General features: G+C 44.5%; 1 protein-coding gene across 1 annotated transcript; it reads left to right on the forward strand.

Moving 5' to 3' along the window:
* Positions 1 to 6697: 6697 nt before the first annotated feature.
* Positions 6698 to 109731, forward strand: fam171b (family with sequence similarity 171 member B). The gene is made up of 8 exons (XM_060827984.1): positions 6698 to 7021; positions 65736 to 65969; positions 67098 to 67190; positions 75076 to 75234; positions 79367 to 79537; positions 93681 to 93797; positions 99021 to 99141; positions 106717 to 109731. Exons 1-8 carry the CDS (start codon positions 6853 to 6855, stop codon positions 108128 to 108130), a joined length of 2478 nt encoding a protein of 825 aa, XP_060683967.1. The 5' UTR covers positions 6698 to 6852; the 3' UTR covers positions 108131 to 109731.
* Positions 109732 to 112750: the final 3019 nt, after the last annotated feature.

Here is a 112750-nt window from a genome sequence, read left to right on the forward strand (position 1 = left end):
GGCTAACCATGTTATCCAGCATTCGATTAACCAAATGAAATACTCCACATCCATGTCCTTCGAATAGTCGAGGTTCTTCTGTAATGCTATAATTTTGGGCATTTACTTGGTTTTAGGAGGCTAATGATGTCAGATGTGGACCAGCATATCGAGTCTTCTCTTGTAAAGAATTGGTCAACCAGAAACAGGTCCATGGACCAAGGTGTTTTAAGAACGCACAGAAGATGTTGTCATAACCAGCAGCAGTGCCCAGTTTTCTTTGTCCAACTTCAGGGTGGTGAAAGGCGCAGATCTGGAATTCTGAAGTAACAAAGCCTCAAATAAAGACTTGAATCTGTGTTGCTTCAATGCATGAGTGTACTAAGGTGTTTAAAGTGAAAAGATGAACTAAAACCAGAGAGTAGTCCCAAACGTCTCCACAGCCATATTGTACATGGGGCTCGTGATCCTTACACTATTCCTCTTTTATCATTATTTGTATCAGTTGCATTCAAGATTTATTTAGTATTGATGTATTTGAACTATGATATCTCCAAGAGTTTACTGCAAGCATCACATCCAGGATAAGTACAATACATGGACAAATACAACCATAAACTCGTCTTGAAGTGATGGTCTCTAGTTCTTGATTTCTTTCGCATTAACAACTGCATAAAGATGGCTCCAGCACATCATTTACTAATGTTCTGTATTATTGATTGTTTCATGTTATAACCTGAAATTGTAGGAATTGATTACGAAGGCATTGAGAGACAAAAATAAAACTATTACCAGAAATGCACACTTGTTTGTTAGCATTTTAGGGAGACTAGGAGTGATTTAATGATTGACTAATGATAGTTTAAGGTCTTTTCCAATTACTATACCTACTTAATTTACTTTCAGATGCTGATAGATCCTCTGTGTATTCCATGCAGTTTCAGAAAACTCTGCTGTGCATATAGGCATTCAGGATTTGAGTATGGTAACTTTCAATGACACCATAATTTATATAGTATCAAAAAATTTAATGAACAGACCAGTTCAGGAGAGTACTTGAGTATCGTGGGGGGACTAAACTTGTAATAAGGAATGGGGAGGTGGGGGTATGCAGAACCCAGATGCTGCACCTTTTAGAACTCTGGAAGATTTTTCATTAAAACACTTTTACTGGCTCAGAAATTGTAAAATCTGCCCAAATAAAAGTCCAAGAGTTCACAATATTGGGCTTTTATAGCAAGAAATAAAACAAATACGTACATGGCTTTCTGCATTGGACTCTAGTTTGTCTTTTATTATCTTCAACTATTGCTATGTTCCTGTGTTCATTGTACACTTTCAGAAGCCAAGGATGCTTTACTGTTTGAAACTTAGCTGACTGAGCCATTTTCTGGTATTCTACTGATGCTTACTAGTTCAATTATGAAGAATTGCTAATGAATCCAGAATTTAATTTTCAGCAAGTGTGCAGTTGCTCAGTATGTGAGTACCATTCAGGGAGATTATGTGGAATCCAAAACTATGTGAGGGAGGAAAATTTGGTTGTAAATGGTTTGAGTGAAAATGCAGGTAACGGTGAACGCTTGGGGAAGCAGCAGGGAAAGACTGTGGAGAATGAAGCAGAACAGATAGTTAGGACAAGTGATACTTCCTGATCAAGGTGGTAAGGATCATTTGGTAAAGTGACTTAGATTACTTACAGTGTAGAAACAGGCCCTTCGGCCCAACAAGTCCACGCCGGCCCTCCGAAGAGCAACCCACCCAGACCCATTCCCCTACACCGAACACCATGGGCAATTTAGCATAGCAAATTCACCTAACCTGCACATTTTTGGACTGTGGGAGGAAACCGGAGCAAACCCACACAGACACTGGGAGAATGTGCAAACTCCACACAGTTGCCTGAGGCGGGAATTGAACCCGGGTCTCTAGCGCTGTGAGGTAGCAGTGCTAACCATTGTGCCGCCCTTAAAGTGGGATTTGTATTTTGGTGAAATTAATGCAGGGATGAAAGGGGTACTGGAGGATGGTAAGATCCTGAGGGCATGAATGTGCAAATGCATCTGACAGGTTCTAAAGAAGGAAATCTGGAATTTTAGTTGAGAGTTTTAAGGCTTTGAATTGATAATAGATACATTAAAAAATTTACAGGTGGTCACATTGATGGTAAACATAAAGCTTGTATTGATGGTAAAAGCCCACCTGGTTCACTAATGTCCTTTAGAGAAGGAAATGTGCTCTACTTAGTCTGTACTCATATGTAGGCCAAACTTACAGCAATGTGATTGACTCTTAACTGCCCCTTTGAAGTGGGCTAGCAAGCCTTAATGCTCATACTCCATGAAATAATGTCTTTTATTTCAATTAATATATTGTGGAGCTGTACTCTAAACTTGTTTGGTCACCAAATATGGAATGGAGTTAGTGCAAAACTTTAAAATGCACTCTGCTTAAGGCAGTCAGGAAGTCTTTCACATTGAAGGTTATTAGTGCTCATTAATTTAATGAATTGCATCATCAATTCCACTGTCTCGGATGGATTGTCCTTTATTATTTGCTAGTTCCAGATACGTCTGAAATAAACATAATGGACTCAATAATTTGAACATAAAACTATGAGTACAGGTTTAAAATTCATTCTCCAAATGATATCTAGAAAAAGCAAAAAAAATGCTAGATAAGAACAAGGGATGGATTATGCTTATGGGTAGATAAATTCCTTCCTGATGAAGGGCTTATGCCCAAAACGTCGAATTTTCTATTCCTTGGATGCTGCCTGACCTACTGCGCTTTTCCAGCAACACATTTTCAGCTATGGGTAGATAAAGGCAATGTGAGAGAAGGCTCATGCAAAGTATAATCAACAGCTGTAAAAGCAGACTTAATCATTGGTTTCTGGGAGTGGAGGAATCAAATTATTGATCATGAATTATTTTGTTATGGCAATGAATTTCCTGAAAAACAAAAGGCAGTCTTCCAAAATCCTGAACTGAGTAGAGGAGTTGGGGGTCATGTTGTGGCTGTACCGGACATTGATTAGGCCACTTTTGGAATACTGCATTCAATTCTGACTTCCCTGCTACAGGAAGGATATTGTGAAACTTGAACATTTTCAGAAAAGATTTACAAGGATGTTGCCAGGGCTGGAGGGTTTGAGCTATAGGGAGAGGTTGAATAGGCTGGGACTATTTTCTCTGGAACATTTGAGGCTGAGGGGTGACCTTACAGAAGTTTATAAAATCACAAGGGGCACAGATAGAATAAATAGACAAGGTCTTTTCCCTGGGGTGGAGGAGTCCAAAGCTATAGAGGGCATAGGTTTAAGATGAGAAGGGAAGTATTTAAGATCAAGCTAAGGGGTAACTTTTTCACACACAAGGTGGTGTGTATGTGTGTGTGTGTGGAATGAGCTGCCCGAGGAAGTGGTGGAGGCTAGTATAATTACAACATTGACAAGACATCTGGATGGGTATATGAATACGAAGGGTTTGAGATGATATGTAACTTTGCTGGCAAATGGGACTAGGTTAATTTAGGATATCTGGTTGGCATGGAAAATGACATAACATGACAATGGCAAGTCAGCTGGGAAAATATGCAGGAATAAATGTCTGATTCTACAATTTAATTATTAACTCTGAAATAAGAACCTCAAGTATGAGCACCATTAGCATGCCATCTCTATCCAATCTCACATTATTGATATGCAATTTCCTACTTTTCCACATGCTGAATAGAAATTAAATGGTGACAGCTTCCACTATAAAAATCAAAATGGGTATCTGGCAACTGCAGCTTGTTCCTCTAGGCCTCCACCTTGGATCGAAGTCCCCAGAATCTCAGGGCATCCACCATAGGCAGCAACCACCACGGATGGTATTGAATATGTACCAACCTCTCTGATTCCTCTGAACACATTCTTACCCACTTACAATGTAGCACACTTCAAAGTTGTACTTGTGAGTGCACTGGTACCTTTCATTGAAATGCTGCTGCTAGGACACTTTGAGCACAGGGACAAGCATACATCTTCTGGGTTTGACCAGGATATCATTCAGGGTCCCTTGGTTGCTGTCTTACTGCAAGTTCACTTTGCATCTACCTGAATGCTAATTGCATTTCTGCCTTGGTGTTTCGACCTTTGCCCCTTTATTCAGAACCTGAAGGCTCACAGTATGTCTGTCTTGCCTTGCCTTTTAGTGCAGACATTAAGCTTGTTATGGATATTAGCTTTTGATCAGTCGAATATGTTGCTCTATAGCACCATGCTATATAAATGCAGCATGTGCCAGTAGCTTATGTCACAAATACACTGTGTGTGCTTCAGTCAAATGGTTATATCTCAAAATCTATAGAGAGTAAGTCCTCTGCCAAGTGAAGCAGATAGTCTTCATCAAGGATTCCTGGCACAGTAAGTCAAGCCAATATCAGTCCAGGGGCTTAGACATGATCAGTCAGCTGCTTGGGGCGGTTAGGGTCAGGAGGTTCATATCACTACAGTGGATCAGGGGATCATTCCTACATGTACCCCTGGTTCAGTATAACCACCATGGGGATTCATTGTAAGTCATTAGGACATTGCACAGCATTCAGTCAAGGGCCTGGTCACCATCGGTCAGCATTGTCCATCTGAGTCAGTTGGATGGGGTGGGGCTAGGCTACAGTCAGTACTGGGGGGGGAGTCAAGGACAATACTAGGGTCAAAAACAGAAGTTGCTGGTAAAGCCCAGCAGGTCTGGCAGGATCTGTGAAGAGAAACCAAAGTTAATGTTTCGTGTCAGGTTATCCTTCCTCAGAATATTAACTTTGATTTCTCTTCACGGATGTTGCCAGACCTGTTGAGCTTTTCCAGCAACTTCAATTTTTGTTTCTGATTTACAGCATCTGCAGTTGTTTTGGTTTGTATACGATATTAGGGTCCACTGCTGTGATTGGGAATTTGGGAAATTCAGTCATATGGATTGGAGGCAGCATGCTAGATTGTAGAGACAACAATAATTGTTATTATATAAGGCAACCAGACAGTAATGCAATGAATGACATGGGTAACTATGGGAGGGGGTGTCAAAGATGGCCACAATCCACATGTCGTTGGTGTGATGGGGGACAGTGCAGCAAGATGATTGGCATGACTAAGCTGTAGAGGCCTGGTCCCAGAGGTAACACAGAGTGGAGTCATAAATCAAAGAGGTGTGTAAAAATGTGTGGAAACTCAGTATTGATGGGCTTGACAATAGGTACAGTAAAGAAAGAAACATGGAGTTTTGGGGGTGGATGATTCTTGATTACTAGGCTGAGCCATAAGGTGATTGTGGTAGTTTTGTGACGAAGTATCTTTTGCATGAGATGCAAATTGACAGCAGCACACAGATATTGGAGATGTGTAGCAGCTCCAAACTAAAGAGTTGAAGGCCTGCAGTACAGCATGATGATGTGGCAAGGCTCAGTGGAAGAGAGGAGAACTAGAAGTGGGATAAAATAGGATGAGTTGAAACTTTAGCAAGATGCAAATTAATGGAAAAAAGGTAGATACCACCCAAGGATGAGATTCTGAAGTTGTTATTTATGTTTTGAGGGGCAAAGTAGAAACATTTATGAGAACTTGGAAGAGCCTATCACACCAAGTTACAATAAAATTCAACCATTAATCCTCTAACTGTCCATAATATTGAACAATGGCTCATTATATTGTGGAAAGATTTGGTATGGAAAGTTGTAAGCTTATGACCTAAGCATCTGATGACACAATAATTGATACGCAAGAAACCAGAATGGGAAGGTTCAAAGATATGGAAAGCTGTCTAGTAGTTGGTTACTGAGATTAGAAAGAATAAGGGCATGTAGTGATTTTAAAAATATGATCATTTAAAATCAACGTATCAGAGTCAATTAAACTAGGGCAGCAGAGGTTTGGATGAGCTGAAGTTTACAGAGAATCAGAGATGAGAAACTAGAGAGGAAGGTGTTGGATTCACCAAATCTGAACACTACAGGGAGGAGTGTTTCACAACAGAAATGCTGAGGCGCGGGGAAGAGATGAACTGACCTGTCAACAATGTTGAAGTGGGCAACTTGGCAACGGAATGATGTGAGTTTGGAAGATCATAGAGGACTTTGTGTGCCTTGCAAAAAGAGACGGGGAAGGAGTTAGTGGAGAACAAGTTTGTTCAATGCAGCAGTAGCTGAAATCCAAAGATGAAAAAGCTGGTGCTGGGCTGTCTGAAGAGTGTTTGGAAGCAGGTATGGTCTCTGGCACTGAGCCTGTCACCACCTCCAACCTCCTCCTCCCCCACCCCCGCCACCACCGTGTCTCACTCACACACTCTGCCTGGTCAGGATGATTTGGAGATGCCGGTGTTGGACTGGGGGCGGGGTACAAAGTTAAAAATCACACAACACCAGGTTTTGTGATTTACACATGGAAGCAGTGAAACTATCACTGTATTCTAACAGATGAAAGGCTTAACAATCAAATTTTCAATGTATAATTTCAGTTACATCACACTGTAAATTTTTGCTATAAATTCTGGGTTACGATCGAGCCCTCCGCAATCACCTGATGAAGGGAGCGTCGCTCCGAAAGCTAGTGACCTTCCAATTAAACCTGTTGGACTATGCCCTGGTGTTGTGTGATTTTTGAGCTTGGGCCAGGATGGGGTTTGTTTTGGGAAGAGTTGCTGCTGCAGTACTGGGCGGTGACGCTGGGGGGCGCGAGCTGGTGTTATCGCAGAGAGGAGCTGTCTCAGGGAGCTGTGTACACCGTCACACACACACACACACCCCACCCACTCACCCACAAACACACCCACACACTGACACTGACACACTGATGGAGAGGAGCAGAGAGCCGCAGCTCCCGCTGCCTCCCCCGTGATGCCCGGCGGCTGTGCCCGGGAGCTGCGGCCTGCCGCCATGCCCGCGACGCTGCCTCACCTGGCGGCCGCCCTCTGCATCCTGGTCTCCTGCGGCGGCAGCGGCAGCCTGACGGCGGAGGCAGGCCCCGGGACAGCGCACGGCAGGCAGCCCACGGCACACAGACCAGGTAAGGACTGCCCTGCTCCCGGGGAGAGCGCCGGCCCCGCTCCCCGCTCCCGGACCGTGGGGGAGGGAGAGTCAGAGAGGGAGGGGGATGGAGCCGGTGATGGTGGAGGTTGTTGTTGGGGATGGAGCCGGTGATGGGGGAGGTTGTTGTTGGGGATGGAGCCGGTGATGGAGGAGGTTGTTGTTGGTGATGGAGCCGGTGATGGGGGAGGTTGTTGTTGGTGATGGAGCCGGTGATGGGGGAGGTTGTTGTTGGTGATGGAGCCGGTGATGGGGGAGGTTGTTTTTGGTGATGGAGCCGGTGATGGGGGAGGTTGTTGTTGGTGATGGAGCCGGTGATGGAGGAGGTTGTTGTTGGTGATGGAGCCGGTGATGGAGGAGGTTGTTGTTGGTGATGGAGCCGGTGATGGAGGAGGTTGTTGTTGGTGATGGAGCCGGTGATGGAGGAGGTTGTTGTTGGTGATGGAGCCGGTGATGGAGAAGGTTGTTGTTGGTGATGGAGCCGGTGATGGAGAAGGTTGTTGTTGGGGATGGAGCCGGTGATGGAGAAGGTTGTTGTTGGGGATGGAGCCGGTGATGGAGAAGGTTGTTGTTGGTGATGGAGCCGGTGATGGAGAAGGTTGTTGTTGGTGATGGAGCCGGTGATGGAGAAGGTTGTTGTTGGGGATGGAGCCGGTGATGGAGAAGGTTGTTGTTGGGGATGGAGCCGGTGATGGAGAAGGTTGTTGTTGGTGATGGAGCCGGTGATGGAGAAGGTTGTTGTTGGGGATGGAGCCGGTGATGGAGAAGGTTGTTGTTGGGGATGGAGCCGGTGATGGAGGAGGTTGTTGTTGGGGATGGAGCCGGTGATGGAGGAGGTTGTTGTTGGTGATGGAGCCGGTGATGGAGGAGGTTGTTGTTGGTGATGGACCCGGTGATGGAGGAGGTTGTTGTTGGTGATGGAGCCGGTGATGGAGGAGGTTGTTGTTGGTGATGGAGCCGGTGATGGAGGAGGTTGTTGTTGGTGATGGAGCCGGTGATGGAGGAGGTTGTTGTTGGTGATGGAGCCGGTGATGGAGGAGGTTGTTGTTGGGGATGGAGCCGGTGATGGAGGAGGTTGTTGTTGGGGATGGACCCGGTGATCGGGGAGGTTGTTGTTGGTGATGGACCCGGTGATGGAGGAGGTTGTTGTTGGTGATGGAGCCGGTGATGGAGGAGGTTGTTGTTGGTGATGGACCCGGTGATGGGGGAGGTTGTTGTTGGTGATGGAGCCGGTGATGGAGGAGGTTGTTGTTGGTGATGGAGCCGGTGATGGAGGAGGTTGTTGTTGGTGATGGAGCCGGTGATGGAGAAGGTTGTTGTTGGTGATGGAGCCGGTGATGGAGAAGGTTGTTGTTGGTGATGGAGCCGGTGATGGAGGAGGTTGTTGTTGGTGATGGAGCCGGTGATGGGGGAGGTTGTTGTTGGTGATGGAGCCGGTGATGGAGGAGGTTGTTGTTGGTGATGGAGCCGGTGATGGAGGAGGTTGTTGTTGGGGATGGAGCCGGTGATGGAGAAGGTTGTTGTTGGTGATGGAGCCGGTGATGGAGGAGGTTGTTGTTGGTGATGGAGCCGGTGATGGAGGAGGTTGTTGTTGGTGATGGAGCCGGTGATGGAGAAGGTTGTTGTTGGGGATGGAGCCGGTGATGGAGAAGGTTGTTGTTGGTGATGGAGCCGGTGATGGAGAAGGTTGTTGTTGGTGATGGAGCCGGTGATGGAGAAGGTTGTTGTTGGGGATGGAGCCGGTGATGGAGAAGGTTGTTGTTGGTGATGGAGCCGGTGATGGAGAAGGTTGTTGTTGGTGATGGAGCCGGTGATGGAGAAGGTTGTTGTTGGGGATGGAGCCGGTGATGGAGAAGGTTGTTGTTGGGGATGGAGCCGGTGATGGAGGAGGTTGTTGTTGGGAATGGAGCCGGTGATGGAGGAGGTTGTTGTTGGTGATGGAGCCGGTGATGGAGGAGGTTGTTGTTGGTGATGGACCCGGTGATGGGGGAGGTTGTTGTTGGTGATGGAGCCGGTGATGGAGGAGGTTGTTGTTGGTGATGGAGCCGGTGATGGAGGAGGTTGTTGTTGGTGATGGAGCCGGTGATGGAGAAGGTTGTTGTTGGGGATGGAGCCGGTGATGGAGGAGGTTGTTGTTGGGGATGGACCCGGTGATGGAGGAGGTTGTTGTTGGGGATGGACCCGGTGATCGGGGAGGTTGTTGTTGGTGATGGACCCGGTGATGGAGGAGGTTGTTGTTGGTGATGGAGCCGGTGATGGAGGAGGTTGTTGTTGGTGATGGACCCGGTGATCGGGGAGGTTGTTGTTGGTGATGGAGCCGGTGATGGAGGAGGTTGTTGTTGGTGATGGACCCGGTGATGGAGGAGGTTGTTGTTGGTGATGGAGCCGGTGATGGAGGAGGTTGTTGTTGGTGATGGAGCCGGTGATGGGGGAGGTTGTTGTTGGTGATGGAGCCGGTGATGGGGGAGGTTGTTGTTGGTGATGGAGCCGGTGATGTGGGAGGTTGTTGTTGGTGATGGAGCCGGTCATGGGGGAGGTTGTTGTTGGTGATGGAGCCGGTCATGGGGGAGGTTGTTGTTGGTGATGGAGCCGGTGATGGGGGAGGTTGTTGTTGGTGATGGAGGAGGTTGTTGTTGGTGATGGAGCCGGTGATGGGGGAGGTTGTTGTTGGTGATGGAGCCGGTGATGTGGGAGGTTGTTGTTGGTGATGGAGCCGGTCATGGGGGAGGTTGTTGTTGGTGATGGAGCCGGTGATGGGGGAGGTTGTTTTTGGTGATGGAGCCGGTGATGGGGGAGGTTGTTGTTGGTGATGGAGCCGGTGATGGAGGAGGTTGTTGTTGGGGATGGAGCCGGTGATGGAGGAGGTTGTTGTTGTGGATGGAGCCGGTGATGGGGGAGGTTGTTGTTGGTGATGGAGCCGGTGATGGAGGAGGTTGTTGTTGGTGATGGAGCCGGTGATGGAGGAGGTTGTTGTTGGGGATGGAGCCGGTGATGGAGGAGGTTGTTGTTGGTGATGGAGCCGGTGATGGAGGAGGTTGTTGTTGGTGATGGAGCCGGTGATGGAGGAGGTTGTTGTTGGTGATGGAGCCGGTGATGGAGGAGGTTGTTGTTGGTGATGGAGCCGGTGATGGGGGAGGTGGTTGTTGGGGATGGAGCCGGTGATGGGGGAGGTTGTTGTTGGTGATGGAGCCGGTGATGGAGGAGGTTGTTGTTGGGGATGGAGCCGGTGATGGAGGAGGTTGTTGTTGGTGATGGAGCCGGTGATGGAGGAGGTTGTTGTTGGTGATGGAGCCGGTGATGGAGGAGGTTGTTGTTGGTGATGGAGCCGGTGATGGAGGAGGTTGTTGTTGGTGATGGAGCCGGTGATGGAGGAGGTTGTTGTTGGGGATGGAGCCGGTGATGGGGGAGGTGGTTGTTGGGGATGGAGCCGGTGATGGGGGAGGTTGTTGTTGGTGATGGAGCCGGTGATGGAGGAGGTTGTTGTTGGGGATGGAGCCGGTGATGGAGGAGGTTGTTGTTGGTGATGGACCCGGTGATGGAGGAGGTTGTTGTTGGTGATGGAGCCGGTGACGGTGGAGGTTGTTGTTGGTGATGGAGCCGGTGATGGAGGAGGTTGTTGTTGGTGAAGGAGCCGGTGATGGGGGAGGTGGTTGTTGGGGATGGAGCCGGTGATGGGGGAGGTGGTTGTTGGGGATGGAGCCGGTGATGGGGGAGGTTGTTGTTGGTGATGGAGCCGGTGATGGAGGAGGTTGCTGTTGGGGATGGAGCCGGTGATGGAGGAGGTTGTTGTTGGTGATGGAGCCGGTGATGGAGGAGGTTGTTGTTGGTGAAGGAGCCGGTGATGGGGGAGGTGGTTGTTGGGGATGGAGCCGGTGATGGGGGAGGTTGTTGTTGGTGATGGAGCCGGTGATGGAGGAGGTTGCTGTTGGGGATGGAGCCGGTGATGGAGGAGGTTGTTGTTGGTGATGGAGCCGGTGATGGAGGAGGTTGTTGTTGGGGATGGAGCCGGTGATGGAGGAGGTTGTTGTTGGGGATGGAGCCGGTGATGGAGGAGGTTGTTGTTGGTGATGGAGCCGGTGATGGAGAAGGTTGTTGTTGGGGATGGAGCCGGTGATGGAGAAGGTTGTTGTTGGTGATGGAGCCGGTGATGGAGAAGGTTGTTGTTGGTGATGGAGCCGGTGATGGAGAAGGTTGTTGTTGGGGATGGAGCCGGTGATGGAGAAGGTTGTTGTTGGGGATGGAGCCGGTGATGGAGAAGGTTGTTGTTGGGGATGGAGCCGGTGATGGAGAAGGTTGTTGTTGGGGATGGAGCCGGTGATGGAGGAGGTTGTTGTTGGGAATGGAGCCGGTGATGGAGGAGGTTGTTGTTGGTGATGGACCCGGTGATGGGGGAGGTTGTTGTTGGTGATGGAGCCGGTGATGGAGGAGGTTGTTGTTGGTGATGGAGCCGGTGATGGAGGAGGTTGTTGTTGGTGATGGAGCCGGTGATGGAGGAGGTTGTTGTTGGGGATGGAGCCGGTGATGCGGGAGGTTGTTGGGGATGGAGCCGGTGATGGGGGAGGTGGTTGTAGGGGATGGAGCCGGTGATGGGGGAGGTTGTTGTTGGGGATGGAGCCGGTGATGGGGGAGGTTGTTGTTGGGGATGGAGCCGGTGATGGGGGAGGTTGTTGTTGGGGATGGAGCCGGTGATGGAGGAGGTTGTTGTTGGTGATGGAGCCGGTGATGGAGGAGGTTGTTGTTGGTGATGGAGCCGGTGATGGGGGAGGTGGTTGTTGGGGATGGAGCCGGTGATGGGGGAGGTTGTTGTTGGTGATGGAGCCGGTGATGGGGGAGGTTGTTGTTGGGGATGGAGCCGGTGATGGGGGAGGTTGTTGTTGGTGATGGAGCCGGTGATGGGGGAGGTTGTTGTTGGGGATGGAGCCGGTGATGGGGGAGGTTGTTGTTGGTGATGGAGCCGGTGATGGAGGAGGTTGTTGTTGGGGATGGAGCCGGTGATGGAGGAGGTTGTTGTTGGGGATGGAGCCGGTCATGGAGGAGGTTGTTGTTGGGGATGGAGCCGGTGATGGGGGAGGTTGTTGTTGGGGATGGAGCCGGTGATGGAGGAGGTTGTTGTTGGTGATGAGCCGGTGATGGAGGAGGTTGTTGTTGGTGATGGAGCCGGTGATGGGGGAGGTTGTTGTTGGTGATGGAGCCGGTGATGGAGGAGGTTGTTGTTGGTGATGGAGCCGGTAATGGAGGAGGTTGTTGTTGGTGATGGACCCGGTGATGGAGGAGGTTGTTGTTGTTGGTGATGGAGCCGGTGATGGGGGAGGTTGTTGTTGGTGATGGAGCCGGTGATGGGGGAGGTTGTTGTTGGTGATGGAGCCGGTGATGGGGGAGGTTGTTGTTGGTGATGGACCCGGTGATGGAGGAGGTTGTTGTTGGTGATGGAGCCGGTGATGGAGGAGGTTGTTGGTGGTGATGGAGCCGGTGATGGTGGAGGTTGTTGTTGGTGATGGAGCCGGTGATGGGGGAGGTTGTTATTGGTGATGGACCCGGTGATGGAGGAGGTTGTTGTTGGTGATGGAGCCGGTGATGGGGGAGGTTGTTGTTGGTGATGGAGCCGGTCATGGAGGAGGTTGTTGTTGGTGATGGAGCCGGTGATGGGGGAGGTTGTTGTTAGGGATGGACCCGGTGATGGAGGAGGTTGTTGTTGGTGATGGACCCGGTGATGGAGGAGGTTGTTGTTGGTGATGGAGCCGGTGATGGAGGAGGTTGTTGTTGGTGATGGAGCCGGTGATGGAGGAGGTTGTTGTTGGTGATGGAGCCGGTGATGGGGGAGGTTGTTGTTGGTGATGGAGCCGGTGATGGAGGAGGTTGTTGTTGGTGATGGAGCCGGTGATGGAGGAGGTTGTTTTTGGTGATGGAGCCGGTGATGTGGGAGGTTGTTGTTGGTGATGGAGCCGGTCATGGGGGAGGTTGTTGTTGGTGATGGACCCGGTGATGGAGGAGGTTGTTGTTGGTCATGGAGCCGGTAATGGAGGAGGTTGTTGTTGGTGATGGAGGAGGTTGTTGTTGGGGATGGAGCCGGTGATGGTGGAGGTTGTTGTTGGGGATGGAGCCGGTGATGGAGGAGGTTGTTGTTGGTGATGGAGCCGGTGGTGGGGGAGGTTGTTGTTGGGGATGGAGCCGGTCATGGAGGAGATTGTTGTTGGGGATGGAGCCGGTGATGGAGGAGGTTGTTGTTGGTGATGGAGCCGGTGATGGAGGAGGTTGTTGTTGGGGATGGAGCCGGTGATGGAGGAGGTTGTTGTTGGGGATGGAGCCGGTGATGGAGGAGGTTGTTGTTGGGGATGGAGCCGGTGATGGAGGAGGTTGTTGTTGGGGATGGAGCCGGTGATGGAGGAGGTTGTTGTTGGGGATGGAGCCGGTGATGGAGGAGGTTGTTGTTGGGGATGGAGCCGGTGATGGAGGAGGTTGTTGTTGGGGATGGAGCCGGTGATGGAGGAGGTTGTTGTTGGGGATGGAGCCGGTGATGGGGGAGGTTGTTGTTGGTGATGGAGCTGGTGATGGAGGAGGTTGTTGTTGGGGATGGAGCCGGTGATGGAGGAGGTTGTTGTTGGAGATGGAGCCGGTGATGGAGGAGGTTGTTGTTGGTGATGGAGCCGGTGATGGGGGAGGTTGTTGTTGGGGATGGAGCCGGTGATGGAGGAGGTTGTTGTTGGTGATGGAGCCGGTGATGGAGGAGGTTGTTGTTGGGGATGGAGCCGGTGATGGAGGAGGTTGTTGTTGGTGATGGAGCCGGTGATGGAGGAGGTTGTTGTTGGGGATGGAGCCGGTGATGGAGGAGGTTGTTGTTGGGGATGGAGCCGGTGATGGAGGAGGTTGTTGTTGGGGATGGAGCCGGTGATGGAGGAGGTTGTTGTTGGTGATGGAGCCGGTGATGGAGGAGGTTGTTGTTGGTGATGGAGCCGGTGATGGAGTAGGTTGTTGTTGGTGATGGAGCCGGTGATGGAGAAGGTTGTTGTTGGTGATGGAGCCGGTGATGGAGAAGGTTGTTGTTGGGGATGGAGCCGGTGTTGGAGAAGGTTGTTGTTGGTGATGGAGCCGGTGATGGAGAAGGTTGTTGTTGGTGATGGAGCCGGTGATGGAGAAGGTTGTTGTTGGGGATGGAGCCGGTGATGGAGGAGGTTGTTGTTGGTGATGGAGCCGGTGATGGAGAAGGTTGTTGTTGGGGATGGAGCCGGTGATGGAGGAGGTTGTTGTTGGGGATGGACCCGGTGATGGAGGAGGTTGTTGTTGGGGATGGACCCGGTGATCGGGGAGGTTGTTGTTGGTGATGGACCCGGTGATGGAGGAGGTTGTTGTTGGTGATGGAGCCGGTGATGGAGGAGGTTGTTGTTGGTGATGGACCCGGTGATCGGGGAGGTTGTTGTTGGTGATGGAGCCGGTGATGGAGGAGGTTGTTGTTGGTGATGGACCCGGTGATGGAGGAGGTTGTTGTTGGTGATGGAGCCGGTGATGGAGGAGGTTGTTGTTGGTGATGGAGCCGGTGATGGGGGAGGTTGTTGTTGGTGATGGAGCCGGTGATGTGGGAGGTTGTTGTTGGTGATGGAGCCGGTCATGGGGGAGGTTGTTGTTGGTGATGGAGCCGGTCATGGGGGAGGTTGTTGTTGGTGATGGAGCCGGTGATGGGGGAGGTTGTTGTTGGTGATGGAGGAGGTTGTTGTTGGTGATGGAGCCGGTGATGTGTGAGGTTGTTGTTGGTGATGGAGCCGGTCATGGGGGAGGTTGTTGTTGGTGATGGAGCCGGTGATGGGGGAGGTTGTTTTTGGTGATGGAGCCGGTGATGGAGGAGGTTGTTGTTGGGGATGGAGCCGGTGATGGAGGAGGTTGTTGTTGTGGATGGAGCCGGTGATGGGGGAGGTTGTTGTTGGTGATGGAGCCGGTGATGGAGGAGGTTGTTGTTGGTGATGGAGCCGGTGATGGAGGAGGTTGTTGTTGGGGATGGAGCCGGTGATGGAGGAGGTTGTTGTTGGTGATGGAGCCGGTGATGGAGGAGGTTGTTGTTGGTGATGGAGCCGGTGATGGAGGAGGTTGTTGTTGGTGATGGAGCCGGTGATGGAGGAGGTTGTTGTTGGTGATGGAGCCGGTGATGGGGGAGGTGGTTGTTGGGGATGGAGCCGGTGATGGGGGAGGTTGTTGTTGGTGATGGAGCCGGTGATGGAGGAGGTTGTTGTTGGGGATGGAGCCGGTGATGGAGGAGGTTGTTGTTGGTGATGGACCTGGTGATGGAGGAGGTTGTTGTTGGTGATGGAGCCGGTGATGGAGGAGGTTGTTGTTGGTGATGGAGCCGGTGATGGAGGAGGTTGTTGTTGGGGATGGAGCCGGTGATGGGGGAGGTGGTTGTTGGGGATGGAGCCGGTGATGGGGGAGGTTGTTGTTGGTGATGGAGCCGGTGATGGAGGAGGTTGTTGTTGGGGATGGAGCCGGTGATGGAGGAGGTTGTTGTTGGGGATGGAGCCGGTGATGGGGGAGGTTGTTGTTGGTGATGGAGCCGGTGATGGAGGAGGTTGTTGTTGGGGATGGAGCCGGTGATGGAGGAGGTTGTTGTTGGGGATGGAGCCGGTAATGGAGGAGGTTGTTGTTGGTGATGGACCCGGTGATGGAGGAGGTTGTTGTTGGTGATGGAGCCGGTGACGGTGGAGGTTGTTGTTGGTGATTCAGCCGGTGATGGAGGAGGTTGTTGTTGGTGAAGGAGCCGGTGATGGGGGAGGTGGTTGTTGGGGATGGAGCCGGTGATGGGGGAGGTTGTTGTTGGTGATGGAGCCGGTGATGGAGGAGGTTGCTGTTGGGGATGGAGCCGGTGATGGAGGAGGTTGTTGTTGGGGATGGAGCCGGTGATGGAGGAGGTTGTTGTTGGTGATGGAGCCGGTGATGGAGGAGGTTGTTGTTGGGGATGGAGCCGGTGATGCGGGAGGTTGTTGTTGGGGATGGAGCCGGTGATGGGGGAGGTAGTTGTTGGGGATGGAGCCGGTGATGGGGGAGGTTGTTGTTGGGGATGGAGCCGGTGATGGGGGAGGTTGTTGTTGGGGATGGAGCCGGTGATGGAGGAGGTTGTTGTTGGTGATGGAGCCGGTGATGGAGGAGGTTGTTGTTGGTGATGGAGCCGGTGATGGGGGAGGTGGTTGTTGGGGATGGAGCCGGTGATGGGGGAGGTTGTTGTTGGTGATGGAGCCGGTGATGGGGGAGGTTGTTGTTGGGGATGGAGCCGGTGATGGGGGAGGTTGTTGTTGGTGATGGAGCCGGTGATGGGGGAGGTTGTTGTTGGGGATGGAGCCGGTGATGGAGGAGGTTGTTGTTGGTGATGGAGCCGGTGATGGAGGAGGTTGTTGTTGGGGATGGAGCCGGTGATGGAGGAGGTTGTTGTTAGGGATGGAGCCGGTGATGGAGGAGGTTGTTGTTGGTGATGGACCCGGTGATGGAGGAGGTTGTTGTTGGGGATGGAGCCGGTGATGGTGGAGGTTGTTGTTGGTGATGGAGCCGGTGATGGAGGAGGTGGTTGTTGGTGATGGACCCGGTGATGGAGGAGGTTGTTGTTGGGGATGGAGCCGGTGATGGGGGAGGTTGTTGTTGGGGATGGAGCCGGTGATGGGGGAGGTTGTTGTTGGGGATGGAGCCGGTGATGGAGGAGGTTGTTGTTGGTGATGAGCCGGTGATGGGGGAGGTTGTTGTTGGTGATGGAGCCGGTGATGGGGGAGGTTGTTGTTGGTGATGGAGCCGGTGATGGAGGAGGTTGTTGTTGGTGATGGAGCCGGTAATGGAGGAGGTTGTTGTTGGTGATGGACCCGGTGATGGAGGAGGTTGTTGTTGGTGATGGAGCCGGTGATGGGGGAGGTTGTTGTTGGTGATGGAGCCGGTGATGGGGGAGGTTGTTGTTGGTGATGGAGCCGGTGATGGGGGAGGTTGTTGTTGGTGATGGACCCGGTGATGGAGGAGGTTGTTGTTGGTGATGGAGCCGGTGATGGGGGAGGTTCTTGTTGGTGATGGAGCCGGTGATGGAGGAGGTTGTTGTTGGTGATGTAGCCGGTGATGGGGGAGGTTGTTGTTAGGGATGGACCCGGTGATGGAGGAGGTTGTTGTTGGTGATGGACCCGGTGATGGAGGAGGTTGTTGTTGGTGATGGAGCCGGTGATGGAGGAGGTTGTTGTTGGTGATGGAGCCGGTGATGGAGGAGGTTGTTGTTGGTGATGGAGCCGGTGATGGGGGAGGTTGTTGTTGGTGATGGAGCCGGTGATGGAGGAGGTTGTTGTTGGTGATGGAGCCGGTGATGGAGGACGTTGTTTTTGGTGATGGAGCCGGTGATGTGGGAGGTTGTTGTTGGTGATGGACCCGGTGATGGAGGAGGTTGTTGTTGGTCATGGAGCCGGTAATGGAGGAGGTTGTTGTTGGTGATGGAGGAGGTTGTTGTTGGGGATGGAGCCGGTGATGGTGGAGGTTGTTGTTGGTGATGGACCCGGTGATGGAGGAGGTTGTTGTTGGTGATGGAGCCGGTGATGGAGGAGGTTGTTGTTGGTGATGGAGGAGGTTGTTGTTGGGGATGGAGCCGGTGATGGTGGAGGTTGTTGGTGGTGTAGCCGGTGGTGGGGGAGGTTGTTGTTGGGGATGGAGCCGGTGATGGAGGAGGTTGTTGTTGGGGATGGACCCGGTGATGGAGGAGGTTGTTGTTGGTGATGGAGCCGGTGGTGGGGGAGGTTGTTGTTGGTGATGGAGCCGGTGGTGGGGGAGGTTGTTGTTGGGGATGGAGCCGGTGATGGGGGAGGTTGTTGTTGGTGATGGAGCCGGTGATGTGGGAGGTTGTTGTTGGTGATGGAGCCGGTGATGGGGGAGGTTGTTGTTGGTGATGGAGCCGGTCATGGGGGAGGTTGTTGTTGGTGATGGAGCCGGTGATGGAGGAGGTGTTGTTGGTGATGGAGCCGGTGATGGAGGAGGTTGTTGTTGGTGATGGAGCCGGTGATGGAGGAGGTTGTTGTTGGTGATGGACCCGGTGATGGGGGAGGTTGTTGTTGGTGACGGAGCTGGTGATGGAGGAGGTTGTTGTTGGTGATGGAGCCGGTGATGGTGGAGGTTGTTGTTGGGCATGGAGCCGGTGATGGTGGAGGTTGTTGTTGGTGATGGAGCCGGTGATGGGTGAGGTTGTTGTTGGTGATGGAGCCGGTGATGGGGGAGGTTGTTGTTGGTGATGGAGCCGGTGATGGGGGAGGTTGTTGTTGGGGATGGAGCCGGTGATGGGGGAGGTTGTTGTTGGTGATGGAGCCGGTGATGGAGGAGGTTGTTGTTGGGGATGGAGCCGGTGATGGAGGAGGTTGTTGTTAGGGATGGAGCCGGTGATGGAGGAGGTTGTTGTTGGTGATGGACCCGGTGATGGAGGAGGTGGTTGTTGGTGATGGACCCGGTGATGGAGGAGGTTGTTGTTGGGGATGGAGCCGGTGATGGGGGAGGTTGTTGTTGGGGATGGAGCCGGTGATGGGGGAGGTTGTTGTTGGGGATGGAGCCGGTGATGGAGGAGGTTGTTGTTGGTGATGAGCCGGTGATGGGGGAGGTTGTTGTTGGTGATGGAGCCGGTGATGGGGGAGGTTGTTGTTGGTGATGGAGCCGGTGATGGAGGAGGTTGTTGTTGGTGATGGAGCCGGTAATGGAGGAGGTTGTTGTTGGTGATGGACCCGGTGATGGAGGAGGTTGTTGTTGGTGATGGAGCCGGTGATGGGGGAGGTTGTTGTTGGTGATGGAGCCGGTGATGGGGGAGGTTGTTGTTGGTGATGGAGCCGGTGATGGGGGAGGTTGTTGTTGGTGATGGACCCGGTGATGGAGGAGGTTGTTGTTGGTGATGGAGCCGGTGATGGAGGAGGTTGTTGGTGGTGATGGAGCCGGTGATGGTGGAGGTTGTTGTTGGTGATGGAGCCGGTGATGGGGGAGGTTGTTGTTGGTGATGGACCCGGTGATGGAGGAGGTTGTTGTTGGTGATGGAGCCGGTGATGGGGGAGGTTGTTGTTGGTGATGGAGCCGGTCATGGAGGAGGTTGTTGTTGGTGATGGAGCCGGTGATGGGGGAGGTTGTTGTTAGGGATGGACCCGGTGATGGAGGAGGTTGTTGTTGGTGATGGACCCGGTGATGGAGGAGGTTGTTGTTGGTGATGGAGCCGGTGATGGAGGAGGTTGTTGTTGGTGATGGAGCCGGTGATGGAGGAGGTTCTTGTTGGTGATGGAGCCGGTGATGGGGGAGGTTGTTGTTGGTGATGGAGCCGGTGATGGAGGAGGTTGTTGTTGGTGATGGAGCCGGTGATGGAGGACGTTGTTTTTGGTGATGGAGCCGGTGATGTGGGAGGTTGTTGTTGGTGATGGAGCCGGTCATGGGGGAGGTTGTTGTTGGTGATGGACCCGGTGATGGAGGAGGTTGTTGTTGGTCATGGAGCCGGTAATGGAGGAGGTTGTTGTTGGTGATGGAGGAGGTTGTTGTTGGGGATGGAGCCGGTGATGGTGGAGGTTGTTGTTGGTGATGGACCCGGTGATGGAGGAGGTTGTTGTTGGTGATGGAGCCGGTGATGGAGGAGGTTGTTGTTGGTGATGGAGGAGGTTGTTGTTGGGGATGGAGCCGGTGATGGTGGAGGTTGTTGGTGGTGTAGCCGGTGGTGGGGGAGGTTGTTGTTGGGGATGGAGCCGGTGATGGAGGAGGTTGTTGTTGGGGATGGACCCGGTGATGGAGGAGGTTGTTGTTGGTGATGGAGCCGGTGGTGGGGGAGGTTGTTGTTGGTGATGGAGCCGGTGATGGAGGAGGTTGTTGTTGGTGATGGAGCCGGTGATGGGGGAGGTTGTTGTTGGTGATGGAGCCGGTGATGTGGGAGGTTGTTGTTGGTGATGGAGCCGGTGATGTGGGAGGTTGTTGTTGGTGATGGAGCCGGTGATGGGGGAGGTGGTTGTTGGTGATGGAGCCGGTGATGGAGGAGGTTGTTGTTGGTGATGGAGCCGGTGATGGGGGAGGTTGTTGTTGGTGATGGAGCCGGTGATGGAGGAGGTTGTTGTTGGTGATGGAGCCGGTGATGGAGGAGGTTGTTGTTGGTGATTGAGCCGGTCATGGGGGAGGTTGTTGTTGGTGATGGACCCGGTGATGGAGGAGGTTGTTGTTGGTGATGGACCCGGTAATGGAGGAGGTTGTTGTTGGTGATGGAGGAGGTTGTTGTTGGGGGTGGAGCCGGTGATGGAGGAGGTTGTTGGTGGTGATGGAGCCGGTGATGGTGGAGGTTGTTGTTGGTGATGGAGCCGGTGATGGGGGAGGTTGTTGTTGGTGATGGACCCGGTGATGGAGGAGGTTGTTGTTGGTGATGGAGCCGGTGATGGGGGAGGTTGTTGTTGGTGATGGAGCCGGTCATGGAGGAGGTTGTTGTTGGAGATGGAGCCGGTGATGGGGGAGGTTGTTGTTAGGGATGGACCCGGTGATGGAGGAGGTTGTTGTTGGTGATGGAGCCGGTGATGGAGGAGGTTGTTGTTGGTGATGGAGCCGGTGATGGAGGAGGTTGTTGTTGGTGATGGAGCCGGTGATGTGGGAGGTTGTTGTTGGTGATGGAGGAGGTTGTTGGTGGGAATGGAGCCGGTGATGGTTGAGGTTGTTGTTGGTGATGGACCCGGTGATGGAGGAGGTTGTTGTTGGGGATGGACCCGGTGATGGAGGAGGTTGTTGTTGGTGATGGAGCCGGTGATGGAGCCGGTGATGGTGGAGGTTGTTGTCGGTGATGGAGCCGGTGATGGGGGAGGTTGTTGTTGGTGATGGAGCCGGTGATGGTGGAGGTTGTTGTCGGGGATGGAGCCGGTGATGGGGGAGGTTGTTGTTGGTGATGGAGCCGGTGATGGAGGAGGTTGTTGTTGGTGATGGAGCCGGTGATGGAGGAGGTTGTTGTTGGTGATGGAGCCGGTTATGGTGGAGGTTGTTGTTGGGGATGGAGCCGGTGATGGGGGAGGTTGTTGTTGGTGATGCCCCCGGTGATGGAGGAGGTTGTTGTTGGTGATGGACCCGCTGATGGAGGAGGTTGTTGTTGGTGATGGAGCCGGTGATGGGGGATGTTGTTGTTGGTGATGGAGCCGGTGATGGAGGAGGTTGTTGTTGGGGATGTAGCCGGTGATGGAGGAGGTTGTTGTTGGGGATGGAGCCGGTGATGGAGGAGGTTGTTGTTGGTGATGGAGCAGGTGATGGGGGAGGTTGTTGTTGGCGATGGAACCGGTGATGGGGGAGGTTGTTGTTGGCAATGGAGCCGGTGATGGGGGAAGTTGTTGTTGGCGATGGAGCCGGTGATGGGGGAGGTTGTTGTTGGGGATGGAGCCGGTGATGGGGGAGGTTGTTGTTGGCGATGGAGCCGGTGATGGAGGAGGTTATTGTTGGCGATGGAGCCGGTGATGGAGGAGGTTGTTGTTGGCGATGGAGCCGGTGATGGAGGAGATTGTTGTTGGCGATGGAGCCGGTGATGGGGGTGGTTGTTTTTGGCGTTGGAGCCGGTGATGGAGGAGGTTATTGTTGGTGATGGAGCCGGTGTTGGAGGAGTTTGTTGTTGGTGATGGAGGAGGTTGTTGTTGGTGATGGAGCCGGTGATGGGGGAGGTTGTCGTTGGTGATGGAGGAGGTTGTCGTTGGTGATGGAGCCGGTGATGGGGGAGGTTGTTGTTGGTGATGGAGCCGGTGATGCAGGAGGTTGTTGTTGGGGATGGAGCCGGTGATGCAGGAGGTTGTTGTTGGTGATGGAACCGGTGATGGGGGAGGTTGTTGTTGGCGATGGAGCCGGTGATGGTGGAGGTTGTTGTTGGTGATGGAGCCGGTGATGGGGGAGGTTGTTGTTGGGGATGGAGCCGGTGATGGAGGGGGTTGTTGTTGGCGATGGAGCAGGTTATGGAGGAGGTTGTTGTTGGTGATGGACCCGGTGATGGAGGAGATTGTTGTTGACGATGGACCCGGTGATGGGGCAGGTTGTTGTTGGTGATGGACCCGGTGATGGAGGAGGTTGTTGTTGGTGATGGAGCCGGTGATGGAGGAGGTTGTTTTTGGTGATGGAGGAGGTTGTTGTTGGGGATGGAGCCGGTGATGGTGGAAGTTGTTGTTGGGGATGGAGCCGGTGATGGGGGAGGTTGTTGTTGGTGGTGGAGCCGGTGATGGGGGAGGTTGTTTTTGGGGATGGAGCCGGTGATGGGGGAGGTTGTTGTTGGTGATGGAGCCGGTGATGGAGGAGGTTGTTGTTGGTGATGGTGCCGGTGATGGAGGAAGGTTGTTGTTGGTGATGGAGCCGGTGATGGGGGAGGTTGTTGTTGGTGATGGAGCCGGTGATGGGGGAGGTTGTTGTTGGTGATGGAGCCGGTGATGGGGGAGGTTGTTGTTGGTGATGGAGCCGGTGATGGAGGAGGTTGTTGTTGGTGATGGAGCCGGTGATGGAGGAGGTTGTTGTTGGTGATGGAGCCGGTGATGGAGGAGGTTGTTGTTGGTAATGGAGCCGGTGATGGGGGAGGTTGTTGTTGGTGATGGAGCCGGTCATGGGGGAGGTTGTTGTTGGTGATGGACCCGGTGATGGAGGAGGTTGTTGTTGGTGATGGAGCCGGTAATGGAGGAGGTTGTTGTTGGTGATGGAGGAGGTTGTTGTTGGTGATGGACCCGGTGATGGAGGAGGTTGTTGTTGGTGATGGAGCCGGTAATGGAGGAGGTTGTTGTTGGTGATGGAGGAGGTTGTTGTTGGTGATGGAGCCGGTGATGGTGGAGGTTGTTGTTGGGGATGGAGCCGGTGATGGGGGAGGTTGTTGTTGGTGATGGAACCGGTGATGGGGGAGGTTGTTGTTGGTGATGGATCCGGTGATGGGGAAGGTTGTTGTTGGTGATGGAGCCGGTGATGGGGGAGGTTGTTGTTGGTGATGGAGCCGGTGATGGAGGAGGTTGTTGTTGGTGATGGACCCGGTGATGGAGGAGGTTGTTGTTGGTGATGGAGCCGGTGATGGAGGAGGTTGTTGTTGGTGATGGAGCCGGTGATGGGGGAGGTTGTTGTTGGTGATGGACCCGGTGATGGAGGAGGTTGTTGTTGGTGATGGAGCCGGTGATGGAGGAGGTTGTTGTTGGAGATGGAGCCAGTGATGGGGGAGGTTGTTGTTGGTGATGGAGCCGGTGATGGAGGAGGTTGTTGTTGGTGATGGACCCGGTGATGGAGGAGGTTGTTGTTGGTGATGGAGCCGGTGATGGAGGAGGTTGTTGTTGGTGATGTTGCCGGTGATGGAGGAGGTTGTTGTTGGTGATGGAGCAGGTGATGTGGGAGGTTGTTGTTGGTGATGGAGCCGGTGATGGGGGAGGTTGTTGTTGGTGATGGAGCCGGTGATGTAGGAGGTTGTTGTTGGTGATGGAGCCGGTGATGGAGGAGGTTGTGGTTGGTGATGGAGCCGGTGATGGAGGAGGTTGTTGTTGGTGATGGAGGAGGTTGTTGGTGGGAATGGAGCCGGTGATGGTTGAGGTTGTTGTTGGTGATGGACCCGGTGATGGAGGAGGTTGTTGTTGGGGATGGACCCGGTGATGGAGGAGGTTGTTGTTGGTGATGGAGCCGGTGATGGAGCCGGTGATGGTGGAGGTTGTTGTCGGTGATGGAGCCGGTGATGGGGGAGGTTGTTGTTGGTGATGGAGCCGGTGATGGTGGAGGTTGTTGTCGGGGATGGAGCCGGTGATGGGGGAGGTTGTTGTTGGTGATGGAGCCGGTGATGGAGGAGGTTGTTGTTGGTGATGGAGCCGGTGATGGAGGAGGTTGTTGTTGGTGATGGAGCCGGTTATGGTGGAGGTTGTTGTTGGGGATGGAGCCGGTGATGGGGGAGGTTGTTGTTGGTGATGCGCCCGGTGATGGGGGAGGTTGTTGTTGGTGATGGACCCGCTGATGGAGGAGGTTGTTGTTGGTGATGGAGCCGGTGATGGGGGAGGTTGTTGTTGGTGATGGAGCCGGTGATGGAGGAGGTTGTTGTTGGGGATGTAGCCGGTGATGGAGGATGTTGTTGTTGGTGATGGAGCCGGTGATGGAGGAGGTTGTTGTTGGTGATGGAGCCGGTTATGGGGGAGGTGGTTGTTGGGGATGGAGCCGGTGATGGGGTACGTGGTTGTTGGGGATGGCGCCGGTGATGGAGGAGGTTTTTGTTGGTGATGGAGCAGGTGATGGGGGAGGTTGTTGTTGGCGATGGAACCGGTGATGGGGGAGGTTGTTGTTGGCAATGGAGCCGGTGATGGGGGAAGTTGTTGTTGGCGATGGAGCCGGTGATGGGGGAGGTTGTTGTTGGGGATGGAGCCGGTGATGGGGGAGGTTGTTGTTGGCGATGGAGCCGGTGATGGAGGAGGTTATTGTTGGCGATGGAGCCGGTGATGGAGGAGGTTGTTGTTGGCGATGGAGCCGGTGATGGAGGAGATTGTTGTTGGCGATGGAGCCGGTGATGGGGGTGGTTGTTTTTGGCGTTGGAGCCGGTGATGGAGGAGGTTATTGTTGGTGATGGAGCCGGTGTTGGAGGAGTTTGTTGTTGGTGATGGAGCCGGTGATGGAGGAGGTTGTTGTTGGTGATGGAGCCGGTGATGGGGGAGGTTGTCGTTGGTGATGGAGGAGGTTGTCGTTGGTGATGGAGCAGGTGATGGGGGAGGTTGTTGTTGGTGATGGAGCCGGTGATGCAGGAGGTTGTTGTTGGGGATGGAGCCGGTGATGCAGGAGGTTGTTGTTGGTGATGGAGCCGGTGATGGGGGAGTTTGTTGTTGGCGATGGAGCCGGTGATGGTGGAGGTTGTTGTTGGTGATGGAGCCGGTGATGGAGGCGGTTGTTGTTGGCGATGGCGCCGGTGATTGGGGCGGTTGTTGTTGGTGATGTAGCCGGTGATGGAGGTTGTTGTTGGTGATGGAGCCGGTGATGGAGGAGGTTGTTGTTGGTGATGGAGCCGGTGATGGGGGAGGTTGTTGTTGGGGATGGAGCCGGTGATGGAGGGGGTTGTTGTTGGCGATGGAGCAGGTTATGGAGGAGATTGTTGTTGACGATGGACCCGGTGATGGGGGAGGTTGTTGTTGGTGATGGACCCGGTGATGGAGGAGGTTGTTGTTGGCGATGGAGCCGTGATGGAGGAGGTTGTTGTTGTTGGTGATGGAGCCGGTGATGGAGGGGGTTGTTGTTGGCGATGGAGCAGGTTATGGAGGAGGTTGTTGTTGGTGATGGACCCGGTGATGGAGGAGATTGTTGTTGACGATGGACCCGGTGATGGGGGAGGTTGTTGTTGGTGATGGACCCGGTGATGGAGGAGCTTGATGTTGGTGATGAACCTCGTGATGGAGGAGGTTGGTGTTGGTGATGGAGCCGGTGATGGGGGAGGTTGTTGTTGGTGATCGAGCCGGTGATGGAGGAGGTTGCTGTTGGTGATGGACACGGTGATGGAGGAGGTTGATGTTGGTGATGGACCCGGTGATGGAGGAGGTTGTTGTTGGTGATCGAGCCGGTGATGGAGGAGGTTGTTGTTGGTGATGGACCCGCTGATGGAGGAGGTTGTTGTTGGTGATGCAGGAGGTTGTTGTTGGCGATGGACCTGGTGATGGAGGAGATTGTTGTTGGTGATGGACCCGGTGATGGAGGAGGTTGTTGTTGGTGATGGACCCGGTGATGTAGGAGATTGTTGTTGTTGGTGATGGACCCGGTGATGGAGTACGTTGTTGTTGTTGGTGATGGAGCCGGTGATGGTGGATGTTGTTGTTGGTGATGGAGCCGGTGATGGTGGAGGTTGTTGTTGGTGATGGACCTGGTGATGGAGGAGATTGTTGTTGGTGATGGACCCGGTGATCGGGGAGGTTGTTTTTGGTGATGGAGCCGGTGATGGAGGAGGTTGTTGTTGGTGATGGAGGAGGTGATGGAGGAGGTTGTTGTTGGTGATGGAGGAGGTGATGGAGGAGGTTGTTGTTGGTGATGGAGGAGGTTGTTGTTGGTGATGGAGGAGGTGATGGAGGAGGTTGTTGTCGGTGATGGAGGAGGTTGTTGTTTGTGATGGAGCCGGTGATGGAGGAGGTTGTTGTCGGTGACGGAGGAGGTTGTTGTTTGTGATGGACTCGGTGACGGGGGAGGTTGTTGTTGGTGATGGAGCCGGTGATGGGGGAGGTTGTTGTTGGTGATGGAGCCGGTGATGGGGGAGGTTGTTGGTGATGGACCCGGTGATGGTGGAGGTTGCTGTTGGCGATGGACCCGGTGATGGGGGAGGTTGTTGTTGGTGATGGAGCTGGTGATGGAGGATGTTGTTGTTGGTGATGGACCTGGTGATGGGGGAGGTTGTTGTTGGTGAGTGACTCGGTGATGGGGGAGGTTGTGTTGGTTATGGAGCCGGTGATGGAGGAGGTTGTTGTTGGTGATGGACCCGGTGATGGAGGAGGTTGTTGTTGGTGATGGACCCGGTGATGAAGGAGTTTGGTGTTGGGGATGGAGCCGGTGATGGAGGAGGTTGTTGTTGTTGGTGATGGACCCGGTGATGGTGGAGGTTGCTGTTGGCGATGGACCCGGTGATGGGGGAGGTTGTTGTTGGTGATGGAGCTGGTGATGGGGGAGGTTGTTGTTGGTGAGTGACTCGGTGATGGGGGAGGTTGTGTTGGTTATGGAGCCGGTGATGGGGGAGGTTGTTGTTGGTGATGGACTCGGTGATGGAGGAGGTTGTTGTTGGTGATTGACCCGGTGATGAAGGAGTTTGGTGTTGGTGGTGGACCTGGTGATGGAGGAGAATGTTGTTGGTGATGGACCCGGTGATGGAGGAGGTTGTTGTTGGTGATGGAGCCGGTGATGGGGAGGTTGTTGTTGGTGATGGAGCCGGTGATGGAGGAGGTTGTTGTTGGTGATGGAGCCGGTGATGGAGGAGGTTGTTGGTTATGGACCCGGTGATGGAGGAGGTTGTTGTTTGTGATGGACCCGGTGATGGAGGATGTTGTTGTTGGCGATGGAGCCGGTGATGGAGGAGGTTGTTGGTTATGGACCCGGTAATGGAGGAGGTTGTTGTTGGTGATGGAGCCGGTGATGGAGGAGGTTGTTGTTGGTGATGGAGCCGGTAATGGGGGAGGTTGTTGTTGTTGATGGACCCGGTGATGGAGGAGGTTGTTGGTTATGGACCTGGTGATGGAAGAGGTTGCTGTTTGTGATGGACCCGGTGATGGAGGATGTTGTTGTTGGTGATGGAGCCGGTGATGGGGGAGCTTGTTGTTGGTGATGGACCCGGTGATGGTGGAGGTTGCTGTTGGCGATGGACCCGGTGTTGGGGGAGGTTGTTGTCGGTGATGGAGGAGGTTGTTGTTTGTGATGGACTCGGTGACGGGGGAGGTTGTTGTTGGTGATGGAGCCGGTGATGGGGGAGGTTGTTGTTGGTGATGGAGCCGGTGATGGGGGAGCTTGTCGTTGGTGATGGACCCGGTGATGGTGGAGGTTGCTGTTGGCGATGGAGCTGGTGATGGAGGATGTTGTTGTTGGTGATGGACCCGGTCATGGGGGAGGTTGTTGTTGGTGAGTGACTCGGTGATGGGGGAGGTTGTGTTGGTTATGGAGCCGGTGATGGGGGAGGTTGTTGTTGGTGATGGACTCGGTGATGGAGGAGGTTGTTGTTTGTGATGGACCCGGTGATGAAGGAGTTTGGTGTTGGGGATGGAGCCGGTGATGGAGGAGGTTGTTTTTGGTGATGGACCCGGTGATGGTGGAGGTTGCTGTTGGCGATGGACCCGGTGATGGGGGAGGTTGTTGTTGGTGAGTGACTCGGTGATGGGGGAGGTTGTGTTGGTTATGGAGCCGGTGATGGGGGAGGTTGTTGTTGGTGATGGACCTGGTGATGAAGGAGTTTGGTGTTGGGGATGGAGCCGGTGATGAAGGAGTTTGGTGTTGGGGATGGAGCCGGTGATGGAGGAGGTTGTTGTTGGTGATGGACCCGGTGATGGAAGAGGTTGTTGTTGGCGATGGAGCCGGTGATGGAGGAGGTTTTTGTTGGTGATGGACCCGGGTTTGGAAGAGGTTGTTGTTGGTGATGGACCCGGTGATGGAGGAGATTGTTGTTGGTGATGGACCCGGTGATCGGGGAGGTTGTTGTTGGTGATGGATCCGGTGATGGAGGAGATTGTTGTTGGTGATGGAGCCGGTGATGGAGGAGGTTGTTGTTGGTGGTGGACCTGGTGATGGAGGAGAATGTTGTTGGTGATGGACCCGGTGATGGAGGAGGTTGTTGTTGGTGATGGAGCCGGTGATGGGGAGGTTGTTGTTGGTGATGGAGCCGGTGATGGAGGAGGTTGTTGTTGGTGATGGAGCCGGTGATGGAGGAGGTTGTTGGTTATGGACACGGTGATGGAGGAGGTTGTTGTTTGTGATGGACCCGGTGATGGAGGATGTTGTTGTTGGCGATGGAGCCGGTGATGGAGGAGGTTGTTGGTTATGGACCCGGTGATGGAGGAGGTTGTTGTTTGTGATGGAGCCGGTGATGGAGGAGGTTGTTGTTGGTGATGGAGCCGGCAATGGGGGAGGTTGTTGTTGGTGATGGACCCGGTGATGGAGGAGGTTGTTGGTTATGGACCTGGTGATGGAGGAGGTTGTTGTTTGTGATGGACCCGGTGATGGAGGATGTTGTTGTTGGTGGTGGACCTGGTGATGGAGGAGAATGTTGTTGGTGATGCACCCGGTGATGGTGGAGGTTGTTGTTGGCGATGGACCCGGTGATGTGGGAGGTTGTTGTAGGTGATGGAGGAGGTTGTTGTGGGTGATGGACCCGGTGATGGAGGAGGTGGTTGTTGTTGATGGAGCCGGTGATGGAGGAGGTTGTTGTTGGTGATGGTCCTGGTGATGGAGGAGAATGTTGTTGGTGATGGAGCCGTTGATGGGCGAGGTTGTTGTTGGTGATGGACCCGGTGATGGAGGAGTTTGTTTTTGGTGATGGTGCCGGTCATGGAGGAGGTTGTTGTTGGTGATGGAGCCGGTGATGGAGGCGGCTGTTGTTGGTGATGGACCCGGTGATGGGGGAGGTTGTTGTTGGTGATGGAGCCGGTGATGGAGGAGGTTGTTGTTGGTGATGGACTCGGTGATGGAGGAGGTTGTTGTTGGTGATGGACTCGGTGATGGAGGAGGTTGTTGTTGGTGATGGAGCCGGTGATGGAGGAGGTTGTTGTTGGTGATGGAGCCGGTGATGGAAGAGGTTGTTGTTGGCGATGGACCCGGTGATGGAGGAGATTGTTGTTGGTGATGGACCCGGTGATGGAGGAGATTGTTGTTGTTGAAGGACCCGGTGATGGAGGAGATTGTTGTTGGTGATGGACCCAGTGATCGGAGAGGTTGTTGTTGGTGATGGTTCCGTTGATGGAAGAGATTGTTGTTTTTGGTGATTGTGCCGGTGATGGAGGAGGTTGTTGTTGGTGATGGAGCCGGTGATGGAGGAGGTTGTTGTTGGTGATGGACCCGGTGATGGATGAGGTTGTTGTTGGGGATGGAGCCGGTGATGGAGGAGCTTGTTTTTGGTGATGTTGCTGGTGATGGGGGAGGTTGTTGTTGGTGATGGAGCCGGTGATGGAGGAGGTTGTTGTTGGTGATGGAGCCAGTGATGGGGGAGGTTGTTGTTGGTGATGGACCTGGTGATGGGGGAGATTGTTGTTGGGGATGGAGCCGGTGATGGCGGAAGTTGTTGTTGTTGGTGATGGAGCCGGTGATGGAGGAGGTTGTTGTTGTTGGTGATGGAGCCGGTGATGGGGGAGGTTGATGGTGGTGATGGAGCCGGTGATGGGGGAGGTTGATGGTGGTGATGGAGCCGGTGATGGAGGAGTTTGTTGGTGATGGAGCCGGTGATGGAGGAGATTGTTGTTGGTGATGGAGCCGGTGATGGAGGAGGTTGTTGTTGGCGATGGAGCCGGTGATGGAGGAGGTTGTTGTTGGTGATGGACCCGGTGATGGAGGAGTTTATTTTTGCTGATGGAGCCGGTGATGGAGGAGGTTGTTGTTGGTGATGGAGCCGGTGATGGAGGAGGTTGTTGTTGGCTATGGAGCAGGTGATGGACGAGGTTGTTGTTGTTGTTGATGGAGCCAGTGATGGGGGAGGTTGTTGTTGGTGATGGAGCCTGTGATGGGGGAGGTTGTTGTTGGTGATGGACCCGGTGATGGAGGAGGTTGGTGTTGGTGATGGACCCGGTGATGGAGGAGGTTGTTGTTGGTGATGGAGCCGGTGATGGAGGAGGTTGTTGTTGGTGATGGACCCGCTGTTGGGGGAGGTTGTTGTTGGTGATGGAACCGGTGATGGAGGAGGTTGTTGTTGGTGATGCAGGAGGTTGTTGTTGGTGATGGCCCCGGTGATGTAGGAGATTGTTGTTGTTGGTGATGGACCCGGTGATGGAGTAGGTTGTTGTTGTTGGTGATGGAGCCGGTGATGGTGGAGGTTGTTGTTGGTGATGGACCTGGTGATGGAGGAGATTGTTGTTGGTGATGGACCCGGTGATGGGCGAGGTTGTTGTTGGTGATGGACGTGGTGACGGAGGAGATTGTTGTTGGTGATGGAGCCGGTGATGGGGGAGGTTGTTGTTGGTGATGGCCCCGGTGATGGAGGAGATTGTTGTTGTTGGTCATGGACCCGGTGATGGAGTAGGTTGTTGTTGTTGGTGATGGAGCCGGTGATGGTGGAGGTTGTTGTTGGTGATGGACCTGGTGATGGGGGAGGTTGTTGTTGGTGGTGGACCCGGTGATGGAGTAGTTTGTTTTTGGTGATGGAGCCGGTGATGGAGGAGGTTGTTGTTGGTGATGGAGCAGGTGATGGAGGAGGTTGTTGTCGGTGATGGAGGAGGTTGTTGTTTGTGATGGACCCGCTGATGGAGGATTTTGTTGTTGGCGATGGAACCTGTGATGGTGGAGGTTGCTGTTGGCGATGGACCCAGTGATGGAGGAGGTTGTTGTTGGTGATGGACCCGGTGATGGATGAGGTTGTTGTTGGGGATGGAGCCGGTGATGGAGGAGCCTGTTTTTGGTGATGTTGCTGGTGATGGGGGAGGTTGTTGTTGCTGATGGAGCCGGTGATGGAGGAGGTTGTTGTTGATGATGCACCCGGTGATGGAGGAGGTTGTTGATGATGGACCCGGTGATGGAGGTGGTTGTTGTTGGTGATGGAGCAGGTGATGGAGGAGGTTGTTGTTTGTGATTGACCTGGTGATGAGGGAGGTTGTTGTTGGTGATGGGGGAGGTTGTTGTTGGTGATGGAGCCAGTGATGGGGGAGGTTGTTGTTGGTGATGGACCTGGTGATGGGGGAGGTTGTTGTTGGTGATGGAGCCGGTGATGGTGGAGGTTGTTGGTGACAGACCCGGTGATTGGGGAGGTTGTTGTTGGAGATGGACCCGCTGATGAAGGATGTTGTTATTGTTGGTGACGGACCTGGTGATGGAGGAGGTTGTTATTGTTGGTGATGGAGCCGGTGATGGAGGAGGTTGTTGTTTGTGATGAACCCGGTGATGGAAGAGGTTGTTGTTGGCGATGGAGCCGGTGATGGAGGAGGTTGTTGTTGGTGATGGACCTGGTGATGGAGGAGATTGTTGTTGGTGATGGACCCGGTGATGGGGGAGGTTGTTGTTGGTGATGGACCCGTTGATGGGGGAGGTCGTTGTTCGTGATGGACCCGGTGATGGAGGAGATTGTTGTTGGTGATGGACCCAGTGATCGGGGAGGTTGTTGTTGGTGATGGATCCGGTGATGGAGGAGATTGTTGTTGTTGGTCATGGTGCCGGTGATGGAGGAGGTTGTTGTTGGTGATGGAGCCGGTGATTGAGGAGGTTGTTGTTGGTGATGGCCCTGGTGATGGAGGAGAATGTTGTTGGTGATGGACCCGGTGATGGAGGAGGTTGTTGTTGGTGATGGACCCGGTGATGGAGGAGTTTGTTTTTGCTGATGGAGCCGGTGATGGAGGAGGTTGTTGTTGGTGATGGAGCCGGTGGTGGGGGAGGTTGTTGTTGGTGATGGACCTGGTGATGGGGGAGGTTGTTGTTGGTGATGGAGCCGGTGATGGTGGAGGTTGTTGGTGACAGACCCGGTGATTGGGGAGGTTGTTGTTGGAGATGGACCCGCTGATGAAGGATGTTGTTATTGTTGGTGACGGACCTGGTGATGGAGGAGGTTGTTATTGTTGGTGATGGAGCCGGTGATGGAGGAGGTTGTTGTTTGTGATGAACCCGGTGATGGAAGAGGTTGTTGTTGGCGATGGAGCCGGTGATGGAGGAGGTTGTTGTTGGTGATGGACCTGGTGATGGAGGAGATTGTTGTTGGTGATGGACCCGGTGATGGGGGAGGTTGTTGTTGGTGATGGACCCGTTGATGGGGGAGGTCGTTGTTCGTGATGGACCCGGTGATGGAGGAGATTGTTGTTGGTGATGGACCCAGTGATCGGGGAGGTTGTTGTTGGTGATGGATCCGGTGATGGAGGAGATTGTTGTTGTTGGTCATGGTGCCGGTGATGGAGGAGGTTGTTGTTGGTGATGGAGCCGGTGATTGAGGAGGTTGTTGTTGGTGATGGCCCTGGTGATGGAGGAGAATGTTGTTGGTGATGGACCCGGTGATGGAGGAGGTTGTTGTTGGTGATGGACCCGGTGATGGAGGAGTTTGTTTTTGCTGATGGAGCCGGTGATGGAGGAGGTTGTTGTTGGTGATGGAGCCGGTGGTGGAGGAGGTTGTTGTTGGTGATGGACCCGGTGATGGAGGAGGTTGTTGTTGGTGACTGACCCGGTGATTGGGGAGGTTGTTGTTGGAGATGGACCCGCTGATGAAGGATGTTGTTATTGTTGGTGACGGACCTGGTGATGGAGGAGGTTGTTATTGTTGGTGACGGACCCGGTGATGGAGGAGGTTGTTGTTGGTGACGGACCCGGTGATTGGGGAGGTTGTTGTTGTAGATGGACCCGCTGATGAAGGATGTTGTTATTGTTGGTGACGGACCTGGTGATGAAGGAGGTTGTTATTGTTGGTGACGGACCCGGTGATGGAGTCGTTTGTTGTTGGTTGTGCACTCGGTGATGTTGGAGGTTGTCGTTGATGGACGCGGTGATAGGGGAGGTTGTTGTTTGTGATGGACCCGGAAACGGAGATGGTTGATGATGGTGATGGACCCGGTGATGGAGGAGGTTGTTGTTGGTGTTGGTCCCGGTGATGGAGGAGATCGTTGTTGGTGGTGGACACGGTGATGGAGGAGGTTGTTGTTTGTGATGGACCCGGTGATGAAGGAGGTTGTTGTTGGTGATGAAGTGTGTTGTTGATGTTGGACCCAGTGATTCAGGAGGTTGTTGTTGGTTATGGACCCGGTGATGGAGGAGGTTGTTGTTGGTGATGGACCCAGTGATTCAGGAGGTTGCTGTTGATGATGGACCTGGTGATGGAGTGTGTTTCTGATGTTGGACTCGGTGATTCAGGAGGTTGTTGTTGATGATGGACCCGGTGATGGAGGAGGTTGTTGTTGTTGGGGACGGACCCGGTGATGGGGGAGGTTGTTGTTGCTGGTGATGAACCCGGTGATAGAGGGGGTTGTTTGTGATGGCCACGGTGATGGAGAAGGTTGTTGTTGGTGATGGACCTGGTGATGGAGGAGGTTTTTGTTTTTGGTGATGGACCCGGTGATGGAGGAGGTTGTTGTTGGTAATGGACCCGGTGATGGGCGAGGTTGTTGTTGGTAATGGACCTGGTGATGGTGGAGGTTGTTGTTGGTGATGGTTCCGGTGGTGGGCGAGGTTGTTGTTGGTAATGGACCCGGTGGTGATGGAGGTTGTTGTTGGTGATGGTCCCGGTGGTGGGCGAGGTTGTTGTTGGTAATGGACCCGGTGATGGGGGAGGTTGTTGTTGGAGATGGACCCGCTGATGAAGGATGTTGTTATTGTTGGTGACGGACCTGGTGATGGAGGAGGTTGTTATTGTTGGTGATGGAGCCGGTGATGGAGGAGGTTGTTGTTTGTGATGAACCCGGTGATGGAAGAGGTTGTTGTTGGCGATGGAGCCGGTGATGGAGTAGGTTGTTGTTGGTGATGGACCTGGTGATGGAGGAGATTGTTGTTGGTGATGGACCCGGTGATGGGGGAGGTTGTTGTTCGTGATGGACCCGGTGATGGGGGAGGTTGTTGTTCGTGATGGACCCGGTGATGGAGAAGATTGTTGTTGGTGATGGACCCAGTGATCGGGGAGGTTGTTGTTGGTGATGGATCCGGTGATGGAGGAGATTGTTGTTGTTGGTCATGGTGCCGGTGATGGAGGAGGTTGTTGTTGGTGATGGAGCCGGTGATTGAGGAGGTTGTTGTTGGTGATGGCCCTGGTGATGGAGGAGAATGTTGTTGGTGATGGACCCGGTGATGGAGGAGGTTGTTGTTGGTGATGGACCCGGTGATGGAGGAGTTTGTTTTTGCTGATGGAGCCGGTGATGGAGGAGGTTGTTGTTGGCGATGGAGCCGGTGGTGGAGGAGGTTGGTGTTGGTGACGGACCCGGTGATTGGGGAGGTTGTTGTTGGAGATGGACCCGCTGATGAAGGATGTTGTTATTGTTGGTGACGGACCTGGTGATGGAGGAGGTTGTTATTGTTGGTGACGGACCCGGTGATGGAGGAGGTTGTTGTTGGTGACGGACCCGGTGATTGGGGAGGTTGTTGTTGTAGATGGACCCGCTGATGAAGGATGTTGTTATTGTTGGTGACGGACCTGGTGATGGAGGAGGTTGTTATTGTTGGTGACGGACCCGGTGATGGAGTCGTTTGTTGTTGGTTGTGCACTCGGTGATGTTGGAGGTTGTCGTTGATGGACGCGGTGATAGGGGAGGTTGTTGTTTGTGATGGACCCGGAAACGGAGATGGTTGACGATGGTGATGGACCCGGTGATGGAAGAGGTTATTGTTGGTGTTGGTCCCGGTGATGGAGGAGATCGTTGTTGGTGGTGGACACGGTGATGGAGGAGGTTGTTGTTTGTGATGGACCCGGTGATGAAGGAGGTTGTTGTTGGTGATGGAGTGTGTTGTTGATGTTGGACCCAGTGATTCAGGAGGTTGTTGTTGGTTATGGATCCGGTGATGGAGGAGGTTGTTGTTGGTGATGGACCCAGTGATTCAGGAGGTTGCTGTTGATGATGGACCTGGTGATGGAGTGTGTTTCTGATGTTGGACTCGGTGATTCAGGAGGTTGTTGTTGATGATGGACCCGGTGATGGAGGAGGTTGTTGTTGTTGGGGACGGACCCGGTGATGGGGGAGGTTGTTGTTGCTGGTGATGAACCCGGTTTTAGAGGGGGTTGTTTGTGATGGCCACGGTGATGGAGAAGGTTGTTGTTGGTGATGGACCTGGTGATGGAGGAGGTTTTTGTTTTTGGTGATGGACCCGGTGATGGAGGAGGTTGTTGTTGGTAATGGACCCGGTGATGGGCGAGGTTGTTGTTGGTAATGGACCTGGTGATGGTGGAGGTTGTTGTTGGTGATGGTTCCGGTGGTGGGCGAGGTTGTTGTTGGTAATGGACCTGGTGATGGTGGAGGTTGTTGTTGGTGATGGTTCCGGTGGTGGGCGAGGTTGTTGTTGGTAATGGACCCGGTGGTGATGGAGGTTGTTGTTGGTGATGGTCCCGGTGGTGGGCGAGGTTGTTGTTGGTAATGGACCCGGTGATGGGGGAGGTTGTTGTTGGTGATGGACCCAGTGATGGAGGATGTTTTGTTGTTGATGATGTACCCGGTGATGGAGGATGTCTTGTTGTTGGTGATGTACCCGGTGATGGAGGTGGTTGTTATTGGTAATGGAGGAAGTTGTTGCCATTAATGGTGATGGACCTGGTCATAGAGGAGGTTGTTGTTGATGATGGACTCTGTGATGGAGGAGGTTGTTGTTGTTGGTACTAGACCTAGTGTTGAGGAGGTTGCCGTTGTTGTTGGTGAATGGACCGGGTGATGGAGGAAATTGTTGTTGGTGATTGTCCCAGTGATGGAGGAGGTGGTTGTTGTTGTTGATGATGGAACGAGTGATGGAGGAGTTTGTTGTTGTTGCACCTGGTGATGGAGGAGATTGTTGTTGGTGATGAACCCAATTATGGAGGAGTTTGTTGTTTTTGTTGGTGATGGATCCGGTAATGGAGGAGACTGTTGTTGTTGATAATGCACCCGGTGATGGAGGAGTTTGTTGATGGTGATGGACCCGATCATGGAGGAGGTTGTTGTTTTTGTAGGTGATGGACCCGGTAATGGTGTTGCCCCCGGTGATGGCGGATATTTGTTGTTGGTGATGGCGGAGCTTGTTGTTGGTGATGGAGGAGGTGGTTGTTGTTTTTGGTGATGGACTCGGTGATGGAGGAGGTTGTTGTTGTTAATGGTGATGGATCCGGTGATGGAGAAGATTGTTGTTAATGGTGATGGATCCGGTGATGGAGGAGGTTGTTAATGGTGATGGATCCGGTGATGGAGGAGGTTGTTGTCGGTGATGGACCCGGTGATGGAGGAGGTTGTTGTTGGTGATGGATGCGGTGATGGGGGAGGTTGTTGTTGGTGATGGAGCCGGTGATGGAGGAGGTTGTTGTTGGTGATGGACCCGGTGATGGAGGAGGTTGTTGTTGGCGATGGAGCCGGTGATGGAGGAGGTTGTTGTTGGTGATGGAGCCGGTGATGGAGAAGATTGTTGTTAATGGTGATGGATCCGGTGATGGAGAAGATTGTTGTTAATGGTGATGGATCCGGTGATGGAGGAGGTTGTTGTCGGTGATGGAGGAGGTTGTTGTTGGTGATGGATGCGGTGATGGAGGACGTTGTTGTTGGTGATGGACCCGGTCATGGAGGAGGTTGTTGTTGGTGATGGATGCGGTGATGGAGGACGTTGTTGTTGGTGATGGACCCGGTCATGGAGGAGGTTGTTGTTGGTGGAGATGATGGACCTGGTGATGGAGTGTGTTGTTGATGTTGGGCCCGGTGATTCAGGAGGTAGTTTGTGTTGGTGATGGACCCGGTGATGGAGGAAGTTGTTGTTGTTAGGGACAGACCCGGTGATGGAGGTGGTAGTTGTTGGTTATGGACCCGGTGATGGGGGAGGTTGTTGTTGGCGATAACCCGGTGATGGAGGAGATCATTGTTGGTGACGGACCCGGTGATGAATGAGGTTGTTTTTGATGGACCCGGTGATGGTGGAGGTTGTTGTTGGTGATGGACCCGGTGATGGAGGAGGTTGTTGTTGATGATGGGCCCGGTGATGAAGGAGTTTGTTGTTGTTGGTGATAGACGTGGTGTTGGAGGAGGTTGTTGTTGGTGATGGACCCGGTGATGGAAGATGTTGTTGGTGGTGATGGACCCGGTGACTGAGAAGGTTGGTGAGGGACGCGGTGATGGAGGAGATTGTTGTTGGTGATGGAGCCGGTGATGGAGGAGGTTGTTGTTGGTGATGGACCCAGTGATGGAAGAGTTTGTTGTTGGCTATGGGCCCGGTGATGGAGAATGTTGTTGTTGTTGGTTATGGACCTGGTGATGAAGGAGGTTGTTGTTGGTGATGGACCCGGTGATGGAGGACGTTGTTGTTGTTGGTGACGGACCCAGTGATGGAGGAGGTTGTTGTTGGCTATGGACCCAGTGATGAAGGAGGTTGTTGTTGGTGATGGACCCGGTGATGAAGGAGGTTGTTGTTCGTGATGGACCCGGTGATGGAGGACGTTGTTGTTGTTGGTGACGGACTCAGTGATGAAGGAGGTTGTTGTTGGCTATGGACCCGGTGATGGAGGAGGTTGTTGTTGGTGATGGACCCGGTGATTGGGGAGGTTGTTGTTGGTGATGGACCTGCTGATGGAGGATGTTGTTATTGTTGGTAATGGACCCGGTGATGGAGGAGTTTGTTGTTGGCTATGCACCCGGTAATGTTGGAGGTTGTCGGTGATGGACGCGGTGATGGAGGAGGTTGTTGTTTGTGATGGACCCGAAAATGGAGATGGTTGACGTAGGTGATGGACCCAGTGATGGAGGAGGTTGTTGTTGGTGATGGAGGAGGTCGTTGTTGTTGGTGGTGGACGCGGTGATGGAGGAGGTTGTTGTTGGTGATGGACCCGGTCATGGAGGAGATTGTTGTTGTTGGTGATGCTGGACCTGGTGATGGAGTGTGTTGTTGATGTTGGACCCAGTGATTCAGGAGGTTGTTGTTGTTGGTTATGGACCTGGTGATGGAGGAGGTTGTTGTTGATAATGGACCTGGTGATGTGGGAGGTTGTTGTTGGTGATCGACCCAGTGATGGAGGAAGTTGTTGGTGATGATGGACCTGGTGATGGAGTGTGTTGTTGATGTTGGACCCGGTGATTCAGGAGGTTGTTGTTGTTGGTTATGGACCTGGTGATGGAGGAGGTTGTTGTTGATAATGGACCTGGTGATGTGGGAGGTTGTTGTTGGTGATCGACCCAGTGATGGAGGAAGTTGTTGGTGATGATGGACCTGGTGATGGAGTGTGTTGTTGATGTTGGACCCGGTGATTCAGGAGGTTGTTGTTGATGATGGACCCGGTGATGGAGGAGGTCGTTGTTGTTGGTAATAGACCTAGTGTGGAGGAGGTTGCCATTGTTGTTGGTAATGGACCGAGTGATGGAGGAAATTGTTATTGTCCCAGTGACGGAGGAGGTTGTTGTTGTTGGTGGTGATGGGACGAGTGATGGAAGAGGTTGTTGTTGTTGCACCTAGTGATGGAGGAGATTGTTGTTGGTGATGGAACCTGTGTTTGAGGTGTTTGTTAATAGTGATGGACCCGATGATGGAGTAGGTTGTTGTTTTTGTAGGTGATGCACCCGGTAATGGAGGAAGTTGTTATTAATGGTGATGGACCCGGTGATGGCGGATGATTTGTTGTTGGTGATGGAGGAGCTTGTTGTTGTTGGTGATGGAGGAGGTGGTTGTTGTTAATGGTGATGGATCTGGTGATTGAGACGGTTGTTGTTAATGCTGATGGATCCGGTGATGGAGGAGGTTGCCGTTGTTGTTGGTTATGGACCGAGTAATGGAGGAAATTGTTGTTGGTGATTGTCCCAGTGATGGAGGAGGATGTTGTTGTTGTTGTTGTTGGTGATGGACCCGATGATAGCTGGGGTTGCTGTTGTTGATGGTGATGGATCCGGTCATAGATGAGGTTGTTGTTGATGATGGACCTGGTTTTGGAGGAGGTTTGTGTTGGTGATGGAGGAGTTTGTTGTTAGTGATGGGCCCGGTGATGGAGGAGGTTGTTGCTATTGTTATTGGTGATGGATCCGGTGATGGTGGAGGTTGTTGTTGATGGTGATGGATCTGGTAATGGATGAGGTTGTTGATGGTGATGGATCCGGTGATGGTGGAGGTTGTTGTTGATGGTGATGGATCCGGTAATGGAGGCGGTTGTTATTGTTAATGGTGATGGATCCAGTGATGGTGGAGGCTGTTGTTGTTCACAGTGATTGCCCTGGTGATGGAGGAGGTAGTTGTTGATTTGGTGATAGAGCAAGTTGTTGTTGGTGATGGACCTGGAGATGGAGGAGGTTGTTGTTGTTGGTGATGATCCCGGTGTTGGAGTTGGTTGTTGTTGTTGTTAGTGATGGACCCAGTGATGGAGGGGATTGTTGTGGATGGTGATGGACCTGGTGATGGAACAGGTTGTTGTTGGTGATGTACCCGGTGATGGATGAGGTCGTTGATGGTGATGGTCCTGGTGATAGAGGATGTTGTTGTTGGTGATGGACCCGGGGTTGGAGGAGGTTGTTGTTGATGTCGTTGTCGATGGACCCAAGTGACGGAGGTTGTTGTTGTTTTTGATGATCATGGACCCGGTGTTGGTGGAGGTGATTATTGGTCATGGACACGGTGATGGGGGAGGTTGTTGTTGTTGATGATGGACCTGATGATGGAGGTGGTTGTTGCTGTTGTTGTCATGGACCTGGTGATGGTGGAGGTCGTTGTTGTTGATGGACACAGTTTGGAGAAGGATGTTGATGTTGGGCCCCATGATGATGGATGACACCGGATTAACGGGCCACCTCCTGATCTCTCATTGGATTTCTGCGACCGCCATATCTTGACGTTACTCGATTGTTGGTCAGTTTCATGTCCCGAGTGTCAAAAGGAGATGGAAACCCAACAGGGCCTCAATTTCCAAACCAGCCTTTGGTCCAAACCCCTTTGAGGTTGTGTATACCCAACCATTTTCAGGGTTATTTTATTTTGTTTGTTCTTGCTGATAAGTATTTTATAAACGAATGTTTCTTTTTAAGCATCGGAGGTTATCCAATGCGACTGTGACTCTCTCAAGTGCTAACATTAGAATCCTGGGCCTGTTAATTGCAAAATGAGCTTGGTTTGACAATGTTGTAGTTTTGCCATTTAAACAAATGATTTCTTTTGAAAAGTGGTTTTGAATTTCTGTTAATACTGAATGCTAATTATTTTCCTGATTTTTAAAGATAAGGATATTTAAATGGATAAACTGCACACACATAAGGATCAAGGTACCTAATGTTGATATTAATAGTTGCAAGCCCTTGGACTGCCTTTTTGTGGGAAGTTGGTATGCTGTCGTGTGAAAATGGGAATTTGCAATTGGTGTTGGTTGTACACTTCGGATTAAGACATAGTACGGTTTTGACATCTCTTAATCGGTAGATTAGAAAATAGTTCCAAGACGTGATGGAGCATCTCCATCTGATTAATATTCAAGAATGTTAATTTCAGCATTACCACTTACTGGGGCCATTTGTTTCAAATGTCTGAGGTTTTGTCAGTTTGGTATTTTGAAAGTAAAACTGGTGTGAAAAGGTTTATATTTTGCAGTTGATAGAAAACAATCATGACTTCGAACTACCAGGATAGTTGCAACTTTTATGATTGTGGCATATCATAAAGTAGCAGAGACATTTCTGAAGAATATTGTGCTGCAGCAGATTAATAAAGAAAAGAGAATTGAAGTTGTGATGCGTGAACACTCCCTCAGTATTTTTAACACTCACTGAACCCACAATAAACAGATGAAGCCTGGGTTTAACGTTTGATCCCACCTGAAAGTTACATGTTTTGAAGGTGCAAGGAAATATCAGACATTAATTTATATAACATTTTATTACATATCTCAAATGTCCTGAAATGCTTTACACACAATGAATTGCTTTGAAATTTTGGTGATTGTTGTGCAAAATGACTGCTGTGCTTGGCCTCAAAACCACATGGGATTGTCTCACACATACCGAGGTTTCATTGAATTTGTTAATAGTTTAGCATATTTTTATTGAGCCACATTTGATGTAACACATGTTACACTACATGTAGATTATATAATGTGCATTATAAATTGCTGAAAAGTTTTAAAATACAGTTCTTTCTGTAATAATCAGGAGATTACAAGATTAACTTTAATTTAACAATGAATTATCACCAAAATCAGTGCTTTAAAAAAAATACTCTTTTCAGGTTTCATTGTAACAACATGTCCAGATTTGAAGAAACAATTATAGTGACATCTGCCATAATAATTACTTTGGATTATGTTAGTATTGTACAAAATCTTTGAAAGATGGACACACACCTTTCTATACAATGATTTCTTAAACCAAAGGCTACTTGGTTCAAGCCTTTAAACCAAGGACACTTTATCTGTTTGAAATTGTCAAGCAGCTGGCTGACAGTCTCTGGAGGTCACAACCAGACTCCTGCACCTAATTCTGGTAAAAGTGAAACTGGTAAGGAATTTGACATATAAAAATAAAATTGCAGTTTGACTTATTTCCTCATTCAATTACACTAGTCAGGATGTAAAGGTGAACAGTGAAGTATATATACAGATTGTTCGGATGTAAGTTTGCAATTTTAAGACATTATTTTTGACTTACAGTATTTCGAGAAAAATCTGTACATACATAGGATATGAGTTCTCCCCCACACTAAGTAGTTGTCTAGAGCACATTATGATGCCTCTTTTCCTCTCCATTAAAATTACAGTTTGAGATTGTGAAAAGTTGTTGAACCTAACGTATCTTTTGCTGTTCCAGGACTCTCAGTGTTTGAAAGATCTAATGAATACTCAGAGCAGTATTCATAATAAGGCTTACCAGAAAGCTACAGAGCAAAAAATATAGAAGGATGTATTTGTCTTTTAACTAATCAGTGGCATTTTACTGCTCACTTCTCCAAAGTAGAAGCTTTGAACAAGTTGGCTGAATTGTGCACTCTCTTGCAGGTATCTCTTTGGTTAAATGGCTGTGTTCTTGTGTTCAGATATGTTATTTAATTAAACCCTAGTGTAGGACCTCAGTATGCATTCTTTTCAAGCTGACACTTCAAGGCAGCACTGAGGGATTGCTCCAATATTATAGATACCATTTTTTGGCTGGAAAATTTAGCCAAGGCTCTTTACTTTGTTAGGCTGATGGAAAACATCCCATGATAGTTAGTGAAACGAACAAGAGGTTCTCCCCATGTTCTGACCAAACTTTGTTTCTCAACCAACAACACACAGTAATCACTGTGCTTGATTATGAAGAGATATGGAGCATCAGGAGGTGAAAGGCAGCCTATAAATATGGGCAAATTTATTAATTTTTACTTTCTTTCCTGTACTTCCAGAGTGTGAGCATATTTGCCAGAAAGTGTGTATAGTGTGGACCCAGTTAACCTTGCTGATATGTCTCAGACTTTGTGACTTGGGGCTTGGACTGAGTAAACTAAAAAAACCCATAAAGCTAAATAAAGTAACAGTATATTCAAAATAGTAGCTGACTTGGGAAACATTCACAATGAGATTGTCAATGGTAATGTTTGTAGTGATATTAGTAGCAATGGAAATTCCAAAATTTTAGCACATCAGCCAGGTTTTGATTGCATTTATGGACTTTTTTTTACCCATTGTAGGTTCATATTTCTACTGTGTGGGACCTTTAAAAAATGTAATATGTGAAAAAAACATGATGCATGTGACGTGTGCCCTGAAGGGAATAAGCTGGACAGAGATTTGACTAGGAACCCAAACTCCGAGATGTCACCAGCATGAGGGTTTTCACTTGTAGGCCCTATGTAAATGACCCCGTAAGGCTGATGGTCATTAATGAATAGTCCAGAGGACACCAGTCCATCAGTCAGTACCTTGAGCTAGCAATTGGGTTTATCACAAGAGGAAGATCTCAGAGGGATCTCCCAATCTGCAAGAGGGAAGGCTTATGGGCCTTTGAGGAGCATTCTTGAACCTCCATGAGAATTTGTTTTGTGAAAAGAACTTGCTATTTGGGCATCTTCTTGTCTCACATGCTCTTTGTGTTGGCATCACCTGGTGGGAAAACTAAAATGACTCCTCGCCAATTTTAAGAGTCTTCCCCTCAGTTTTCACTGGGCAGACTGAGCAGAATGTTTTGAACATATAGATTAGGAGCAGAAGAAGGCCGCTTGATCCTTGAACCTGCTTCACTGTTCAGTAAGATTAAAGCTGTTGTGATTACTCTGCTCTCCTGTCAATCTGCTATAACATGTCACCCCTTTACTTTTCTACCTCTGTTTTAAAAATATTGAGAGATTTGCTCTTCCTCAAAAGATGGTGAACACAGTTCCAAAGATTCATGAACCTCTTTGAGGGAGAGAGGTGGGGGTGGGGGGAAAGTATCTCCTTAGTACTGTCTGGTATTATTCATAACAGAAAAATATTTCAATTGTTTGTGGCCCACTTGGTGATTGTGGCATGGATTAGCTGCCTAATCCTCTGAAAACTGGATTGTCCTTGTCGTAAAAGTGAGATATAGATATTTTAATGCACCTCCAAAGCAAGAGGGACTTAAACCTCAATCTCCTTGCCTAGCAATAGGGACATTGCCAATGTGCCACTAATTTTTTTTATTTAGGGAGGTACCTAATGTTCTCATAATATTGAGAACTGCTGTACAATGCAAGCTGTCAGGAACATTTATTAATTACAGTCTGGTCTGATATAAAACGGCAGTTATGTTCTTGTGATCGTGTTTTTAAAAAAATCACGCAATAGAAATAACAGGTCTATGGGAATAACAGGGTTGGGGCGAACCACCAAAAATATCAGTAAAAATCAAAACAAAAATAGTAGGTAGCCTAACACAAACGATAGTACAGTATAAGTAAATGCTAAAATCACATTTTAAAAGAAATAATACAACAAATTTAACACTTCAAGGGATTTCTGATTTGCTGAGTTACAGTACTGTATTAGGACAGGGGCTGAGGGTCATCATCAGCATCATCATTATTCTCAGATGCAGTTCTGGGTACAGAGCTACGACAATGGAAAATATTTGGTCCAGAAGTGGATGGTTGTGGTTCATTGTCCTCAGACTGTTTCTTGGGCATTGGCTTAAAAAAGGAACTGGTTTTTGCTGCTTTGTCATCTTTTTTCTTTCATTAAGAAGCTGTACATAGGGTGCTAGATAAGACTTTATGTTACGAATTGCTATCCTGCTGCTTTCTGCATTGTGGTCATTGTCTTGTAAGAGCTGCAACCGCTCTCAGTTTCCCTCAGGATAGAAGACAAAAGAGAAGTGGAAAGTTCTCACGGTACTGCATCCTGGAATTCATCATCTTCATCTCAAGCTTCAAATTCCCCTGCTGCAACAAGTTGTTATAGATCAGTTTCCACTTCTTCAAATTCAATATGTTTTGCAAGAAAGACACAATGTTCTTTCATTGCTGGAAACTTCTCTGATGGTTCAACATCTTCAAAATCATGAAGAAGATCTGGGAGAAACTTTTGTCAAACTGCATGCAAGCAGTCCTTACTGAAATCACCCCAGGCCTCCACAATGATGTCAATAGCAATCTTAATGTTAAAGCTCTTCCAAAATTCATAGAATCATGGAATCCCTACAGTTTGGAAACAGGTTATTTGGTCCAACAAGTCCACACCGACTCCCTCGAATAGTAACCCACCCAGACTCTTACCTTATTACTCTATATGTCCCCTGACTAATGCACCTAATTTATACATCCCTGTACACTATGGTACAATTTAGCAAGGCCAATTCACCTAACCTGCTCATCTTTGGATAGTGGGAATAAACCGGAGCACCCGGAGGAAACCCACGCAGACATGGGGAGAATGTGCAAACTCCACACAGACAGTTGCCCAAGGCTGGATTCCAGCCCAGGTCCCTGGCGCTGTGGGGCAGCAGTGCTAACTATCGAGCTGCCATGCTGCCCTTAAATTGAAGAACGCTGTCTTCATTAGCCCCTTCAATAGCTGCAATCAGGTTCCTGAACATGTGCCTTAAATAATAAGCTTTAAAAGCTGCTGTTGAACCCTGTCCATGGGTTGAATGAAAGAGGTTGTGTTCGAAGGTGAACCTTGATGTTTTCAGTAAGTTCACCAATGATGGGAGGATGGCTTTGTGCATTGTCCAGAATGAGAAGAATCTTGAAATCCAATTTTTTTCTCCTGCAATAATTTCTAAAAGCATCCTTGAAAACATCAGCAATAAGTTCAAAAAAATTGCCCCAACATCCAACCTCTTTTGCGTGACCTGATGTAAGCACCTAGAGTGGACTTAACATAATCGGGGATGGAATTGCGTAATAGCTAATGGGAGTTTGGGTTTAAAAGAATCGTTCCCAATTCACTAATTGTGTTACAGCTAAATTGCGTATTCACATTATTTCAGTATTGTAGGAGAATGACCTGTACGTTGTTCACATTATACAATAAATGCGCTATTTAATAATTCGCATAATATCAGTTAATGTTGACACTGCAGTTGACAATCTGGTGGGTTTCTCATTTTATTTATTGTAAAAATATATATTTCTCTCCCTACCCACAATTCACATGAGATTTGCTTGTGTCATTGTAAAGCTATCAAAAAGAGGAGTCATTGGAAACCAACATTACTTAAGTACCTCATTAAATCATCTGGCACTGATATCATATTTCAGTGGCACATTTCCACTGCAGGTCAGATGGGTCCCAGATTGATTGAAGCCTGACTGAATTTAAGTTACCAATATCTTGTTTCTATTTAAACTTCGTATTATGTACAATCTGATAAGACTGAAACTCCCAAAATGCAAATTAATTACTGATTTGAGACATTATGGTTAATAATGACTATGCTGTTAAAGTCTCTTCTTTGTTCCCATTCACATTTTTAATGTTATGTTTCCTCTGATTTATGTAGTATGGAAAAACAGTGTAAGCAATGAACAGATATTTCCATTCTACCCTCTCCATGCCCCCCATCTTAGGTGGGGCAGCCAGAAGAATCACAGTTGAAATTTGTAATGTTTTGACATTTATTATTCTAAGAATGTTCTGCATCTTACGCATGAACTGCAGCTTAAGCATTGATGTGAAAATTTTGTGTGAAATCCCCAGTGGAAGTTCTGTCACCCTATTGGGTTTGACACCACCTATATTATAACGCTTTTGAAACAGATTTTAAAGTGCTCAGTTTTGAAATGTAATCGCATCGTATTTCACTGTTTTGATGACGTGGGCATTTCTGACTCAACTGTTTAACTAATGCAGAATTACTACAAAAAGGGGCCTCTGATCATGTCATTATGTGTCCGAGAGCAGAGCTTCTGGCTGGATTGGGAGGGGCTCAGTTATTGATCCGACTGAAAGAGCAAAGTGGTTGATTGCATCATGTTGCATTTTACTTCTGTTCCTCACCTAGTTCTATGCATCAGAACCTGTCTGATTTCAGTAATTAGTGATAACTCTGTGTGGTGAAATCTGTAGTTGCAGAAAAGCAAGCTTTCGAGTTGCCATGTGATGAATAACATTCATGCTGCAAGAATAAATTGCCAGAAACATGAAAGCAATGTGGAAAAGGGCTTCCTGCTGACAGGATGGGACTTGTTAGAAATCTGTGATTGGTCTCTTCTGAGAAATGATCATCAGGATTTATTTAATCTGAAAGATTTCCAACTCCTCCTGTGCTATTAATCAAAGACTAGAGAGAGGATAGAGATCATAATGCTGAGAACTGCTGTTCCGTGCAAGCTGTCAGATACATCTAGCTTAGATCCTATATGCAAAAGGTGGCAACTACATAATGTTGGCTATTAAATACACTGGAAGTTGGTGAAAATGGCAGAAAGTTAATCAGAGCTAGAAAACATTTCTAAGGAATAATTGCCCTCTCCGTCACTAGCTGACCGTTTTGAATTCTTCATATAGAGTTTGATGATCAGAAGTTCTAGTTAGAATTTTTCAAATGCAGCTAAGCTCTTTTCGAGTCCCATGAATCTAATTAACATTATTTTGCATTTTAAATAAACATTTCTGAGTGGGTGCATGGAACATGTATGTCTTAGAGTCAATATTGAGTCTGCAATTAATTCAATTAACTCAAACCACGATAAACCAGGAGTATGATATTAGATAGGTTTCTGTACTATTTGAATGGCAAAATAAATTTGTACTCTGACTTTTCCATTGTTAATAAAGGCTTTTACATGGTTACAAAATCATTGCTGGTTTACTGTTTGCCATTTGTTTTATTCCTTCATGGTACATGAGTGTCTCTGGCTAGGCCGGCATTTATTCCACATCCCTAATTGGCCAGAGGCCAGTTAAGAGTTAACCACATTGCTGTGGTTCAAGTGTCACATGTGGGCTGGACCAGGTAAGGATGGCAGTTTCCTTCCCTCAAGGACATCTGTGAACCAGAAGGAGTTTTCCACCAATTGATAATGGTTTCATGGTCATCGTTAGACTCTAAACTCCAGATTTTAGAGTCTGGTAACAAGACCTTCTGCCTTGTTACCAGTTTAGACCCTTGAGTGATCAATTAATGGACAGTTATGGGCCTTATCCAGTTTTGGCTGCAATTAATTTGGCTCGAAGTGTGGTAATAAAGAGTTGGTCAACCTGGGCATCTTAATTTTAACATATATCTTCAGTTGGATGTTAGGAAGGCAAATAAAATGTTAGCACTCATTTCAAGAAGGCTTAAATACAAGAGCAGAGATATGTTGTTGAGGCTGTATGAGGCTCTGGTATGAGTGCATATGGAACAGAGTGAGCAGTTTTGGGCCCTGTATTTAAGGAAGGATGTGTTGGTGTTCGAGGGGGTTCGGAGGAGGTTCCCAAGATGATTCTGGAGATGAAGGGCTTGTCATATGAGGAGAGGTTGAGGACTCTGGGTCTGTGCTTGATCGACTTTAAAAAAATGCAGGGGATCTCATTGAAACTTACAGAATAGAGTAGACATGGAAAAGAAGATTCCACTAGTAGGAAAACTAGGACCCAAGGGCACAGGCTCAGAGTGAAGAGACAATTCTTTAGAAATGAGATGAGCAATTTCTTCATTACTGCTGAAGACTGTAGAGTTCAGTCATTGAATGCATTTAAGACAGAGATAGATAGGTTCTTGATTAGTAAGGGGATCGAAGGTTAAGGGGAGAAGGCAGGAGATTGAAGTTAAGAAACATCTCAGTTATGATCGAATGGTGGAGCAGAATCATTGGGCTGAATGGTCTAATGCTGTTCCTACCGCTTATGGTCTTACAATTTTATCATCAAATCCTGTAGCATCTTGTGCTTTTTCTTCAGTGAAAGACCACTTTGTTAAAACCAAAACAAAGAAAAACAAAATTGGATCTGTCAAGTCAGATTTAGCCTTGGATCTGACATGCCCGGTAATAATGTCAGCTGGGATCATATTGTAACCAAAAATGTCAGGCAAAGATGAGAGAATAAAGAGTATTGTCTGGAAAATAAGGCAGAAGTGATTAGGTGACAAGAGCAGATGTTGCAAGGCAACATTGTTGGACAAATAAAGAAACAAAAGGTGGGTTTATAGGAGATGGAATTGAAATCATGTTATTGTTTTGAATCAGATGAGGGAATTTCAAATCAATTTGGCATTACATACTGATGGGTTCAATTTGAGTAAATTGCCAGAGTGTAGAGCAATTTAAAACTTGTGTGTTGAAGATTTGCTGAGAATCAAACAGATTGACTTCTGTTTTGTTAGTGCTAGATTGAAAAAACAATTGTACTTTATGGATAGCTTGATGTAAAACAGACTAGCAGGAACTGAAAAGTTGATTGATGTGTCTGTGGCTGTTAAACCATGTACATGAATGTTATGAGGAGAGACACATAGACACAATGCAAGAGCGCTGAAGATTGTTCCTCCAAGGTAATAATAATCATTACCATAAAAATTGGTGTTAGATTTTAACAAGCACCTAGAATAATAGGTGTATCTGGAAATGTCACAGTTCTCTTTCCCAGATATTTGATTTAGATAAAAGAGCAAATTTAGAAATAGTTGACTATCATATGAGTCTGCAGATAAGTTATAGTTTTGGGCTTTGTTATGTGTTTATATACTTAAGTTAGACATCACCATGGGACAGCACGGTGGCTCAGTTGTTAGCACTGCTGTCTCACAGCACGAGGGACCTGGGTGCGATTCCAGCCTCGGGTGACTGTGCAGAGTTTGCACATTCTCCACTTGTCTGCTTGGTATTCCTCCCACAATCCGAAGATGTGCAGGTTAGGTAAATTGACCATGCTAAATTGCCCATGGTGTTCAGGGTTGTGGAGGTTAGGTGCATTAGTTAGAGAGAAATGTAGAGTAATGAGGGAATGGGTCTGGGTGGGTTGCTCTCTGGAGGGTTGGTGTGGACTTGGTAGGCCGAAGGGCCTTTTTCCACACTGTAGGGCTTCAAATTCTAATGTCTGTTTCTTTTTATTATTTGCCTCTCATGTGTAATGTCTGCAGTCGAATGACATATTGGTAATATATCCAGTAAAGATTATGTCTTTTTAATTGGAATAAATATTTAAACCTAAAAAGAAGACAAACAGATAGTAAGCATTTGATAAAAGGGGAGTGGGGTCAATTAGAGATTTTAAAAAAAGATTCCTGCATGGAGTTAGAGAGCACAGCTGAGTTATGTTGCATCTGACTTCTTCAAGAGAAAACCATCACCACATTCAAAGTGAAAGTGGAGGCATCCCACCCAGATCCAACCCCTTACCCTATCATCTTGCATTTCCCATAGCTAATTGACCTACCCTGCACTTCTCTGGACACTATGGAAAATTTAGCATGGCCAAACCACTTAACCTGTACAGCTTTGGACTGTGGGAGGAGACAAAGCACGCAGAGGAAATCCATGCAGACACGGGGATAATTTGCAAACTTTACACAGACAGTCGTCCAAGGGTAGAATCAAACTCGGGTCCTTGGTGTTGTGGGGCAGCGATGCTAGCCACTTTATCACCCTAACATAGTGCTCACTGAGTAATAAGAAACTGAGTTGTGGTGAATTATTGTTTTTCAGACTGCAGAAGGTACAAAGTGAGGTTCCCTTGGGTTGGTTTTGGGAACTCTGCCTTTCTAGACTTGAATGTACAGAGCATATTTGCAAAATTAACCCAGATAACACAGAACTTTAAAGTTATGAACTGTGAGGAGGAACTGAAGGATTTTAAGAGGATATAGACAGGCTGGTCAAATGGAAGAACATGGTAAGTGAGATTTAATACAAATAATATTTTTGACTGATGTGAAACGTTTTGGTAGAAAAAAATGAGAGAGACAATAGTAGATAAAAGATCATTCTAAAGAGGGTGCAGGAGCAGTTGGGGCGATGGTGTATGTGCAAAAAATGTAGACGGGTTTCAGGACAGATATAAATAAGAAAAGTAATACAAAGTAAAGTAAGTAATGGGAATTCTTTATCATTGGTAAGGCATCATTCAGTGTATTGTGTTTAGTTCTGGTGCTTTTTAGGAAAGACATGAAGATATTCGCAAAGGTGTAGAGAATATTTATTAAAATGGTTCTAAAGATTAGGAGCTTCAGTTATGTAAATAGACTGCAGTAAGTTGGGTTGTCCTCCTTGGAGAGAAGATTTGACAGAAGTATTCAAAATCAGGAGGTCTGAACTGAGTAGATGGAGAAACCGTTTGAATAGTGAAATACTGAGAACCACAGCTTTCAACTTAATGTCAAATGTACCAAAGAATTAAAACATTTAAAAGGCATCTGGATAGATATATGAATAGCAAGGGTTTAAAGGGATACGGGCCAAGTGCTGGCAAATGGGACTAGGTCTGTGACTCTATAAATTGTGAAGAAGAGCTAATAGCAATAAAGATTTAGGATGCATTGTCTTAGAGAATTCAATTCAATCGTGACTTTCAGAAGGTAATAAATAATGATCTGGAGAGCATATTTGTATAGCAAGGGGGTAATGCAGAGGAGCAGACCTAGCACTAGTTGAACTGATCATGCAAAGCACTAGTACAGACATGATGGGCCAAATGGCCTCCTTCGGATTGTAAATATTCTAGGATTATGTCATACAGTATCAAGAATGCCTTATTTCATTTTGTCTGATTAAATCTGTGAAAATACGAAGCTTTGATAGAAACTGTGGCCTAAATATAGATGTAACTGTGTATCTAGCCAGCTGTTGTGTAAGATTCATGCATGGTGTGCAGGCAGCAGAAAGGAACTGTACCTTCACCACTATAATATTTGCTTCCTCACATTCTATTAAGTGTCCAAATAGTCTTACATTATTGTTGTCCAGCTAAATGCTGTTTTGGATTGTTTCTTTCCTGGTTGTAGTACTTACTAAATGCAAAACAGCATTATGTAGTAATATTTCAAGTTTGCACTTCACTGATTCCTCATTTTTGAAAAGATTGAAAGGATTGTTGTCTCTGATTCTGCAAAGTAATTAATGGAAGGGAAGAGATGGACATGGTCCATTTTAGATAGTTCCGTCAAAGTAATTTGAAATAAATTATTGTAAATACAATCATAGAATCACAGAATTATTACAATGCAGAGGGAGGCCATTTGGCCCATCAGGCCCTTATTAGGTTCTGTTTCCTGGTAAAAAATGAGGTCTGCAGATGCTGGAGATCACAGCTGAAAATGTGTTGCTGGTTAAAGCACAGCAGGTCAGGCAGCATCCAAGGAATAGGAAATTCGACGTTTCGGGCATAAGCCCTTCATCAGGAATGGAAGGGCTTATGCCCGAAACGTCGAATTTCCTATTCCTTGGATGCTGCCTAACCTGCTGTGCTTTAACCAGCAACACATTTTCAGCTCTATTTCCTGGTGCCAATTGCCTGCCTTTTTCCCATTTTCCTGCAGACCATTTCTATTTAAATAATTATCCAGTGCCCTCTTTAATGTCTCATTGAACCTGCCTCCACCACATTTCCATACAGGGCGTTCCATACCCTAACTACTCACTGTGAATTTTTTTTCTCACATCACCCTTGCTTCTTATGCACATCACTTTACATCTATGCATACTTATCCTTTTTTTTCTTTTATGACTGGCAGCACCTTCTTCCAACCCACTCAGCATGGTTTGTGGCACAATTGTAGCCTGTCTGACACCAGATCAGAAGGTTGCGTGTTCAAATCACGTCAGGCTCACAGTGTTTGACAGCACCTTAACTCCCTGGACCTTATTGAGGTGGCACAGTTGCTCAGTGGTTGGCACTGCTGTCTTGCAGCACCAGGGACATGGGTTCAGTTCCAGCCTTAGGTGACTGTACGGAGTTTACACATTCTCCCCGTGTTTGTGTTGATTTCCTCCAGGTGTTCTGGTACAAAGATGTGCCGGTTAGGTGGATTGACCATGCTAAATTGCCATAGTGTCCAGTAATATGCAGGCTAGGCGGCTTAGCCATGGTGAATGCAGGGTTACAGGCATAGCACAAGGGGGTGGGTCTTGGTGGGATGCTCTTTGGAGGGTTCATGTGGACTTGGGCTGAATGGCCTGCTTCCACACTGTAGGTATTCTATGATTCTATTCTATTCAGCCTGTTCATGATTTTTAAGCCCTCTATCAAATCGCCTCTTAGCCTTCTTCTGTCAAAGAAGAACACTTCTAACTTCAATCAATCCCCTTACCTGAAGTATTTTATTCTTAGAACCATTCTTGTGATTAAATGTGAACCAATTAGATGATTTATGATAGCAGCATGCAATGTATCTGAGAGAAAACTGTTTTTTGCTGTCTATTGATAGGCTGCAAATTGGTTAACACCAGTGTCTGTAGCTGTGGAACTGTTGTTTTTTTAGATCCCCACTTAGTTTTTACATCACCTTAGATGAACATTGCATTTACCCACAATAGACTATCATATTGCAAACTATTTGTCACTTACAACTAACAGAGTGTTGCATAGAATATAATTAGTGGCTTCAATTGTTACTTGAATCCTTCTTGGAGAAATGTACTTTGTCCTCTGATTCGTGGTCCCCAGGAAGTTGCGATCTGTTGTTGTGCTATGTCACCACTTTTCCCATCAGTCTTCAGATCATTTTCAGTTAAATTCAATCCATAAGATAAATATCCTCGAAATTTAAATCATATAACACTATTAAATGTTAGTTCATGTTCCCACCCTAGCTGTTTTTTAGTGGTTTTTAAATGAGTATCAATTACCTAAACTCCCCAATGAGCAAAATAAATGTTTTGGTTTATTACTTTGATGTTTCATGCTTTTTTTTACTGAAGAATATGAACCAGTGAAAACAAAATAACAAATGTTTTGACCATTTTATGTAAAGCTCAAAGGTAAACATTGCACTTGAAAGAAATCATAAGTTGAAGGGTTATTAACCAGAAAATAGTTGACAGCAAAACAGTCTGGAATATTTTGACTCCTAATTCTAAGTTTTACTTGCCATGTGTCCTCATCATACTCTGTGGCTGCATCAGGTACATTCATAGATTTGGCATTTTCTAGTCCATTGCTAATAACTGGCTAACCTTGTTTTGGTTTGTACTTCTAGTGTATATGTGGCAAGTTCTCACTGAAAATTAAGGATGCATTTCTGGAAAGCGCAACTATAAGCTTAAGGGAATCAGACATTTTCTTTCCAACTAATGTAAAAGCTAGAATAAAAATTACATTGTACAAGATAGATTGTTGAATGAAGTGACATTGTAAAATAAATTTAAATGCATACCCTCTGGAAGAGGCTGCGAGTTGGAACATAAGCAGCAGTTGGGAGGTTCCATGATGGGAGGTCAGGGATTAGGAAAGCCTCCTCTAAAGTAGTGTTAATTGGATTGTGTGGAACCAGAGGTTGGGCGGGTGAGTGGCCTGCACACCTTAAGGAGATGGGAATGAAGTTTTAAATGTGATGTGAACCTTGATGACATTCTGCTTTTGAATTTTTGCTGTTGTCGAGTTTCCCAAGTTCTGAGAAACTTGGCAGCGTCCTCGAGGTGAGGATTTTGAGGGTTGAGGAGGTAAATGCTTTCACTGTAAGTGCCAGTCAGGGCTGGGCTTCTTGTCAGGAATCTGATCACTGATGCCAGAGACCCATTATAGTGTTAAAATATTAGAACATATGGATGAATCCAAAGTTGTGGATTTTCTCGATTTTCTGCTCATCCTGCTTCCCGAGGTCAGTTGAGTAAAACCTCTGCCGTTTAGGCCCATCAGTCTCAAAATAAGAGAACACCTTTCCCCAGGATGTGTGTCGTGCAGAATGTTCCAACCCTGAAATATCAGACAGCAGCTGACCTGCCACACGTCAACATTAGAAGCACACTGTAGGAAGAAAATAGTGGATGTATCAAAAGTTGCTGAATACAATGTAGAGACCAAATTATACAGAAATGAATGAATAAGTGCTCCTAAACTGTTCTGCACTTCCTTGCCACCTTCAGTGATTTGTGCTCATATGGTCCTAAGTCCTTCTATAAACTGTGGGCAGCATAGGGGCTGAAGTTGCACTGTCAGTACTGGAAGAGATAATTTTGTAGAAATTTATCTTTTGAGATCATTTTTTTGAAGTTAATTGGTTCATTTGATCTCCCTGGAAGAGTATAAAAAGGAACTGACCTGTGTCTGCCCTTCTTGGGAGGAGATGGTGAAGCCTTTGACCTTGATCTTTGAGTTGTCATTATCTACAGGTTTAGTACCAGAGGACTGGAGGATTGTAAATGTTGTGCCCGTATTCAAGAAGGGCAGTAGTGATGATCCAGGTAATTATAAACTTGTGAGCCAACAGTGAGTGTTGTAGGAAAAGTTTTGGGAATGATTATAAGAGATAGGATTTATAATCATCTTGCAAGCAACAATCTGAGTTTAGATAGTCAACATGGTTTTGTCAAGTGCAGGTCATGTCTCACAAACCTCATTGAGTTTTTTGAAAGGTGACCAAGCATGTGGATGAGGGTAGGGCAATTGACATGGTGTACATGGACTTCAGTAAAGCCTTTGATAAGGTTCCACATAGTAGGCTTTTGGAGAAAATGCAGAAACATGGGATTGAGAGTGATTTAGCAGTTTGGATTAGAAACTGGCAGCAGTGGTGGTTGATGGAAAATCTCCTCTGCACCTTTTTCAATTCGTGGTTTTGGTACCACTGCTGTTTGTCATTTTTATAAATGACTTGGACGCAGCATAGGTGGATGGGATAGTAAGTTTGCAGATGACACTAAAGTTGATGGAGTGGTGGTTAGTGTGGAAGAATGTTGCAGGTTGCAGGGGACTTGGATATACTGAAGAATTGGGCTGTGAGGTGGCAAATGGAGTTCAATGCGGATAAATGTGAGGTGGTTCACTTTGGGACGAATAACTAGAAGGCAGAATACTGATCAATGAAAAGATTCTTGGTAGTGTGGATGTGCAGTGAGATCTTGGTGTCCAGGTACATAGATCCTTGAAAGTTGCCACCCAAATTAATAGTGCTGTTAAGAAGGTATACAATATGTTAGATTTTATTGGTAGAGGGATTGAGTTCCGGAGTCATGATGCCATGCTGCAACGATACAAAATGCTAGTGCGGCCTCACTTGGAATATTGTGTACAGTTCTGGTCGCCCCATTACAAGAAGGATGTGGAAGCATTGGAAAAGGTGCAGAGGAGATTTACAAGGATGTTGCCTGGTTTGGAGGGAAGGTCTTATGAGGAAGGGTTGAGGGACTTGGGTCTGTTCTCATTGGAGAGATGAAGGCTACGAGGGGATTTTATAGAGACGTACAAGATGATCAGAGGATTAGATAGAATGGACAGTGAGAGTCTTTTTCCTAGGATGATGACGTCAGCTTGTACAAGAGGGCATAGCTACAAATTGAGGGGTGATAGATTTAAGACAGATGTCAGAGAGTGGTAAGGGCATGGAATGCCCTGCCTGCCAATGTAAGTAACTCAGCCACATTAGGGAGATTTAAACAATCCTTGGATAAGCATATGGATGATAATTGGATAGTGTAGAGGGACAGGCTTAGATTAATTCACAGGTCGGCGCAACATCGAGGGTCGAAGGGCCTGTTCTGCGCTGCATTGTTCTATGTTCTATGTTCTTTTGTGATTGTATCTGTGCCTGGGTATCTTGGAGAGAGAGCACGGTGTCCAGTGAGACACTTGAGACCTTCTGTGACTAGTGTGGCAGGAGCTGGAGTGAATAATCAGTTCTAGTAATGCTTTTTTTTGATTGAATAAGTTTGCTTTAAAGTTTTTTTTGTTATAGTTTCATCTTAAGGGGTCGTGAATAAGTTTATTAATTTCATTATTGCTTGTTTAAATGATCATACTCTTGAGTCATTCTGTTCTTGTCACACATTTTGATTTGTACCGTTTATTTGGATTGTCTTTCCCTGCTCTTTCTACCAAAAAGGTTCCACTTTGTACCTTTTTATTTTGAGTTTTATCTGCCACATGTCCTCCCATTCAACTAGCCTGTGGCCTCTTGAAGCCAATTGCTACCCTTCACACAGTTCACAATGCTTCCAGGCTTTGTCATCTGAAATTGTGCCATAGACATCTAAGATTAGACCATTAATAAGGATTTTAAATTGCAGTGTTTCTGCTGTCAGTCCTTGAGGAAACCCCACAATTTATACCTCCTTCCAGTCTTGAAAACAGCCATTTACCTCAATTCTGTTTGGATTATTGAGCCAACTTTCTATCCACATTGCCACTTTTCCATTTATCCCATGGGGTTCACCGATTTAAAAGCAGGAATGTGACACTTTATCAGAAATGCATTTTGTAATGTCATTTCTACCACATTCACTGCATTTACTCATTGATTATCTCTGAAAAACAAAAAAAATGTGGATCTGTGAAAGGAGAAAATAAATGCATTGATGAAGGGAATCTGAGCTGGAAAGGTTTTTATACCAAATAAAATTTGCCTGAATGTGTATTTTGAATCATTGAAAGGTGATAAAATTTCATTGTAAATTTGTAGTCAAGGCCAGACTGTCTCCAGTGAAAAGACATGAGAGGTATTCCAGAGAGGCAATCTTTCACCTCTGTTATTTCACATCACCAAGCGTAATACTAGTGCAATATTCAATCTGGTATAAAAAGTGCCTGGGGGTTTGTTGGAAGTTCTAGACATTTCAAACATTCAATTAACTTGGCAAAGCAGACTGTGCTGCGTGTCATGTTTAAATGTTTAATCAGTAATGTGTAGGAGGGAATGTCTCCTGGGCAGAAGCATTGCAGTTAGGGAACTGAGGTTATAGTCATAAATCAAGGATAAGTAGCAGCAGTGTAAGTTGCAAATTTTTAAATTTCCACTCCGTCATCTTCTGTCACCATTACCTTTTGTCCCCATCATCATGTACTTCAAATACTTAAAACCAGGAGAAATCCCAAGATGTTTAACAACTTGTATAAAGAACAGAAGAAAATGTCTGTGGATGTTGAATATCAGACATGGCATTTAATGAATACTCTGCATCTGACTTCATAAAAGAAGGATGATGCAGACATATAATATAATAATACACCTGTGCCAGTATTTTGTAAAAAATGGCTGCTGGTTTTGAGGCTTCTCTTCCTGCAAGAGCAAAGATTTCAACTCCAAAACTTTACTTCCAGCATTTCCAGTAGGAGCAGTGATCACTGCTGACACTGTAACTGCACTGGAGCAACAAGAAGGGTGGTAACTTTAGAATGGTTCGCCTGAATGATAGGATTGGGATAGGGAGTGTGGCAGGGCTGATGAAGGAAGCAGGTGAGTTTCTGAGGAGCAGGGCCTCAAAAGTATCTGACGAGGAAGTCCTTCCCTGTCTCCAACCCCAAGTCTGAAGCAAGGCCATCAGTTTTTACTGGACATCCTTGCCCGGAAGAGGCCCATTTCTGACCATAATTTAATCAGTTGAAAACTTCAGTTAATTCCAGCTAGACAGACAGGAGACTGGAAGAATACAGCAAGCCAGGCAGCATCAGGAGATGGAGAATTGACGTTTTGCACGTAACCCTTCTTCAGGACTGGGGATAGGTGTAGGGGGAGCTGCAGGGTGTGAAGTGGGGATAGGTGAAGACAGGTAGAGGGTACAACCTGGTTGGTCAACCTGGAATGAATCTGGTTGATGGAGGAGGTGGAAGGGAGTCAATTCTTCCACCGCCTTCGCCTCCGCCTACTTTCACAACCAAGACTCCCGCCCACCCTCTGACAACCCCTTCTCCCGCCTCCAACGCACCCCATCTACCTGGACACCCCGTGCTGGCCTCTTACCCGCCCTCGATCTATTTATAGCCAACTGCCGCCGCGACATTAACCGACTCAACCTGTCCACCCCTCTCACCCACTCCAACCTCTCACCCTCAGAACGTGCAGCCCTCCACTCCCTCCGGTCCAACCGCAACCTCACCATCAAACCGGCAGACAAGGGAGGCGCGGTAGTAGTTTGGCGCACCGACCTTTATACCGCTGAGGCCAAACGCCAGCTCGCGGACGCCTCCTCTTATCGCCCCCTTGACCACGACCCCACCTCTGACCACCAAACCATCATCTCCCAGACCATCCATAACCTCATCACCTCAGGGGATCTCCCATCCACCGCCTCCAACCTCATAGTCCCACAACCCCGCACCGCCCGTTTCTACCTCCTGCCCAAAATCCACAAACCTGACTGCCCCGACCGACCCATTGTCTCAGCCTGCTCCTGCCCCACCGAACTCATCTCCGCATACCTCGACACGGTTCTGTCCCCTTTAGTCCAAGAACTCCCCACCTACGTTCGGGACACCACCCACGCCCTCCACCTCTTCCAGGATTTTCGCTTCCCCGGTCCCCAACGCTTTATTTTCACGATGGACATCCAGTCCCTGTACACCTCCATCCCCCATCACGAAGGACTCAAAGCCCTCCGCTTCTTCCTTTCCCGCCGCACCAACCAGTACCCTTCCACTGACACCCTCCTTCGACTGACTGAACTGGTCCTCACCCTGAATAACTTCTCTTTTCAATCCTCCCACTTCCTCCAAACTAAAGGAGTTGCCATGGGCACCCGCATGGGCCCCAGCTATGCCTGTCTCTTCGTAGGATATGTGGAACAGTCCATCTTCCGCAACTACACTGGCACCACCCCGCACCTTTTCCTCCGCTACATCGATGACTGTATCGGCGCTGCCTCATGCTCCCACGAGGAGGTTGAACAGTTCATCAACTTTACTAACACCTTCCATCCCGACCTCAAATTCACCTGGACCGTCTCAGACCCCTCCCTCCCCTTCCTAGACCTTTCCATTTCTATCTCGGGCGACCGACTCAACACAGACATCTACTATAAACCGACTGACTCCCACAGCTACCTGGACTACACCTCCTCCCACCCTGCCCCCTGTAAAAACTCCATCCCATATTCCCAATTCCTTCGTCTCCGCTGCATCTGCTCCCAGGAGGACCAGTTCCAACACCGCACAGCCCAGATGGCCTCCTTCTTCAAGGACCGCAGATTCCCCCCAGACATGATCGATGATGCCCTCCACCGCATCTCCTCCACTTCCCGCTCCTCCGCCCTTGAGCCCCGCTCCTCCAACCGCCACCAAGACAGAACCCCACTGGTTCTCACCTACCACCCCACCAAACTCCGTATACAACGTATCATCGCCGTCATTTCCGCCACCTCCAAACGGACCCCACCACCAGGGATATATTTCCTTCCCCTCCCCTATCAGCGTTCCGCAAAGACCACTCCCTTCGTGACTCCCTCGTCAGGTTCACACCCCCCACCAACCCAACCTCCACTCCCAGCACCTTCCCCTGCAACCGCAGGAAATGTAAAACTTGCACCCACACCTCCTCCCTCACTTCCCTCCAAGGCCCCAAGGGATCCTTCCATATCCGCCACAAGTTCACCTGTACCTCCACACACATCATCTATTGCATCCGCTGCACCTGATGTGGCCTCGTCTATACTGGGGAGACGGGCCGCTTACTTGCGGAACGCTTCAGAGAACACCTCTGGGACGCCCGGACCAACCAACCCAACCACCCCGTGGCTCAACACTTTAACTCTCCCTCCCACTCCACCGAGGACATGCAGGTCCTTGGACTCCTCCACCGGCAGAACATACCAACACGACGGCTGGAGGAGGAGCGCCTCATCTTCCGCCTGGGAACTCTCCAACCACAAGGAATGAACTCAGATTTCTCCAGTTTCCTCATTTCCCCTCCATCCACCTTGTCTCAGTCGGTTCCCTCAACTCAGCACCGCCCTCCTAACCTGCAATCTTCTTCCTGACCTCTCCGCCCCCACCCCACTCCGGCCTATCACCCTCACCTTGACCTCCTTCCACCTATCACATCTCTATCGCCCCTCCCCCAAGTCCCTCCTCCCTACCTTTTATCTTAGCCTGCTTGGCACACTCTCCTCATTCCTGATGAAGGGCTTATGCCCGAAACGTCGAATTTCCTGCTCCTTGGATGCTGCCTAACCTGCTGTGCTTTAACCAGCAACACATTTTCAGTCTGGGAAGGGAGTCAGGGGATGGGAAGGGACGTTATTTTTACCTCCCTTACACCAAGAGAGTTGCTGGGAAAGCAGACTGCATTTCACTTCCCTGCTTACTTTCCTGATTGTATGCCACTGTCAACCTAAACCCTTTGCTAACGCTCAGCTTGATAGCCTTCACTGTCCTAACTTTCATTCTCTTACTCCCATTCAGTCGTTCAAGTATGCATTATATATCTTATTCCTTCATTTTGTTACCTTATGCAACTCACCTTATTCCTCTGCTTTCCCCAACCATTCTGTACCACTGCTCTGTACCCTAGAATACTGTTACTGTCATTTCCTCAAGTGTGTTTACAGAGCCAATTTTAGCTTCTTGTAATGTGCTTAGTTAAATAGAAAAAGCATAATCCATGCTTTGATTCATTTACAACCAGTTTTCAGATCTTGGCCACAAACCCAGCTTTTCAAATTGGTGCCTAACAATTTCCTTTTCTGACTGCACATTCATGGTGCATTAAGAAAATCTACGTAACTTTCACTGATTGCATATCATACACTTATTTTTAGAAACAAAATGCTAAAGCTTGAGTGTATGATACACTTCCTTAGCCCAAAATAATTGCTTTATGGATGATCTGGAGGGCTTGTATGTTCAACATTATTGTGCATTATTGAAATTTTTATTAAACATGATCATGCTTTCCAAATGATTCATTCCAATTCAAAGCCTTGCTCAATAAAAGAGCAGACTGCATATTTCGGCATGGAAATCGGTGCAGCCTCTGATTTTCTGGTAATTAAAGTTAACAGCCATGGGGTTCTGAGCCATAAACTTTAATTCTAAAGTTTATTCTGTATAATGTTTCATGATATCAAGATTGTCATTTTTAAAGTGATTCAATATGGCTTGATAAAATAAAACAACACTTCATCATTATCACTTGCGTGTGAACGGTTGGATCTCATTGCGAGTTTGAAATGTTTGGATTTCTCTTTCGATTGCATTCATATTCTTTGCTTTGGTAGATTTATGAGTGTCATTGTTCTTTGTAAACAGATTATTTTTCCTCACTAAGTGGTGTAAACCATTTATGTATATTCAGATATTTCTGTTTGTATGGCTGTCAAGTTTACATGAGACTTTAGAAATATTTGTCAATTTAATTTGCAATTATATGTTGCTACCTGAAAAATATACTATTATATAAATTTCTCTAAATATATTGATATAAATGTTGTAAATTGTGCCACATTTGTGTTTATAACTATTTCCCTTTATTTATTACTTTGCCCAGTGGGTGATAAAAATTAGACATGTTAATCAGTTATTTTATTAAATATCTGATACTTATAGTAGTGAATAAAAGTAGAGTACAAGGAAATTATTGCTGCTTTAGATTCATAATTTGTGGTGTATGAGATTGTTAGCTCATAATGACAAACAAAACAAAGTTAGAAAATGCTCTGTTACTTGGAAAAATGTGCCTTCATATATTTTACAGGAGTAACCATGTATACAACAAATATTTTGACAATTAAATACTTTGAACAATTTTGAAAGTTATCTGTCGTAGAATAATTGGATGCTTGATTCTCTGACATAGTTTAATCATTCTTTACCCTAAATGGGTGTTTAGTTTACTAGATGTTTGTGTTTGTCGATTGGGATTTTCATTGTAACCTCCAACTTGTCAACGATAAGCACCTCGTCTCCTCAAAAAAAGTCTGTTCGAAGATAGTGGTAAATCTGACAATTAAACATTTTCATTGGCACACTTTGGTGTCATATTTTAACAATCCATTTTAAGAGATTATGCTAAAATGCTAGCCTAATATTAATGTCACTTGACTGGAAACCCAAAAACTAGAGATCATAATTTCAAATTCCATCATAGCAGATGGTAAAATTTTGAATTTAAAAAAAATCTGGAATTTAAAGAAAGCTGGACTAATGACAATCATTTGACCATTGTTGATTTTTGTAAAAGGTCTAATGCACTGGTATTATATAGGTAACGAAATTTGCAATCTTCACCTGGTCAGCTGACATTATAACATTACATTACACAGGGTCAAGGGAGAGCTAGCTAATTGGATATAAAATTGTCTTGATGGTAGAAAACAGCGGGTGGTGGTAGAAGGTTGTTCTTTAGACTTGATGCCTGTGCTGTAGGTGTGCTGCAAGGATTGGTGCTTGCTGTTGTTCATCATTTATATAAATGATTTGGATCGGAATTTAGTAAGTTTGCAGATGATATCAAAATTGGTGGTATTGTGTACAGTGAAGAAGTTGTATAAGAGTATATTGGGGTCTTGATCAACTAGTGTGGAGATGCCGGTGTTGGACTGGGATGGGCAAAGTTAAAAAGCACACAACACCAGGTTATAGTCCAACAGGTTTATTTGGAAGTACAAACTTTTGGAGTGTTGTTCCTTCGTCAGAATTAGCTACAAAAGCTTGTTCTTCCGAATAAACCTGTTGGACTGTAACTTGGTGTAGTGTGATTTCTAACTTTGGTGAACTGGACCAGAGGGTAGAGGAATGGCAATGGAGTTTAATTCAGATAAGCATGAGGTGTTACATTTTGGTAAGACAAACCAGGGCAGGCATTACACAGGAAGAGCCTTGGAGAGTGTCGTCGAACAGAGAGACCTAGGGGTACAGGTACATAGTTCTTTGAATGTGGTGTCACAGACAAAGTGGTGGAAACATCTTTTGGCAGGCTTGCCTTGGTCAGAATATTGAGTATAGGAGTTGAGATGTCATATTACAGCTATACAAGACTATTACATGACACAGTATACCAAATGCAAGGCCACATTTGGAGTACTGCATACAAATCTGATTGTCCTGCTACTGGAATGATGTTATTAAACTGGAAAGGAGCGAAAAAATGTATAAGGATTTTATTGAGACGGTGGGGGGTGGGGGTGTTGATTTATAAGGAGATGCTGGAAAGGCTGGGATTTTATGCCCTGGAGCATTGTTGACTCTTAAAAATTAACAAATTTTGAGAAGATTTGTAGCTCAGGTTGAGGTTCTGGATGTAGGTTTGCTCGCTGAGCTGGAAGGTTCGTTTTTCATATGTTTTGTCACCATACTAGGTTACATCTTCAGTGAGCCTACAGATGAAGTACTGGTAGTGTAGCCTGCTTTCTATTTATACGTTTGGGTTTCCTTGGGTTGGTGATCTTGGAAATGACTTCCAGACTACTCAGACCCCTTGGCATCATGGTGGCCCACAAACCCACCAACACACTAAAATAGCTAATGAATTTGAAAGACTCTATATAGACAACAAGCAAAATTAATGTCATTTATAAAGTGCCTTGCAAGAACTGTAACAAATGCTACATTGGACAAACAGGCAGAAAACTAGCCACCAGGAAACATGAACATCAACTAGCCACAAAAAGACATGACCCACTCTCACTAGTATCCTTACATACGGATGAGGAAGGACACCACTTCGAATGGGACAACACATCCATCCTAGGACAAGCGAAACAGAAACACGCACGAGAGTTCCTCAGAGCATGGCATTCCAACTGGAACTCTATCAACAAACACATTGGCTTGGATCCCATTTACCACCCCTGAGAAAAAGAACAGGAAATTACATCACCATACACAATACATCACCACAGGAAATGAAATCACCAACTCAAGAAAACCCAAACATATAAATAGAAAGTGGGCTATACCACCAGTGCTTCATCCAGAGGTTCACTGAAGATGTTACCTAGTATGGTGACGAAATGTCTGAAAACAAACCTTCCAGCTCAGCAAGCAAATCTACATCCAGAACTCTTAAAAATTCTCAGACTTCACATAAGTTACAAAAAACACACTTTATTGAAATTAAGCCGGCAAGAAATCAATAGTCTATAGTCCACAGTATCAACCAAGATGTCTCTGGATGGACTAATGACAGATCTCTGATTTTTAGCAAGAAGGCATATTTTATAAACCTTAGATATGTAAAAATCACGCATATTCCCTTTTCCACAAGGTATAATATTTCTTTCTGTAATTAAGTTCTCTTAATTAGCAATTAGTTATTAATATATTTTAGTCTTATTCTCATTGATCAAGCATACCTTTGGATTTAATATGTTTCCACATCTGGTGTCTTTCTTTTACGTCATAGTAGAAAAAGCTACAGAGTTATCAGTATTTTATTCACTGTCTGTTCTGTGAGAAAGAACAGCTGCAAGGTTATGTCAAAATTCTTACATTCCTAATGCATTCTCATGGTCACTGTGACTGCAGTAGTCATTTTAGCCTTATAAGACAAATTATTATTGCAAGATGGAGATTTAAAATGGATGCCTTTAATTGATGATTCCCTTCTACTTTATCAGCGTCAGATACTGAGATGTGACTCTACAGAAGTTTATAAAATCATAAGGGGCATGGATAAGGTGCAGAGCCAAGCTCTTTACTCCAGGTTAGGGAAATCCAAAACTGGAGATGTGGTTTTAAAGTCAGAGGGGTATTGTTTAAAAGGAACCCGAGGAGCAACTTTCTCACACAGAGGGTGGTGCATATATGGAATGAGCTGCCAGAGAAAGTGGTGGAGGTGGATACAATTTCAGCGTTTAAAAGGCATTTGGGCAGGTAGAGGGATAGAAAAGGTTTAGAGGGATATGGGCCAAACGTAGCCACATAGGACTAATTCAGTCAAAGGGTCTGTTTCGATGCTGTCTGACTCAATGTGACTTCATACCCACTGCAATCTGATTGACTCTTAACCCACTTCTGCAAGATTAGGCATAGGCACTTAGCACTGGCCTGGTTAACAAAGCCCACATCCCATTAACAAATAAAAAATAATTCAGGCTAAAATTATTCATTGAATAAACTTACCCAAAAGGTAATTACCGAGAAGCAGAAGACAAACATCTACAAAGCGATGCTGGTCTACGTGCAGAGAGTCAAATACAGATCAGCCACTTGCAAAGAAAATCTGAATTCTGTTCTATTTTTAATGATACTTTAGCAAAACTGTTAAGCAGTTAATCTTCTCTTCTTTCAGGGTCATTATTTACCTTGAAGGTGCAAATAAATGATATGGTCACTCGTCATTATCTGGATCAAGTCCTTGTTGATGTCTTTGTAAACTACACAAAAACAAATTCAGCCCTCACTGAAAATGGTGGAGGAGTTCTTTTGAAAGTACCTTACAAGCTGGGCCTTACTCTGACTGTCACAGCACGTAAAGGAGGATACCTGCTAACATCATTGCCCTGGAAAACCCAAAAAGTGCCAGGTAAACATTAAGTTGCCATTTATATTGCCACCTGATCAATACACTAGAATGGAAATTTCTCTGAACATATTAAAAGAGATTAACTTTTTATGATCTTTGTCCAATTTTGATTGTTCTTCTTTTTTCCTGGGTTCTGCTTCATTGTTTTCATCTAAATTAACTTCAAAATGAAAAGAATGTTTTCTTCAGAGGTATGAGGCATTTATACCAGTCCTGTTATCATAGGCCCAACCCTGAAATATAGTCTTCTAAGGAGAAGGAGTAGAATGAATGACATTGTTGGCAGTCAACTACAGAGCATGTAATGAGTCCAGCAATACAATTGCTTTCCCATCTGTCCAAATAAGGAAGAGTTTAGATGGAAGCTGCCCTGACTCACCTTTGAATCAATGTCTGTTTTGCTCATAAATTTGGTTGCGATTTCAAAACAGCCTTGCTCACCCTTGACCCTTCAGCCATTGGGTTGGACCATGTATTTTTGTTAGCTTGTATCTTATTGTGAGATGCTATAGTATGTAACAGCTCATTGAAGATACACTGACAGAACTTTGTTTGGCACTTTTAGTCTTGGTTGTCATACCCACTTGTAGAATCTCCTTCAGAAAATCTTGGGGCTTTCCTTGGGGTCTTAAGTTCCATGTTTTGATTGTCTGATTCACATATAAGACGGTGAGACTTTCATTATAGTAACAGTATTTATTTGGTGATTTAGTTAAAGTTTTGGAAAGCAGTGTGAAAATGTTGGAAGTGTCATTGTATTTTGAACAGTTTAAGTCAGGATTTTCCAAACCATGTTTCATATGGTGAGGTCACCAGTGTAAATTTTGAGGTTGAAAGCCGGCTGTATGGTCCTTTTAAATCTCAGAGATGCAACTGTACTTATGAACTCTCCGATATTAACAGTTTCTTGCACCCTTTCTTCCCCAAGCATCCCCCTAACACATCAGAAATCTCTTACCCATGCTCCAACCTGTCACAGGTCTGAGGCCATGGCAATTTTCAGGCACCAAATGTGGCCATGTAAAAATCTTTAGGAAATACAGGCTTAAATCTTCCTAAAAAGGTTTGGTTGTTCTACTAAATTCTTACTTTCGAGGTTTATTTTGTTGTATTATATCTGTTTTTCAGTTTTTGCAGCTGTAACTCTTTCAATGCTTCCACAAAGTCGAGCAAATCTCTGGCTATTTGAAGACACAATTTTAATTACAGGAGGAAAAATTGGTAGGTGGAGTAATCACTGTTCTTGCTGTTTTATCTTTCATTGATTATTTTGTAGCTTTTTAGTGTTGTTAGCAAAAATATGACAATGGAGAATACTTGGAGCACTTTTGAACTTAAATTTGTATCTGTCCTCAAATCTATTATGTACATATATAAAACATGACTATTTGATCCCCTTAGATAATCATAGACATAAAAGCTATTTTAATGCACCTTCCTCAGAAAGCTTTTCTGTTTGGGTTTTGTTATAAACTTGAGTATGCTTTCAATATCTCCTTGAGTTTGATGTGTTGATCTCTCTTGTTGATCTCTCCTTTTATGGGAGTTAACTCTCACTGCTGTGTATGTACTTCTGTGACCCAGTAACCCAACATTAAACATAGAGTCATAGAGTCAGAGAAATGTACAACATGGAAACAGATCCAACCCATCCATGCCAACCAGATATTCCAACCCAATGTAGTCCCACCTGCCAGCACCCAGCCCATATCCATCCAAACCCTTCTTATTCATATACCCATCCAAATGCCTCTTAAATGTTGCAATTGTACCAGCCTCCACCACTTCCTCTGGCAGCTCATTCCATACATGTACTATCCTTTGTGTGAAAAAGTTGCCCCTTAGGTCTCTTTTATATCTTTCCCCTCTCACCCTAAAACTATGCCGTCTAGTTCTGGACTCCCTGACCCCAGGCAAAAGACTGTCTATTTACCCTATCCATGTCCCTCATAATTTTGTAAGCCTCTATAAGATCACCTCTCAGCTTCTGATGCTCCAGGGAAAACAGCCCCAGCCTGTTCAGCCTCTCCCGATAGCTCAAATCCTCCAACCCTGGCAACATCCTTGTAAATCTTTTTTGAACCCTTTCAAGTTTGACAACATCTTTCCAATAGGAAGGAGACCAGAATTGCACGCAATATTCCAACAGTGGCCTAACCAATGTTCTGTACAGCCGCAACATGACCTCCCAACTCCTGTACTCAATACTCTGACCAATAAAGGAAAGCATACCAAATGCCTTCTTCACTACCCTACCTACCTGCGACTCCACTTTCAAGGAGCTATGAATCTGCACTCCAAGGTCTCTTTGTTCAGCAACACTCCTGAGGACCTTACCATTAAGTGTATAAGTCCTGCTAAGATTTGCTTTCCCAAAACACCCCTTTGCGATTTGAGTCAGTTCTTTGAAATAATGCACATCCAAAAGAATCAATCACTCTTGTAGGAGTGAGAGCAAACAAATGAGATGTGGATTTGGTCAAATCATTAATGAACCTTATTAAAACAGCATCCACACAGAACAACATATGCTTAGTAACCTTCTTCGCTGCCCGCTACACCTCCAAATTTGGTGTCATCTGCAAACTTACTAACTATACCTTTTATGCTCATATCCAAATCATTTATATAAATGATGAAAAGTAGCGGTCCCAGCACCGATCTCGGTGGCACTCCACTGGTCACAGACCTCTAGGCTGAAAAACAACCCTCTGTCTTCTACCTTCAAGCCAGTTCTGTATCCAAATGGCTAGCTCTCCCTGTATTCCATGCGATCTAATATTGCGAACCAGTCTCATGGGGGCATCTTGTCAAACACCTTACTGAAGTCCATATAGATCAGGTCTACCACTCTGCCCTCATCAATCATCTTTGTTACTTCTTCAAAAAGCTCAATCAAGTTTGTGAGACATGATTTCCTATGCACAAAGCCATGTTGACTATCCCTAATTAGTTCTTGCCTTTCCCAATACATATATATCCTGTCCCTCAGGATTCCCTCCAACAACTTGTCCACCACTGACTTCAGGCTCACCAGTCTGTCCTTACCATCTTTTTTAAATAGTGGCACCACGTTAGCCAACCTCCAGTCTTCTGGCACTTCATCTGTGACTATCGATGATACAAATATTTCAGCAAAGGGCCCAGCAATCACTTCCCTAGCTTCCCAGAGAGTTCTAGATACACCCGATCAGGTCCTCAGCATTTATCCACTTTTTTTGCATTTCAAGACATCCTGCATTTCCTCCTCTGTAATATAGACATTTTTCAAGATGTCACCTTCCAATTCCCTACATTCTATTCTTCCATGTCATTCTCAACAGTAAACACTGATGCAAAATACTTGTTTAATATATCTCCCCCATCTCCTACTGCTCCACACAAAGGCCATCTTGCTAATCTTTGAGGGGCCCTATTCTCTCCCTAGTTAACTTTTAGTCCTTAATGAATTCGTAAGAACCCTATTTGCCAAAGCTGGATAAGATGATAAGACTCCCATAGCTTGGAGACAGGTCCTTTGGCCCAACAAGTTCACACCGAACCTCTGAAGAGTAAGCTACCCAGACCCATTAATCTCCCCTATATTTACCCCTGACTAATGCACCTAACACTATGGGCAATTTAGCATGGCCAATTCATCTGACCTGCACATCTTTGGACTATGGGAGGAAACCTGAGCACCTGGAAGAATCCCACGCAGACACGGAGAGAATGTACAAACTCTACACAGACTGTTGCCCAAGGCGAGAATTGAACCCAGGTCCCTGGCGCTGTGAGGCAGCAGTGCTAACCACTGAGCCACCATGCCACCCCATTATGTCATGTCCCCTTTTTGCCCTCCTGATTTCCCTCTTAAGAATATACCTAATGCTTTTATACTCTTTTAAGGATTCACTTGATCTATCCTGTCTATACCTGACATATGCTTCCTTCTTTTTCTTAATCAAATCCTCAATTTCTGTAGTCATCCAGCATTCCCTGCACCTACCAGCCTTTCCTTTCACCCTAACAGGAGTATAACAGTCTCTGGGCTCTCATTATCTCATTTCTGAAGACTTCCCACTTTCCAGCCGTCTCTTTACCTGCGAACAACTGCCCCAATCAGCCTTTGAGAGTTCTTGCCCAATGCCATCAAAATTAGCCTTCCTCCAGTTAAGAACTTCAACTTTTAGATCTGGTCTATCCTTTTCCATCACTATTTTAAAACTAGTAGAATTATGGTTGCTGGCCCGAAAGTGCTTCCCCACTGACACCTCAGTCACCTGCCTTATTTCCCAAGAATAGGTCAAGTTTTGCACCTTCTCTCATAGGCACATCCACATGTCATTGGATCGTCTTTGTAATCTAACTGGAATAACTCCTCTGTTTTTAATCAGCATCCTCTCCCTCCCACCTCCTGTTTATTCAACCTTTTTTGATCACTTTACTGCTCATTGACCTCCAGCTCCAAGAATGCAATTTACTGGGCTAACAACGGTTTCTGCGGTTGAGTTCACAGAAGTGGAGTTCTCAGCAATGGGTGTGAATAGTCCTTAAAATATTGTTAATAGTCTGTGGTTGAGATGCTATGAAACTTATCATACACTTACCTCATCTGGAGTTCCTTTAACTGATCCTCTTGAAAGCTGAGCAAATGGGTTAATAGGATGAGAGTTAACATCGAGCAAATTGAAGTCTCCATTGGCATTGTGTGTAGTGCCACAAACCTTACTGTGAAAGGCTTGGTGAATATAGTATCCATTAACAGGCAGTAGTTCCATAGGAAATTTGGGAATCAGGTTTTGAGCCTGACTCTGATGGGAATTTCAGGAAAAGCATACCTTGACTGAGAGCATCATGCTACCTTGTATATCCACAGATGCAGAAAACCTGGAAAGCTATGATATGCAGGTCAAATGGTTTTCTGCCTAACCATATAATTTAGTACAGAAGGATGTAAAGGGGGAAGGTTGCTTTTAACTGAATTATCCCTGTTTAAATATGTACTTTCTTTAGCCTTTTTAAGAAAATGATATCAATATCCCTTTACCTAAAATATCAGAATAAACTGTCTATTTTAAGAGTTTTATTTAATTACAACATGCAAGGCATCCACATCATGAACCAGGTTTAAAATGCAGGATTTCTATTCAAAATCTTTCCCTTCTCCTAGAAATGTACATCTGAATATTGAAAACGATCTTGGTTGAAAGGGAGGTGCAGAAACATACTAACCCTGAGGATATCTTGTGAAGCGTGTATGCATTTCAGAAACATTTACAGTGCTTGATGTAAGCTGGAGGTGTAATTGGGACATGACCAGTGGGAATTGAAAATTAGTGAAAGCAGCAAGTAAGGTTGTGTTTTAACAGATGGTGATGTTATGGAGCTGGGATTTGCATTGAAAAATTAAGCAGTCGAATGATATAATCGGCGGACTGCTAAATTTGCAAATAACATTAGTGCTGTTCCACTGTCCTTGTCTGGTTTCAATTGAGTTTGAAATGACAATTTCAGTTATTTAATGATGTTAAGATATGAAGGATCGGAAAAGTTCAGCTAGTCCGTCACACCAGACACATGTTCAAGGTGTCTCAAGTTCTCGCTCTAGTGAAATAGCATATAGCCCAAGGGTTGTACTTTTTCAGTCCTTCAATCTATTATACCTGAAAGTTTTGGATCATCTTCTGTTGTGCCTTAGTTGTGGCTGTCCCAAACTTTGTCTGTCCCTCAGGATAAAAAATGAGGTCTGCAGATGCTGGAGATCACAGCTGAAAATGTGTTGCTGGTCAAAGCACAGCAGGCCAGGCAGCATCTCAGGAATAGGGAATTTGACGTTTCGAGCATAAGGGCTTATGCTCGAAACATCGAATTCCCTATTCCTGAGATGCTGCCTGGCCTGCTGTGCTTTGACCAGCAACACATTTTCAGCTGTCCCTCAGGATATAGACTTGAACCTTGGAATGTAGTAGCTGCAACACCCAGTCAGGCACAGTTCTTCACATTAGAAAATCAGCAAGGTTCAGGCAAGATCTTTCACTTGATGATCCTTCAGCAGCAGTTGATGTTTATCGTGGTATGTCCTTCTGGGAAACCCATAATACAGACAGTCCTGTGTCTGAAACTTCTTGAAATGAAACTCAACAAAGACTGCTGCATATGTCTCCAGATCTCTTTTGCAAAGACACACTCCAACAGGTTGTGAAAGTGGTCTCTCCACCATCATAACATTCTTGAGGGTAATGTGCAGGGGGTGGGGGGGGGGGGGGGGGGGCGGGGCTGAGGCTCTGATTGTGTAGAATGGATATAATGGCAAATAACATGTTAGCATTTATTTGCAAGTTCTGGTGAGATGGCATTCTGCCAGGTGACTGACAGTCTGCCCAGTGAAGCGACCAACAGGATCCATTGCCTCCTTTTCCTGCAGGACTTCAAGGGTGCAAATATGCACCACAGCCTGATGAACCTGTGATAAAAGATCTTTACCTGCGTAAGGGATAGGTGATATACTACGATCCAACTGTTTGGAGCATTCTGATGCAATGTGTCCTTTGTAGCACCAAAGACAGGTAGAACTTCAGCACTTAATGGCACTTGGTGTTACAAACTGATAGCTTCAAGCATCCACACGCAATGACTGGGGAATAAGGGTGATTCTGGGTATATTTTTATCCCCCCTTCATGTGAGATTTGTGCATTAACTTGGCAAATGGCATCAGTTAATTACATATCTGCCATATGATCTCGCCTTTGTCCCAGCCTAACTGATCTTCATGGTGTTTAGAGTCAGAAAAGAAAATACCAGCTGTGCATTCCAGAGGTTCACTACCCTCTAGAAAAAGAAATGCCTTCTAGCATTTGGTTTATTCTGAATATATTGAGTCCTCGCTATTCTTCCAAATTCATGGGGAGATGGTGAAGTAAAAAAAATGTCATTGGACTGATAATTCAAAGATCAGATTAATGCTCAGGGACATAGGTTCAAATGGTGTCATGGAAGTGGTTGAATTTAAATGTAATGAATAATTCTGAAATTGAAATCTAGTCTCAGTAATGGTACCATGAAAATATTATTGTCCTAAAAACCCATCTGGTTCTTAAATACCTTAGGGGGAGGAAAATGTACTGCCCTTACCCAGTCTAGCCTACATGTGACTCCAGACCCACAATAATATAGATGAATCTTAACTGCCCTCTGACATGGTCTATCAAACCACTCATTTCAAGAGCCATTTTAACCAATTTACTGTAATTCTTTAAAGATATAAGGATTATTGCACAGAGCAGAAGTTTGTAGCATATTAGCACAGATATGGAGGGTAGCATATGAGCACAGATGGAAGTTTGGATAGCTGGCAGGCAGCAAATGGTATGCATAAATGGTCTTTTTCAGATTGACAAGGTCTGTCAGAGGGACCCAATAGGAGTTTGTCCTTCAATGTTATGCAATTTATACTAATGACTTCAGGGGATCAGAGGCATGGTAGTTAAATTTGCAGCTTGCACAAAGTATGTTGTGAAGATAACAGAACAATGATGCAGACCGATTATACACGGATGACGTGACAAAGATCTGGTAGATGGAATGTTATGTGTGAAAATGAGCATTATTCACTCTGGCGGGAAAAGTAAATAAGCAGGGAATGATTGCAGAATTCTGAGGTTCAGAGAGATCTAGGTGTGACTCATGTCCTTGAACAAAAAGTTACAATGCAGTGACAGCAAGTGATTAATAACATTATTGGAATACTCTCCTTTATTGTGCGGAAATTAAAATAAAAGGAGGTTTTATGGGTGTAATGCAGGACATTGGTAAGACTGCATACAGTTTTGGTCTGATTTAAATAAGGATGGAATTTTGTTGATAGGAGTTTAGACGAGGTTTACTAGATTGATACCAGGACTGATGGGTTTTCTTATGAGGAAAAATTGGACTGGTTGGGCTTGTTTTCACTGGAGTGTGGAAATGGGAGGAGTGATTTGGTTGAAATGTATAAGGTCCTGAGTGGTCTTGACAAAGTGGTCATGGAAAGAATGCTTTGTTGTGGATGAGTCCAGAACTTGGGTGGCACTGTTTTAAGATTATGGATCAACCTTTTTGGACAGAGATGAAGGGAACATCTTCTGAGGGTTGTGTGACTCTGGATTTTTGTTGGGCAAGGGAATCGAAGGTAGATGAAAGGGTGGAATTCTGTACACAAATCAATCAGCTATAGCCATATCAACTGGCAGAGAAGTTTTGAAGAGCCAAATGGTCGTCTTCTGCTCCCAATTCATATATTTGCATCAGAAGGCAACCAATCTTTTCATTATTTTGTGGTATTTTAAGATAATTTTGATTCTTATCTTTGTGTAAATTGTGTGCTATCAAGTTGAAAATTGATGTAGAACTTTACTCCTTTGGTCAACAATATTAAGATGTTGAAGTCAGAAGGAAGATGCCATTTGTTTGAATCAGAAATATAGAGTGTAAGTATATCATTATATCCTGAGATTGCAACTGTTATTGTGAAATTCAGTGTGATATCTCACGAGATGGGCTCCATTACAATAGTTTGGCTGTGGAACGCAATTTCTCCCAGGATAGTCAGTATATGATTGTTTCCGTACTAGGGTGGAATACATATTTTCTATGCTCCTAATGATCATGTTTCCCTATGTAAAAATCAAAAAGCAAATAAACTATTTAGAAATCATTGAAAGGAAAGTAATTTTCATGCTGTGATACTCCTAGTGCTCCAGTACCCTAAATCAGAAATGCAGCTATAATCCCACTATGTCTCAAACTATAAACTTTCAGTCTAGTTGTATAGTATTAGAGTGAAGATTCTGACAGGGTCATTGTGAAAAAATCTGCAAACCTGTACAAGCAACATATTCGTATTGTGCAGGCCTATGCCTTTAAATGGCTTAATATAATTTCATGTTTGCCATGATATTTTGTACTTTTCATTCAAAATGGTATTTTATATGTATGTTAATATTGAATGCCAGTCTGTCAAAACTTAAAGCTTACAGTTAACGTATCTTATTACTGAATAAAACAATGTCACCTAATTCTGCAGCATACTCCAGATCAGGCTTTTGTTTTCCTTCCATTTGTAATGAACGTTCTTATGTTTTTGAGATGACCGAAGGTATCCCAGTGTCCAGTTTCCAAAGGGATTGCTGAGGCTACCGAAGAACACCTATGTTTCTAATCTAACAGCCTATCTCACAGCTCCACAACCTCCCTGGGGAACAGACAACTTTATCCATACAATGGGAACCTTAATGAACAAATCAAGTAAGAGAATCTCTTGTGAGCATCACATTTCATCTTGTCATCCTGTGTTTTCTTATAGTAGTGGTACTCCGAATACATGCCATTGTGGAAAAGTGCCAAGTCTCTGCTAAGTGACTTAATTGAAGGAAGGAGATCGCTATGTGGAAAAATTGCTCTGGATACTATCATAGATATGTGAACTGTGAGGAGGCTAGTGATAGACTTGAAGAGGATCTAGATGTTAATTTGTATAGGGCACTATTTTTTTCTCAACCGGAGTTTTGTGTCTATTTCTGGACATCACACTTGAGGAAGGACGTGATGAATTGGATAAAGTGCAGAAAGGATTCACAAGAATTGTTCGAGGGATGAGAAACTTCAGTTATGAGGATAGATTGGAGAGGTTAGAACTATTTTCCTTGGAGAAAAGAAGGTTGAGAGGAGATTTGATACAGGCATTCAAAATCAGGAGTATCTGTATATATTATGGCAAACTTGGTCCCACTCATGAAAGAATCAAGAATGAGAGGGCACAGATTTAAAGACATTGGTAAAAGAAAAACCTTTTTTCATGTAGCAAGTAGTTAGGGTCAGAAATGCGTGGCCTGGGAGCATGCTGGAGGTACGTTCAAATGAAGCTTCCAACTGCAAGTTAGACAGTTATTTGAAGGGGTAGAATGTACAGTGTTACAGGGAAATGGTGGCAAATTGACAACAAGTAAATTGCACATTTGGTGCAGGCATGCTGGGTGGGATGGTCTCTTTCTACACTCTATGAATGCTGTTATTCTGTGACAGGAAGGTGGAATGGATGTACATGGAGCAAATAAAATTTAAAGCAGAGAAGTTTGAAGTAAGTAATGCATTTTTGTAGAAAGAATAAGGTGGGGCGATAGACAATAAAGGGTATACAGTTGGAAAAGAAGAAGGCATGGAAATAAACATGCATAAATTATTGAAGGTGATTACAGATTGAGGAAGTGCTTGATATGGCTTACGAAATTCTAGACTCTATAAGCAAGTGTACAAGCAAAGAGCACAAAAAACAAGGAAAATATGGTGAGTCTTTTCAACTGGGCTATCACGTCTAATTCTGGGTATTTTACATTAAGGTGGGTCTGTTGACTTAGGGAGGGTATCTGAAATATATACGCAAGTAATTCCAGGGATGAGAGACTTCAGTTAGATTAGGTAGAGGTAGAGATTTTTATCCTTGGAGCAAAGAGGAAAGAAGCGATTTGACAGACATTGTGAATGGTTTGAGCAGAGTAGATGGAAGAGATTGATCCCATTGATAGAATGGTCAAGAACAAGAGCACATGGTTTTAAGGCAATCAACAAAAAAGTCAGGGCAATATCAGGAAAAAAACCTTCTTACAGTGCAATTGTTCAGGATGTGGAAAGTACTGCCTGATAGTGGTGGAGCCAGATTTAATCATTGCCTTCAAAACACAAATGGATAATTATCTGAAACAAAAATAAAATCCAGGCTACACTGAACTGAGAAGTAACTTCCATAACTTTCAAACTCGAGGTAAAATGCTAACTTCACTGGTTAAACTTTCTTTAATTCCAAAGATTTTCATTGAAGTAACTGACGCTCAACCTGATCCACAACTTGCTGTAAATATTTTATTACAATGGTAACCAATTTACTCTTCTACTTGTGTACAATTATATGCCAATGAAAACTACATTTATTAGAATTTAAAAAGAAATAACACATAATACAAGAAAGTATATGAGTGCAATATGGTAGACGTTGCCTACATGGACTTTAGCAAGGCCTTTGAGAATATACCGCATGGTCGGTTGTTCAGTAAGATTAAATCTCACAGGAACCAGTGAGAGCTAGCTAATTGGAGACAAAACTGGTTTGATGGTAGAAGTCAGAGGGTGGTGGTAGAGGTTTGTTTTTCAGATTGGAGGCCTGTGACCAGTGGTGTGCCACAGGGATCGGTGCCTTGCCAATGGTTCCTTGACATTTATATAAATGATTTGGATGAGAATTTAGGAGCTATGCTTAGTAAGTTTGCTGATTGATACCAAGATTGGTGACATAGTGACAGTGAGGAATGTTATGTGGCAATGCAGCAAGATCTTGATCAACTGGGCCAGTGGGCTGAGGAATGGCAGATGGAGTTTAATACAGATAAATGTAAGGCGTTGCATTTTGAGATGGCAAACCAGGGCAGGGTTAACACAGTCAATGGTGGGGCCCTTCGGAATATTATGGAACTGTGAGGTTTTGGGGTACAGGTTCATAGCTCCTCGACAATGGAGTCACAAGTTGACAGGGTAGTGAAGAACGCTTTCAGCTAACTTTCTTTGGTCAGAGTATTGAGTATGGGAGTTGGGACACCTTGTTGCAGCTGTACAAGATGTTGGTGAGGCTATAGTTGGAGTACTGCATGTAGTTCTGGTCAGGGAGAAAGTGAGGTCTGCAGATGCTGGAGTATCAGAGCTGAAAATGTGTTGCTGGAAAAGCGCAGCAGGTCAGGCAGCATCCAAGGAACAGGAAATTCGACGTTTCGGGCATAAGCCCTTCATCAGGAATGAGGAAAGTGTGTCCAGCACACTTCCCGCTCCTCCGCCCTTGAGTCTCTTCCACTTCCCGCTCCTCCGCCCTTGAGTCTCCTCCACTTCCCACTCCTCGGCCCTTGAGGCCCTCCACCGCATCTCCTCCACTTGCTGCTCCTCCACCCTTGAGCCCCGCCCCTCCAACCGCCACCAGGACAGAACCCCACTGGTTCTCACCTACCACCCCACCAACCTCCATATACAGTGTATCATCCGCCGTCATTTCCGCCACCTCCGGCCTATCACCTTCACCTTGACCTCCTTCCACCTATCACATCTCCATCGCCCCTCCCCCAAGTCCCTCCTCCCTACCTTTTATCTTAGCCTGCTGGACACACTTTCCTCATTCCTGATGAAGGGCTTATGCCCGAAACGTCGAATTTCCTGTTCCTTGGATGCTGCCTGACCTGCGCTTTTCCAGCAACACATTTTCAGCTCTGTAGTTCTGGTCACCCTACCATAGAAAGAATATTATTAAACAAGAAAGAGTGCAGAAAAGATTTACTAGGATGCAACTTGGACTGTAAGGTTTGAGGTTGGATAGGCTGGGACTTTTTCCCCTAGAGCCTAGGTTACTGAGAGGTGACTGTATTGAGCTATATAAAATCATGAGAAGCATTGATAAGGTAGATAGCCAACAGCTTTTTCCCATGGAAGGGAAGTCAACAACTAGATGGCATAGGTTTACAATGAGAGGGGAGAGATACAAAAGAGTTCAGGGGAGCAATTTCATCACGCAGAGGGTGGTCTGTGTCTGGAATGGGCTGTCAGAGGTAATGGTGGAAGCGAATATTTCATAATTTAAGAAACATTTAGACAGGTCCTTGGTTGAGATAAGCGCAGCAGGTCAGGCAGCGTTCAAAGAGCAGGAGAATCGACGTTTCGGGCATAAGCCCTCCTTCAGGAATTTTCTGAAGGAGGGCTCATGCTCGAAACGTCGATTCTCCTGCTCCTTGGATGCTGCCTGACCTGCTGCGCTTTTCCAGCAACACATTTTCAGCTCTGATCTCCAGCATCTGCAGTCCTCACTTTTTCCCCATGGTTGAGATAGGTATAGATACATATAGGAGAAAGTGAGGATTGCAGATGCTGGAGATCAGAGCTGAAAAATGTGTTGCTGGAAAAGCGCAGCAGGTCAGGCAGCATCCAAGGAGCAGGAGAATCGACATTTCAGGCATAAGCCCTTCTTCAGATGCATATAGACCAAATGCAGGCAAATAAGAGTAATTTAAGTTGTGAAACCTGGGCAGCAGAGGCAAGTTGGGCCAAGAGGCCTGTTTCCATGCTGTAGACCTCTGTGATTCTATAATCAAAAAACACAAGGAGAAACCCATGCTAAACCATTCGCAATGGCCGCTGGTAATTTCTCATTCAAATAGCAATCTGAGAAATTGTTGCTGTTGCTGCCTCACCAACAAATTTTTGGAACAACACACGTCATTAAGTGTGTGTTCATTTTGTTTCGTTGACTGACAAATCCATATTTGATCTCATGCAGAAATTTACTTCCATATTAATGTGAATCTGTTTGCATTTTACACAGTTCTTTAAAAGAATATTATTTCTCCTACAGGACTGAAGAGCATTGAATTGACACCTCTTGCTGCTGTTAGTGTACAGTTGTTTTCTGCTGAAGAAAATGTGAAAGTTTCGGGATCCATTCAAATTACATTACCTCTTGGACCAACAGACCTAGTGACACATGCAGATGCCCTTCCAGCCTGGACATTTGACCTGAAAATTGGTATGTGAGTGAATCTCAATATTTGAGCCACCATGGGGTGGCACTTTGGCTCAGTGGTTAGCACTGCTGCCTCACAGCGTGAGTTATCCTGGTTCAATTCCAGCTTTAGGTGACTGTGTGGAGTTTGCACATTCTCCCCGAGTCTGCGTGGGTTTCCTCCAGGTGCTCCATTTTCCTCACACAGTCCAAAAGTGTGCGGGTTAGGTGAATTGGACATGCCAGATTCCCCGTAGTGTTCAGGATGTGTAGATTAGGTGCATTAGTCAGGGGTAAATGTAGGATAATAGAGTAGATGAATGCATCTGGGTGAGTTACTCTTCAGAGGGTCGGTGTGGCCTTGTTGGGCCGAAGGGCCTGTTTCCACACTAGGGATTCTATTTTTAAAAATCTATAATTCTGATTAATGTGAAACAACAATGATACCCTGCGGAACAAACAATAGTTTCTTTGTACACTGAAGTGCAACAATCAAAATGTTAGCGATATGGCCTGATTACGTGCTTTCACTCAATAGGAGAGTATTGAGTTGAAATAACATATTACTTATTCAATTTCTGGTGTTGACAGATGCAATTTGATTTTAGTTTAAATGTACAGATGAGAAGAGCTATTAAACCTTTCAGATAATTTTTTTAACAACATTCCAAAATTCCATCCAGTCTGCCCTCTATCTCAGTGCAGTATCTGACTGCCTTTTGCATGGCTCAAGACGTTTCTCCTCCACTAATCTACCATGAGGATCATTTCCCTAAGCTGCATCTCAAAGTCTGATAAACTTATCTGTGGCATCTCCCTCGAGAGAGAGCTAGACTACTCATTTCCACATATCTTAGCACATGCAGATCCAAACTGTAGCACTGTGGTACTTGTGAGCCTTTATCAGGGCTGGTGGCTACTGGTAGCAAATCAAGTGATATTGCCTCTTCATCAGTTTTGTGCTGCTTCTCTTTCTCCTACTGGAGCTTTGTGTCTGTGCAGCTGGCAGTAATAGGGTAGCGTAAAGCAGGAATTGAAAAGGAGCTTTTCAGGGTGGGAAGCAAGCAGTGAGACAGTATGATGAGAGTGTACAGGCTGTGAAAAGAGACTTAATGCAGGAATATATCACCATACCCAATGTTTTCACTGATACAGTGGGGTCCATTACAAACGTCATCTTGATGCTGAGAGCCAACATCACCATGTGCCTCAGGAGTTGAGGGATTCTTGTACTTTATCATTTCTACTGCCCTCACTTTTGGTGTCAAGGAGCAAGGGCAGGTTGCCAATGATTGTTAGGATTGGTGATGAATAGTGCAGTCAGCAGGTGGGTTTACATCTAACGCCATTAGGAAATACATAAGGATGAGCTAGATTTTCTGGCTGTTCAGTCTGAATTCTAAATGCCAGGGACTTTAGATGGATGAGTGAAGGGTAGGGAGTGCATTGTGCAGTTTGAGAAGCTGGTGGTGAGATGGGTAGGGGATGTCTGTTGACACAGACGCACTCTGACCTTGAGTGCTCATGTGGCATCTTGCGAATGTGGCCATGATGAGATGCCAGTGTAGGACTGAGGTGGACAAAGAAAGAAGTCACACAACGCCAGGTTATAATCCAACAGATTTAATTAAAATCATGACTTTCAGAGCACTGCTCCTTTGTTAGGTGAAGGATCACCTGACGAAGAAGCGCCACTCTGAAAGCTTGTGATTTTAAGTAACCCTGTTGGACTATAACCTGGTATCATGTGACTTCTAAATTCTTGGGGCCAGACTCTGGAAGTTAACCTCTCTGCTTACCTAATTCCACTTACCTAAGGAGAGTAGTCTTCCCTCACTGGAACCATGCCATTGAACTTTCTGCCAACCTCCAGCACAATGCCTTTAATGCCTCCAAAGTGGTATGGGAGCCTGTAAGTGCCCTCAGGTTTATTTTGCCATAGTTTACATTTAAGCAGTTTTCCTCTTTGCAGTTTACTTTTAAGAGAGGCAGCTTTTGTTTTTAAAGCATTATGTTGTTTGTGAGTAATGTAAATTGGCTCTCCTGCAGAGCTTTGAGGCAGCTGACAGTATTAGGAAGACAGCTGTGCTGAACTCACTGAAGTAAAAATGCTACAGTCATTCAGATGAGATGGGTGCACCAAATTTACATTTTTACCTCAGTGCCCACGTCCAAAAATCAGAGCAAAACTATTTCTATCGCAGTGTCTTTCAAAGGCTGAGAAGTCCATATTTTTAAATAAACCATGCCATTAACCATTAACACAAAGGGTAGGACCAGGCTGGGAGACCTTCCTGATTTCCCCTGATAAAGTCAGCTGCAGTGAAGATTGAGTTTGGCTTTCCCTCCACAGTCCAATTGACACCCTTAAATGGGACACACCCCAACCCAAAAAGGTCATGGGGCTTTCCTCAGAAGCTACCTCATTTAAGTGCAGTCCAGGGCCTGCATTGTTGTTCTTTGTCTGGGCCTACTTCAGCATCAGCAGTGGCTATTTCTTGGAGGTGGAATGCTTATCTTGAAAGTATCTGGAGCCTTGACTGCACGCTGTTGGAATTTGAACCATATTCCAGGAAATGGCAAGTTTGCCCTGACTGTCTGGCTGGGAAGTGGGGCTAGTACTGTGGCCATTATGTTACTCCAAGATACCAGCCTTTAGCTTAAATTCGCAGAAAGTCTAAAGTTTGATACTTGTAATTTAAGTGCCAGATGGTGAGTTGCATAGGAACTGTGAAAAAATGAAAATTGTTCCACTCTTTAAATTTTGAGGAATGGTTGAAATAAGCTGAAGAACTAACATTTAGGGAGGAATTTAATGACCGTCTGTGGTGAGCTTGGTGATGGGAGAGTGGTGTGTTGAGAACCCACCATCGTTTCACCTTTGTCCTATGATGTCCTGTTTCTGTCATCAGTTGAAACCTCTGGCGGCGGAAAGATTCATCATGTGGAAAATTCCAAAAGCAATTCTGTCACGGTTCCTTGTGGACTTTCAGGGCAGTTCCTTGTTCAGAGGTACCTAGTGTCTGATCAAGGGACCTGACATTGGAGAGGAGAAAGGCTCATTGAAAGCCAACACTTTTTTCTCCAATATAATATCCCTAATCCCAACATCACTTAGTTGTAGCCTGGGTCACATATGATCCTGACCCTGAGGGGTGTGTCCATTATTGGCAGCAACCATTGCCTTCACATATTGGCCAGTGGCTCATGGTGGGTAGGACTTCTGCCTGTAGTCCCTGGTCCTGAACAAGACCTTTTGCTACTCAGTTAAGTACTGTTGCCACTTAATGCATTGGGTCTTCCTGAGAAGAACGGATATGGGACTGTCACTCACTGTCCAGCCAGCTGGTGAGTATTCTTGTCATCTGCATTAGATTCCACTGTTAGATTATTATGTTAAATTTAGTAAATGCCATGAAATTAAAGCTGACTTAACTTTTATTTGGCAGTTTCATAGAATCCCTGTAGTGTGGAAGAAGACCATTTGGCCCAGAGTCCACACTGACCCTCCAAAGAGCATCTGACCCAGATCCATTCCTTTCCTCATCTCTGTAACCCTGCATTTCCTACAGCTAATCCACATAAACTATACATCCCTGGATACTATGGACAATTTAGCATGGTCAGAGGAAGCCCACGCAGACATGGGGAGAATGTGCAAACTCCACACTTGGTCACTTGAGAGTGGAATTGAACTGGGGTCCCCAACACTGTGAGGCTGTAGTGCTAACCACTGAGCCACTGTGCCGCCCTGCAGACAAATTTACTATTTATTTAATGTATATTTAAAGTACAAACGGATAAGGTTCCCAATTATAAATTGAAACCCAGAACTGTAATTCCAAGGATAGTAGGTAACTGGCATTAATTTGAATTGTTTCTGAAAAATATCTGATGTCTAATGATGTTTCTATATTTCACTGCATCACAGGATAGCGGTTGATGGTTTCCACTTGTTGCAGTAGTATTTCAGAATCCTTTTGGTCTGGAGAGTCATCCCCATCTATTTTTACCACTCTTTTTCTTAGCAGCCTGAAGCAAATCATCTGTTCACCCACTCAGCTGAGGTTTGACAAAAATTTTCGGCCCTGGGATATAAGTGGAAAATACAGTTATTTCAACATAAAAAGCACATTTTAGTACCAGTAACTGATTATAAAAAAAAGGACTTTAAATAGAATTGACTATTTCGCCCCTTGAGCCAGATCCACCATTCACTGAGATCATGGCTGATGTATGCCCTAACTCATTGCGCCTCTTTACTCCATATTTGTTAATATCTTTGGTCATCAATAATCAATCATTCTGAGTTTTAAAATAAACAATTTTGTCATTTGGGGAAGAAAGTTCCAAACTTACACCATCTTTTATATAAAGATATGTTTCCTAATTTTACGTCTGAAGATCTGTCTGCATAATTTTGACCTTAACCTTCTAATCATGGACTTTCCAAGTAGTAAATATACTGTATCTGATTGATGTTCTCTAATACCTCTTATTTATTTTTATTATTTAACTTGTTTTTCTAATCAACCTGTTCAGAGCAATTATTACATGTCTGAAGCAATGGGACTTGAAACTGGATCTCCAGGTCCAAGGGTAGGGACATTACTATTGCATTCAAATCACCTGTTAACTATCTAAATTTCAGGGAAAATCACCTTGGTCTCCATGTAATTTAACCCTTGAGATCCAGGTTTCATTCTGATAAATCTACTTTGAACTTCCTTCAAGGCCATTGTATCCTCCTCCAGGCATAATGCCCAGAACTGCTCACAGTACTCCATACTGTACATAATGTAAACTGGGTTTGCATCTTTGAAACATGACTTTTTAAATTGTTGTATTGTTATGACACGGAGGTGAACCCTTCTGTTAATTAAACAAAACACCCAGAAAAGCTCACCTCGCCTCGTAATCTATTAAAATATGAATGGCAGAGAACTCCCAAATTCCATTATTTAAAGAAAATAAAATCAATTTATTCTTTAAGTCTAAAGTGAACATTAAACAACAAGTATTCATAACTTTAAGCCGCCGTTTCTCTTAACTGCTTATTACATGCTTCCAACTCTTTAACAATGTACTGTTCCAATAAAATTGAATTTATTGTCACGTGTACTGAGGCACAGAACACTTAGTAAAATTGTATCACTTAATTTCAAAACAATAAGCAGCTGTCGTCTTTGGTATCTCTTCTTCTGGCTGAAGATCTCCCTGGGTTGTCTTCTTTCTTTTTACTGTGAATATTTTTCATATGAAAGATACATTTGATAGAGTGTTTCAATGTCTTGGGTCTCTCTTGATGGCAGTTACTCTGTCTGATTTTCAGAATGCCTGCCTTTTTTATATCCCTAACATTGGATAGTCTCATTGGATGTTGACAAAACAGTAAATTCAAACTAGATTGGGTTTTAGTATCCTGGTACTTAATTTAAACTGATGGGTTAAATTCGAATTGTTGTCAAACACTACTGTTGTTAGAATACTGAATGGACTCTCAAACTCTTAACATTCACTTGTACTTGTGTTTTTGTTTTTGCTGCTGTTTACCTATTTACTTATCTATGCTACTTAACTCTGTGATCTGCCTGTATTGCTCCCAAGACAAAGCTTTTCACTGTGCCCCAGTACACGTGACAATAAATTCAGTTCAATTCAGTACCCATAACACTTCCTGTCTGTGTCCTGACAACACAATCTGGTGTACTTCTGGCCATTTCTCCTCTGCACTAACCTGCTATGGTCTCCATTTTCGTCTTTGGATTCTACCTTTAAGGTAATAACTGTCAGGAATACATTCTGATTCCTTTTCTGAGTGTGCATCTACATATAAGTATATATGTGTGTGTGTGTGTGTGTGTGTATATATATAAAATATTTTATTGTCTTGTCTTTCTGTTGTAAATCCATCAGCCTTTCAGTACTAAATACTTCTGCCTGACTCACCGCTGGTCAGGTTTTTCTTGCATCAGTACATCAAACAGACTGTCCGCTAACTGAACCTCAACTCCTTTGTCTTTCTCTTTAGTTTTTGCTTCGTGCTGTGACTTATGATCGTGCGATCTTGTTGCTGCACAGTTGAGAAAAATGCCAGGATATTTTTCTTTCAATTCCACAGTTCCCTGTTCTTCTTTGGCCTGTCCACAACAAGGGGTGTCACTCCCACCTTGGATCCTACTAAATTGTTCCCAAGAAAAAAAATATTCTTGGAATTGACACTCTATCAGATAATCACTCCCATTGTTACTTCCCCAGTCTTGAGTTGGCATTCCAACCTGATCTTACGTAGGGGATCGCTAAATTTCTGTCCATGTATTCCACAAATTACCACTCTCTGGCAAAACATGTCAAAAGGAGTGCAAATATGTTTATCTCTTACTATTAGAAACTGATTAGATCCTATATCTCTCAAAATTATCACTTCTTTCCCTTCTGCTCCGCTCTTCCGGAACAAACTTTACCCACAAAGGCGAAGTCTTTATAGAGATCGGGCACTAACTCAATACTCAGCCCCTGCTAAGGCTGTGTACTTTCCTGCAGCTCCTTGATTTTTCTTGGGATTTGCTTTACTGCTTTCATTAATGCCACTGGCTTAGCCTCTTTTACCATATCGTTTCCCACAGTGTCTTTCTTCAATGACCAGCACTATGGCTTTACATGTCCCACCTTACCACAGTGGAAACATGTGAGGACTTTCGCCTCCTTTTCACCCTCTTGGGCTTTTCTTCTACCTTGGTAAACTGTTACCATTGTGCTCTACTCTTTATTTTGTAGTGTAGGATCTCCCCTTCTCCAATTTCTATCCCTCACAGGATGAAATTCTTGCCGGAAGCTAAATTTTGCCTTATGCACTAACGCAGGGCCCAATTTCTGCTGCTCTTCTCACTTCTTGAACTTTCTGTTGATCCACATGAATTTCTATCATGTCTAGAAATGAATTTTTAAATTCCTCCAGCAAAATAATCTCTCTTAGAGCCTCATAGGTCTTATATATTTTTAAGACGTGCAGTCATCTGTCCGGATTTGATCAGGGACCTCGAAGTAAAGGAGCCATTAGGAGGTAGTGACCACAATACAATAAGCTTTAATCTGCAGTTTGAAAGGGAGAGGCTAGAATCGGAAATGACAATATTTCAGTTGAATAAGGGGAACTATGGAGCTATGAGGGAGGAGCTGGCCAAAGTTCAATGGTGCAATACCCAAGCAGGGATGGCAGTGGAACAACAATGGCAGGTATTTCTAGACATAATGCAGAAGTTGCAGGATCAGTTTGTTCCAAAAAGGAAAAAAGATCCTAAGGGGAGGCAGGGGTGGCCCTTAGGATGATGGAAGTTAAGGACCATATAAAGACACAAGGGAAAATGTATAACATAAGCAAAGATGAGTGGGAAATTGGAGGACTGGGAAGCTTTTAAAGAACAACAGAGGATAACTAAAAAGGAAATACGCAAAGAAAAAAATAAGATACGAAGGTAAACTGGCCAAAAATATAAAGGAGGATAGTAAAGACTTTTTTAGGTATGTGAAAAGAAAAAAAAGGTTAAGTCTAAAATTGGGCCTTTGAAGACCGAAACGGGTGAATTTATTACGGGCAACAAAGAAATGGCAGATGAGTTGAATTGGTACTTTAGATCTGTCTTCACTGAGGAAGACACGAGCAATCTCCCAGATGTAATTGTGGCTGAAGGACCTGAACTGAAGGGAATTTATATTAGGCAGGAAATAGTGTTGGAGAGACTGTTAGGCTTGAAGGCTGATAAGTCCCCGGGACCTGATGGTCTACATCCCAGGGTACTGAAGGAGGTGGCTCTAGAAATCGTGGATGCATTGGTAATCATTTTCCAATGTTCTATAGATTCAGGATCAGTTCCTGCGGATTGGAGGGTGGTTAATGTTGTCCCACTTTTTAAGAAAGGAAGGAGAGAGAAAACAGAGAATTATAGACCAGTTAGTCTGACCTCAGTGGTGGGAAGAATGCTGGAGTCAATTACAAAGGACAAAATTACGACACATCTGAATAGCAGTAGCAGGATAGGTCAGAGTCAGCATGGATTTATGAAGGGAAAATCATGGTTGACTAATCTTCTGGAATTTTTTGAGGATGTAACTCTGAAGATGGACAAGGGAGATCCAGTGGATGTAGTATACCTGGACTTTCAGAAAGGATTTGATAAAGTCCCACATGGGAGGTTAGTGAGTAAAATTAGGGCACATGGTATTAGGGGCAAAATACTGACATGGATTGAAAATTGGTTGGCTGGTAGGGAACAAAGTGTAGTGATAAATGGCTCCCTTTCGGAATGGCAGGCGGTGACCAGTGGGGTGCCTCAGGGATCAGTGCTGGGACCGCAGCTTTTTACAATGTACATTAATGATGTAGATGAAGGTATTAAAAGTAATATTAGCAAATTTGCTGATGACACAAAGCTGGGTGGCAGGGTGAAATGTGAGGAGGATGTTAGGAGAATACAGGGTGACCTGGACAGGCTCGGTGAGTGGACGGATGCATGGCAGATGCAGTTTAACGTGGATAAATGTGTGGTTATCCACTTTGGTGGCAAGAACAGGAAGGCAGATTACTACCTAAGTGGAGTCAAGTTAGGTAAAGGGGCAGTACAATGAGATCTAGGTGTTCTTGTACATCAGCCAATGAAGGCAAGCATACAGGTACAGCAGGCAGTGAAGAAAGCTAATAGCATGCTGGCCTTCATAACAAGAGGAATTGAGTATAGAAGCAAAGATGTCCTTCTGCAGCTGTACAGGGCCCTGGTGATACCGCACCTGGAATATTGTGTGCAGTTTTGGTCTCCAAATTTGAGGAAAGACATTCTGGCTATTGAGGGAGTGCAGCATAGGTTCACGAGGTCAATTCTCGGAATGGCGGGACTGTCTTAAGCTGAAAGATTGGAGCGACTGGGCTTGTATACCCTTGAATTTAGAAGGCTGAGAGGGGATCTGATTGAGACGTATAAGATTATTAAAGGATTGGACAGTCTGGATGCAGGCAACAGTTTCTGCTGATGGAATCCTGAACCAGAGGACGCAGTTTAAAAATAAGGGGTAGGCCACTTAGAATAGAGTTGAGGAGAAACTTCATCACCCAGAGAGTGGTGGATGTATGGAATGCTCTGCCCCAGAAAGCTGTGGAGGCCATGTCTCTGGATACTTTCAAGAAAGAGTTGGATAGAGCTCTTAAGGATAGTGGAATCAATGGTTATGGGATAAGGTAGGTACAGGATACTGATTCAGAATGGTCAGCCATGATCATAATGAATGGTGGTGCTGGCTCGAAGGGCAGAATGCCCTACTCCTGCACCTATTGTCTATTGCCTATCAAAATTACGATGTTTGATTCTTTCGAACTCAACATAAGTCTGACTTGGTTCCTTCTTTATGTTTCTGAACCGCTGTCTATACACTTCTGGTACCAATTCATAAGCACTCAAAATCGACTTTTTGACATTTGCATAACCTCCTGACCCCGTCATCTGACAGCACTGCATATAGCTCATGAGCTCTGCCTACCAGCTTCATCTGAACTAGTATTACCCACAAGTTCTCTGACCACTCCATCTGCCTAGCCAATTTTTCAAATGGAATAAAGAAGGCTTTGACATCTTTGTCATCAAAATGTGGCAGTGTTTTAACATATTTGTATACATCGCGACCTTTTTTCTTCATCTCCATCCTGTTAACTTGACTTTCATGATGAATTTGCAACTCCTGAAGTTCAAATTCTCTCTCCCTTTCTCTTTCTTCTACCTCTCTTTTTCTCTTTCTCTTTCTTCTATCTTTGTTCAGCTAAAAACCTTCTGTCTCTTTCTTTTTCCTCTCACTCTCTTTCTCTCGCTCGCTCGCTTTCTACTGTCATGGCTTTTCTTTCCCTTTCTTTATCTTCTAACTCCATTTGCCTCAATTGCAAATAATGTTTTTTATAATTCTACTGCACTTGTCTGTATCTCTGATACACTTAAGTGCTTGACCAACTCCATTACAATTTCAGCTTTCCTTTTGTCACTGGTTAAACCCAATTCTAACCTATTTGCTAATTCTAAAAGTATGATTTTCCTCTGTCTTTCTAAACTTTCTTGGCAAATTTGGGAAGCATCTTCAAACTCCAAAACCTATTTAGCCATCTTAAGAGCCATTTCCATCACTTTTAATTTAATCAACCACAAGTAACTGAAATTAAACAAACTGTCTCTCCTACATTTTACTTAAAAGATCAAGGACACTACTCGGTAAGTATTTAAATCTGCTGGGATCTTTCATATCCACATCTCAGACTGGCTCTTTGTAAACCTGTCCAAATCACGGACCCGAGCCCCAAACTGTTACAATACGGTGGTGAGCCCTTCTGTTAATTAAAGCAAACACCCAGAAAAGCTTGCCTCTCCTTGTAATCTGTTAAAATATGAGTGATGAACTCCCATATTCCACTATTTAAAGAAAATTAAATCAATTTATTCTTTAACTCCAAAAGTGAACATTAAACTGCAGTTATTCACAACTCTAAGCCCCCCTTTCTCTTACCTGCTTATTATCTGCCTCGAACACATTATTATTATATCAACTTAGTTTCAAAACCATACAGCAGCTGTCATCTTTGGTGTCTTTCTTCTTCCAGCTGAAGCACTCCCTGGTCATCTTTCTTTTACTGTGAAGATATTTCATATGAACAAGTACCCCTGATAGAGAGTGTTTCAGTGTCTTGGATCTCTCTCAATAGCAGTTATTCCATATAATTTTCAAAATGCCTGCCTTTTTTATATCCCTACAGTGGATTGTCTCATTGGTTCGATGTTGGCAAAACAATAAGTTCAAATATGATTGGGTTTTAGTATCCTGGAGCATAATTTAAACTGATTGGTTAAATTCGAATTATTTTCAAAACAGCTACCAATTCAAGTATCTATTTCACAGCCAAATGTTAACATATTTTCAATTTTCCAGTACACTCTGAGACTGCTCTTGTAAGCTCTCAGTGCAGTACAGCATTCACTCTCTCTCAAAGGTACAGTATACACCTTCAACTTCATAACAGTATTGTAGTCTTACAGACTTAAAGCCCTGTACTCCATTAACATTTTTGATTAATCTTTGGACCAGCTCATGACATTTTGATGATATGTCTGTTTGTGTCCCCAGTCTCTTTGGCCTCCACTGATTCTAGCTTTCATCATTTATACTGTACTCAGCTACTTAGGTCAACATGGATGACTTTACTTCGAAATCCATTTGTTACAGCTTTCTCATTCAGTTAATCTGTTGATATCTCTTTGAAATGTTAAATTTCTGTCTATGCTATTTCCAAGTGGCTTGCTTGTGTGTCATCAGCAAACTTAGACAATTAACTATCATCTCTGTTGCATAATGAGTACATCAAGCTTCTGTGCAGCATGATCCATGAACTGTGAACTTCGATAGCTCTTTTATTCTTCTTTAGTTTTTTTAGGAATTCCAATTTACAATTACCAGCAGCAAAGTTTTAGTTTTAAACAAGATCAAAGGTTATTATACAACTATCCCTAAAAGGTACAAAGTGAATAATGATAAAATTATTAGATAAAAGACAAACATTCAGATTAAAAGTAGATATGATGAAAAGATACTTACAAAGATGAAATTAAGATCAGTTGTTCTGGATCTATTATTTGCTTGAAGATTTTTTTCTGCGCTGAAGGGGGTTGAAGCTAGAATTCAGCATTTGCATTTGTTTCTGTAGTTGATTATTTGGAGGTTGCTTACACTTATTGGCTTAACAGAACAAATTCTGCAAGAGAGTAGAGGCTCTTTTGATTTTGCTTCTTTGGCACTTTGTTTTGGCAACATGCTTAAGCACAACAGTCCTTGACTTCTTTACTTTCTTTTCCTCTCCCTGTTGCAAACTCTTTTTTTGATGCTGAATTCATTCATTCAACCTGAATTACCCTCTGATCTGAGTGGATTGCTAGGGCCATTTCAGAGAGCAATTAAGAGTCAACAGCATTGTTGTTGGTCTGGAATTGTATGTAGACTAGTTCAGGTAAAGATGACAGATTTCCATCCCGAAAGGACATTGATGAATAATTTTTTTAAAGGACAGTGGGTAAATGGTCGCCATTAGGTTTTCATTGAATTCACATTTCACCATCTGCTATGGCAGGATTCAAGCCTAGGTTCTGGACTGCTCCTATGTCACTACCATCCCTTGCTTCCTGGAGCATTATCCCATCCATTGTCAGTTAGTCGAAGTAGGCAAAAGTGAGGATTGCAGATGCTGGAAATCAGAGTCTAGATTAGACTGGTGCTGAAAATGGACAGCAGGTCAGGCAGCATCCGAGCTGTAGGAAAATTGACGTTTCGGGCAAAAGCCTTTCATCAGGTCCTGAAGAAGGGCTTTTGCCTGAGACGTCGATTTTCTACTCCTCAGATGCTGCCTGACCTGCTGTGTTTTTCCAGCACCACTCTAACTTAGTCGAAGTAGTTGACTTCTAAGTTCCCAACCATCAGTTTGGTTTTCTTTGTCAAGTTGTGGTAAACTAGGATAAGTTGTCAACACCTCCAGGGAAACCATCACCTATGATATTCAGTTTACCCTTGGACGTGTACATCAACTTTCAAAGTTCTTAATTTATTGGATAGGTATGTTTGTAATCGACTTAGAGTGTTCTAAGAGCTCAATGTCTTTGCTCTTGTAAAAGGCTAGATGAATTCTGGCAGCCAAGTTTTAAGGCTGCTTCATTTCATTTAAAGAGAGATTGGGTTTTAAAATGGATAATATAATATCATATCTACCCTGTTCATAGCAGTTGTTCTGCATAAAGATACACCTTAGATCCTATGGAATAGCATAGTTATGCCCTGTCAATTTGGATAGTTGCCCATTATCCACATCTCTAATCTGCCAATTTCCTAACCAGATTAATGTACTCATGCATTTGCAAACATCCAGCTTAGTAGCAGGAAGAGCTCATTTAGCCCCTCAAACTTGCTGCACCATTTAATAAGATCATGGCAGATCTGGTTGTAATGTCGATTCACATTCTCTCTATGTCTGCATGGGAGTTCCAGTTTCCTCCCACAATCCAAAGATGTGCAGGATAGGTTAATTGGCCATGCTAAATTGCACATTGTGTTCAGGGATGTGTAGGTTAGGTGCATTAGTTAGGGGTAAATGTAGAGTAATAGGATGGGTGAGTTACTCTTCGGAGGGTTGGTGTGAACTAGTTGTGCCAAATGGCCTGTTTCCACACTGTAGGAATTCTATGATTTCCATTTATCCCTGATACCTTTTAGCATTCCAAGAATCTGCCTCTGATTTAAAATATTCAAAGTCTCTGCTTCCCCGTCTTTTTGAGGAAGAGAGTTCCTAACACAGTTGACCTTCTCAGATAGAAAGAAAAACTGTTCACCTCTGCTCTAAATGGATGAATCCTTATTTTGAAATGGTGACCACTAGATCTGGATTCTCCCACAAGAAGTAGCATCCACTTCACATCCGTCGTGTCAAGCCCCTTCAGGATCTTTAATATTTCTGTCATTGTTTGTGACTTCTAAACTCCAGTGGATACAAGCATAGTCTGTCAACCCTTTCTTCAAAGTACACTGCCCTTTCCATGCATGAGTCTTGTAAACCTTCTTTGAACGATGTCCAGTGCATTTGTGTCCTTCCTTGCATAACGAGACTCGTACTGTAAACAGCACTCCAGATGTCTTCAATTTGTCTTCAGTTCTATTAGCCTAAGTTTAGCTGACAGCTTCATTAAATGTCTTCTGGAATTCTAGATAAATCATATCACTGGTATATCTCTGTTCACTACTTTCGACAGCTCTTCAGATTCATCACGTGACCCTCCCTTTACCAATCCATACGTTGTCTCTTTGATTGGCTGAATATTTTCAAGGCCTTCAAATATAGATTCCAGTAATTTCATGATGGCAAATGTTTCAATAACTGATTCATGAAGTTCTTGGTTTTCCCCATTAGACTTCCTCAAGTAATGGAGCAATATGTACAGTTTTCCTATCGAAAAGAACAGTTGTCTGATCAAGAGAACTTCAGTTAATTGGGGCATCTAATTCTTCTCATCTACTTTCATCAGTGATGTTTCTTTTGTTATAGCTAAAGTCTAATGATCTTGAGATGAATGCCTGGCTCACAGATATTCTTCTTTCATCCAAGGTGCCTGGGTAAACAGAGGACTTGGAACAGTTAGAAAGGAAGGTGATCGACTTGTCTGGACATACATGGCCCCTCATTTAGGCCACTGGATAGCTGCACCCTTACCTTTAACCACAGGTAAACATGTACATTGCATATGCACTTTATATTGCTGGAAACTTGTAGCTGAATCTTTTTTGTGTTGCATTCATCAGGACAAATCCAAGAGGCCAAATTTTAAGCTCAGAAATTTATATTATTGGAGAAAAAAAACTGCTGACTAGTTGGCCATGACATTGCCTGGAGAAGGTTTGGAATGGCCCAAACTTTTTTAATTTCAAAAAAGACCAGTTGATTTCAATTGGTTGAGTCACTGACAGGGCAGTCTGCCAGAGAACACTTGGCTCCCTTGCTTCTGTTTAATTCAAAAAAGCACAATAACTGGACATGTTGTTTCTGTTTGCAAAGATCTGGGTCCTGTGTATGAATGTAAATAGTTTGTAACAAGCACTAACTGAGTCATTTTGCAAGCTTGAATAATAATCTTAAATTAGTTGTTAGTGTATTCCTGGGCACACTTGGGGATTGTTTAATAAGTACTGTATAATCACAGAGTCGCTTCTAATGTTGGGTTCTGTTCTGAGTTTTTCAAGCATATGTTGGATGAGTATGGTCAGTAATCTTCCTGTTGTGAACAGCCAACAGGCCATGCCTTTTGTATGATCCACCAGTTATTTTGGCAACTGAAAATATGGCCTACATAACTGGCATCACACTGAAATCGAAACTCATATGCCAGATTGCTAACTTATGTGGTTGGCAGGATGTCTTTTTGGCTGAATGCAATATCCTGTTGGTGGAAAATAGCATGTGTTGTTACTGCATAGTAGTGGTTTGAAACCTCTAGCTCTACCTTTTGCTCAAATATTTAAGGTGCCTTACTCTTCTGGGAAAATTGCAGTAGATTAGGAAATGTTTAAGATCAAGAGTTGCAACTTTAGACCCATTCATGATTTTGTATGTTGACAATGAGCACTTATTTGACCAGGATAGCTATTATCCCCAGGATAGCTTTGACACATCTTATTTTGGTATGGTGAAGAAAGAGCTTGGACCAAACTTACAAGATTGTCGATAAGGTACATTCTATAGTTCATGGAGCTTTAGGAATCCAAATGTGTATATTGACCAGAAAAGGTAGGTTTGTGATAGACTATAGAGGAGAACCCATCTGTGGTTTTCACAGATCGGAAAGAATGTTTGTTCAGTTGTTCCCTGTGCTCCTGAGTAATTTAATAAAGGTGTAAGGTTTGAACAAGATTAGTTTTGTTTGTAGGAAATGGATCTCTGTACATGAATTCATGTTGCTTCTCACAAATGGCTTGACTGATTAACTTAGTTGTTCAAGTAAATATTATCATACTCAGGATTGTTCAGCATATGCTGACAAATGTTTGAATTGTGTCTAACAAAGGAGATCTTGGATTCTGCAGCCATAAGATCAAAAGACATAGGAACATAGATTAGGCCATTTGGCCAATCGAGTCTGCTTCGCCATTTGCTCATGGCTGATAGGTTTTTCAACTCTATTTTCCCACGTTCTGTCCTGAACCTTTGATCCTCTTGGCAATCAAGAACTAATCATTCTCTGTTTTAAATATATTCAATGACATGGCCTCCACACATAGCCTTCTGTGGCAATGAATTCCACAGATTCATCACTCTTTGACTAAATAAGTTTCTCCTTATCTCTGTTCTAAAGGGTCTTCTCTTCACTGTTAGGCTGTGCCCTCGGTTCCCAACATACACTCTGTCCAGGCAGTTTAATATCCTGTAAGTTTCAATCAGATCCCCCTCTTCCAAACTGCATCAAATGTCGTCCCAGAGTCCTCAAACATTCCTCATATGTTAAACCTTTCATGCCTGGGATCATTCTAGTGAACCTTCTCTGGTCCCCTTCCAGATCCAATCCAAGAGCTGTTTGAATACTCTCTGTATTCATGTTATTACACAGAAGAAAGTAAGTTGCCTTTTTTAAATCATGCAGTGGCTTGGCATGGCTACAGTTTCACATTACTCTCTCCACAGCAACATTTTGGTCAATTGGAATCCACTTGCTGATCATTCAAATTGTTGTGACTGTGCAAAAATATTCATTCTTACAGTAATACTGAAGAGGGCAAGGTAAAAGCTTTGGAAGCAATAGTTTTCAGAAATATCAAGTTCTACCCTAACAAGCAACTGTACTTATTTCTTCTGATTTCCCATTTCATCAGTGGTGGCATGAGATAATTTTATTTTGTAAATTTGTAGGGATTGGACAGAACTGTAGAGCAGATTACATTCTGTAAGTTCATAAATAGTGAACATTATTCTTGTATATGTTTCAACAGTGAATACTTAAGCAATTCGACTACTTGAGACATCAGAGATGAACCTAACTTTGTCCTTTCCCAAAGTCCATGAAGACAGTCTTCAAAAGGTTAACCTCAAGATAAAGCTACTTGCATTTTAGCTGAAACTGAAATATTGACTATAGTTTGCTACAGCTTCATTCTCAAGGTTGTTCTGCATGGATAAGAACAAATTCTGCTTGGATTTTAATCTGAGCTTGGCAACTTAATGGACAGATCACTCACAGGCCCTTTGTCTGCATTGTTTTTATTTTATTGACCCTGCACTATTTTAATATATAAAGACCCTATTTAGGCCAGAAGCAAACACAGTGGTGCCAGGAATTGCTTGAATTCAGAACCTAGAGCTGAAACTTTAAGCTCTGGGGCAGATGGTACTCATGAACAAGCTTACAGATTTGAAAAGAAAGGCGAGCTGTGGCCCAGCAGCCTCACAGTGCATACAGTAGCCAAATGGTCAGTCACAAGGTACCTACCACTGCTGAGCAGAATGGGCCTACTTTGTGCCCCTGCTTGAGCACCTTAATCTGAGTAACCCTTTTTAAAAATCACTTCAGTTTAGCAGTAGCATCATAAAATCACATCACAGAATTCACTTTTCACATTGCTGCTTTGAAAGATTATATTTGGTCCTTTCCAGACCATTACACAAGATCTTTGATGAGTTGAATAGGTCAGCTGGAGGTCAGCAAATTGCTAGCCCTTTTCCAATGTTGCCCCCACTTTGAAAATTGGGCTTCCTTCTGAGGAATTGGAAGACTGACTGACACCTGGGAGTTCTGTTTTCAAAGCCTGTCCACCTGCAACTGGCCTCACCCAACAAACATTTGAAAATCCTGCCCTCTATATCAAATTTTTAACCAGTGAGGTAGCTACTTAAATTTCGAATGAGACTATCGAGCAATAATTACAGACTCTTCTTAAAAGTCAGTAAAACAGAAGGCCAAATTCTGTTTGATAAATGTACAGAAATAAACTTTCAGGTTCATTTCAACCACCTGCCTTGAAAACGATGAAAGAAAGTCAGCCAAATTATTTGTTTCCTTTTCATTTGGATTGAGGTATCGACTTTGGCAGATAGCAGTAGTAGACTTTATTGCTATTCTATATTTGTCTGCCCTGCCATCTGTCATTTTATTGGAATGGAATATTTACATTTTGAATAACTGTTGTTCCAGTTTATTCCTGTTTATTTGACTGAAACTATCAGCCAGGTTGTTTAAAGTGTCTTTTGATTATTTTAATTATTTTTCTCCTATTGATTAAAAAGACTTGAATCAAATTTAAAATATATTAATAAGTCCGCAGATTGTCTGTCTCTACATTATTATAAATTTGCTTCCCTCCTTATTTTTGAGTCTGACCCTATTCCAGCTCCACATGCAACACCCAGTTTCCAATCTGTCAAAGCTGGCAAGTAATCATCTTTCAGGTCTGTCATTCTCAGCATATAACAGCAATAGCAGCTGCATATGTGTGATCCTGAGTGTGTCTTGCACATTTTATTTATCCTTTTTTTGCTGCCTTTGCATGTCCTACTGTACACAGTGGAATTCAACAGACATCATCTGACTGGTAACATTAGCACCCATTCTGAACTATCAATGCAGCATGGGTTACCTGGTCGTAGGTTTTGAGAGTTTGCTACAAAATTTTCATCAGTGGCGGCAATGCAGATTATTGCAAGGGAACATCTCCTGTTGTGAGAAACATATGGGAATTGTACTGTGTGTGTGTGAAAGAGAGAAAGAAAGAGTGAATGGCCAACACAAGTAGAATTAGCAAGAAAAACCTGTACAGTTGTACAGCAGGAAGGAAGGAGAGCAATGTCAGAAAATAATGATTGTGTATTTTTTGCTAGTGTGTTTCCATGAAATTAATTGATGCATAACAAAGGTGGCCCCCATTATTTCACAGTTATCCAACACTATTTTGTACCAAGGCACATAAGACTATGTTAGGACGCTAATGTAAGTTCAGAGTGATGTGAAGGCAAAGAGCAATGTGGAGGTTTCGGACCCATGCTGTCAAAGGTGTGCATACAAGCGGTGGGGCAATTAAAATCTGATGTGCTTGAAATACAAGAAAATATTTAGTTTCTGTAATGTATTGCTAATGACTTATTTTAATCATTATACTAAAAAGCTGCTGAAGTTATGATGGATGAACAGCTTTAGTCCTGAGAAGAAACTAGAGAGACCAAAAAAAAATTAATGCATCAGTGGTGATTAACATGGAATCTGATTGAGATACTGAAATTATAAAGGATTTTGAGAGAAACTGGGGTATCTGTTAACACAGGTTGGCAAGTCAGTGACTAAAGGGTAGCAACTGAAAGTGCAAGAAAAGTGGAGAAACTGAAGGTTCCTTTTACACAGAACTTTGTTAGGACATTAACTAGAAACTAGTGGAAGCAGAAAGGTAGAGGATAAATATTAAAAATGAAGACAAGTGTAAAATGCTAATGGGCAAGGGATTAAACGGATAGTTAGTTCATTGACCCAATTAGCTCCCTCCTCTGCAGTAGATTCTGTGACTATAAAATGCAATATTATGTTACATCAAGCCTATAAACTTCACTAGCATCTAAATTTACTTGCAGAAACTTGACAATCACATGATCTACTTACTTAAAAGTCTGAAACCATAAAGTTCATACTAGTTTACATTTGGTATGAGGTTAAAAAGTACAGAAAGTCTGTGCTGAGTACAACAGGGCCTCATTAGTTCACATAGTCACTTGGTGTTGACTGAATGTTTTTAAAATCCATTTGTTCAGATATGTTATTACGTAACTCTTGAGCAGATGGGACTTGAACCTCAGTCTCATGGCTCAGAGGTAGGGACACTACCACTGCAACCTCAGAACCCTGATTAATTTTTTTAACCATTTACAGAGTATTGCAAACATGTGATTGACATTAAAACTCTGCTGCTTCATATTTAGGTACAATTGGTCGTATTGCAAAAGATATCACTACGTACCATACATCACTCCTGGTGGCTATATTAGGAGGAACTGCAGTGATTCTTGCAGGATTTGTGGCTGTGCTATTTTGTTACTGCAGGTAAGACTGTTGGATATTACATATAAGTATTTTTGCATCTGGAGATTTGCTATTTTGCACCTTTGCATACTTTGTCTTCTGCATACTGTGATTTTTAGCATGTAATAGAATGTAGCTAAGTGATGACTTATGGCGTGATCATTGATTTGAAGGTACTGAGCATAATTCAAATGCCATAGATCTTCTTGAATGGGAGATGATAGTAATGCAGTCATGAACTACATATCTCAGTCACCCTGTCTGAATTTAAAGTTTTTCTAAATATTCAGCTCTGCGCAAAGCTTTTCCCTATCTTGTTGATGCATTGTAACTACAAAGCTGAAAAAATAACTTTATTTAAAGCTTTTGTCATACTGAGGAGAATTCATTTCCAACAACTGCTTGAAAACTCAGTTAATATCTGATTGCTGTGACAAATTATATCACAGCAGGTGAGGCATTATATAACAATTATATAAATCATTATATAACAATCAACAGCTTTTGATAAATGAAGCAACCCACAGCATTATAATAAAAGTTATTTCATCCTGTTTTAATGTTGTTAAATCCTTTATGTCAATGTAGTCTTGACTGCCATCTCATATTCAGCCTTCAGTAAACTTGAGATCATCCAAACCTCTGTTGCGCTTCTCCAAGTTCTGTTCATTGATCACTTTTGTGCTCCCTGATCGACATTGATACCTTGGTCAAGCAACACTTTGATTTTAAATTCTCATATTTATTTTCAGTCTGTCTATGGCTTGACCCTCCTTATCTTAGTGACTTCCTACACCCCTATAACGTTGAAATATATCCTCATTACTTTAATTCTGGCCTCTTGTGCACTCTGATTTTAATTGCACCATTATTGCCACTACATCTTGAGTTGCCTGCAATCCAAGCACTACAGTCCTATTCCTACATCTCTCCTCCTGTCTAATTCTTTCCCTTCTTTACGAAGCTGCTTAAAATCTACCTCTTTAACCAAGTTTTTGTCCCTCTTATTTAAAATCTTGTGTGGTTAAATGCCAAATATTATTTTATCAGTTCTTCTGTCAAGTACTTTGGGATCTTGTATTATATCACGGTGCTGTTTTAATATAAATATTTATTGCTAAAACCAAATATAATTTTTGGTTAAAGATCTATTTTGGCACCTACGCATTTCTATTTGGAAATATGCAAGCATGAAACCTTTACACAAATGAAGAACCTTTTGCCTGCCATATCTATTGATCTGTTTGCTGAGGAGCTGGTTGGAGTGAGACATCTAAGTGATTTACAATAGGTTGAAAAATATTCAAGTTATGGGCAGCTGTTTAGTATTGATTTTGCTTATGTCATGGACAAAGGGAGATTGATGCAAATTTAAGTTATTGATTTTCCTCCTTAAGCTAGAGATTGTTATGCACAATTTTCCCTTTTTATCCAACCCCTTACTGAAGCAGGCAGAGAGGCACAGTTCCCTAAACCCTGTGTGTTTCTTTTGAGTTTCAGTATCTAAGATTAAATTAAAGGTAGGATTTATTAACAAAAAAACACAGTGCACTAGAACAATGCTTTCGCTACTTTATTCACACAAAAAATCATACAAGGTAGAAAGAAAGAGAAAGGGGAGAGAGGAAGTTAGAAATTATGAATTTCTTTTTTAAAAAAAATCAGTGACAATAGCATTATTTCATGTGACTTAGAGAGTCCAATAGGCCGATGTCCAATTCACTGTCTGTCAGTTGTCTGAACTTGTAGCAGTTTTTTCCTGTGATGCAGATGGATGCCAATCAAAGATGCAGCAAAATCTCTTGTGCTCTCAAAATTAGTCCAATTTGGTAGACAGTGTCTGAGACTCTTTTTGGCAATGTGATTTTTGGGGGAGAGAGAGAGAGATGGAAGGCAGTCCTTCTAGCTGTTAAGGCCAAAAGCTGTTTTTCTTGCGACGTTAAGATAGCGACTGGCTTAGAATTCCAGAGCTGGGTACTTAGCAGGTCAACAAGCTCAGATTTCAGCCATGTGACACGGACAGGTATTTTTGGAACTGAGAGATTGGAAGATTGTTATGCTAACAGTATAGCTTTACCTCCTCTGTTAGAATTTTCATTGTAAATTGAAGAGATAACTGTAAAGCTGGTGTCTGCTGACACCCACACACAATTCCAGACCTGGTGTCTCATCATGTAAAATATCAATGATGTCATACACGGAAGCTGCAATGCCCATGTGAGTTATTGAAGGAAGGTTCAGCCGAGTGGAGAGCCTGTTTCAGTGTATAAGTGCAAATCTAAGCAGTGTACGACGTGTCAACAAACACAGCCACAAGCATCAGCATTTATTTTAGCTTGGTGCATCTTAAGGCTTCCCTTTGTTCAAAGCTGAATGGATGCAGAAAACTTGTCTCTCCAGTCCTTTGTGTCACTTTCAACTGGAATATCCATACAGAATCACAAAGCGTTATGTCACAGAAGGAAGCCATTCAGCCTACTGCACCTTCACTGGCTGTTCAAATGAGCATCGTTACCTAATGTCAATCTCCTCCTCTTTCCCAACACCCTTGTGCATTATTTTTATCCAAATAATCATTCAATATCCTCTTAAATGCCTCAATTGAACTTGAATACACCACGCTTCCAGGCGGTGTATTTCATACTAACTTTCACTGAATGAAAATTTTTATCTCTTGCTTTCTTGTTTCTTTTGTCCATCACTTTAAATCTATGCTGTGTGTTCTTGTTCATTTTACAAGTAGGAACAGCTTCTCCCTTTTCACTGTACCCACCCCGTTCATTATTCTGCAAACCTCTATTAAATCTCCTCTTTAAACGTTCTTTTCTCCAAAGAGAACAGTCTTAGCTTCTTCAATCTATCCTTATAATTGAAGTTTCTAATTCTTGGAACCTTTGTTGTAAATCACTCTGCACTCGCTAGAATGCATTCACATTGTTTCTGTAATGTGGCAGCCAAAACTCTGCACAGTACTCCAAGGTCTCGCAAATGTCTTTTACCAGTTCACATCCCCTCCTTGCTCTTGCACTCTTTGCTCTTATTAATAAAGCTGAGGTGAAAATGTGTTGCTGGAAAAGCGCAGCAGGCCAGGAAGCATCCAAGGAACAGGATTTCTCCCCTAATAAAGCTGAGGGCCCTGTAAGCTTTATTAACTTTACGAACCTCTCACTGCTCTAAATTGAATGCCATCTGTCATCTATCTGCCCACTCTTCCAATTTGTCAGTGTCCTTGTTGGGGTTCCATGCTGTCTTCCTCACAGTTTACAAGATAGGAGGAGTCTGAAGCTCTAGTCAAAGAATCATTTAGCAATCTTGACATTTTGTGAGTCCAGCAATGTTGACCATTTTTAAAGGAAGCAGAATTTAAATCAGAAAATTTAAAGAGAATACAGTTTTCTTCAGGATTTCTCTTTATTTCCTCTGCTCATAGTACATATCAAAAGCACAAACTTTGCTATTACATGTTGAGTTGGTACAGTGTAATGTGGGTGTGTGCTTCCCCAGGATTATATTTGCAGATTTTAATTCAGAATGTTAAAATTATGGATAAAAATCAGTGCTATTTCAGTCATTAATGTTATTCTGAGGGGGGTTTTATAAAAATAGGTTGAAAATTATGCAAAGGTTATAATCTCACAATTGATACAGTTCATGCACCCAAAGTAAATAGAGATCATCAAATTAATTATCGGATAACTGTTAATTGCTCTATGTCTAACTAATAATGAAAGCCTAATATTTCAGAAGGAAAAGCCACTAAAACTTGCAAATAACAAATTCTGATCTGACTCATTTTGAATACTTAAAAATGGAGCACAACTACACTCCATTCCAATAATTTGTTTTTGTTTAACAGGTATTTTCCTGTTAAGTACAGAATCATAGAATACCTACAGTGTGGAAGCAGGCCATTCGGCCCATTGAGTCCACACTGACTTTCCGAAGAGCATTCCACCGAGATCCACCTCCTAACCCTATTCCTGTATTTCCCATGGTTAATCCACCTAGCCTGCACATTCCTTGATACTATGGGCAATTTAGCACAGCCAATGTGCACCTCACCTGCACATCTTTGGACTGTGGGGAGAAACCGGAGTATCTGGTAGAAACCTACACAGGTATGGGCAGAATATGCAAACTCCATACAAACCCACACCCGAGGCTGGAATCGAGCCCAAGTCCCTGATGCTGTGAGGCAACAGTGCTAACCACCGAGCCAACATATCACCCATTCATCAGTACAATCTTCACAGTATTGGTAATCAGGTTAAGGTGGCGAGCCTTTGTTTCTGACCCTATCAAATATCAGGCCCAGAGTTAGAAACATAGAATATAGGAGCAACTCTAGGCTATTCAACCCATTGAGCTTAACTCTGCCGCTCCTGTGCCATATATCTGCTGTCTCTCTGTGTTCTGTGGTGCATTTATTGTCTAGTAATCTAATTTGTTTTTGAAATATACTCAGACCTGGCCAGACTCTGCTTTACATTGTAGAGAATTCTACAGCGTTATGTCCCTTGGTGAAGAAGTTTCTCCTCATCTTAATCTTAAATTGTTTACCCTGTATCCTGAGACAATGACCCCTTTCTCTAGTGCCCTTTAGCCAGGGGGCCATCATCTGTCCAGTCTGTCTAGCCCTGTCAGAATTTCACGTGTTTCAAAGAATTCCTTTCTCATTCTTCTCAACTCCAGTGGATATAGATCCAGTCTCTCCTCATAAACCAAACTTCACATAAATCACATGTGAAATTATCCTTTTCAATAGAAAGAGCTGACTGGTGAAATATTATTTAAACAATGATAGATTTGGAAAGAGATGTACAATGGGACATAGGTCTCCCTGTCATCAAAAGTAAGCAGCCTTGTGCACCTTGGCTGAACTGCTTCTGTGGCAAAGCCCATATTTTCTTTGGTAAGGAGAATACTCCAGCTGAGATTTTCTTTGGCTGCATCAAGATATTAAAAACAGAAAAATGAAAGTGTTGAAGAAACTGGCAGGTTTGTCAGCATCTGTAGGTTCAGAGTTCTAAAGAGGAGTCTTGCTGACTTGAAACGTTAACTCTTTTGTTCTATCTTCACAGATGCTACTAGATCTGAGTTTCTCCAACAATTTCTGTATTCATTTCAGACCTCCAGCATCTGAAGTAGATAGTTTCACAATTATCCAGATTATACTACATCTGCAATGCATTGCCCACTCTCTTGTCTAGTTCACCTTGAAGGCTCTTCCTCATCATCACTCTCAATTCCTCCTAATCTTGTGTTGTTTTCACAGTTGGAAATATTACTTTTAAATCTCTCGACCAATTCATTGACATATGTTCTGATTAACTGGGGCCTAATCACTGATCCCTGTGGTACCCCACTAATTACTAGTTTCCATTCTGAAATTGACCCTTTATTGTTCTTTGTTTGCTATCTGCTAATTCTCTAGCCATGTGCCTGCATGTTGGACCATTAAATTTAGCATTCACCATATAACTAAGATTCTTTTTTCTTCGCACTAAGCCTAGTTTTTGGTAAAAAAAAATAGTGCAGTATAACTGGTGTTTCTAAAAGTTTAGATGATGTTTAAAATTTGTTTGCTACCATAGAAAATCCTGAACAGACTTAACAAACTTGATGTGAAAAAGATGTTTTCTCACGTTTGCCATTTTTAAAAAACGGGGTTGCCCATTTAAGACCAACATGTGAAGAATTTATTTTCATTTGAGGATCCTGAGTCATGAAAGTCATTGGTCAGTCTATCAATCCGCCAAATGGATCATGGTTATCTTGCACTGATATTAATCAGCTACATGTATATCGTGCCATGTTCTAGCTAGCCAATCAAAGAATTGGCATCTTTCTTTCTTACTATTTGTTTGTTTTTTTTCTGCCTAGTAAAATGGATTCCAACTGTGGGCTCCAAGCATCCATTAAAGCAGATTAGGCGTGGCAGTTCAGCACATCAGCAGTTGGGAGCTGCTGGACATGAGGTGCATGTTGACTGATCAGGGGACACTGTGATCCCTCCCAATGTTAGAGACATTGTGTTTTTCCATACACAGTCAAGTTGGGTTTATCATTTATAACTAATGTTGTGATAATGCTGTGCAGCAAAATTGGATTGTCCTATTCAGAATATTGTAGGCATCCCAAATGTCAGAACACTCAACCAATCTCTGGTTGAGTTCAACGGAATGAAAACAACTTTGTTTAACACCAGCTTGGTCACAGACATTGTCAGAAAGTTGTCATATTTAGACATTAGTTTGGGTTTGTCACTGCTGCAGATTTTTTGCCGGGTCTGACCACAAGGCAATGAAGGTACTCGCCCATAGCTGGACGTTTGGTTCATAAATGCTGGAAGGAATCCAAATGCTGGCTAGGGCCGAAGCATCCTCCAAATTCCTCTGACGTTTCTGGCCTGGGGCCACAAGGCAGCTTAGCTAAGGAATTACAGGTGGATAGGATGTGTACATGTAAGAAGAAACAACGCATTTGGCATTCTTTTTCACATTGCTGTTAGTCAGTAGTGTAGGCTGAAACAGAAAAGCAAGCTTGCTCACACAAGCTGAAAATGTGTGCACTGTCTTCTTCACTAGAATAAACAAATCATATCAATGTGTTGGATGCATGGCTTACTATTGTGAAATCGCTTCTTCCTCATAAAGAGTAAGTTATTGAATGTCAGATTTTCCATCCTGTTAAATTCCACAATTTAACTTTTTAGTGAATTTTATATTTTATCTTCTTCCTTACTTCCTCAGGCATCTCAATCATTTGTTTCGCTTCATAATTTGTGATCATTTCACAGATACATTCTATTTGTGTTCACATATACATTCTACTTTGTTCAAAAAGCACACAATCTGTCTTCGTAAAATTGAAACTGTCTTCAGTGATTTTTGCTGTTTGTAGGGATATTTCACTGAGATTGGCTGCTTGCTTATTACCCTGCTGGATGCCCAGCGTTCGCCTAGATATTGTGTAAGATTCAAGCCTGTATTGGGAAAGGGGAAATCATTGTGTTAGAGGTCACTGTGTCTTTTTAGGCAACTCTTTGAGATCGATATCAAAGACTGTCACCTGATTTCTGACCATAAAATTCAGTCAGTGAAATAGGGAATTCTTGTTGACCACCAGTATGTTGCCTTCCAGCTTCAATTGCAAGCTGTTAGTTAATATTTAAAGAAAGAAACTTAGGCCTCTGGATTTTATTGATGGGACTTACTACTTCAATTTGGATTTGAAAACCTGTTAGAAATATTGCTCTTCTTTAGCACCACAAGTTGTTTGTCCTCGTTTTCTATTATGTTCTTGTCTAAGAATCGCAAAATGTAGCAATTTTTAAGATGTATTTTTACTGAAATCAATCATTAGTACAAATCCTGATAAAATTAACCAGACCCGAAGGAAGCCATTAAGCCCAGCAAGCTAGTTTGTCCTTTGAAAGCAGAATGTAATTACCCCCCTTCACCAGCCCTATCTTCATAGCCTACAGATGATTTTTGAATATCAATTCCCTTTAGAATTGCATTCAGTGCCCTCTCACGCATTTATATTAAAATTATTTGCCATTTATCATTAAAATTAGTTTCTCTTTCTTGACAGGGGAAGGTATGGTCATCCACACAAAAAGCCAAGAACCAAGCCTAAACTGGATACATCAAAGAAGGACCAGACCACATCAACTACTCACATGAACTTGCTCCCAGTCACCAAAGAAAATTTAAAATCTGATGAAAAGCTTGTTTCTCAACAGCCCAAGGTAGTCCCCTATAGTCCAAAGAGAGATCTGTCTCGAAAAGAAGTGAATGAATTTTGTAAACTTGTGAATAAGACTTCAGAGAAGCAGAATAACGAGAGCTGCAAAATTTACGTTGACAATTACACAGTTCGGTCTCGGAAAAAACTGAGTGATAACTTCCACAGTGAAACTGTATCTCAGCAAGCAGTCAGTAGTCCTAAGGATGTACCCAAAAATGCATTGCAGATAAAACATATGAAGATGCTGGCAAGGAGAAAGGAGATGATGGAAGAGCAGTATAAAATACAGCACGCTAACAATGAAGCAATGTACCAATTACCCCATATTTCAAACAAACTATTGCCCATTTATAATCCAGCCATGGCTATCATGCAAACTCAAGGTCATTTTTGTACTTCAGACCAGGTTGCCAGGTCAGCTACTTTGCCCAGAAATAAGCAGGTCGTCTACAGCCCTTTGCCTGAGCCATTAACCAGGGACAATTACACTCAGACACTTCCTAAAATGCCATTGCACTCCCAACAACAGACTGAATCCCAGAGACATCAGCAGATTCTTCAGGGGCAACAGGATTATATAAATTCAAACCAGGTACTGGATTCTAAGTCAGTGCTGCCTGCAAACTGGGGAAGATACAGCAACAGCCTCCTGGAATCTGTTTCTGTTCCTGGCACATTGAATGAGGCAGTGGGAGTGGCTCCATTTGCCACGGAACTACAGGGCATATCTGAACAGACACTGTTGGAACTGACCAAAGGCAAGCCTTCCCCACATCCCAGAGCATGGTTTGTGTCATTGGAGGGTAAGCCAGTACCTCCAATCAGACACTCATGCATGATTGTTCAAAAACCGAAAAAAGTGCACAGCAATGACACAAGCCTCGACTCAGGAGTTGATATGAATGAGCACCACACCGGCAAGAAACTTGAAAAGGAGAAGACTTTCATCAAAAGTGCACCTGCTTCAAAGAACCTATACTCTGAAGACATGGATCTGAGTGGCAGTGAAAGTGGCACCACTGTCTGTACCCCAGAGGACCTATCATTCAGACACGTATTGGATATAGGTAGCGACCAGATAGTTGAGGTTGAGGAAGAACAAAGTGACCGAAGTTTGCTGGATGATGCAATAAGTGTAACCCCTCCACATAGGAAGGGGCGAGTGAGTACTGATGGCGATGGAGATGGAGATGGAGATGATAGTAAAAAAAGTGTTTGGCAGAAGAGAGAGGAACGACCTCTGATCTCTATAAACTGAGTTGAATATCTTTGATTCCAAGTCGTTACAATGGAACAAAGCATGTTTTTAGTTCTGTGGTTATTTTAATGATTAGTTACATTTTGTGGTACTGAATAAAAACATCCTATTTGTATAAGGTGGATATTTTGGATCACTCATCTTGAATTTCCTGTAAATAATTACGCACAGGGTTATTAAGCACCAAGTTATTTGTGTCCTTTACATTTTTGCACCAGAATCTGTTTATAAACAAATGATGGAGTATCTGATCAGTTTGCAGTATATTTTTACAATCAGACCTTGAATTGTTTCTTTTACAATCCATTGCCCTTTTTTTAAAAAAAAATCTGTCACCTCTGCCACTGTAAACCTCCAGCAAGAAAGGAACAGTGATCTTTTCTCCCTTGTCTTAATGTTTAAGGTCAATCTGTTTTGTAAATGTATTGATAATATGCCCTCCAAAGATAAAAATGGTTAAATCCAAATCCTGTTGTTCTGATCAATTTGTGTGGTGCCCAGATATAAGAGCACATCTAAAAATTCAAAAGATATATTCAGAATAGAATGCTGACTTAACTTTAATCCATATCAGCAACAGGATGAGATAGAGAGCTTCATCTTCAGGCAGTTGTCATACCAAACCTTTATTTTAACATGAAAATAGTACAACACACTGCCTTTTCCAATTTATACAAATGGAATGTATTCCCCAAAGTTGAAGCAACATATAATTTTACACTAAATATTTTATAAAATGTTAAAGAATATATGTTTTTTAAAAGCTCCAATCCCAAAAGCACAAACCTTTCAAATTTCTTAAGCAGCATGAAAAGATTGTAAAATTTTGCATGCAAGTACAGGATTAGTGATTCACACAGCAACATTTGCAAAACACTAGAGTTTTGCCTCTGAGAGGCTGCTGTTCACATTTAAATAGATTATAATTAAATTTAAAGGACTTCATAAAATGCAATATTCATGAATTACCATAAAATGTGCAAAGCACAGCACTGAAGTAAAACTGTCCCCAAATTCTAACGCCAGTCATAAAGGCATAACCATTTTTTTTTCTTTTTGTGACAGAGGTGGGCAGAAAATGTTGAAGTAAGTTGTTTTGAGGTTTTGCTGATGGAGCATGTGTACTATATACAAAAAGACTGTGATGCTAGTTTCCATTATTCTCATTAGCTTCCTTCATTTTGTTGCATCCACCTTCTTTCATTCAGATTCAGGGGAACTACTGCAATTTTTAAAATTGACAGTCTACACGGCACCATCTACTGATACTGTGAATTAAAGTGAATCTTTCTAACTGTTCTGTTTGTCATAATTCAGACAGTCCTCCTGACCAGAATGCACTTTTAGACTACAGCCCTGAATCAAATACTGTTTAATCTTGGGAACTACATGCTCTGAAGATCAGGGTCAATTTGTTTTTATTTTATATAAGTACATATCTCAAAAACAATTTGGATTTTCACTTCAGTAATTGACAAAATGCTGAAACAAAAGCAGATGCCTACTGTTTGTGAAACCATTGGAAAGTATTTTATTGTATTATATGTTGAAAAAAGTGTTTGTTTATTCAGTGTGGTGTCAAGCATGGTTGCATGTTCATACATTTTGTTCATTATCAAAGCCAGTTTTGCCATTAGATTCCTGTGTTCAGTGTAGTATTTCTAAGGAGTAGTGAATTACATTCAGAATTGTTTTAATGCGTTGTTTAAAACCCAATAAAATGGAACTGAGTTGGGTTTACATTGTGTTTGACTCTCATGCATGTAAAGTAGTGCACAGATGCCTAAAATGTCTTTGGCCTTGGTGCCATGCTGTGGAATCAGTAAGTGTGAAAGCACAGATCTGAAAATCCTCCGTTCACTATTTCACCAAAAAACATAAAAGTATCTATTTTGATCAGCTTGATGTCGAAGTATTGTGAAAACAAAATTCAATGAAGATGTTGGGTTTTCATATCACTATCTCACGCTATAATTTCAAGGCTTTTATTTAATAAGCAAACAATTTTGTTTTACTTTATAATTCACAGTAAGTCATGGAAAAACACTTAGTTTAATCATTATAGATATAATTTTATGCTTTCCCAAGTCCTGAACTTTAGCTGTACCGGAGGTAAATTCCAATATAGGTCAAGCAACTATTGGGGTGGGAATCAGTGTTATCGACAGTTCAGTGCAGGTCCAGTCTTTCCCTTTAGCTACAACCGAACTAAGAGACCAAAGTTTGGGTGGGGTGCAGGTTGGGTTGGGAGGTGGAAAGAATAAGAATGTGTGTTTTTTATCATCGAAATGTATTTAAATTCGGAGTTTGTCTCTGAGCAGATTCTACGAGACTTAACATTGCCATTTTTAGAGAGACCACTATTAGTGCTCATATTAGCAATTACTTTAAAAAAATTGTATTTAACAACAAATGTTTCCAAACTCTTTGTTTCTTTAATGTTATTGTAAAGATGTTTGTAAACAGTGAGTGCATGCAGAAACATCCAATCCAGATTATCACAGCATTGTACATAACATTCTCCTGTCTGTGTATTTTTCAATCAAGAACAATTACAGAAATTGCCAGGAAATTTGAGACTAGTGCTAGCATTTTAAAGCTAGAGCATTTGCCCTTTCTAACAAAATAATCATTCCAATATACAACATAAATGCTGAAACTCTTCTGCCTCAGAACACATAATATGAGGTTTCAGTGAAATTGGGAAGGCATTGTCCCATGATGAAACGATACAAACTGAATGCAAGATATGCATAACATCTTCAACCACAAAACACCTACTTATTTTAGGTCGAAAAGCAGAAGTGTTCTTCCAAAATACCTTTAGTACTCTAGCATGGTGAAGTTGAGAATGTTAGTACATGAAGAACTAAGGACAGTGGAATCAAAAATAATGCAAATGCTGTTAGCAATGTTTTTAGAAAGTTTGGAGCCAGAAATTCATCTTGCATGCTAGCGCAAAACTGAATTACATTATTAATTTTGACCAAGATACATTTGTACTAAAGTATCATTCTCAAAAATGGAAAGAAGCAAAATTTAAATTGTTCATTTCCAGTCACTGAACTGGTCATGATCTATGGATTTAACTCAGAAAGATCAACGTGGCAGTCCTTACCTGAACAGAATGAGTGTAGAATTGAATCATCAATTGGATCAAGACAGTATGGAACTAGATGATGAGTAGGAAAGTCATTGGAGAAAGGGAAGGGAAAAGGAAGAGGCCCCTGTGGAGCCATAATGTGTTGGGCAGCACTGTTGGGTTAGCACTGCTGCCTTACTGCGTCAGGGACCCAAGTTTGATTCCAGCTTGGGCGACTGTCTGTGTGAAGTCTATACATTCTCTCTTTGCCTGCGTGGGTTTCCTCCAGGTGCTCCAGTTTCCCACAGTCCAAAGATATGCAGGTTAGGTGAATTGGCCATGATAAATCGCCTGTTGTGTTCAGGGATGTGTAGGTTAGGTGCATTAGTCAGGGGTAAATGTAGCGTGATAGGATGGGGCAATGGGTCTGGGTGAGTTACTCTTAAGAGGGTCAGTGTGGACTTATTGGGCCGAATAGCCTGTTTCCACAATATGGGGATTTTATGAAAATGGCAGTCCACTGGTGAATGGAAAACGTTACCCATGGAATTCTTGTCCAGCGCATAATTAGTGATGCGGAGAGAAGGTGATGTGCTTTTCTCCCAGGCCAATTCACCCAGTTATTTCTTTTTCTCACCACCTCCAGGGAGAGGAATATCGTGCCTGTAGTTGTGTATTGTACATAGAGTCGTACAGCATGGAAACAGACCCCTTTGTCCAACCAGTCCGAGCTGAACATAATCCTAAACTAGTCTCCTCTCTGCTCTTGGGCCATATCCCTCCAAACCTTTCTTAATCAGGTACTTATCTAAATGCATTTTAAATGCTGTAACTGTGCCTACATCCATCATTTCCTCAGGAAGCTTGTTCCACACACAAGCTTCTGTGTAAAAGATTTGCCCTTTTTTAAAAAAATCTCTCCCCTCTCACTTTAAAAAAAAGATGCCCCCCAAGTCTTCAGATCTCCCACCCTAGGGAAAAGAAATCTAACATTCACCCTATTTAAACCCCTCATGATTTTATAAACATGTATAAGGTCACCTCTCAACCTTCTATGCATCAATGAGAAAGGTCCCAGCCTCTCCAGCCTTTCTTTAAAACTCAAACATTCCATATCCGCCTTTTTTTTTCAAATGCTGGATTCAAGATGATGACATTAAAATTATACATTCATCCTCTGACACATTCCACACTGATTGTTTACATGGAGATTAAGATGATAGAGATATGACAATGGCTTGATATGATGAAAATTGTAAGATAAATTTATATATAGCACGTGGGGAAATACTATAGTTGGCCTTGTCCAATGCATAGTCTCCAACACAGAGGGTTTTATGTAATTTGAAATATGCTATTTTTCTTTTGGTATCCAGCATATGAAAATCTCAGAACTTGGGCTTGTAGCACACTTTGATTCTTGACTATTCTGTGAAGAGATAGTTGGGAGTTTTTTTTGTAAATCCTGAGAGCTTCATTGGCAAGGCCAACATTTGTTGACCATCCCTAACTGCCCTTGAGGAGGTGGAGGTGACCTA

The sequence above is a fragment of the Hemiscyllium ocellatum genome, chromosome 7 (genome assembly GCF_020745735.1).
Source record: "Hemiscyllium ocellatum isolate sHemOce1 chromosome 7, sHemOce1.pat.X.cur, whole genome shotgun sequence".
Taxonomy (NCBI): domain Eukaryota; kingdom Metazoa; phylum Chordata; class Chondrichthyes; order Orectolobiformes; family Hemiscylliidae; genus Hemiscyllium; species Hemiscyllium ocellatum.

Bases quoted from the DNA above. Each gene is read 5' to 3' on its own strand.
- fam171b (XM_060827984.1), top strand. From the start codon at position 6,853: ATGCCCGGCGGCTGTGCCCGGGAGCTGCGGCCTGCCGCCATGCCCGCG. The intron at 67,191-75,075 runs GTAGGTGGAGTA...TATGTTTTTGAG, and splicing joins AATTACAGGAGGAAAAATTG to ATGACCGAAGGTATCCCAGT. The intron at 93,798-99,020 runs GTAAACATGTAC...CTTCATATTTAG, and splicing joins ACCCTTACCTTTAACCACAG to GTACAATTGGTCGTATTGCA.